Source organism: Aythya fuligula, chromosome 5 (genome assembly GCF_009819795.1).
Source record: "Aythya fuligula isolate bAytFul2 chromosome 5, bAytFul2.pri, whole genome shotgun sequence".
Taxonomy (NCBI): domain Eukaryota; kingdom Metazoa; phylum Chordata; class Aves; order Anseriformes; family Anatidae; genus Aythya; species Aythya fuligula.
The window spans coordinates 51,816,923-51,961,101 of record NC_045563.1 but is presented as its reverse complement, the minus strand read 5'-3'; the positions used below and the strand labels follow the sequence as shown (position 1 = coordinate 51,961,101).

The window sequence follows — 144,179 nt, the reverse complement described above, 5'->3', positions numbered from 1 at the left end:
TTTTTGGGGAAGGATTGAGGAGGGGAGGATTCCCTGCTCCTCCCCGGGCAGCTGTGCTGAGCACGTGACGCTGGGGTTGGTGTTTCTTCTGCACCCAGCTGCTGAGTTTTGCAAGAGCTGAGGAAACGTGATTATTTCTGAGACCTCTGTTACCCTCTGTCGGATCTGGACAAAACCAAACAACAGCTCTTAATTAGCCAGGGAGGGCTGACAGCATGAGCACATAAGCTCTGGTTTCTCTGGAAGTCAAACAAAACCGAAACCTTTCCCATGTGAGCCGAGACTTACAACCACAGGCTGGTGCCACAGGTGGGATCCCAGCACTCCTGAAGTATTTGATCTTCCATTTTCTTCTGTGCCTGCAAACATTGCAGAGCACCCAGGTATTTCACACAGCAGAACACATTTCCTTTTTTCCCCCTCTCCTTTTAAGCCTATTTACAAGTAGTGAAGAAAGAAATCAGCTGGAGTCTGGGGATGAAAACGGAAAGTTTCTCAGCAATGAACCACCAGGCCTCAGGTAACCGTATCCTGCAGAAAGTTGTTTAATCCATCTAACCCTCTTCAGGGACTTCAGGCAAAATCTGCGAAAGTGACACCAGTAAATAGCTGAATGCCACTTGTCCCCGCGGCCAAAGCCCTGCCTTGAGGAGAGGATCCAATGCGATGCTAACGCTGACAAGCAGAAAGAAAAAAAAAAGAGTAATCAAATCCCTGCCAGATGAAAGCCAATTGTCCTCAAAGCTGAGGACTGACCTGGATGCCGGGAAGTTTTTCTATGATAGAACAGAGCCATTGTGCTGCAGGTGAGGGAGGCCAAGGCAGGAGCTAACTGAGGAGGTGACCGAAGAGAAGAGGAAAGCGCCCGGTGCAACACGGAGAGCCTTCAGGGCGAAGCAGCCCACACTCAGCTGTGGATTGTACCCGTGGCAGCACCGAGGCCCGAAGGGTTTCCTCACGCTCCCGCTTGCCCTCCAGCAAGTCACGTCTCTGCTCCTGCTTCATCTTTTGCTCTCTGCATCACAAGCTCCTGAGGGCAAGAAGTCCTCCCGCAGCACACCCAGCCGCGGCGAGGCCCCAACATCCAGCAGCGAGTCACCAGCACGGCTCCATCCCACGCAGCGCCGGGGCTCTCCTGGCCGTGCTGCCTGATTTCTGCCCTGCTCTGCTCCAAGGGACCGCGCTCGGCCGGCTCAGCTCCCTGCATCAGTCCCCGCAGGGCTGCGTGGCAGCCTGCCCTGGCACAAGGGAATTGCTGGAAGCGCGCCCGGGTGGAGGGCTGGCACAGGTAGCTCCCTGCTCAGCTGAGCTGCACCGCCAGCCTGCTCCAGTGGGGGTTTACGCCGTGGGACTGAGCAGGTAACAGCCTCGCGGTGACGGCAGAGCAGTTGTGCAGGCAGCTACAGGCAGAAATAGGTTTTGGTTGAGCACCGCTCTGGATCAAATGAACGCTGTCTCTCCAGGTGATCCCCTGGGATCTGAAGTCTCGCTCAGCCAGAAAAAGCCTCCTGAGCGACTGGAACACAAGGAGGCTTTGTTTCCCTTGGAGAATCTAAATGAAACGTGGGGCCCTGCGAGACAGACCTCCTCACTCTTTATTCTGATTAAAATTTTACACTATGCTACCCGCTCCCTTCCCTTAAAACAGGGTGTCCAGCTACCTGGAGACGTGTCCTCAGGGCAGGAGCAGCCAACCTGTGCTTGACAGGAGCACGGAGTAACTCCCAGAGCCGCGCCAAATGCTATGCGGGAAGAGCAGGAGGTAAATCAAATAGGTCGACAAGCGAGAAAGCACACATCTGTCATCTTGCTGAGTGAGTGGCCCTTCGGGAAGGGCCAGCGTTTTTACCCAGAGCTGCTGTGGAGCCACTTCCAAGCCGCTCTCGGGCATGCCAAGAAAATGAGACGATACCGGCAGGATCTCAGCAGAAGTTCGGTGCGGGGAGGACAGGCCGGCGAGCTCCGATTTAAACAAATGGCACAGGTTGCTATGGGAACCTCGAGCATTTATAAGAAGCACTTCAAAAACAAAACAGAGTGAGGCAGATTTCATATCCAGTCTGAAAATGTTTATGACCAGAAAAGGCAAAGTGGGTATTAAATGCCTTTTAGCTAAGTCAATAGGACCGGCACTCGACGAGGAGGTATTATGGATTTGCAGCACCCACCGTCCGTCTTCTGTCCTGAACCCCAGGAGAACAATCTTCTGTACTCTGCCAGTATTGTGGCACAAAAATTCTGGTTTCTTAACCCCTTCCTGGCACCCTGTCTCTTTCTAAATTACTGCTGTCAGAAGGAAATTTCAGGTAGCTACATTAAACCCGTCAGTCACGACAAGTGGAAAATACACAGCTAGAAATAATCTGACACCGGAGAATTAAATTACGTACTGCTTAACAACTAATCAAAACCAAAAATAAAGATATTTTTTTTATTGAAAAAGAGAAATGATGAACTTTGCTCTTGATTTCAAACAGAACATGCACAGATCAACCTGGTACGGCCCAACACTGCAATATTTAATCAGGTGTCCCCCAGCCTCATCAAGAGTTTGCGCTTGAATATTCAATTATCTGAATATTCAAACTCTGAATTCTTCGTGCATGTAAAAGCATTTGGGTTTGGATAAACCAAACAGTCCTGCAATGTATTTTACTTTGTATTATTGTAATGAATTCTGAGTTTACAACTTTTTCAGTAAGCTGCTGGCTGGGATTCCTGTACTGTCAAAACAGTCCTGGGAAGGAAGAAAACCTTGGAACTGGAAAATAAACCCTTTGGACAGCATTTTTAGAGATACTGTTTTCAAATCCACAGAACTAGAGGAAAAGTTCCTCCGGCTGCTTTTAAGTTAAAGCCTAGAATGTACCTACACGTTTATGCAGTATGTAAACCTCACGCTGTGCACTTGACTCCAACAGCAGGAAGAGCTGAACAGCACCACTCCAAATTCTCAAGCTGGCCAGTCTCCAGTTAAAATTCAAGCCTTTGGGTGTCATGAAAACAACACCAGAGTTAAAAACCTTTAAAAACCCTACCTTTGCACACATCCTCTTTGGGAACCATGGGAGTGCTTTTGCAGTATTAAAGACCAGATTTCTACCTAGGAGAAAAACATCCCCGCAGAAAGATCTCCTGGGGAGATGTGGGCTGGAATCTCCTCTGCTCGCAGCCATTTCCTGCGGTTCCGGCAGGCAGGAGGTTGCAATCTGCTGCCACCTGGCTAGGTGACATTTTTGGGAGGAGGTGGGGGGAGGAAGGAAGGACCCACAACTTCCCAGCTGGCACAAAGAAACCTGACCGCTGTGCCAACTGTTCCCCTCGCAGTCAGGGCTCGCAGGCCAGGGGGAGGAACCACGCTACGTGCCTTCTCCCCACCGTCATCCTGCTTAGGATACGAGCAGCAGCACGGCCGGCACACAGACAGCAGCAATAAAGTGATGTCACCCCCAGAGAGCTCCGTGGGATACAGCATTCCTCTTTTAAATCGTTTTATTTTGAGGGGCAAGCCTCTGTATTCTTCCAGTTTGACCCAAATAAGCAAAATTACAACACAGTTTGCTAACATTATGAATTGAAACTGAGAAAGCAAGCAAGGAACTGTTTGTTTTCCTCTACAGCTTCAGCCTCCAGGATCCTGCCTGTGCATCGTGGCTCCATTGAATTCAAACAAGTTGCGATTTCCATAGGTTCAGGTTGTGGGTTTAAGAAGTTGCCACTAGTCTCCATCCACTACTGCTCCTTGCAGCATGACTGCTTTTAAACAAAAAGTATAAACAAATGTAGCTTGTATGAACTACTAAAGGCTAACATGTTGCCTAGTCAGAATACCTGGAGAAATGAGATGCCCTTCGGTTACGGAAAAACACTCTTTTTAAGGACTGCAACAACTGGGCACACATACAGGGACATAAGCAAAGCACCAGCTACCTGAAGAAAATGAATTTTGAAGTAAACTCCACCTGCTTCAACATGAGTTCTCAAAACATACATCACTGAGTCCATATCTTAGATTCAAGTACAAGAAATTAATATTACATTGGAAACTTATTTCAAATGTATTTCCAAAAACATATTGCTTTAGGAACTGGGATAAAAGTGAAGAAATTATTAGATAACAAAATAAGTTTCCCAATACCATGCATTCATTTTAGAAGAATAAGCTATTTCAAAATCTGTATGGTGTTTTAAATAGAGAATCTCCTAATAAGTTTGTCTGATATACAAAGAAAACGCTTCTGCCAAATTTCAGAATACAGGGAATGAAACGACTCGACAGCCTGTCCTTTAGGTCACCAGTACCTTTAAAAATAGGCATAACTGAGTGTTAACAACTTGACTGCTCTTGTCCAGAACAACTTTAAACTACAGATAATGCTGGCTACGAAGAGACAGGCATTTTCCAACCACCTGCTTATTCTTGCATTAAAGCAGCTTGCCAGTGTGTTACAAGGCACAGAGTATTTCCCCGTGCTTAGATCCTGCTTCAAACAGAAAGCGAAGCGATACCAAACCAGCGTTTTGATCCGGGACAGGGGATGCTATTGCTGCAGTGAGAACCATGCAGATAGCATGGTTCTCACTACGCCAACAGGGATGGAAGACTGTTAGCACTCAGGAAGTCGGTAGTTTTGACCTAGCTGATAAGATTCATGGCTAAGATGTTTGTGTTCCTTGCCCTCTTGTGACTTGTCTACACAAATAAGCAGTAAGGACCGAAATCTGCCCATAGAGAACATAGCCGAAGAAAGCCTCGACCCACTGTTCTACTAGGCACAAGTCTAGTTCAAGCAGTTTTATAACTAACAAAACTGACTGCTTTGTTGCAAAAGACTCTTGCAACCTACAAACAAAAAGCAATGCATTACCCCTCGGTGAAGCGACTAACACTCAGAAATCACAGAGTGCAGCTTTCCCATTTCTACACACACAGCGCACAGATAGCTGGCTTTACATAAAAATCCTGAACATTTCCTGGATCTGTGTCACTTGAACGTAGATCACCATCTGGGGAGAAATGGGAGATGAGAAGGTGCAAAAATAACTGCTCACTGAATCGTTCTGCTCCCGTCAGTACCTCTCAGAGATTCCGTTTCTTTTAGGAATGATCATCATCTTTGCACAAACAAAGCCTGTGATTTAGTATCATCTAAAGGCATACCATTTCTGAAAACAAAACCACGCTGTCCGCATAACAGGTAACTTCTGATTGTCAAAGACCTTCATGACATCAGTTTTTTTCCCCATCAGATATTTCACAGAACTCTGCTCCTGTAAAACACGTAGGCAACTGAGGCTCTTGATCTGCTGTGTGTTCAGCAACGCCCAAAGTGCCTCTTCACTTCCAAACTCCACCAGGTTCTGGATAAATGATCCTAAAGGTCAAGTTGATGCGTGCATCTCTGGAATGATATTCCTTAGGCACTCGATGCTGTAAGTGGCATTATGGGGAAAAAAAAAAAAAAAAAAGCAAAACAAACACACAGACACAAAAAAAAACAACTTATGAGCTGGTGAATTTAAAATACAGGTAATCAAACAACATAAAAAAAACCCTTAATGTTCTGTAATGGCTTTTCATGAACTTTTCTAAAGATTTAGTTAAGGCAAAACATTCATGTTCTGACTGCTCAGGGCTACTGAGGAAATAAAGGTCTTTTGTAGATTACTGTAGCCTTGTTAAATTAAGTTCAACAATTTTATATTCTAAGCTCCTAAATGGATTTTGCTTTTTCAGCTGCAGGCTGCAACATTCACCGCTGAACTTAAATGCTGAAACATCAGCATGTGAGCTGATTCCTTGTATCACTTAGCAGTTGAATAAAACTGCATAATTTTTGTATGGTGCTTTGAAATTCTGAGGTAGAAAGCATTGTGAAATAATTGTTTCACTGGAAGCCGAGTATTGCCTACCTTCATGGAAGTGCTTTGCACACATTTAGAGAACTGTGCTGCAAATAAAGCTCTTAAGCAGTGCCAAGGATTTCTTACCTGCCAATCCTCCTGGGTAGCTCCTTCCATCATCAGCAGAGTCCCATGATCAAGTGGGATTTTTAGTCTCTCTACGTAAGTATAGTCTCCATTCTCTTCCTAAAAAGAAACACAGAACACTGAAGACGCAGGCAAGTGCTTCTGGTAGAAAATCAGTCCTTAGTCCTCTATAGCAGAGCTTAAAAAACAGGGAGGGGAAAGGACAAAAGGAAGCTTTTATGAGCTCAGGAAGTCTAACTAGACTTCTCTGCAACCATATTTCAAAAGGAGCTGAGGAGCTGAACATTTTCAGGATGGAAAGCCATTACATCTCACTGTCTGTATAACATTGGTGAAGGTCAACAACTGCTTCCTAAGTCCCGTGCAAAATTCTGGAGCAAAGCTGCAAATGTTTTGGGAACATCCACTTGAACTGAACAGTTCTGTGTGGAAACATTCTGCAACCATAACCATGATTCCAATGGTTAACTACTTTATCCAAAATGCACATCTTCCTCTTCTCATTTTGTCTTGTTTCAGGTTCTCTTAAACTTCATCACCATTAAGCAAGCCAGGCTGCTCACCTAGAAGACGCAGTTCATTTGCAAAACTTTGGTTAAGCCTTCAGATTACGCACAACTGTTTTAAAACACAACTACCACAACCAAATGTAGCAACACACCAGTAGTAGCCTGACACAAACGGTGTCAGTCAGAGTAGTAACTCTATTTCTTTGCCCTACTCCTTCCAGTTTTACTCTGGACCACCACCCTGCTGAGTCCAGTTGCTTAGGGAAGCCTCACTATCACAACAGCAGCATCCTCACGAGATCACGCTCTGCCTGACATGCACCATCTTCCAGACTGCCACCTGGGCAGATATTATAATGCTCTGTGTACTCTTCACTATTTTCTGGTATTAGCCTTCAACAGTTGCAAAAACTTGCTGCAAAACTTCTATTCAACATGTTGACTACTTCGTACTGGAGCTTGGATTATTTCATTAAAGTGTGAATAAGAAAACCACTATTTCCCCAAATATAAAATGGAAGTACATAGTTAGCCTTTTGTAGATCTCTACTGCCAAATCTGAAAGCTGCCAAAGAAGAATGGAAAGCAACTCTCTGAAATGAGGAATTCAGGGAAGTTTCTAGTAGAAAATCACCTTCCAAACACAGGGGTTATTTGGGGGAAGAGAGGGTTAGAGAAAATATTTTAATTAGTGTTGAAAGGGAGGAGACTCATGGTCTTTTATTATTAAGTTAAAGAATGCATCAGATAGCCTGAAATAGTAAAGCAGATGATAAACTTTTTCCAAGCAAAAAAAAAAAAAAAAAAAAAAGTGACAGGTTCTCATTTTCAAGGACTACACAGTCCAAATACAGAGTTAACCTTGTTCTGAGTTTGCTGCATATAGCAAACAGTCTGAATGAAAATTTGTTATTCAAAATATATTTGTTATTATACCACTGCATCTAGAAGCAGAGATGTTTATTTTCCAAAGAGCTCACCAAATCATTTTTTTTGTTTATGCAAAAGAGCTTGATTGGGGTCAAATCAACTCCCAATAACTAAAAGCATCACTTCATGTAATTAACCAGCATCTTTGCAACTTTCTGTTCAACTCTGGGACTAGAAGTTAGCCACAGTGTGACAGAACAAGGTTATTCGATACTGCTAGCACAACTGGCAGTCATGGCAATTCTGGGTTTGTGCATTTCTTGGGGATACCTCAGGGCCTGAGGCTGTTTCAGCCGTTAGTTAAGCTCACTAAACCTCTGAAATGAGAGTTGCAGAAGGCACCGAGAATCACCTGTAGTATTTTCATTCTCCATGAAGACAACGTCCATTTGCAAAATATATTTTTAAGTTCCTGGAATTAAGAGGCATTTGTCTTGCTCTATTAGAAGTAAAGCACAATGCCAAAAATGTTTTTTTTAAAACAACAGATGAAACAAGGGGAATTTCAAAAATAGATCTCAAACATGACCGCTGATGAAAAGCAGTGCAATAGCAGTGCATGGCTCTTTTTATTTCACTGCATTACACCGTTTCACTTTGTGGAAGGACAACAGTGGGTTTATTTTTGTCTCTTGCTCATCGCAACTGAAATGAATCTTCTAAGATAAATGATTTAGAAGAAAACATCCTTTTGGCTTAGAAAAGAGAGTATGTAAAAGCAGAAGTTTCTTTCCATTTCAGATGTGACATCTGAACTTAGTTTTACCTAGAAAACAGAATTGCACGTCCATTGGTTTTGCACAGCCAGTGAAGTTAGACGCATCATGTGTCTATACTAACACATCCACCAAATCTCACTTCAGAACTTTTCTCTTTAGAGCTGATGTCAGACATGCAGGAGACTCAGCTGGGTTTCACAGCTCAGGAAATTTATGAAGGAAACTTATTCTTGATGCCTATTCTTAATCCAAGGAACTACAGGTAGTAAGTGACAAAAGCTCAGTATGAATGGATGGGAAGCCATCAATATAAAAACTGGAAGCATTCCTGGACTCCGTCAATTACTTTTCTTAAAAAGGTATTAAAAACAAAAAGGTAAGCAAGGGAAAATATCTAGAATATATAGAGAATACAGAATATATAGAAAACATCTAGAAGCCCAAGTACCAGGCCTATTGCCCTTTCCTCATGTAACGCACCCACTCACCTACACAGGACTATCTTTACACTCTGTCTTTCTGCTGATGACCTTGCATTCTGCAAGTGTGGTATGGTACCCTTAAAGTGCTCGCCTCTTTTCCTCTACTTGCCTACAGCTGCTCAAGTCTTGCCAACACCGGTGGGGAAAGCCAAGGAAGCAAGCCTCCTGTATGGCAATCCAAAAGTCCAACTCCGACCCCGTCCTGATCCAAGGCTCAGTTTCTACCGTGCTCCATCTACTCCTGTCAGCCTTCAGTTAGGCCTGTTAGGACACCAAGGGTTATTTTTCTGTTTCCAAAAGTACTAGGGCCTCTTTAATTTCTGCTAGAAGAGCTACTCAAGGACAGAAGGACCTTGTTTTAATGTTTCTTTTGAAGGACAGACCCATCTGAAGGCTGATTCTGAGAACACCACGAACATCCTGCTGTTATCTAACGTACGCACGAAAATCCCTCCCTTGCCCAGCAGCCATCAGTTTCCTTGGCTACAGACAGACGAAGGTGACAGATGAACCTGACAGCTGCCTTCCTAACTCCACGCACAGCTCACACTGCAGTTTGGTGGGCAGCTGCACCGAACCGGTCCGTGTGGCACCCAGACCTCTGCTGCAGAGCAGCCCCCAGCAGGACACGGGAGCTTACTGGGACATCAAACACCACCCTTAACTAAAATCAGTTCCCAAAAGGACCTGATCAGATAAGCTGGCGCTGTCTGAGCTGAGCAGTGATAAGCAGCAGTACAAGTGGTGCTGAGGCTGGATCAGGATGACCCACGTAACGCAGGGAAATCAGTTCCTCTGGAGTAGGGCGGCTGAGTCAGGTCTGAGTGGGACAGGGCCTCGGGGCGGTGTGGAGAGCAGAAAGGAGGTGGTAGGGCTGAGGTGACAGGTATGCTGTGGGACAGCAGGAGAGGGCTCACTGACTTAGCCAGCAGGTTGCGTGTGACTTGAGTATGAATCACAGCTCCAAAACAAAGCATTCGCCTCTTGGTTCCAGCACAGGCAGGAGCTACAGCAACCGGGGAGCAACGAGGGGGCAAGAAAAAAATTAAATAACTTAATGGGACTAGAAGCAAAAACTAGAAGAAATGAGATCACTTCACTATAGGCTTCGGACTACCAAGTAAGCATCCAAAAACCCTAGAAACCCTTGAAAGCATAGGCAAAACATCACATACAACCACACAACTGGTCCAAATAAACAGAAAAGGCAGTGTTTAGAAAAAAGAATGCTGAAAAACACCAGTGGGTGAACAAAAACACTTCCTGGAATCACGTTAACTTCCATGAAAAGTCTCCTTAACAACTCCAGGGAGGGATTTGGCTCCCAAAACATATGCAGCTTTTTATTAGTTCTTTTAACATGCTCTGGGTTGAAATCTGGGTAGAAATTATTTCGACTTATTCAGAAGGGATGTTTGCAATGTGGATTCATGTAGGCCATGCACGACTGTCTGTACTCATTCCCTATTATGTAGTGAACACTTATTCATCCACTGCAGCAGTCATCAAAAACAACAGCAGACTGAACCTTTCTTTAACCTCACTCTGGAACAGTTTAAATAACAACAACAACAATAATGCCACTTGCACCTAAACAACTTTATTTTTCCTCCTCCAAGGACAGGAAGATTTCTTTTAGTGGCAGTTTCAATATTGCCTACAGAAACTTCAAATTTCTGCAACACGAATGTAAAAATCTCACACAAACATGCAGCAGCAGCAACAAAAAAACAAACAAAAAAAATAGACACCAAACCAAAAAAAAAGCCTAGTAACATTAACTGTCTTTTTTTTTTATAGTTGTCTTAGAGAAATAGGGTTTTATTCCCTAAGAGGTTCATCCACAGTTAAATTTGGACACTACTTGTACAGACAGTCACTAATATGAGCTGGAGTCTCCAAAGGCTCCGATTTAGTACTCCTCAATTGCACTACACGACGCTACCTGACTCGTGGTACATGCTGTTTTGTACCCAGTACATGATCAGACACAGGCAATCGCTTCAGTTTTTTCCCAGCATCACTTATCCACGGTGAGCCTCTAGCACAGTATTTCTCATCTTACCTTTTCATGACACCTTTCATCTCGAAAGACTTAAAAGCATTTACAACAGAGAGAAATGAAGGCCTTTCAAACTCTAAAATCAGCATTGCTAGAATCTGGGTCCCCAAAGAGGCTTAATTTGGGGAGGAAAAGGATTTGCTTTCTCTTTTCCTCCCTCAGTGAAGACTACCTCTGGAAAACCTGACGTAGGAATAATGGCAGATTACAAACCAGATAAGAGCCTGAGATGCCTGTGATGATTGTAAATCTAAATCCCCCTTCCCTAGGCTACCCCTGTCCCTGTAACTTGCTTTTAACAAAGTACTGATCAAACTTCTAGTATCCACAATCAACTTTAACTTTTCCTTTAATGGAATGCTACATTACAATGGAGCATGAAAATTACTTCTTTGGTGGTACAGCCTGAAAGGTTGTAATTTCCATCAGGGCGTCTTGTAACTCCCACTTGGCAAAGCACCTAGTGTCATAGGATGCTCTCAGAAAATTGCAGGCTTTTGGAACGCACAAAGAATACGTAACGTGACATATAATTTTAAGTACAAATTCCCTTAGGCACATGATACACAGTTAATAGCAACTTGTTCAAACATCACTCTGCACGTGGGGATCTTATTTTAGAAACAGGTATGTCACAGTTGCAAAAGGAATGCACTTTATATTTAACAAGACCGAGCTAGTCAGAAATATCAGGTCAAAGACACTAAAGAAAAAAAAATGAGGAGCACTTGAGGGATATATACATTTAAAAAAATCACCCACCTCAGGAAGAAAAGGGAAGAAACCATACAGTACAGATCAAATAAAGTGGCTAATTGTGAGTGGCACGGACTGAACTTCCCCCTTTACACATAGCAGGTGTCTTTTGAGAAAAGAGCAAATGGACATCTTGCTCAAGAACTGCGTTCAATTTTTAGGGGGAAATTGCAAAGTTTATACTGCAATCTAGGTGGCTTTAATTCTGATCCATCAGAAAGGAAGACATGCGCTCTGGAAATGAACCTGGGCACCCTTTACAGCTTCCCAGAGGGATGAACTTTCCAGCTGACATTATGTTATCATCACAGAATCAAAGACACTTACTCATGCTATGCCCAATGACACAATGCTCCGGTTATGTCATCTCATGCTCAAGGACCACAGGGTTAAACTCCCTTCAGGCAACAAAACTCACACATTAAAGAGCTGGTGAAAAACACAAATTATTTAGTTTTCTGATTCAAATCCTGACCTTTTTTGTTCACGACTTGGTGACCCCTCTGTCACTCCTCAAGGGCACATTTCAATACCCCAGGGCACAGTTTATAGGTTGGTACTGTCCACCTTTGCTTTCTGCACTAGTTTATTCAGAATAATTAAGAATGTAAGTAGACAGCAAACAGCTTCTCAAAGATCCCAAAGTGCTTTTCAGACTGCATTTTTCAAACTACATTAAAAAAAAAAAAAATTCCTCAGAGTTTTCCTCTGAGTTCACAGCAAGAATATCACCACATAACAGAAAACAAACAGAACAGACATCTGAAGCAGGATACCCTACAATGAGGCTTGTACTTTCAGCAGAAGAATGCGATCCCTTTACTTCAATAATGCAAAATCTAAGTGCTAAGTTACTTGTTGCTTAAATGCCTGTTACACAGCATTTTTTCTAGAAAGAGTATTCTCTACCGAATCAGAAACTAATTCCTGAGAGGATGTTCACACATGCCTCCTATCAAAGTAACGATCCCTGTTTAGTCTGTGCAGTATGATACCACAGTTTGGTATTTTAGGTAAAAGAAATGGGCTGCTCTTTCCTGCTCTTCATTGGCTCTCAGCCTGAACATGCACAAGTCAAAATTCAGACAATGTTAGGGGATTTTTACTTACAGGAATGGTCAGAACTACTCTGCGTAACACATACACTATGAATTACACCATTACTGGGGCTTACAAAACAGCATTGAATCTATGGCTCATTTAGATAGTGAAAGCTCCCTTCTGACATCGCTGATTTCAAGTAATGGGAAAGGACCTTATCAGGGCAAAATACTAGGTTGCAATTTCACTGCAGCACTACATTGCTGCACATTATTAGAGTGGTTACATGCCCACCCTGAAGATGTCATGTTCCATGTAACAGGTTTTTTTGATTCCTACACTTATTCCCCAGAACTTTATGAGTGTTTCCACTAATTGCTAACATAACTAAATGTTTGTAGTTATTAAGTTCTCTAAACAGAGGAAAAGGACTAAACAAATGAGTTTGGACTCTTTCACTGCAATAAGAACACTCACGGGGGAGGGTTTCTTCCTCATCTCAAAGGTCCGGGTAGCACCAAAGCTAAGCGAGACAATGATGGGATTTTTTCCCAGCGATGGTTCGTCGTCACTGTGCCAGTCTACGCTGTCCTTCTCGTTTCGGTACAGGTTGCAGAGCAGGGAGTTGAAGGCATAGCCAGAGAACTCTTCAATGCGCTCCTTTAGCATAGTCAGCAGAGGATGCCACTGCAATCAGCACAGAGGGAGTCAGGTAAATACAATGAAAGCTGGGCAGCAGGCAATAACAGCAGGACACAAGGGGAAAACTACTCTTGGATAAGAAACAAAACATACTGCACTTTCACCACAATGAACCCGAAGCCAAACAAATGCCTCTGAACAATTTTTATCAAATTTTTAGTAAAGCTGAGGAACAGGCTTTCTGCAAAGTATGCTTGTTACCTATGGGTCAACACTAAATCACCTCTTAAAAATAAGAAGCCAGTCTGCCTGCTAGTGGCAGCCGCTAGCCACCTCAATGAACTGAAAAGTGAGGAAGTGGATAGAGTAAAATCTGCTTGAACTGAGCATAGATAAACACCAGCAGTTCTTAACCAGAACAAAAACTCTGCAACCTCTCCCATGCATATCTGTCTGCTCTAATCTCCTGGCCAAGCTAGCAGAGTTTAACATGTGGGGCTGATAACACCTGAGTTACTTAACCACTGCTGGTGGGCACAGCACACCCAAAAAGTTGCAGCTGGTGTCCCTGTAAATCCCTCTCCATTCCCCGCAGGTGACCCAGAACAAGAGCCAACAGTTGGCCTAACGCTTCCACAGCGTGGCCCTCTGCTCCCAGCTCCAGCAGCACAGCGTGCTGAGCCCCGCTCATCTTCTTTTGGGGCTTTGACTTCAGCTGTGTAACTTCTCAGTGAGCCGCAAAATGGATGGCACAGGCCCCGAATTTCCCCCTTCCCTTTGCTACTATCTTGCTGCGCCCATAGCCCGTGGCAGCTCTGCGCATTCCATTACAGCTCAGTCCAGTGAATCACTATTCAATGTTACAAACTTACATCATGACTTTCAGCTGTCAGAGTGCTTTTAAGTACTACATAAGCTAAAAGAAAAGAGAAAAAAAGGCTCAGAGCAATGTCGGCCAGAATATTTTGCCCATTATATAAGCAGAAACACAGAGATCAAGAGAGGACAAAGAACTGATTCCAAACCTCTCAGCAAACACTGGCAGAAGGAACAGAGAGCAGGAGTTATTTCCCAGTATCCACCTCAAATAATCAACTCTGCACCACTGCCCTTCCATGCTTACCCATGTTTAGAGGGTTTTTAAACTATTGGCTACACTACAGAAGCCTTCACCGTGTCATCTTTCTCTGTTTGGTATTCTTCTAGATAAGTCACCCCGTCAATGACTAAGCATCATGTGAATAATTAATTATACATGAACACAGCCTGTAGCTATGGGATATGTAGGGAAATCAGTACCAGCACCCAAAAACGCGATAGCTTGTACTTGGGTTGCCTGAAGGACAAAACACAGGATCTCCAGAGCTGCAGCATGTGCCCAACATGCTATGCAATCACAGACGAGTCCAAAGAGAATGACTGGAAGCACTTCCTAGTGACCCAACGGACTGGATTCCCTCAATTCCTATCACAAAAGTATTATTGGTAAAAATGTTATATACTGAATTTTACAATGCAGTGGAAACTTCACAGTAAACCTGCAGGAGTGGAAGTAAGTTTGTTGTGATACATTACTACATCCCCAACTATGTCACTGCTTACAAAGACACTTTTTTCTAATACAAAAGTTTATTTGCACAGTAGCACTGGATCATACTTGGCAGTGCTGCCATCACACCCAGCCTTATCAAACAAAAAATGAGGGGCACAAAGCTAAATCACTCCTACAGATCAAACGTTCAAGGCAGGCAACTGTTTTTGACGAAGCTGTGCACCGAATTGCATTTGGTGATTCGGCACTGAGGATGTTTTTGTAATATAAAACCTACTCCACAGGTAAGGGCTGTGCTGTTTGTACCATCCACGGCTTTTTTTAGGCTGCAGAACTCCCTCCTACAAAGCTGAACACAATGTCAGAGTGCCCATGTGCAGTCTACCCTTATAGCTGGCTACAGGCAGTTTCCAGACAATGGCAGTGGTCCAACAATGGCTAATTTAACTTCATGCAAACTGGACTGAAATAGTGAACCAGGGGCATAGAGGCTCTGTCTAACCTCTGAGCAGCAACAGCTTCCACACAGTTCTGAACTAGTTATAAATGACTAGCATGTACCAGAATGATTTTGCGGGCGGCACTTCCAAGCCCTGAAGTCATTGTGCTTCTAGAGAAGTCCACGTAAAATAATATTCCACGAATAAGTACAAAAAGTGCGTGTTTTCCCACTACAAAACTACCAACTACGAGATTTTTGAAACTACAAAATCTTTACAACTCATCTTGGTAAATAACACCTTTCCACTCCCCTCAAACTGCGCTTTGCTGGAAGTGTCCCATCCAGCAGCAGTTCAGGACGTGGGACACTTTTCTTTCTTTTCAACCCTAGCCAGCCCTCAGTACTCACACTTCATTTACGCTTCAGGACACTGCAGCCTGCTGCCATGGTAATTTCAGACAAAGCAATGCCAAGAGATGGGACAACAGGCTGGAAGCCAGCAAGAGTAACTGAACACGACCAACACATCAGCAAGTCACTTGGAAGATTTCTAACTGTTCCAAAATAGCACGGGAAATTGTGTGACACAAGCTGGAGTGGCTGAGCAGGCACGTCACATGCTGAATCTCATAACATTTACATAGGAATCAACAATATGCCTAAATTCAAGTTTAAGCTGTATTGAATCTAGGTGTTTCTGAACATAAATATTTCAGTAGTTGATGTTGTTATATCTCTACAAGAAAAACTCAGTACAACTATGTAGGCTTCAATATAAAGATGCATAGAGTAAGTCACAGAACAGCTGTCACAGAACAGTAATTTCCTTTTCCAAACTTTTATCCACTGAATAATGCTCCTCTCAATCAATCCACTCATAATGCTTATTTCACAAAGTTGTCCACCTTCCACTAGAATCTGTTGCTGGTCACAGAAGAAATTCTGACAAATGTTCTAGATAAAAAGAGGATAGAAGGAAGGTTTTGTCTCTCAATCTCTGCAAAGGGTTTCTTTGTAAACAATAATAAAAGGAAACTGTAAAAATATACATACATTTGGGTTTGGCTGCATCGTTATCCTGGAGTACGTGTAAGGAAGTTCCCCATACCAGGAGGTAAGCCTTGGCTCCTCAAAAGACATTTCTGAAAAAAACAGGAAGACTTCTCAGTTGCTTTATCAAAGAACTTGAAAATGGAAAAGCACAATTCTGTCAAAAAACTTAATCAAAAAGTGACTGTTCACTCACCTGAAGTTAAAAAGTGGTTCCTTAAAGATTTACATTACAGAATGAACCCAAGTGAAGGAATATCACTCAAAAGCAGACTCTGTGCTACATTTTTGATTATATGAGAAAGGTATTCCCTTGCCAAAATCTTGGAGCCACATCAATTTTCTCATCCCCATGCCAGACTGGGCAAGGACTGGATAAATTAAAGGTAGCAAAACGAAACTGAAATTTTATTTACAATTCTAGTTTGCTTTACATTCTCCTGGTTCCAATACGCTGGCATTAACCGCAAGATATTCCCTCCGAAAAGGATGAAGCGTCAGGGACTGCAGCATCAGTGGGACATTACAGAAAGAGAAAGCAGTGAAGCTGAACAAGTAATATTTTGTCAAACATGCAAGTGTTCTGTGGCGTAATACAAACATCAAGTTCAAGTACTTTCAGCTTCTGAAAAGACTGCCTTGGTAGTTATTTCTCACGTTTGACAGGTAATACTCTCCATTTTACACTACCTTCAGTACAAGCCAATAAACACAGATGTTGAAGAAATTTTCCAGCCCTGACCGGTAACTACTCCAACGTATTTTGTCATATCCGTTCATGCCTAAAAGGAGAAATATAGCTGGAACAGGTGGCCCCTTAGTGAACAAATCCAGAATAGCAGACTCTTCACTTACTTCGTACTGCAACCAAGAAGCAAAAATAAGGGAAAAGAAGTGTGCTTTGCTGGAATTCGAAGAGAGAGTGGCAAAAATACTACTGGTAACAGAAACCTCAAAGAAAATAGTTTTTACAACATCACTGGGAAATGGTATAAAGGGATGGAGCACAGACTTATTCAAAAAGACTGCAGGAAAAAGAACTGAAGATGCCACAGAAAGGAAATCCTTTAAGACTTATAAGACAGAGAGGCAATTTTCATCTCTCTTGAACTTGGAAAGAGCTGAAATAATTGTGAATTGGAACACGGTGACACAGATTTGAAAGATAAGCAGTAATTTTCAGTTATGCAAGGAAAACCTGGGAGGAAGTATGTGAAGGAGTGGCAATGTGTAAAATGAAAAACAATGACATGGTGTGCGCTGTGTGCATTTTAGCACGGAAATGACCTGAAAAGTTAGTCTACACACCCTTACCCTGTCTGATGTGAGTTCTCTGACCCCAGGGTATGTCTTGGAGGAGTTGTTCAAACATCCAATCTGCTTGTTCCGAATCAATGAAGCCAGGAATCAAATGAATCCTAAGGAAGAAGATACAGAAAAGAAGGAAGGAATAAAGACTTCTATATATGCTTTGATAAAATACTCTAATTTCTGGGATTCCCAAAGAATTTAAGGTAATATAGGCAGAACAGAAGGCAGCAGGAACTCAACTCCTAATGGGTCTCCCCTAACTAAAGATGTCTAATTGCTTTATAAACCTATAAAAACATATGTAACCAACAATAACCCATGAGTTCCATAATCAGCCATATACTGTGCAAAAAATGGTATCCTTACTTGTTTTTTACTTTCCACTTGAAAAATTACATACCCCAATTATGGTACAACAATCAACACAGAAAAGTAATTGCCTGAAAGTAATTCATCATCTCCATGGCACCTAAGAGTTTGATAGCCCTTTTTCACTACTACCACTCTATCTTTTCTTTTGAAAGCACAAGAATCCTATAAGCATTTAATCTCTCCAGTTTTCATATTTTTATATGTACATTTTATATTTAGACTGTACTAACAGCAGCACTGAAAAATTCTGGCCACTGTGCTGGCCTGCAGAGTAGGAAAGCTATTCATGAGAAGTTGCCCTTAGGAAAATGCAATGCTCCAAAGACACCACAGTAAGAATAGGTAGCAAAGATGTTAAAAAGAGATGTCAAATCCAATTGTTGAGTTTTAAAATACATATATAGTACAGCAATATATTATGAAAATATAAACTCCTGAAAGTGGCAAAGTAACACAACTGGTTGTATATTTTTTTCTCTCTTCCCTACTGGTCAAAGCTTTTTTCAAATTTGTATAAAAATTATTTGCAGTTTTAGAAGGAAACAAGATGAAAACTTTCAAACAAATTCACAAGAAGCATTTTTCCAATATTGGAAAAAAGAAGTCTATTAAGTTCAAATAAAAAAAAAAAGAAGACTGAATATTGATATTGCAGCCAAGTCAGCAATGCGAAATAAAATGCTTTTAAGTTGGCAGGAATCACAGAACAAGTAGGCTCTAAAGCGTCCAGAAGCTGTAATAACTAAGACAAAAGACAGAAGTAAACAGGACAACCCCAAAGTTGCCCATCTGCTTAAAATCTTTTATTAGATCAATTAAAAACAAGTCATATTTACATCTAAACATATTTGGTAGCTCTCAGCTACATATGACATAGACCCCACACCCTTGCTAACACAGGAGTACCAATCCAAATGTCAAGCAGCAACTTACTGCGGTGCACGGAACAAATGGATGTAGCCCCTTCGCCTTATTCCAGACAAGAGCACTAGATGTAGTACGTGCTAGATGTTAAAAGGTTCACATGTCATCTCCTCAGTGCTGCTCAGAGCTGTGTAACTCTGCTGTGCCTGATACTCACAGTACTTCCAGAGGTACTCTAAACACATGACACACAGGAAGGGCAACAGGCACTTGCTCAAGTCAGAACACTCTGCAGAGACCAGACTTCAGAAAGCTGAGCATCACCGCAGTGTTCAGCAGCAGCAAATAGCAAGTTTCAAAACACACGTAATCCACTTACCTGGAAACTCCACTTGGTCCCGTGCTAAGCTCATACACACCAGGCTTGCTGAGGATATAGACAAGAAAGAGCTGTCAGACGCACCGACAACAGTAAGTGATCTTACACAGAGCAACTTGGACTAGAATTGCTGTAAGCCTGCACTAGGGTGAGTTTTCCTTAAAGAAAAAAAAGAGAGAAAGGAAAAAAAAAAAAAAAAAGAAAAAAAGCTTTGTGGTACTAAGAGAAGCAAAAATGTTCTGAAGAGACAGAGGTTAGATTAAGGCAGCCAGGAATGTCACAGAAAAAATGAGTTTGTGTGTACTTCCTCTCTCTCGCTCACACTTCAGCCAAGGCTCAATACATGGTTTTAGGGCTCTGGAGACAAGTAAATGAGGGATGTCACAGGGAATCGAAGGGAGACGACCACAGAAAACTGTGCCCTGACCATTATGCTTGATGTTTGCAGTTATAGGTACACAAAGAGCGTGAGTCTAACTGTGGACATGTAATCCAGTTTTCAGTCACACAGAGAAACCAAACTACAGGTATGCAAACAATATTTAAGCCAGTGTAGCTGGTACAGAGGGTAAATATCTCTACCCTCTGTTACAAGCTACACAGCTGTGAAGTATTATCTTCTCTCCCACGAACTGTGTTTCACCTGCAATCTCATTTTTCTCCTAAGCTAGCTCCAATCTGTATACTGATCATCACAAGACCATCACAAACTGTTTTGCACTGTGCTGGATTTAAGTTGAATAAACAAGAACTTCTATACTCTTTTCCATATTGCACATACACTCAGAGCATAAACCATACAGTATTATCTACAGCACTTTGTTTTAATGAGAACAGCAGCTCAGTTTTCTTTTTCCCTGCAGTTTTTATTTAATTTGTAAAGAAGAGTAATAAAGCCATGTGAACCTTTAGAGCATTTTTTAACACACTGAATTTGCTTAGTACCTAGATTTATTACTACTAATAAACAAGAAGCAAAGATCTGTATCCTGTATCATTCACACTGAAAGGGAAGTATCTGCTAGCAGATACATAGTATCTGCTACAATCTCTTAAGTGTTGCTGGGAAATACTGTTACTATTTCCACCAGGATTTTTCCCGCATCTTGGCGGAAACACCTCTCACAAGTAGTTCTAATTAACGAACAGTTCACTACCACACCAGTTGTGAGAGGGTGGCTGAACATGGGGCACCAGAGGGCATCTGAATCGTGCCTGCTGTGCATGAACACCCACCCAGCACCTAATCTGAAGTGCATGCAGAGAACTAACAGCAGACCCCTTGAGGTAAGCACATGCAAATCCGACTCGAGACGGATCCGTAACTTGCCTCACAGGAACCACTTAGTAAGAAAACTATCATGATGACCAAACTGAAACAAAATTATTTTTTAAAATCTGTATCTTCACCATATACCACCACACCTTGCCATACTTCATGCCATGTTTACTCTGAGCAAATCCCTGAGATTTTTGACAGAAAGGGCATTTGATCTACAGCTTACAAGTATCTAGCTTCACTGTGATGCTTATGAGCAGCTACTTCTCTGAACCTTCAAAGGAAGCAGAGGTGCCATACCAGTTACATACATGGATAACAGCAAGTAATTTCCAGTATAGTTTACACAGGGACTTTTCTAAGAAAACGTACATTGTTAACCAACATAGATACATTTGTGGTTCTGTTATCCAAGAACCCCCAACCATTCATTTTTCCTGACTTACAAAGCTACACCAAAGCCACAAAAACTACGAAGACATGCTTGGACTCTCCTGCCTATAAACTCAGTTCAGGATAAAAGGGTTGAAAGTCCACGTTTTGTACTAAAATTTCTTCCAAGGTATAGTCAGTTTAAGCAAAGAAAGAACTCTTTTAAGCATATTCACCCCAACCAGAAAGACAGAAAAGCCACAAGCTAGATGGATAGCCAGCAGTATACTCACTCTATCACACCTGCCTCAGGAACCTTGCGTTCCACCTGAAAGGTAACCAGACAACACATGGTGAATACTAAATGCTTACGTACCTGACGTGCTCTAGTCAAACAGAGCTTTTTGCCATCTCTAGTGATTCTAGATAGTTGAAGACTGAAATGTCATTGAGAAAAACACACCTCTGGACAGTTGGTAAAGCAGCAACACTCCACTGCATCCCCTGGAAACCCTCAGATGCAGCTACCACTCCAGATGTATTTTAACAATCAACTGCCCCCTAAAGGACAACCCTTTCTAAACTATTTGCATTATCACAATACTGAATTGCAACCAAAGAAATCCTAGCCTTACATTCAGAATTAAAAATGTACAAGTACAGAAGAAGGGATGAACAAACCTCAGCGCCAGTCAATTAACAAAACGTAAAACAGATTAGACAACAGGAATCAACAGCTTAAAATGGCAGCTGGAGTTGAATCCAGCCTATATTATCATTGTAGTTGCCCTCGGGATTTATGGTTCTCTTCTCTGAGCTCATTGGAGGGCTGAAATTCAAGGTGCTATGTAAATGAGCATGTAAAACAGTCAAGACAGTACTACACAGGTGCCAGGGCTCTGCTGCAGAGAAGAGAGAAACTTCCCAGAATGTCTCCAAACCTTTCAAGCCATGAAGGGTCTTTCAACTATTTCTGGCTTAGAAAGAAGCATTCAAGATTTTTTTTCACAAGCAAGGAACTACCTTCCCACTGCAAATAACAAAATATCATTCATCTCCTTGTGGGCCATAAAGGAAAGCCTAGAAAACAAATCTCACATGCTTCCCCCAGCAGAAATATTGCAGATACCCTGAGACTAAAACAGAGCTCAAATCATGCTTAGGAACATTGCATTGTTCTGAATATTTAAGAAAATATATTATTTGGTTCTTCAAAAAACAAACAATGAAAAGTAGCTATGAATAGGTATGTAATGAATACCTAGACTGAACCTACACAGATGGACAGATCATAAGTTTCAAATTACGTTTGATAAAAGCCCCTAAAAGTTCAGCTCAGCTGAGTTTTTCATTTGTTTTAAAATACAAGATCATTAATGTCGAAGTCCGTAATTTTTCAGCTCATTGTTTAAAGTTTCAGAGAACTTGAGATTCTGGCAATAAGCGTTTAATTAAATAATTAATTACCTCTGATGGCTTTTCAAAGACAAATTGCTTTTGAGCGTGAAGTTGACCTTTTTTCATCCACGCCTGTCCAGTAGCGCCTGCAGGGGAAACGCTGCTGGCCACAGGTGCCTTTGGTGCTATAGCAAAGGAAAAAAAAAAAAAAAAAAAGGCATGAAATTGCACTTCACCCTATGGAAAACACAACGCTCATGTCTGGAAGGACTTAGGGAGTCGTTCTTTGAAGGATTCTCCTCTGCTTGGCAGAGACTTCTGCTGACAAACCAAACCTACGTCACGTTAACAGTTAAAGCTGCATAGCGCCTTGAGTATTTTTATTTGTTATTCACGGATAAATGGAAAATGTTTTTAAATGAGTTTCTGCCAAATGCAGGTGCTTACAAAGAAAACGTGCTGCCTTTTGCTAACATTAAGTTAAAAACAGAGGGGAAAAGGGGACAGGCGGAACTCAAATTCTTCATAGGACAGCGTGGGAAGGAATACATGGAGGCATTAGGGAATTCTACAGTCCTAAACACGCAGCACTACAGAAACAGAAGTCATTACGGCATGAAAAAAACTGCATTAAAACTATTAACTCCCAGGTGCGGGTCCCCCCCGGAGCCCCCCCGGCCTTCCCCCCGCCGCCACCCGCAGCCCCGGGCCTTGCCTGCGGCTGTCCCCGCCGCGCCGCCGGCCCAGGCGCCCTGCACGCGGGCCCGCCGCCGCCTGTCCGCCATGGCGCCGCCGCCTCGGCCCGGCCCCTCAGGCCCGGCCGGGCCGCATGGCTGAGCGCCCGGCACCCTCTGGTGGCGGCTGCGGAGCTTGCAGCGAGGCCTGGGTGTGGAAGGAGCTGATTAATTAACAGCTTCGTTAATAGAGCCAGCCAAAAGCCTAGCGGGTTGTGGTCCGGGGATTTTAAGGTGTTCGCCGAGACCGCAGCCGGACAGAGATTAATAAAAAGATTCAGTCTGAGATATGGAAGTGCAAACGGTTTAAGAAGGAAGCCAACAAAGCAGAGGTTGAGAGTGAATGCCGTTTTATTGGGTTTACCAAGTGAAAATCCACACAGATTGGTTAGTCCAATGCTTCCACATCACCTCCTGAGCAAAGTCCTGCACAACTGACCTCACCATTCCTGATCCAGGAAACGAGAAAAACATCAAGAAAACTATGGGATAGGAGCTTTAGCTCAGATTTGATCAGCACCATTGCATCGGTATTCGGGTTTTTTCAATGTACAGAAATGTTAGCCCCAAATCATATTTCAATGCAACACATTTAACTTCAAAGCCAGAGCTTGAAATTATTCTTCCAAGGACAAAGCAATCTCCATTTGTTAACCAAAGGCAGTCACCACAGAAAACATTGGTAGCTACTTACAATTTCATTTGGCTTGAAAGGTTTTTGTTTTTTTTTTTTTCCTTCACATTTATATAAAGGAATGTTAGAGACCGTATCTTTAAAGGTCAACACAGACAACAGCAGTACAGACTTCTCATACACTCTGATCCCTGTCTCTGAGCTGAGTAACTTCAGCTTTACTCAGTTTTGGAATAGAACTACAGAAGAAATCAGTTAAACACAAATAAAAATACTAAGAATTTCTACATTTAAAGTTTGCTAGTTCTCATTTTTAAAGCTGTCATAAATATCCAGAATTCACATTTCAAATGGCCTCACCAGAAGACACAGTGACACACATCTCAGAAATCATCTATCCATCATTGCTAACAAGGACAGTAACTCGTTTCAAGCTCTGCATTCAAAGTGCCAATAATCTTTTACATAACAACCAGCAAGTAACACAACTTGTGACATACATCCACATTGTGTTATCACCATCTATTACAAAGAACAGGCACTGAACTTTTAAAAATGTTATTACAAATTGTAAAGATTACGACTGAAAAGTTAAAATCCATATTCAAGAACCAAGAATTTCAATACTTTTTGCAATGTTATTTTATGTATATATTTATAGATGAGCAATTACACTCAATTTTATTTTTTTTGGCCCATTTTCCTCAAGTTCATAAGCAAAAAGAAAAATCACACTAGACCCTTGAAGTTCACATAAATGACAGCTCAGGTTTTGGTGCAAGAACCTACTTCAATACAGTACCAACCCATGAACAGGTTTCCAAAACCATCAGGTTAAGGATCACTTCATGGTCACCCTTCCCAAGCAGTGATGATCCTTCCCCAGGTACATAACCTCGGTTATTGGTATTCTTGTTTTACAGAGCGATGACTTCTTCACAGCCAGCAAGCAGCCCCTAAGCTGATCCCACCCTGCCCATGACATCCCGGTTTTGTTTAATGGACTGTGTAAGCAGAGGAGCATTTGCTAGCTGGCTGAAAATGCTGAATCCTGCAAGTACCCTAAACCTGAACCAGGAAAAAGTTACACTCTGAATTGAGCCAGATTACCCTTCAAACAAATATGCTCCCGTCCCACACCTCCCCACCTTTCCAGGAATATCAGAGAACTACAGCTTTTCTGCCCTTCACCCAAAAACATAATACATAGATGTGATGGACACTACATAACCAAGCCATTCCTCAGCAGTGCAATGTCTGATCACATCCATGTAAGTATTTCTTAAAGCACAGTGCAATTTTAGTCCAAAGCACTCCCCCCCCCCCCCCATATACCTATAATATATATAAACAAGCCTATTTTGATATCAGTATTATAAGTCAAGATTCATTTGTATCCTCAAAACAGTTATCGCTTTGCTTATTAGAAAGTACACCTACAATTGAAGATGTTTAAAACATTAGGTCTACTTGGCGCTGAAGTGTGAGTACGAAACCTGCTGGAGTTTCCACAGATCTTCCTGCAGGAGCTTCCACAGATGGAGCTGTCAGCAACTTACTTCTCCTTCATCTTTTTTTTCAAAAAACGAGCCCGTATTTGTTTGTTTGTTTTCATGAGTAAATTCATGACAGTGGATGTAGGTAGAATTGAGAAGACCCAGCCCTAAAAATCAAAGGAAAAATGTCTCAGCTTTTATTGTCTATTCTAAGCTAAATCAAACCATTACCAGCACACACAAACGTTATAAAATTATGATTAAAATTTAAAGAAAAAATAACTTTTATTTAATATTCAAAATTAATCATTGCTCTTCTTCCCCAGTAATCACATATTAGATCCTTGTGTTGTCCAAGGTGACTTACCATGAAGGCATGGGGCAGGCACCCGTTGGTCTGGGACTGCAGGCCTACCGTGCCTATGGCAGCTCGTACGTACGTTTCAGGAGTGGGCTTATCGAAGCTCGGCTTGGAAATTTTAGACATTTTTGTTGCCACATAATACGGCATAACACTCTGCATGTAGGAAAGAGACACGAAGCAGAGAACACTTTCAGATTAACTCACAGATTCAACAAGCTACAAAGACAACTGTCCCTCAGGTAATTTGAATACTGGATTCTGAAATGTGCTAGCTTCAGAACTAGCATGGGTGGGGGACATAACGTGGAAATGGAAGAACTCAAGTAACCAAAGCCGGCATGTACAGAAAACTAAACAACTTTTGAGTCTGGAGAAAGGCCATGCCTTTAGCCTGATGAAACATGCTTTTGCGTTTACCTGCAGAGAGAGAGAAAGAAGGAAAGGGCTCGGTGGGGAAGAGCTAGGATTGTTTGGTGCTCTGAAGAAGAGATTGTAGGATAGTGACCTAACATCTGCCTCTCATTATCTCAAGGGCAGTTATGAGAGCTAAACTCTTCTTGGCACTGACAGACTAAATAAAAAGAACCAAACCTATCAGTTTTTGTTTGTAGATTTTCAGACTTGACACTAGGGAGAAAGGCATTTTCTAGGAGAGCAATATAACAGTCAAATAGGTTGTTCAGAGAGGTCACGGCATCCCCATCCTTGCAGGTTTTCAAGCTTTGGTTGGATAAAACCATGCCAGCCCATGACCTAGCATTAGCAGCAATCTCACAGAGCAGGAAGTTAGACAAGAAAAGTTCCTAAAGAGTCCTTCAAACAAAGATGTCCATCAGTCTGTGATCTGACACTGTATGTAGTGAACATGGTAGATGAAAGCAGGTAGGAAAAGTTTTCACTGTTCCACTTTTGCTATGCATAGTAAGCAAGTATCAATAGAAAATGCTGACATCCATGTAAGTTAAAAAAGGCAGTAAAAGAAAGAGGTAAATGACCCATGTTTTCAGACACTCATAGAAAACTTCAGAGTCTGCAGAAACCTTTCATGCAGAGATTTTTCCAAAGGAGTCTTGGAAAAAATCCTTGCAGTCTTTCTCATTCCTTTTCTTTTTGCCTGATTTCTGTTATAGATCCCTACCACTTCCTATGCACATAAACACAAAATTGTAATCTATGCTATTACTGTGTTGTTTCTGTAAAATTAAGCTTGCCTGTCAGCTAGAGTGTATTTTGAACCTACATATGTCTATACTGCAGCAAAAGCACAATATACTATCAAAACTAAGTTTCCACAGAAAGGCATTCCACTTGAGCAACACTGATATACCTTAGGCTGAACTTCAGGAAATGATAAAGTACCACCTGAACTCTGTTTTCACTTTTTACACAGCAATACTGTGCGTGTATTGGCATGATAGAGTTAACCCTTTTAACAGTGAGCTCAAACAGAAGCACAAGTCAGGAATTAAAAGCACTAGGTTTCTGAAGGTCAGAGAGATGAACTTCAGATAATCTGAAGCGGGTGCAGTTTTCCTAATGGCTTGACGGAGGTACGTCAGCTAGTATTCACAGGAAGGTATTTGTAATATTCATTAGTGGTTTATTGTGGCTTAGGCTGGAATGACAGGACAAGGACATGGACCGCAATAAAATTAACATAACAAATTGAAGCTGTGATAGCTATTGGTCATCAGGCCCACATAACTCAAAGCAGCAATTCACTGCCTACGTTAATGGACAAAAAAAACAGTGCTATCAGGAATTCAGCACCTCAGCCAACATGCGTGTTACAAAAAAGTTTACCACAGCCTATTAAGTATTCTGCAGGAAAAGACATTTGTTGATGCAGAAAACCAGATTTAAGCTTCATTTGTTTATTTTAACGATGTTAGACACTGAAAACTTCTTCATAGCTTTTCCATATCTGAAGCTAAAAAGTTTTCCCCCATACCGTGTGTGTTCATGCTGTGTTTAACACCTTTAGCCATGTATGCCTTACTGGTTTTGGTGGGGTTTTATGGTTGTTTTTCACCTTTTTTTTCAGTATTCATAGGAATTCTGCAATGAATGGAGTCATATATGAGCAGTGCATACTCAGTCTTTGTTTTCCTCTCAAAGTGACAGAACATTATTTAGAAAAAACTCCAGGAGGATGAGACTGCCTGGCTACAAATGCGCATAGGAACAACACGTCTCAAAGATATAATGCTTCTTTCTCAGTCAAGCATCTGTCTTTAAATACTCTCATACTGACATAACTATCAGCACCTTTACTTGAGAAAACAGAAAGATCCTAGACATCCTACTCTAACAAGAGACTGAAAAACAGCTCCTTCCAATCAAAATATCAGTATCTGAATGAAATTCCTATAGCCTGCTCTGGAAGGGTTTTCAAGGATGAAAAATGCCTTCTGTGGAAGGCTAATATAATGCTGCCTGGGTTTACTTAACATGCCGATTTGCAGCATGCATCCTCACATAGGGAAAAACCCACAGACCACGTGGAAGGGCAGGAGTGCAAAAACAAAATCACACCCAGCTTTATTGCCATTGAAGCTGTGTGTTGGAGGAGCCAGAGCATCATGGTTTGTAGGTAGGCTTGAGCAGGAAAGAAATCGTACCAGAAGACTTAATTGTATTACTGTAGAAGAGAGAAATATTCTATTAAATACCCAAAGCATATGAAAGACGCAGACAAAAGAAGCCCTTTGCTTGCAGCATCCTGGTTTATTTAGATGCAAATATTTTAGTAGAATTTTAATCATAATGCTTTATGAGGAGAAAGGTATTCTCAAGCCTGAGAGCTGCTTCATATTTGTATTTCAAAATATAAACAGACTCGGCTGAATATTGTGAGTTGGGTTGAGGGCAGTCAGTTCTACAAGTAGCTGGTCCAGAATCTGCTACCTTTTGGATGCAAAAATATCAGAGGTGCTGCATCCTGTTTAAGTTTTCAAATGACTGAGCAAGAGAGAATTTGCAAAAGGCATCTTCCTGACTGCAGAATCAAGAATAAAACAAGAACCCCACAAACAATCTGGGCTGACACTCTTCACCAGTATCTGAAGTCTGGGAGACAGCGATTAGTTAACCTCAGGTCTGGAAGACAGCTAAGAATGTCAGCCATCCCACTCGTGCTCCATCTGCCTGAAATGTTCATTTAAGAGCCATGATTCACAGAGATGTACTCTGTGAACCAGTTTCCTAGATAAACTCCCTTCTGTGCAGGCTGCTGTTTAAAGATGTTGCATATTGTTCATTTTTACCTGTATGCAATGGCTCTATGCTTAGAAGCAAGCTGCCAGCTATGTTTTCCATCACACAAACCACACTCAGAGGACATTCTCTTCACAGGAATATAAGGAACCATGTTTACAGACGCTCTCTGTGAGGCTTCTTCTCACAACGAAGGTAGAATGGCAAACCAGCACTACCATTTCCTTCACTCTTGAAGACCGTGACCACAAATTAAAAGAGGTCCATATTGCACAGAGTCTTGGAACAGTTGTGGGATATGAAGCTAAATCTACAAAACTGAATTAAGTGGAGATAGAAGTAACATAGTGGGGCAAAAGTAAAAAGAACACTAAAGAACTTGCACTGTGATAAAAACATTGCAGGAAGGTCCAGAGCTGAAGGCAGGGAAAGACTTGAAAAGCCTTCTGAGTAGAGAAAGTAATAAGGAGACAAAACACTAAAAGTTGCTTGAGATTAATCCATCTCAGGAGTGGACAGCACACACAAACCTCTTTGTAAGCTGAAGGTGTATCTGTTTAGAGTGCTAGGTTTTTACGCATCCTCTATTGCTGACAGCAAGTTGGTTTTGCTGAAGGAAAATGTATGGGAATAGCTCACTCAGTAACTGTCTTTTTTTCCCTAAAAGTCTAACATAATCCTCTCGTGAACTGGAACAGGACATTTCCTAGTGATGACTTCTTTTTGGTAAGCACGACTGGAAGGAAAAAAGTCCAGCAAGCCAAAAGGTAATATAGCCTTAAGTTAGTAACAGCTTCTCTGTATTTCAAAACCAGCAAGGAAAGCTGTGCTCCCACCCTTAGTGATCACACGAACAAGACTGGCATCTCTGTGACTTAGTTCCTGCAGTGCCCTTGGAGTTCAGGTGGCTTTGAGAACCACTGTACAGAACAAGAGGAGGGAAAGCAAGAGGCATGGATGTGGGGTAATTCTGTCTGTAAGAACCCTGACAGAATTTTAAGATGACTCACCATTGTCTTTACAGCACAGGTAGAATCTTTATCAAGACTGACTATTGCACTGGAGGTCAACAGGTGTAACAGGTAACAAAGAACTCAGCAATTGCGACCCAAAACCAAGGTCTGGAATCTTTAGTTAGGTTTTGGAAGCAAACATTAAAGGTATGTAAAAAGTGACATTAAACACAGAATCCCCATAAAGCTGAGAGACTGGCTTGTTTGCTCTTATGTCCCTACAAAACAAAAAACCTAAAGCCATGGAAGGTGAACAAGTGGAGCACAACACAAAACTCATTAGAAATGTGGAAACCCAGTACTGAAGAAAATCTAAGTCAGCCCATTACTTACAAAGGGTCTGTAAGGTGTCTGCTTGTTCATGCTACTTTGCTTACACTAGCAGTTGGTTCACTGACACCACTGGGAAGGGACTGCTACTATTTTAGTCTTTTGAGCAGTTACCTATTTAATATCTGTACAAATGAACTCCAAATGCACATTCCAGGAGATTTAGTTGTATAAAGGTGTATTCTATAGAGTTGCACAGTTTTCTGGAATATTTTATACCTAAAGGTACAATTACCACCAGCAGGTAAATTATACATATTTTTTGTTACTTCAAGATGCATCATTTCAGGGTAACTTAAGAAAACTGCTAATGGGATCAAAGGAAATCCTCATCCTTAATCTGTGTCACATTCATGAATAAAAGAATATGCTGATTTCCTTTTGTTACCAAGACACCAATGTTGCTGTGGTAACCACACTTACATGAAAAACTCTACTCACCTGCACAATGATGCCCTTGCTCTTGTATTCTGCATGGAGGCCTCGAGAGAAGTAATCCACAAAAGCCTAAAATGAAAAGAATGGAAATGCAGCATGCTATGCATTAAAATGGAAACTATAGTTCGGAGCTTTTTGTAAGCATATTTGAATTACTATTTATAGCTCCTGTTTTCAAAGTGAAAAACCTTAGGCTTTCAATGCTACTTCACAGGTTACAGCAATGCCATCTGAACAGAAACCCCGTGCTTACGAAGCATTTTTTTCCCAGAAGTGAGACATTCTAAACAAATAAAATTCTTTTTTTAATTTAGAAGGAAAAGGAACTGGATTAGTTACATAAAGTCCAGTTAAAATAGGAAAATAAAACTTTGTTTTCACATTGTGTCATCTCCTTAGACTTTTTTTTTTTTTTTTTTTTTTTTTTTTTAGAAGAGTGATATAAGTAGGCATCTTGAAGACTACTATCTAAAACTCTTCCAAATTTCTGGAAGTTTTAGAAAGTCCAAGATTAAACATTCAAAGAAGGAAGCAAAAGGGCTTAAAGAGTGGACACTAGAACCTGCCTTCAGGATACACTCACATCCGATATACCACCTCCACCAAGGGAGATCCACATGCTTGCTCTTTCCTTACCACTTACTGAGATGGATACCTTATACAATGCTGAAAAAGTATTGTTTTAATAATCCAAGGCTACTCAGCAATTCAAACCAGCATAAATTCCCCCTCCCCTTCTTCTAAACCACCTTTTTACTTCTCTTCCCCTAAGTCAAATGAGCCAAAACATTAGGTTCCATTGTAATTTCTCATTTTAGAAAAATGATACTGCTAAGCAGGATAAATGGAGCGCCCTCAACTGAGGGAACTAAACTATTCTATCCATAACTGAGGCGAATTCAATTATTTAAGAAGAAACAGCTCCAGAGGAAAAAAAAAAAAAAAAAAAAAAGGCTGTTAAAAGTAGCCACAAATGCTTCAGACCATTGTCAAAACAAGCAGCAAAACTCTAATACTGCACCTGTTTTACAATCATCTTTTTCTGACCATGGCATTAGTGGGTTAACACAAGTCCTACCCAAACGCGGTGCTTATAGTTTGCAGTGCCCAGTGTTTTTCCTAGTAAGGTCATCCTACTGAACTCAACCAATACATGAAGCAAAGAAACACTCCCACACTTCTGGGCTATTTCTATTGATACTTTTCTGAGCATAGACAAGATCTGAAAGAGAACTAGATTTTGCTGCGTAGCCAATGGGTTCTTTTATTCTTCAAGTTGCATGTACAAGCTAGAAGGAGGCTCATTAAACGAAGTAATCGTATCTTCTGTTCAACTGTTCGCAACTTCACCCTTTTCCTGCCAGTATAAGTTCTTAATAACAGCAAGTACTCAACATCAAGTCCCTGAAAATGAGGCCTAACAGCAAGGACTTAAGTGAGCCAGCCACGCTATTGCAACAAAGAACATGAATACAAATGCAAACAGTTTTGTGCAGTCCTTGACCACAGTTGTGAGATGCATGTGTGATAACTGAGAAGTATATAAATCTATTAAAAATTAAAAAACCACTATATTCCACTAATCACAAAGTGCTTTGATTATTCAAAGCTCTCACTACTTCTGCACGACAGTCCTGAAATTAGTTACTGCTTCAAATATAGAGAGACAACATAAAGAGAATGTCATCTCTACTATTTGATATGAGCTTTGCAATAAAAAAAGTGTTCACTTTACTTGAGAAGGAACAAGCATCTTCCAGTACCCAAATAAACTTTGGAGTTTTTCTTCTTGGAGGACTTACTTTAAGACAAGTTGGGTTTTCTACCTCCAGATGCACAAGTGCTCCAACAGCCTTTAACTTACAGTCTTAAGAACAATCTTTAAATAAGCATCTCCTGAAAAAGCAGGTAAGTACACCACACAAAAAACAATTTATTCTCCTTGGACATCCAGTAACAAAGCCCAAATATTTGTGACATGGTAGAAAAAAAGTCATAATCCACTTCTCATTACTATTAATGCAGGCAGACAGGGAAGTGTCAAAAACAGGAATATGATTCCTTTAAAAGCATCTAATTGCCTTGTAAGACAGGGAATTCTCCATGGGGAAGGTTAAAGAGGTAGACTGCGCATGTTCCTGATAATTAGCCAGAGCCATTGACTTAGACCTGAAGGATACTATGCTTTAAAACCCCTCTATACAGATGAGGAAAAACACTAGAAATTGCAGATACAGTCTTTATATAGCTACATTAGGGGAGTCACTTTCATGCTTACTAACCTCGCTATGGTAGAAGATGAGCAGTGCTGAGAATAGGGAAGATAACTTAACCTGTAATTGAGTTTCTTAGGGAGAGGGAAGGAATATTTGTATTTATAATTGAGAAAAATTAAAAAAGATTACGCAAAGAAGTGTAAGTTGTATTATTGCAAAAACCATAAGCTCAAATAATTTGATAAAGCTGAAAGCAATGCAACAACAGAACTGACCTTTCACGCTAAAACAAAGAAGTGAGCTCTCAGGAAATACCTATTTCTGAAGCAAAATTTTATCAACAATATGCAATTTGGGCTTTCATGACTTCTAAACTTAAATATCCCTTATTCACACTAATACTCATTCAGTATAAATAAAATAGCACACATCAATTCCTTTCTGGTTACATGAAGATGTTATTGGAGTGTTTAAAAGAAACATATGCCTGTTCTGACATGAACAACACCAACTGAAGGTGTTTTTATCCCATCAAGGTTCTGCTTAGAGTCCAAAATCCTTTAGGTATTGCAAATAATTACCAGGTGCACCTAAAAAAAAAAAGCTACAGTGTTGCGCTGCTTGAATACCATGTCATAAATGTCTCTTTATTTAGTTTTATTACTTATATTGTCACTCCATACTGTGAGCCTATCTTGGGCCTGCCGTTAGGGTGTCAACTGGAGACCTTTTATGAGACCATTTCAGATGCCATGCAAATACCTTTGGAAAAGAAGTAACCCCAGCTGCAGACAGACAAAACTGTCCCAAGTGACTCAGTGAGAAACCAGAGCAGGTAAGCTTAACATAAGATGTAGATCTATCGTAGTAATATACTGTATGTCTAGAATGTATATGTTTGATACCATCTTCTGCAGCATTCTCGTTTGGAAGTTAAGCAGATATGTGCTGAAAGAACAAAACTGCTGGTTATATAGAAATTTGTTTGGACCAACAGGCTCCAAGGGCCATGATTAATGGCTTGACTTCTGGTTAGTAACAAGCAGAGAACCCCACAGATCAATACCGAGGCCCATATTCTTCAATATCTGCCATAAGCGACCCAGGTGATGGCACACAGTGCACCCTCAGCACATTTGCAGATGACAGGATTAGACGGAGTGGCTGACACAACAGACCTTCAGTCCAGAGGGATTCTGGTAAACTTGATGATTGTTAAACTTTGTGAGATTTCTTGACTGGCACAGAGTGAAGTGCAAAGTTCACTGCATATAGAGCGGGATAACCCCATGCCTTAATGTTGGCTAAGTAGCAGCACTGCTGAAAAGAGCCTGGAATCTATGGTGGCTGCCAGGGAAAAGATAAGCCAATAACCAACTCACTGCAAGAGCATCAAACCACATACTGGGCTACATTAGAAGCATGCATCGCCCACTAATGCAGCGCAATTATTTGGTACTGGCAACACTCTAGAGCTCTATCCTTTCTCTTACCTGAAATGCTAAACCTAAGGCAACTAACCAAAGAGGAAGAAAAACCTTTGCTTCCAGCAAGCACCAGAAAAATCCTACTTAAATATGTGTGCCCATACATACCTAACAGATATCGATTTATCTTTTACAAGATTAGAGAAAAAAGCCTCGAAGTATCAGAACAAGAAATTGTGTTGAACTTAGTCAATGTTCTTAAACCTCACACTAAGCTTGCTCGGTACAGTAGCATCCTTTGTTGTGTGAAAACTCCTATGTGATGAATGTGTGATGCAATATATAAAATAGTAGTTTCCATGACAGTAAACCCTTGAACCCGTTTTTGTCTCGACCTTCCACTACCAGCAAAATTAAAGTTAGAAACTCAGTGCTTTTAGTTCATGAAAGCACCACTAGATGGACACCAAAACATTTATTCCTGTGGTGTTGGCTTATGCGTGACACTATTTCTGTGAGCAAAAGAGTACCTTACCTTGGATGCGGAGTAAAGAGTCAGCAGTGGAGTTGGATACATCCCAGCAGCTGAAGAGATATTCAAGATTACCCCTTTTGATCTGAAAGGCAGCAAAGATACATTCCAATGAAATAATTTATAAAAAAATAAAAATCTTTCATGTTTCAGAAAATTACTGCAAGCCTAAAGAAAATCTTTAGGATGATATTGAGATTAAGATCTGTTTAGAACTCCCCAAAAATTTTTTAACCACCAAAAAATTTTTTTTAACCACCTGCACTACCAAGCACTTCTCAAGCATGTGCAGCTAGGACAGACAGTAAGAACCCTGGATTTCGAACACGTCCACTTCTGTGAATAGTTTTACATACAAAAGTCGACTCATTACTTAGTGCTAGGTAGAAATAAGAATTAGTTGAACAGTCCAGGGCAAGTTATTAGGGGATGCTACCAGACAGCTGAATACAGTGGAAGCTGCATCTCTGCTTCTTCCTACCATAGAGTAGATTGAAGCCAATTTACCCAAACACACAACTAGGTACTCTGTGTTTAGAGAGGACTCAGAACAGGCATGCAGATACTCATCTTGCAGCTTAACTGCTGCAGATTTGTGAGTTTTTCATCATATTTGTTCAACTACACATACACTATGCCACTGCTGCCACAATGATTTAAGTAATCATCTTAAAAACAAACAGCTGAGTTTAAGTGACCATTAGATTTATTTTTTTTATTATTATTTTTTTAATTCTTTGAGAATTGTGACAATAGATTCAAACCAATATGGTTTCTGCTATGATATAAGTACGAATTAAGTCTGAGTGATTCACCTCTGGAAAGGAGACAGTTGATGTAACAGAAAAGAATCATTTTGCAGTCATTCAGGATTTCAAACACCTTTGCCAAAGTTCTCATACTTTTCAGGAGTTAGCTACAAGGCTTTGTTGATGAAATAAAGTAGTGCCATGGATCAAAATATGTGGTATGAAGAAAAGACTACAAATTAATCAAGAATTTTCACAACGGCAAAAGGTTGACGGTGGATGCTAGAGGTTTTTCACATCAAGACAGGTGGCGCTTGTGATATTTATTCATCAACTCAAACGGGGATTGGCAGTGAAATGAGTATTCATGCAGTTTAAGAGATTACCAGATTGGAGGACACTATAAGGAACTTTTAAAATAAGAGCTAAGATGGCTACATGAACAGACTACAGAATGGCAACTGAAAAATCAATTCTAAATCAACTATCCATTCCCTTGAAAATCCCAAACAAAGTCCAGAAGGAATTCTCTGTTGTGCAGCAGTCACCAAGAACAACCAAAGAGGATAGCAGGAAACAGCAGGGACAGGTCCACCACCACCATAGTCCTGCTTTGTGTCTATGGACCACTTATCTATCCCTCCAAATACAGGACAGAGACACTACGAACCTGATGACTGGATGGGGTTTTGAGCAACCTGATCTAGTGGGAGGTGCCCCTGCAGGAGGGTTGGAACTGGGTGATCTTTAAGGCCCCTTCCAACCCAACCATTCTGTGATCCTCTGATTTCAGTATGGAGAATAGGAAGGAAAAGGCTCTGATGTGTTGATGAGGTGAAAGGATTGTTCACTTAGCTATTTACGAGACTAGTAAGACCAACAATACACCCTCTCATAATACAGAAGAAAGATGAGTTATTTAAATGAGACTGAAATTTAGATCCAATAAAACGAAGTGCTCTTCCCATATTCAGACCACAGGAGTCACTGCCACACAACTTAAATGAAGACAGAAGCTTAGCAGGACTCAAGAAGGGTTGAGCATTTATATGGATAAACCCAGCCTCGCTCTCCCAAAGCAAACTGAAGCTTTAGCAGAGAGGCTGGCACTTGGGTGGTAAGGCACAAGTCTCTCAGAGGCTGGCCTGACTGCAACTTTCCAGCTGCAGTGACCATCCCTTAGGTGCATTCAGTTGTGATCCAGCAAAGAAAGCCCTCTTAGAAAAAAGTAAACACCAGCCTCTTGCACACGCACCGGGTACTGGACTCTTTGAAGCTGTTGATGCAACTGTGGGTTTTGGAGTTTGCGTTCTCTTCATACAGAAAACAGTCCCAGTCTTCAAAAGCATGCAACTTAAAATCTTCCGACAAAAGCAACCAGCAGCGTGCGTGCAGGGGGAACACTTCCAATTACTCTAATTACGATTCTGTCTCTTGCAAGAGCCGCAGAAGAAACATCCTAGGGAGGGACCTGAAGGACCACGAGGGCACCGGCGCAGCAAGACGCCGCCGCCTGCCTCCAGCGTGGCCGCGCGCTGCACCAGCACCCCGGGCGAGGGTGCGGCGAGGCAGGCGTCCTGCCCAACAGAGCACACCCCGGCACCTCCCCGTCATTCTTCCTTCAGCTCACGGCATGGTCCGGGGATGCTAAATTTAGCTGTCTCCCCGTTGCTGCGGCAACCAGCGCCTGCTCCAGCTGCACGCCAAGTGGAAAGAGCAAGCTTCCTCTGTAATGTAATTATGCACTTGCTACTTCCCCGGCAATAAATACCATAGTTTGGTATTTGTCTAGAAACAGTCAACTGATTTTGTTGTTGTTGTTGTTGTTGTTCCCAAAGACATCGAGGCTCAGTTTTGAGTTCCGCGAGTCTCCCACCTTAGACAGCTGCCTGAAAACGTACAGGGAGAACTGCTCATTTAAGTGTAATCGGGAGCCGCAGATTATAAATTGTCACTTTAAGTGCTCGGAGCACAGGAGAGGAGCCACAGCAGTGTCTAAATGCCATTACCAGAAATGGCATCCATCTCACGCCGCTGTGTTTATCATAAATAAGAAGTAACCAACACACCAAGACGTACCTGTGCTTTCTGCTTACAGACCTGGATGTAAAGCATGTCAGCTCCGCTCTACTCCTGGATTTGTCTTGGGACATACGGCCATCAAACTGATACTCAGATACGTAAAAATGCGCACTGTGGGTGCAGGATGCCGTAGTGTGCTATGGTAACTGCTGTGTACTCACACACCACCTGCCTTGAACCAGTGAGGAAGAGCAATGGGATTCCCAATCTGGAGCATGGATCCCTTTTCTAACCTGCAGTCCCACGTGAGAAATGTATGGGTGGCCCACGGAGCAGCTGAGTACAGCCACCAGCCCTTCCTGCTCCTGGCTTCGCTGGACATCCGTGTCCTCCTGCAGCAGCAGACCCTTAGTGTCGTGGCTGTGCAGGGGTGGGCAGCTGCACACCTGGGTTGTGGGCACTGCAGTCACCTGCCTTTGCAAAACCAAAGGGAATATGGAAACTTGTTCCATATTTGCTCGAGGGTAGCCAGAAGCAGAAGTCAGGCAGCAAACCAGGATCCTGTTTTCATTCAAACCATCTCACCTGGTTTAATACTTAGTGGGAAAACAGGATATTCTCTAAGTGGAATATACATCTGTCTGTTCTGTGAAGCTGAAGGTATCCATCGGCCAAATGGATAACTACGACAGTTCTTTAGACAAAGAAGAAACTGAATCAATAAACTGTGGTTAGAGCTTCAAAGTTGCACAAACTCTTATCAACAGTACATTAATCCTCAGAAAGCAGGATGGCTTTAGTCATGTTGGCATCTTCAGGAGGATGGTGGTTTCACAAAAGCCAGGTCCCTTGATCTGTCAACTACAGGACGCGGGCAAAGAATAACTTTTGACTTAAGAACCTTGAGTGACTACTACTATTGCAGTGCAATCCTCAACCCAGCTTTATTGAGGAATATCAACTCCCAGATCCCCCAGACTCCAGAGTCTTTGTTTTTCTAATTGCATTTCCTTTGCATGAAATAAAATCTTTTCTGCTTCCACTCTTACCTAAGCCAAAAAGTCCAGGCTTGTCATCACCCTGACATGCTAGGTACCAGCTCCCCAGACTGGCCACTAGCTCTTACGGTTTGTACTCACAAAGTAACTGTTTTAGATGTGAAATACTTGCTCTCCATCTGCACAACACTTGTGTAATTGAACCATGATCTGCAACGAAAACTCCCAGATAGCAGAATGATGCAAGAAATTTTTTTCTCCCCTTGATCTGTACTATGTTGAGGTTTGCCCCGTATACACACTCCTCCTATGGTATTCACTCGGAGGTAACAACAAGGTGACTAACGTGCACTGTTTGTTCTACATGGCTTTCCTCAGCGCTGTGAGTGCAGCTCAGCCCTGACCTGAAGCAGCCCCCAGCCAGCCAGGGTTAGCGCTGCAACAGCCAGCAAACATCCTGCAGCAGCCAGCATCACCTAGAGAACAGCCTGGAGGTTGCACACCGCATCCGTATCTTTCGTTTCACCTGGGAGCTGGCTGGGAAGTCAGTGCACGTCTTCCGCAGTGACACTAGTGTGCATTAACTCTTATTTTAAAGAGCTGTTCTCCAATTCTACTTTACCAAATGATCACAGACTTTCCTCAATATACCTCCTACTGTATAATGAGAACATATTCTTTGCATCCATTTTACTTACAATGACTTAGAGAAATAGCCTTAAGAAGGTTATTCCCAGGAACTGTAACCACCCCCTCAGAATAGCAGGTTGTTGAGTTAGTGCTGATGAGTCAGACGGGCTTTTTAATTCTGTTCTAAAAGGAATCACCACAACAGCGGAGAAGGGAGAGGAAAAATAAAAAGGGAATCGAGTGGAAAAGGCTTCCACCGTCTGATGATTCATGCACCATCAGTGTGACTCACCCAGCATTACTCTGCCATTAAAACATGGAGACTAGGCTGATTAGTCACAGTAATGAATTTTTCAAGAAAGGATTCTCCCCTATAAATAATGATGACTTTGTCTGGATAGTGTTAGTGTGACTCACCTTTCCAGCATGCCGGGCAGCACCAATCGTGTCATCTGCAAAAAGAAAACATTCGTGATGGCTGAGAATGCAGACACCAGACAGCCAGAGATGAGGGAAGCCTCCCTTCCTCCCAGAAGCAGCTGCCACCCCCTCCACCCCAGCCAAGGCTCGGGGAAGCAGAGACCATACTTTGCGTGGGCAGTTTATTTTTATTCTACCTGGGTAACTTGGCTCTGACAAGTAGTGTGTGCACTGAAACCAGTGAACCGATCCAGCTAGTAGCAGAAGTACAATAAGAGTAAATAAAAAAGCCTTCACCACCCTGCAGCATCCATGGCTTCCGAAGAACACCGAAACATCAGCACACTATGCCATGCATATGAACTTTCTCTCCCCATAAAATGAATCCATGTTCCCTAAGACTGACCAAATTCACCCCCCATGACAAACCCACGTGCATTTTAGCAAGTCTTACTGAACTGCTGATGTTAAGTTAAAAAAAAAAAAGCAAATTGCAGCAACAAGAGCCCTGGACAGAAGTACTGAAGATGAGCATTCTGGTAACAGTGCCAATACACTTCACTGCTCAAACAGATCTCTTTTATTTTTCAATAAATATTATTAAAGCTTTCTAGCATTAACACAGCAAGAATAGTTACTGACAGAAGGTAGGCAAAAGAAATTTAGTTTGCTTCTGACCACGGGCAGCCTTTGTGTAAAAGTGCAAGGATTACTGCAATAGACGTACAGAAAATGAGCTCGTAGGCTACTGCTTCAGTGGGACGTTCTGAGCAGCCCTAGTTTTACAGCAGCTTGCCATAAACATTACTTTACACACAGAAAGCATTTAGGACCCCAACATGTTACCCTACTGATTACACAGATGACGTCCACAATAAGAGAAACTACCCTCCCATGAGAGAAGTAGCCAGGGAGTAGCAGTTCCCCACTGCTCTGCAAAGTGCTGCCTTCATCAGGCGTGTGAGCAATCCATCTGCAACCTAGCTGAAAGATCCTCCAGAGCAGCAATCCTAAAACAAGCTTCCCAAACGCAGGGGCAGGCAGCTCTGATGAGAGAAACAAACCAAGCATTGATCCAAACCTTGATGAATTTTTGGTTAGCATGAAATAACTAATTTTCTAGCACTAATTAACAACCTAAAATATGAACTGATTCCAAAGTTTCTGCCTGTAAGAAATAATGTAGTAAAAGAAAAAATTCAGCTTGTGCCAAATACCACCCGGCCCCCAACCAAACCTGCTGACACCAAAGACAAATCAGACAATTAACATACAACTTTGAATGAAAATGCTGTCCAACAAAGTTCTTGAGACAGTGGTGGATAAGTGTGCTATAAAATACTTAACGGCACCAAAATGCAACAGTATCCTTGCTGATACCAAAATAACTTGATACCTTAAAACATGAGATTTGAGTTGGATCGGAGGGGAAAAAAATCAGCATATACGGGAGCACAAAGCACCTGTAAGCACTCTTAGTAGAAGCAGCAAACGTGACTTACTGTAGCAAGCTATTCGTATTAGTATCACTACTGCATTAACCCTTACACATGGTGGAATCTGGTTTGGGGTTTTGTTTGCTTTTGCAATTGTAAAACCTACCATTTTGGGAATAAAGGAGAAATCACGAAAGGCAACTAGAATTTGGTTGATCACAGTCGATACACAGGAAGAGGTAGAGAAGGGCTGTGTTTTGTATTTTATTGGCATTTCTCATTTGGAATAGATTCTGCCATCAGACATGCTGCGTGACAGCTTCGACAGGTCACTGTACGTGCAGGAATCGAACAGACCTTACTTCTGTGGAGTGGGCTGGTGACACACACACCTCTCAGCACTGCCCCACAAGTCAAGCCAAGCTTTTCCAGAGGGGGTAAACATCAAAGCTGAACAGGTCTGATGCAACTTTGAAACAAACTCTGACATTAACTATACTTGAGCTTTTTCACATAGTAATGCTTCAAAAGAGATGTGCAAGTGCCTATTTTAATTCTGTAAGGATAAAGAATGATTTCAGCTGAGTCTAATACTAGCTCAAGAACAGCAGATCTTTTATCTGGTACAAGCTTTATGATCTCTACCACAGATCCCTTGGCAAAAAGCAGCATACTGCTACTTGCCTGTCAGGGCAGTATAATGCTGCATATCATCTTCATAGATTGACATGCGGACATGAACTGCAATTGCCTCCCCTTAGGCAACCCATAAATGGTTTGAAAAACTAGTATCGCATCTCCCATTGTAATGCAGAGGGGAGCACATGCCTGAAACTTCATCATAAATCCTTACAAATGCATTCACGGTCTGAATCCCAACTGCAAGCTGACACACAGCTCTAAGCTTAGCATATTACAAAGCTGCTGGTTACTATTGCTACCCAAATGGGATTCCATTCACAGAAAAACACGCTACAGTAATTAGTATTTGACTTACACAGGTTAAGAAACTATGAGGCCACTAACAACTGAGATTTAACAGTAGGTACACAACGCCAGTGGAAATCAAGAGCACTCTCCCCAACAGCTTGCTGTTATGTAGCCTGTTTCCAAAGTCCAGCTGGATAGGCAGTCAAATGTCCCCTACAAACACCCCCACAGAAAAACACTGATGACAAAACCGGATTTCATTCTTAGCATCACCTCCACTTGTTTCCATTAGAACGAGCATTTTTAGAGAACTTTAAAAAACTGTGAAATAAGGCAAAGCTGGTTTTCCTATCTATGTTTTTACTTGTAACATGTAAAAAGAAACATGAATATTCAATACCTTTGTGCAGTAAAAATACTGACTTTTTGTTGTTTGTTTTGTTTTTTAAAGAATTAAGAAACAGAAGGCAGCTCTTTGAGTCAGTCTCACCTCACCCAGCCAAGTCCATGGTAAGACTTCCAGTAATGCAAGAGCACTAGTGTAAAAATGCCGACAAAGCCTTCTGCAGGCATGTTCAAATTATCTGGCAAATCTCTGCTTTATACACATGTATAAAATGCTCCCAGCATCAATTCAAAGAAAACAAGCTATAGCAAAAATGTAGTTTTTCCACTAATACCCGTGTCCAATTGCTTGCATGATCTTTATTCAAAATCGCCGAACTGGCCAACATCTTTGTCATCATCAGCCATAACCTCACACATGCCATTACCAAACAGGCAGTTCAACAAGAAACAGACCAAGAACTAAATAAATGTGTTCCAGATAAAGAATCAAAGAACCTAGGTGTGATTTAGAGACAGCCAGTTCTGCAGCTGTGTGTAGTTAATAAATGCCAAAGCGCTGCAAGTCCCAGTCCCTGGGAATTCACAGGTAGGACACGGGAGAACTCTACAGTAGGGTTTCTTTCTCTGAAGACAATCTAATAAAGAAAGAAGAAAGTGACAGAAAAAAGTGACAGAAAACCTAAAAGAAAGGCTGAGAACTATCCTAAGTAGCATGCCTTCAGTTGGTGGGTACTGAACTCACTTCAGCTTTCCTCAGACAACCATTCTTCTGAATGAAGTACTACTTGCCACAGAAATACCTGTGCTGCAGGTGAAACCATAGGTACTCCCCCAGGAGACAGAAGGCTCAGGTAATTTCAGGCAGAGTAGCCAACCACCAAATTACTTAAAAACTGCCAGCTCAGCCAAAGAAATCTCTTATTTCTTTCTGAAAATTTGAATTAGAGCAGAGTGAGAATGCATGCGTGTGTCAGAAAAATTTGTTCAAGACAGCCTTTCTGATGTCAGAAGTTGTCAGTACCTTGTTTTATATAGTCTGATAAAATCTTTAGCACACAAGCATGAAGTAGTAGTAGGGCTTCTTTTCCAATAATTTCACATATACATGCGTAAAACTCTGAGCAACACTACCACAGAGTTTGGAGTCTCCTTCGTTTGTTTTGGTAGATAAAAGGACAAGGGCTATATTATTTTTAAGTCAACTTATTTCACACAAACTCCTAGCTCGTAAATCCCAGGATGCTCATAACAAGTGGGAGAGATTTATTAAAGCCACTTCATCATTCTTTTAAAGGCGGCTGTCATTTCTTGATGTTCACGCATCTGCAAATTAATTTATTACATGCCTGGCAAGTACTGGTCACATTGTCCACTCTTCCTCTCCAGACCTATCTTCTACCTTTTTTTCTACCCCTAATTCTGGGAAGAAAAAAAAAAAACAACAACAACAAAAAAAGGAAGACTACTTTAGTCTAGAGATACAGAAGTTGCTATTTTCAGCTGCAAAGACACAGCCATATGGTTAGATTTATGTTCCGAAACAGGTGCTACACTTAAAGTTCTTATTAGAAGACCAACAAATAGTTAGAATTTATAACAATGCATTTCCAGTGTTTCTTCAGAAGAAATAAATTCTCCCATTCTTATTTATCACCAAATTGCAGCCTTTTCTCACTCTGATCTGAGCAGTAGCACAGGAGCAGAGCTTAGGGAAGAAGGACGACTTGTGAAGTTCAGAACACCTTGAAGGTGATATTCACTCAGACTGCTATAAGCAGTAGGAAAAACCGATGTAAAATACTCAAAGTCATCTTTCACATCTTATGTGCCACAACTGCCATACAAAGCCAGACACTTAATACCACTGTTCTATATTCAGAGACAAGTCATTCTACAGTAAGATGTTATGACTGCAAGTCTCTCTTTCCACTTCCAAAAGGTGTAGCGAACGGTAATGAAGCCTGTGCAAGTACAACAACGGATGAAGCTTGAGAACTTAGGCAAGATTTTTATTTTGTTACGCAGCTAAGAAGTCTCCTTCAGATTTCATTCACAGATCTGGGGTGAAGTTACAACCACTCAAAGCAACATAACCTTAATAAAGGTAAGCAATTCCCCGTGATGCACCCACTTGTGTACAAAACCATAACTGCTACCATAAGATAACTCACAGTGCCCAGGCAGAGAATTCACAGAGGTTCACCAAAGCACTGAGCTATTTAACGTTTAGTTAACTGACACTGTGCCTATGGAGCTCTCCTGTGCAGACTTACTCTGAAAGAACTAGGGAATTATATTCATGCACTATTAGTTAAATTGATCATGAAGCTATTCTCAGCATCTACTATTAAGTTTTCATAATGCATCTCTTTCAAAACAACAATTTCTTAATGCAGCTCATACCTGCCAGTTTCTACAAATAAAAACTACTCTTGCTCAGCTCAGGGTAAAACTGATGTCAGCTCAACAGAAAATAATGCAATAATCCACGTGGCAAGGTCAGTAAGCAGAAAGGGAAACACAGGATATACAAGTGGAACTATGAACTTCAACACTCTGCAAGCCCTGTTAGTTGTCAGTGACCTTCCATTGAGCAGCACTTCTAGGAAAGCTTTCTCTATTTAGAAGCTCAAATTTTCAGAGCCCAGTTTGCAAGGAAAACTCCCCAACTAAGCAATTTTCCCACTTGTGTACGAAAAAAGACAACTCAAGTAAGTTTCAACGCAATGCGTATTTCTCACAACCCCAAACCTACAAAAAAACAAAACAACAACAACAAAAAAAAAAAGCACAGAAGTGTAGGGTTTTCCTACAAAAAAAAAAAAAAAAAAAAAAAAAAAAGCTGACGCATTGCTTGTACTTTTAAGAAAAAACCCTAGCTGCTTCCCCTTACCATTGCTGGAAAGCCTTTGTTGCAGCTCCATTTCCCTCTCCCACCTTGCTGACTTTGAACCTAAGAGCATGACACACATCAAGCTGGGACAACTGCAGCACCTAATTTCTCCCTCTGGATCATTTCAGGGATATTCATGACTACCTTCACAGAACACTTACTCCTCTTCAAAGTACTGGCAACTGTACTTCTGTCGCCAACCTGCGTTATCGACTTGGCTAAATCATCATCTTCCCTGTTTGATTACGACTTTGAATACAAATGTAAAAGTTCCCTTGCCTAGAATGGCATAAGCACACACATGCAGATCTCTTCTCACACGTCAGTGTCGCCACATCCCTCAGAATTATGTTCTTGCTGTTATCCTTTCCAATATGCAATGAATGCAATAATTCACGTATGGTTCTAGCAGGGGACAAGCAACAGTCATCTGACCTCTGGAAAGGTACCAGGATAGGTGGGGTAGCAGGCTGAGCTAGCCCATCAGACCACCCATGCCAGAGAAATATGATTGCTGGCTTTCAGAGTTACTGCTGCCCAGGCTTTTCTGCTCTTTTTCAAACAGACTAGCTTCTAGCTTCTTCCACTCCTTTCAGTTTTGTATAGTTTGCTGTTTGTTTTTCCCCTAAACTCCACTTCAGACTTTTCAGGCATTGTCTAGAGTCGTTCCCTTGTCCTGCCCAGCATTTGCTACTTGGTGCAATTCACCTTTCCCTCCTCTTCCATTAAGAGTGCAACTGACACCAGACCTCAGTTCAACACAGACTATTTATGTATTTTGAAGTCTTAAGCAAATTATAAGCTTCTCAAATCCAATAATGATAAAAATCCTTGATCTTGTAGGCCTATTATCCTTTTGTAGTTGACACTTGGTAAAAAGCACAAGTAAGGTGATCAAGGCAAAGATTAGCACAGACTCCAAGGCATGTATGCGGCTGTAATTTACTCTCTCCCTTCCTCTGTTAATGCCAATTTCCAACTGAAGCCTGGCCTGCAAGCCTGAAAACCACATTCCCCCTACAACATAATAGCTTTCAAACCAATTCATCTCCTTGCTTAATCAAGCGCTAAGACAGCACTCCCTCAACTATTTAGTCCCACTCGTTTTGCAGGAGAACACAAGTTTATGCCTCACTCCCAGTGCAATTAGCATATTGTGATGCTGCAAACAGAAACAAGGCACTTGCTGTTTCTCACAGACTTTGTAGCTCTTGTGACTCCTGAAGGAGAAAAAGCTCCCTAAATCATGAGAAACTCTTCTCTGTGCTTATTACCTGCCCACTTTTTTCACTGGACAGCAAGCCTGGCATCCCTGGCTCCCAGTACTTTAATCCAAGAGCCAAATCAAGTCAAATTGTTTTTCCAAGTGAAATCAAAATCCACTGCAGCATACAAAGGTGAAGCAAACAGAAACAGACACTGTTGATAGAAAGGAACTATAGAGGGCAACTATAATCTTGGCTCTTCAGCACTTGCTTGTTAGTGAAGAACCCCCAGACTTTTGACTTGGTATTTTGGTTAACAACAAGCAATGAGTTGTCTGCACCCCTGTTTTCCAAGATGTGGGTTTTACGTAGCTTGTCTTCAGTGGTTTAAAGGGTATTTTGAAGGCAGGTCATGGCAATCACAACATGATGTCAGACTCATTGAGCCCCAAAATTGCAACAGCACGGGGTTCATAGGTCACCTAATCCATCAATGCTCTAAGGACATGACAGGGCTAGGCAATACAGGATAGGAGTTGGGAAATGTCCTGGTTTCAGTTAGCACAGAATTAATTTTCTTCCTAGTAGCTGGTGGAATGCTGTGTTTTGGCTTAGAATGAGAAGAGTGCTGATAACACCCCGATGCTTTAATTGTTGCAGAGCAGTGCTTATACTAAGCCAAGGACATCTCAGCCTTTGCTCTGTCCTGCCAACGGGCAGGCTGGGGGGTGCAGTAAGAGCTGGGAGGGGACAGACCCAGGACAGGTGACCCAAACTAGCCAAAGGGGTATTCCATACCATCTGACGTCATGCTAAACAATATATAGGGGTGGCTAGCCGGGGGGAGGGGGCCGGACTGCTCGGGGTTAGGCTGGGCATCGGTCAGCGGGTGGTGAGCAATTGCATTGTGCATCACTTGTTTGTACATACTATTATTACTTTCGTATTATCACCATTGTATCATCATTATTATTATTGTTATTATTATTTTGTTATTTTTTTTTCCTGTCTTATTAAACTGTCTTTATCTCAACTCACGGGCTTCACTTTCCATTTCTCTCCCCCGTCCCAGAGAGGGAGGGGGGAGGGTGAGCGAACGGCTGCGTGGTGTTTAGCTGCCGGTCGGGTTAAACCACGACAGGAAAGAAGCACGTTTAAAAGCTGTGGCAGGAAACATGTTCTTAAACACTGGGGAAACTTATATTGCGTTAGAGACTAACGCTGGCAAAAGGGTTAAGCAGCAGAACCAACTAGGCTGGTAATTTATCCTGTGAGGATAAGATTGGTCTTCTCTCTGTGTAACCCCTCCTACATGAAGATTATCCCCTAGGAAATCCAGTGAGACGCTCAACAAAGAGATAGAGGGTCAGAAGGGAAGGGGTAAGCGAGTGTTACATTTCAAAAATGCTTACACCTGTGGCAACAGAACAGACCTTAACATTTCTGCTGGATCAAACTATGCTGAATATCTTAAATTTCCCACTTCAAGCCTAGGAAGTGATTTAGCTAGAACTGAAGTTGAGCTATTCGACACGTACCAGAAAAGTTGTGGTGTCCTACAGAGGTGTTGCTGCTAGCATGTTGTGCAGGTTACTAAGAAGATACTACTTCATTTTAAGCACTGAGGAAGCTTCATCCCAAAGGAAATGAAGTAGGTAGCTGTGTTCCAGAACCTACGCGGACAATTTATGCGACACCTCTGATGAGGATGTGGAGACACTGTGAGTGGAGCCTGAATGTGTACCAGCAAAACCACCTACTTTGCCTCTTTTGTACCTTCATCTTTTCATCACACCTTCACCTCCTTGCTTCAGTCCTCTGTCTTCCCTCCTAAATTCCATGTTTTTAATCAGGCAAGAAGAGAGACTTTTTTTTTTTATAAGCAACACACAAACTTATACCCCTGGATAAGAGGTGTTATCACCATAAAACACTGAAGTAAGTGTTCACGGGGTTTTGTCCCCAAAACCTAAGCAAAAGGACGCACAGATTTTTCCTAAAATTGTCTCCTACCATGATTCTTAATTTCTATGGGTTCTCCTGAAAAAATGACTTACAGATGGTACATATCTCTAATGTGCTCCTCTCCCCAAAACAGTAAGCATCTGGCATGCCTACTGTTTAATTACACAACAGGCTCATGCAGGAGGAACATTTTCAAGCCTGGAAGCTTATGCTCAAACTCTGATTATACCCAGTAGCACGAGCTGTTCACGGTCAAGAAAAAGTTTTCAAACAAATGGAAAAATACTATTAACACGCTAGCCTCATAGCAAATAGACAGTACATTTTTACATATGTGGCAACAACCACATTATAATGTGAAGATGTTCACACACTGAAAATTTTACCAGAAAATAAATTGTATGACTTTTTGTTGTTGTTAGCTTTAGTTGGATATCACTGATTATAAGCACAGAGACTCAAAGCAGTGCTAATTTGTTCTGGAAACCAATGTAATCTGGCTGTGTCTCTAGAATTTTAGTTACGTATCCAACAAAGCAGGCCTCAAATTATTCCAGTCTACCATCTTCAGAAGAACATATTAAAATAGCTCAGCTGAAACATTCCTAGTCAACGGAAACGTTTCCAGGAGGGCTGACACCCCAAATTCTTTAATCACTGAATAGTGCACTCCCTCTGCTGGCACAGCACAGATGTCACACCTTAGCACTTTTCTGATTACACCTGGTTTAACTGTGTTAACATTAAAGTCTGCTAAATGGCTTCTGTAAGGGAAACTTCCAAAGGTGCCCACCAGTAACTGACTTCTCTGATGAAAGTCTTGCCGGAGTGCCACAAGACCCCAAGGCCTACAAACCCTCTGGGACAACTAAAATCGGTGCTTGTCACATTAGCTGTGTTTATAAAGTAGAAAAGTTGCTGAAGACCTACTGTTGTAGCATTTCTAACTTCGCAAGAAGTAGTTAGTTCTAACATGTCAAATAAACACACACTGAAGTGAAAGCAGCAGAAAGCTGCAATTCCAATTCAGTCATGCAAGGGATGCATTTTTCACTGCTGTTTTTTAAGCAAGGTGTGAAAATCCTACAGAGGCATTATTTTCTGAGGTCCTGTGCTTCCTCACACAGAAACAAGATGCCTACAGTTTAGATTCCCCTATTAGAGCACCATACTAGATGAATTCAGTACTTGACCTAATCAGAACAGCTGCAAGAAAGCCAAATCCTTTAAGCCACCTTTGAAGCACCTAACATTTCAGCTTTGAGGCAAAAGGTTAACCCTCAGCTGCTGGAGATGTAAGCTTTTTGTTATGCAGAAGAGAAAGTTAAGGTTTAGCAGTGAATAATTACAAGGGAGTTTCTTCAGCATTGTTTCCCAACACACTAAGTGACTTCCTATGTTATGGTAAGCAGCTGCTATTAGCCCTGCCCATTGCTTAGCTTTGAAATACAAGGATGAAAAACTGATGTTTGAATGGACCTCCTTTTAATAAACATTAAGTGTTTTGGCTTGAACTGCTGTTGATTTCTTCACAATAAAACCATCAGCTTAAATATCAAAAAGAGAAAGTTATAATTCAAACTTTAATGCGGACTTGTGTAAATTTGTGTTTCCTTCTTCCTCTTGTATTTTACAGTAAACATCTATGTATCTTCTCACACCAGCGTACAAAAACCTGACACATGCAATGATCACGGTGCCTACCCCACAAAACATGCATACAGAGGGAGAAAAATTAAGGATTTACAGGATGAATCATACCAACAAGCGTGAAGAAGCATTAAGTTGCTGTTTTGTTTACACACCTTGCTCTTCTAAATAGCTAAGAATTACCTTTGTAACAAGTTATATTTTGCACAACAATCAGAATATTCCGCTACAAGAATCATAAATTCGAGGTTACTCTAAGATGAAAAATGAACTTGTGGCCCAACAGGTGAAAGTAACTGCTTCAGACAACTGAATTAGAGTTGTATGCTGGTTTTGAATTAAGACTTCCAGAACAAGTGTCGGTAACAGGTAGCTTACCTTACAAACAGACATGATGTTAATGTTGATCATTTTGTCAATTGTCTGCAAGAAAGCAAAAGATTTGTGTTTTGTTGTAAGCTTGTTGAATAACATTTACACACCCTCTGGGTTGCAAGTGCTTGAATAAATTAAACCTTACTCTTCTACATCCACCTTTACTTTGTGCCTTCTTGCTTTAGTATCAGGAGCAGTGAAGACTTTCAGAGCTGTCTCTGAATTGTTTTTCACCAAGTTTTATCCCCGAATAGGGATTCCTGCTAATAAAAACCCAACATAGATGTATCTCATTGACACTGAATTTCCTAACACCATTTGCAATATTTATGAACTTTAATAAATTATGATATTTCAGACATGTTCATATATTCATGTTTATATTGTGCTCCTCACCACTTCATAACATTGTTTCAGTGCTTAATTTTCTAAGCAGAAAGCCCCAAACCACTATGTATACAGTCAGCTACAGAGGGTTTGGAAACAAAGTCATATACCAGTGAAAGTGTTGAAAACCTGCAATTACAAAGTACTCAATGCAAGCACAGTTGTCTCTATGTTACCAAACATCTAAAGAGGTCACATTTAAGTTTCAGAATGGTGTTTTGGAATATACAGCGACCATTCGTGACGTTGCTTAATTTCCTTTGATCACTTAAAAATCACCCCACAAGCTAAAGCAGCTCAAGAACAACAGACAGATGAGACCACGGACAAGAGCGGTGTTCAGTTACTAACCAGTGCACCTGAAATAGAAATACACTCTGCCACTGTTCTTCGTTGACATATAAAAAACACTGCTCAAAAAACTGGGACTGCCCTCATCTCAACTGTACTGTGTTGCCTGTGTAAGGCTCTTAGGACCCTTTTGGCTTAATGCTAATCAGAAAACCTTTTTTTTTTTTTGGTGTGTGTGTGTGTGTGTGTGTACCTTCACCAAATCCCGGTACTTCTGCCTTAACTATTAAGCACTGAGTGCTAACGATGAGAACACTGCAAAGCAAGAGAAAAACCACTCACCTTATCCAGGTCTGGAACATCAATGAAATATTCAGGATACGAATATGAAATTCCCACGTTGTTTACTGAAATGAAAGCAAGAAGTTTTATTCTAATTGCTTCAAATCTGATTTCTGATGCTCTAAGTGTGACTTTCAAATAATTCTCTTAAAATGTTGCAGTCGAACCACTGCACCCCTCCAGTCAAGTTTCCTTAACTGCAAATCCACTTGTACATGAGCGGGGTGCAAGAGCAAGTACACAAGGTGTTTTTAGCACAAATGTTACTGCAATGGTTTCTGTGGTGTCCCATCTAGCCCACCACAGTGGAGGAGAGAGAGAGGAGAGAGGACAGTAGGTGGCAGCAAGAGCCCAGGCACTGCAGCTCTCCCCGAGAGGCTGGGGGAAGGAGGAGGCACAGCTCCGAGTGAGGAGAAATCACATTAATGACAGTCTCCGTACATTAAGCAGCCTGTGTTTTTGACAGAGCCTCTGCCTTTAGAAATGGTTCCTGGTTTGCTCTCCCTGGGCGTTTGCAGACCTGCTACAGGGAGATCCATTGCAGGAAGCTGCTCTCCTGTCCCCCTCCCCACGCTCCTCAGATCTGCAAAATCCCTCCCCATTGGCAGCATTAAAATTAACAGAGCGAATGTATTAATTACTTAAACCTGATTTTTTTTTTCTCCCTTCAACGTAACACTTCAGCCTGGCAAGGTTTTATTCTGAGCCCTGAAACCAGCATTCATTCTCCAGTCTCAACCCAAGTAGTGGAAAACTTCTGGTATCATTAGAAAACAATGCAGCTCTGCAGCCTCAGTTTATTCAAACTTAATAAAGCAGATTGGTATGGAGACAAAAAACAAGCAAATGGGATCTCCGTTTCCTAAGTATCTGTTGTTCATCTTACGCAAGTGAATCTTGTGACATTTGGTTGCTGTGGTAACATTTTACATTTATATAGCGTCTTACACCCCAGAGGATCCTAAAGTGCTATATATGCTCAGCAGCACTGCTCACCTCTAGGGTAGAGTCTACAGGGGGGTAAGAAACACATTTAAAAGGTACTGATGCTTTTTTTTTTTTTGGTGTGTGTGTGTGTGTGTGTGTGGTCGGTTCAGGTTGTGTTTTTGAATAGCCCCTACACCTGTGCCAAAAGCTGTAATTTTTACACCCAACGTGAAAGCTATTTAAGCATCAGCAGACGTTCAGGACACGCAGGCAACATGCAGTAGAGATTCTGGCACAAGTTCTCATGCTTCATTCACAGATTTTCTCAAACAACGGCACTTTTACCCCAGACCTCTCAGTATATCTATGGAAACCTTTAGCTGATTTGTCATAATGTTTTTTAAAATTTTAACTTTTGGATAATCTTTAAAAAGAAAGGAATCAAGGAGAACAGGGTTTGACAAATTCCTAACAGATGTTTGTTACATTTACAGACATAAGTTTTAAAAAGGAGCAAGGTCCAATCTTGTTATTTCCAGAGTAAGAGAGATTTTTCCCCTGGTTTTCATCCTATATTAAACCATTTTTCAGTCCATCTCTCTGGAAAGGATTTTTGCCATGAACTGCAGCAGAGTTTTGGGACTATCTCTGGTTGCTCGTTCTAAATCCAGCATATCGCCTATGACTTGTGTTACAGGGATGGTTGCACAAAATTCACACCCCTTACTAGAAACTGCGACCCAGTTATGTACCCTTCCAGTTTTAGCCATCATTTTCTACCGGATGATATTTTGCTGTAGTTTCAAACAGATTTTTTTTTTAATGGTTTTCAGTTTGTAAAGGCAGATTTTACCCCAAAAGAACTGGATAACAACAGGATAAGATGCTGTCCAGCTCTAACTCGTTTCGAGAATCACGGGGATTTAAGAACAGCAAAAGAAAGATTTCCCACCTCTGCTTGTTTAACATATTGCTGTAGCTAGCACATGTTCGAAGTCACTGACAGACGCTGTTTTGAACACACAGCAAAAACATTATGCAAACTCTTTTAGCCTTCGTACGTGGGTGAGAAGAAGCTTCCAAATAAGAAGTTTACAAGGATTTCAATCTGTAAGTTCTTTAGTTAGACTCGGTGCAACTATACAATCAGAAGCTCAATCTTCGGCAGTATATGTGGAGATTCCTGTGTCTAAGTGCAAGGTTAAAAAATAATTACCATAGATCATCAGCAACCGTGCTATAGTGCCAAGGGTTCTCATCGATATTCTTCTAGATGAGACGCAAAAGAAGAAAATATGCTGTAACCTGAGAACTCATCCCTTGTGGTTCTTCTCATTTAAACCCATGTTTTTCCTCACAAAGACAAGCAAAACAGAGATTTGCAAAAGCTATGTTCTTGATTGCAACAAATGCTACAGAATTTAAAATATAAGGCACTAAAGCATGAAATTGCCACAAAAAAAAAAGGTCTTTCTAGAGTAGCCATAGCCTGTGCTGAAAAATTACACTGATAAGTGGTTTGTGTTAATACAGCTATATCTGGGGAAATAAAAAATCCTACGTATCATGTAATCTGATGACCTCAAGCATGAGACCTACTAAAATTGCAAGTGAACATCCTGCTCAGCCAGAAAAAAAAGGCATCTGTAAACCTGCATTGGCAAGGGCTGCAAGAAAATGGTGAAAGAACTCAGCTAGAGAAGACACGACTCTCGAGCATTTAGTTGCTATTTTTACCATGTTTTTAGTCAAGGTGCTTGTGCAAATAACCAAGCTCTGTTTGAAGAATGCCATTTTCCTGTAGTAAGCTGACAAAAAAAAAACTGAAACAAATTCACTGCTTTCGTGCCCGAAGTCTATAAAAAGTCAGATTTTCATGATTCTGTGCATCACCGTAACTTTAGCACAGTCTAACAAATAAAAAAGCCTTTTCAGTTTGGATACATACCTCACATAGTAAAAGATTTGCTGCATTTTGAGATATGTACATGATAAACTATTCTGTTGCAATTGCTATGTAACAGACAGCTTGCAACAGATCAGAATAAACATTAATTTTAATCCTCAAAGTTTCTTTGGAAATTATATCCTTCAGAAAGAAAAAACAAGGTATCCACAGCTCTATCCTAACTATTCTACACGCAACATGTTGGGTAGATGGTGGCAGCTGCCCTTACTCCAATTTTAGGTGGATTTGAATTTTTATAGTAATTAAATACTGGATGTCATGAGTTGCACGTACTCAAATCTGTCAGAAGTATTAGGGAACATTCTGTGCTTCATCATTTAATTACAGGATTTTTAAATTGAGTTTTTATGTATACTATTTTCTTGGGCATTATTTGCAGGCATCGTAAAGCAAGATCCATCTATTAGAAACAGAGCTCATATACAATATTACCACATGTGACAAATTTATTTTGAAATATGCTTTTAAAAGAATAGTTCTAGCTCCAATTACTGCACTTCAGCTTAGTAAAACGAGTTTTGTAGTAACAAAATAACTTAAACAGATGACATACTGGCAGGCATCTGAGCCACAGGACTTCGTAAAAATGTCATGCCTTATGTTTAGCATGACAGGTTCCCATCCCCATACTGAGAAACTGTAGAAATCTAGGCTATGCACAGGTAGGTGTGCTTCCACAGAAAGAACCAGAAAAAAAAAAAAAAAAAACAACAATAAAACTGCCTCTGCCCCACAGCTCAGGTAAGATTCAGGTTATGGCTAATTTCCTCTTAACTCACAACAGACACCTTCCTGAAATGACTTTGGTTCTACATTCTGTGACGTAACAGGAGGGATCACCTTGTCTTTTCAAGGACTTCCACAACACCTACACTTCTGCACATCACAGGCCACGCTCGGGCTTATTGCGCTGCTGCTAGCAGGACACCGGCTTCCCAACACGACCAGAACGCACTTAAAACTTTTGAGACAGGAGACAGTTACTTGATGCTATACTCTAATGATTAAATTTCAACAGCTCTTTAATTAAAAGTTACCAGCTCTCCCACAGGGCCCTACTGCTAAGCTGAATCTAAGTATCTAGAGCTTGCTCAGATTCTGAGACAGCATTGGGTCAAGTAACTGTGCATGCAGTCACAAGCTAAAGGAGCCTTTAACAATTGCAGAATAACACATCAAAAACACTCAATAAGCCTCAGTTCCTAGAACCTGAGCACACATGCAAGCACCAGCTCGTGTAGTGCATCATCGGGGAGCTAAAAAAGCACATTGAGCATATGGTGACGTAGTTTTAGTCAGGCAAATGATTAGTTTTTGTGAATTGTTTTCAAAAAAATTTTAAATGTGAAAAAGTCAGTAAGCGTGTCGAAACAAAACACAGCATGAAAGATTTAGAAAGACAAGATACAAACCTAAAACACCGATCTCCAGGCCTTCCAGTCCCGCTTTGATTCTATCATAAATATCTTCTCTCTCTCCGAAGTCTGCCACGATAACTTTTGTTTCCACACCGTACTGCTCCGCTAGGAAAAAAAAAGTTAAAAACTTTGAAGTAGTTGAATTATTATTCAAACACTAATACTATATCAGTTACTGTGTTTTTTACACACTTTTTTAAGCAATTAATATTATACTAACATTTTCATGTCTTCAACAGGAATCCTTGAATTTTAACGTAACCTGCTTAAGAAGTTTGCAACATTAGGCTGCTTCTGTTGAGAACATGCATTGTCAAATGATTCAGCACGTTTTGTTTGTAAGGGACCGTGAAAATGGCAAGAAAACAAATTATACAGGTTTGCACAGAAGCCAAAAAATGCTGAAATCAGAAAATACACGTACACAGCAGTGCCCAAGTACAACTTGACAAGGACACTTTCTTCCAGCTTATGGCAAATGGTAAACGAGTGGCTTCAGATTGAGCAAAACTATTCTTTATTGCCCTCCATTTGCATTCTCACTTCCAATGCCTTAAAACGTTTCAAATATTTAGTGTTTTGAACACAGCGAGAGCAGGGAACTTGTGGGTGAACGAGAGCAGAGCTGTGAGTTCAGTCACTCTAAAACCATTCCTATATGCTTTTATCTCCTCCTTTAACACAACAGGGGAAATACATACAACCAACTGCATTTTGAAATAGAAAAGGGAAGCAAGTATTAAAATTTCCTCACGTAAAGAGCAATTCTGCCTCCATCAAGCTAGATTAATTACATGTAATTAACATCAGCACGATGTCCTCTCGGACTTCAAAAGAACAACCCAGCAGCTTAACGCTGAAGCATTTCTGAGTTTTGCTGCACCTAACTTCCCACCCTGGCGCTCCCCAAGGCGGCTGTATACATCTCAGGGAGGATTTTGCAGCATTTTGCCCCCACGGCCATTCATAAAAGTGGTGTCAATTTGAAGGAAAAGAATCATTCACAAAAAGATTAGAAGCAGCCAGCTTCCCGTGATGCTCTTTCCCATTCAGGGGAAGTCGCAGCTCCCAGGATTCTGCCGTCCATTCATGCAGAATCATGAATCCACCGAACTCGCTGGGCTCTGGCTGCCTCCCTTCCCCCACCAACATCCCTCCTGGCAGATGAAATTATTTCTCCTCCTTTCCCTCTCCCCACCCCTCAACCCCTTCATCTCTCGTGAACAGCTGCATTGTTTAAAAATCCCCCGAGAGATGTTGCTATGTGGAATGACGACGTAAATAGCATTAAGCCCCTACTGCAGCAGCAGTCTTGTGATCGCGTCAGAAGAAAATCAAGTTCAACATTTGGGGAGGGGGGGCTGTTCTATTTTTGGGCACAGCTGTTCTAATATTTAACATACACATTCAAATTCTTACAGGACACCGAATTAAAGGCAACGTTGTAGGCACATCAAATATGTGCAAGGGGACTGGGCGGGAGAAACCGAAGGAGAACACTTCCACACACATGCCATTTTAAACTGTTTTACTGTATCTGCAGCTGTCCTCACAGCCGTTCAGATGCTTCATGAAATGCAAGTTGTTTAAAGGACCCGAACACCATCCTCACAGATTTGCTCAGTTGTTCCTGGCCCTTCTAAGCTAAACACTCTTCATTAGGATTGTTACCGATTTGTCCTCTACGCTTTTCGAAATCACTACAGAGATGCTGAGAGGAAGAGTTAAGAAAAAAATCGTAAGACCTAATGCTATAAATAGAAAAAAAGAAAAAAACATCACACCACAGCACGTATACGATCACTTCTCCAAGCCTTGAGAAAATTAGCCACTGCGTCCAAGGTAGCTGCGCAATACCCCTACAAAAACAGGCAGCACCCTTTGTGGGCTGATTGCAGGTAACAGATCGAATAAAGCGTCCAAAAAGCAAAAGATTGCCTACTGGTATGGCCAAAGGACACAATTTTTGTGCAGCTGCTCGCTACAGACAGTCCAGATTTTCCTGTCCCAGCAGCAGGCTCCATGCACTGACCCAGCTCTACCTCCCCATCTCATGTAGCAGCCTGGCACTGTCACTTTCAAGTCCCACACTCAGCCCCAGAACCTGCAATAGGTGGTAAAACCCGCTTGATTGGAGAAAAGGGTAGCAGACATCTGGCAAAATGGTTCTGTCTCAAGTAACGATGCAGACAGCATGAAGTCACTGCTGTGCAAGCTTGTGCTAGTGGTCAGAGCACAAGGTGCAGGGCAGAACAAGTGTGCTTTGCTCTGTAGGAGCACCAGAAAAGGGGGTTTTCTTATCTTAACAATTAAGATGCCTTCAAAGAGATGGGCTAGAAAAGACAGTGGCACATATCCTTGTTTTATCTGCCAGAAAGACTGAGATGAAGTGCAACAGAGGAAGAAGCAAGAAGGCTACCTCCTAATCCAGGATAACTAGCTGTGACTGGACTCTTCTCCACTCAGGAGGAGAAAACCTCAGCTCCCTCATAGAACTCAAAGACCTTGAAGTACTCAGGGGCCACAGGGAATGAAAGCACAAACCATTTTTTGCAGTCAGCAACCAGAACATCTGAAGCAGGTGATACTATGTGCCTGCGTGTCCAGCGTTCTTGCTGATGTATTGACAAGCGGATCTGGTGTTTCGTCTTTGGGACTGGTGCTTCAAGTGCTTCTTAGCACAGGACTGAGTACACTCGCACTTGGAAAAGGAATGCTGTGCTACTCTATTAGTTCAGATTGCATAGTCTTCATAAGCTCCTGGTTTTAGACAATGTTGTGTAGAAAAATTAAAGATCATGGAAGTTCTGGAGAGCAAACTTGATTGGAGACTCAGCCCGACATATTAAAATCAGAAAGTAATTTGGTAAGTTCAGGATATTAATTAAAAAAATATTCATTTATTCATACGTGATTTAAGTCATCAGCAGTTCACAGGAAAATAACATCTACTCCTACACAGATGTGACATTACTGTTTACTTACAAAAGCAAGGGAACTGCACAAAGACTGCTAACGAGCAGATGAAGCCTAGGAGGCCCAGAGGAGATCTCCAGGTGCCATCTGAAGTTAGTTCATGGCCAGCAGGACCAGAAGTGAAGAAAGCAGCGTTGAAAGGGGAGTACTACTCAGGAGAGTGAGCGTGGTGCACTTCAGCAAGCAGGTGAAACAGAAGCAGGAGGAATTGGGGCAGCAGAGAGATGAATATAAAAGTAGAGAAAGGACAACTCCGTGGCAGAAACCACACCAGCACCATCCTGAGCAGCTGCAAAGACAAAACCTGGTCTCTCATCTATAAAATGAGAAGCTATAACCTCACTAGGTGAAGCAAAAGCTCTTACCTATTTTTCAGGTAACTCCAAAGGCCAGATGTGGGTCTGACTTACAGAAAACATATCCTTGCTATGCAAGGAAAACGTACATCTAAATGATTAAGCTAACTGCAGCACACCTTTGTTACAGGAACAAGTCAGGTGCAAAATGGTACCATGTTACCTGCAGTACTGGAAAAAAAGGATCATGTTGGAATTACAGAAGTGGAAAGTTACAGTGATCTATATCCTAAATAAAGACCAATGAAGTACTGTAAAGTGGCTAGGAGGTAACACTTTAAAGTTTGGGTTTTTTTTGGAAACTTAAGTAGTTGAAAGCAGCAGCCCTCCCTAAGCTGATATCTTGGTTGACAAGCTAAAAAAGCACTAAGGAAATGAAGTTTTCACACCCAAATAAACCGTGGTTGAAAGAATGTTCACCCAGAGGAGTAGCCTGGTGTACCTCTCTGCAAACGCAGGCACACCTCAGCCTGTGGTCAGGAGCAGCAGTGCTGTTTACATGACAGAGGCAGCGTCAGTGTTAATGGGATCTGTGGTCAAAAACCCTGCAGGAACAGGAAAACTAGAAGACTGCCCATAAAGAAAAATAATAGTAATAATGTTAAAAGCATTTGGCTACAGCAGCATGATTTATGCTGCGTATTTTGAAACAAATCCAGGCAGCTTTGCAACACGGAGGTTCAGGATCAAGCATCTGAGGTCCACACTAAGGAGGTATTGGGAACAGTGACTGCAAGCTCAGGGTTGCATTCAAAAACTCCTGCTAGAATAGGAGCATCTCATCTCTTTACATTGTCTGATAGAAACATCACCGCCACAGTGAGGTGGTAAAGAAACTGCTTGAAACTCCTGTTACCTTTTTTGCACTTGGTCCTTAGCTTCAGGATGGCCAGAGACGCAAACAAAGCAGTGGCAGGAAGAGACAGAAAACAGCTCTCCACTCTTCAGCACATGGCAAAGAAATTTGGTCAAGTAAAAGTAAGGTGATTCATCTACCATTCACAAATGAAAACTTCATCTTTCCAGTATCGTGGCAGTGGCAAGACTCACACTAACCCAGTATCCAAGCCTCTAGAAGCAGAGTTTGTAATCTTGCAATACCTTCTAAAGAAGCACAGAGATGAAGTCAAAAGATGAAAACCTCCTGCATGTTTAGTACTGCATCTATGCACAGCAGCTATGAAGAAGAATTTAGGACTATAGAGTGGCTGCAGATAGCTCTACAATTTATTTATTTATTAAGGCAGAGGCGTTTCTTAAAGGAATGTATCCACTCTGGGCCTCTGTTTTCCAGGACCATCAAATAATTTTGAAATTTGCGACCTTATCGCTCTCTATAGGTACCTCAAGGGAGGCTGTAGCGAGGTGGGGGTTGGCCTGTTCTCCCACGTGCCTGGTGACAGGACGAGGGGGAATGGGCTTAAGTTGCGCCAGGGGAGTTTTAGGTTAGATGTTAGGAAGAACTTCTTCACTGAAAGGGTTGTGAGGCACTGGAACAGGCTGCCCAGGGAAGTGGTGGAGTCACCATCCCTGGAAGTCTTCAAAAGACGTTTAGATGTAGAGCTTAGGGATATGGTTTAGTGGAGACTGTTTGTGTTAGGTCAGAGGTTGGACTCGATGATCTTGAGGTCTCTTCCAACCTAGAAATTCTGTGATTCTGTGAAATAACTTCCAGACTGGTGAGAGCAGGTTGTCGCTACACACTGATGTTATTCCCCATACAGAAGCACTTTACAATCAGCCAGGTATAACAAGACCTAGTTTTGTCTGGTCATTTTGTAGGAACTTAGGACTGCAAGGTATGAGCTTTCCCTTACAGAAGAATGGTGACCTGCTGTTAATGAAGGTTTTAAGTTTCTCACTATCTTGGACTTCATTCAGTAAGATATTTGAAATGGGATAAAAAATATAGACACAGTGAAATACAGAATAACCAGAGGCACCTGGGGACACCTGTTTGGAGAAAGAAAAAAAAAAAAAAAAGCAGAAACCCTGGAGAACCTGCAATGCCCTTCAGAACAAGATCACAGTAGTGCAGATGGAAAAAGTGTGATTAGAGCAAAGTCCCTGGAACCACCAATTGCCAAGTCCACTGACATACTGAATACCTAAACCACCGGCCGTTCAGAAGAGACGGGATGTCCTATTTGTGCAGCTGTACTGTACCAGCCCTTGTCCCAACGGACAGATCACACTCGTCTCTTCTGTGAAAAGTGGAAGAGGAAAAAGGAAGAGGAAGAGGTCACTGCTGACCCTAATTCAGAGGGATGCTGCACAAAGGAGACACAACGTAAGAGAACATGGGTGTTCAGAAGGGCAGCAGATATACAGCAGAAAATAGGTATCCAAATGGAAACCCCTCTGTAAGTTATATTTCTATAAAACTCTGAAATGGTGTACTGGTGACCAAAAGAATAATGAACAGTTGAAATGTACCTAAAAGAAAGCTCTGTTTGCACCTGTTTTGCACAGAAGTCTCCGTGTAGGAATACCATACTGCATTAGTTTCTGTATAGCATCATGAGATGCCTACCTACGATTTAACAGAACTTGTTGTGTTAAAACACACTCTCCAAAGCATGTGCATATACACATCTGGTCAAGCACTGAAGAATAGGGCCAGATTCCTTTCATTCTACTACACAAGCAACACTGCCAGGGAATTCCTTCTATACTGTACTAATTGCACAATGTCCTTTAAAAAGTGAATACTTAATCTAATCACATCCAAGAGTAGAACCAAAAAAAAGTCAGACTTTATTTATAATGTTAAAATGGTTATACAGCTTTAAGTTTCAGTACACACACACAAATCAATTCCTCACTTCTCAGCTTTGAAAGAGACAGAAAATGGATTTTAAAGCCAAAGTCCATGAACCCTTGAGCCATATGGAACATTTAAGTTTTTATAATGTGCCGTCACTACAAAATATAGGAAGAAAACGTGCTTTATTAACACTTGCCTCTATTTGCTCCCCTGAATCCCATCACATCAAAATACATCATTTCTAAGATACACTTATCAAGTCAGAAGAACGTTCTTAGCAACACACAGGATCAATCAATAAGCCCATTCACCCAAATATTATGCTCAATATTGTAAGCGTTCCTAAATCAAGCTTGCCCCAATTACACAGCTAACTAAAAATACAGCATCAAGCAGCCTGTGAAAACAGCTGCACACGCGAACAGCCAGGGGGGCTGCACAGCCAAGTGAGGCCAGCGCTTCCAAACGCCAACGTTATTTCCGCAGGAAACACAAGCACAGCTTTGCTGCTCGCTGTGCACCCCTCCAGTTTGCTGAAGTGGGTCTGCAGGTAAGGCGTGGAAGAAGGCACCCACGGACAGAGAGTGTGACTGCCCTTGCACAGGTCAGGAGTGCTGCCACCCACACGTCTTGTCTCACCTTGACGGCGTGTAGTTGTCCTCACTGCTGCCTTACAATATCCACTAGGGCTGAAGTTTCACAAAGAATTTGCTAGGGTGCAACCGCAGGCTGGTCCAGAAGTAAGCGCAAGGAGAGGTAGGGGAAGATCAACATTACGCGACAGACAGCACAAATTCAGCTCCTTCCCTCCTGCTACTTTCACCTGCCCCCACAAGACTTTTTTTTTTATTATTATTATTTTCATTGGTGGTATTGGGTTTTACACGGCATGGCAAAAACTATTTTTAGTTCACTAAAGGAATGACATGCCATTTTAGGAATGGCACATGGCCTATTTTGAATACTTCCTATAATAATTGTTACGGTGTGATTGTGACAATGTATACGCATGATGGAAATAAAGCTGTTTTGTTTAAAAAAAAAAAAACACTTCTGCAAATAAAAATCTACATTCTTCAGCCCCTGCCATTAAAAGCAATGGTAATGATGGCCTCCGTCCCCTTTTTTAACTCCTCAGATTCAAATTGAACAGACTGAACTCCAGAATGACCAGAAGAATTATTTAGTATGTTATTTAGAAGATTATTTAGAAGAATTTAAGAGTCACTTACAGAGACAGAAAGGTATCATACTAGGGATTAATAAGAAAATAAATAAATATGCCTTTACTCTCAAGACAATTTCAGGACATTTAAGTCAGTCGCTCCGCATGAATTAAAGCCAACAGCTTCTCACTTATTCAGTATTATTTGTTAAGTCCCTGATAGTTTCATCTGGGTTTGGCAGCCACAGAAGAAAGTGCAGTCAAAAGCCTGGCACTTAAAAGCACAGACTTCAGGGTTTTCCGAAGCATTAGTTGCAAGAGCAAATACATTGTTAATTAGTCCAATAATTGCATAAAGTACATAAAATTGCATAGCACACAGTTCAGCACTGGAAGCACTGCACATGTTGGCTGCAATACTTGTTTAGCATACTTGTATCCATTAGTCAAACTATTTTAAACATTATCTATTTTTTATATTTTTTTTTTTCCCTGAAGAATCTGTAGTGAAAAAACAGATCAACTGAGTCTCCTTTCTCTGTGTACAACCAGTAACTGTCATTATTTTCCTTGCCACAACACGTTCCTGAAAAACACAGAGGTGGCTATCAGCATTTCTCTAGCTGTTAAGTCTGTTGTGGATTTTTACAGCCTTGACAGACAGAAAGGACTTGCTGTAAGGGAATTCAACTTGCTAAAGAAGTCACCTGTGTAGTGAAGTTGTAGAAGGAAGACAGAACTGTGTGTATCATCCAGTCCTCTCCTTGTGCCAGAGAACTGGTCCCTCTTGAGCCTCTTAGAAGCCCTGATTTCAAATCTCTCAGACAATAGGATTTCCACCCCTTGCCTTAAAACAGATTTGCAATGCAGGCTTTCACTTAGTGAAAACAATCCAGTATTCATTTTCCATGTAATACTAAGTTTACTTTGTTGCTGAAAGTGATAAGCAATATATCGCAGCTTGTGTGTTACCAAAAAGAGCTCTCATTTTTGGCAGCCACAAAAGCATGCTACAAATAGTTGGGTTTCTTTGTGTGTTTTTTTTTTTTTTTTTTTTTTTTTTTTTTTTTTTTTTGTGGTTGTTTTTAAGCAGAGAGAGTCATTAAGTTTCTGTGCATTAAAGAAAATGCAAGCTCTTCCCCACTCTGCTATTGCCAAGCCGAGGCAGCAGTGACCCTGAAGGCTTGTGGGAATAACCAATTCCTCCCGCTCCTTTAGTCGGGATTACGAAACTCCTGAGCAAGTCAGCTGCCCTATCAATCTAATTAGCTATCAGCTAAAATGTTATGGCTCAAGACACCAACAGGACAGAGTTATTCCTGAATCTGTAGACACAACATACACAGCATTTAAGGTGTGGAAGAGGCAACTTAGGTTGGAACTAACAGTCAAAGGAAATGCAAAGCACCTAATTCACATCTAAATAAACTTTACACATTTTCTTCTCCTGGAATACGTGTGTTCACAAGCACGCAACACAACAAACACTGCAGAGCAGCAGTCTCACTGCTCTCACAGCCAGCACGCTTCCAGTTCTTCTGTCTGGAAGAGAAGCCCTTGGTCCTGCCACGTGTGAAGAAAAAGCAATGATTTGCAAGAATTTTACTGGTCACCTGCAGAACGTTTTACTCTTGGCTTTTCCTACCTTGTTGCTGCCTCAAAATTCCCCCAAAGGGTGGACTTGTTCCAGGACTGCATTCTGCAGTTTGCTGGACACCTGTCAAATATTTCTCTTCAAAGATTCTGGTCTTTTATTTATTTATTTTACAGAAATCTGGGCAAAGTTTCACTGAGAAAATATAAGAGAAACAGACAAAAAAAAAAAAAAAAAAAAAAAAAAAAGATGGACTGAGGGGAAAAACACAGAAGCAGGACTCTGTTTTAAAAAAAAATTAAAAATAAGCTACCTACACAATCATTCTTTTACATGTCACGTTGATAGTATGCAGGGTTCCTCATTCAATTTGCTGAAAAATTAATAAAAATTTGAGTGTGAATCCTCCATCAGCTCTCTACAGTGTCTGACAGCTGCTCCTCGAGTAAGTGGCTGGCACGATTCACGACAAACCTATGGGAAATGATCTTCACTTCATCCAAGGGAAACTTTTTTCCAAGTGAAGACCAAGAGCTCATTTTGAATCAAAGATCCTTACGGTATAGCATGTGAAATGTGACTTCAGTGTACCAAGACAACTTAAAAATATTTGAAGCCATTTTGTCAAGTCCAAGAAATACAGGAGGATACAGAGAACGTCAAGCCGAAGCTAGCTCAGATGATGGAAGGCTGCAAACATTAATTTACCTTGAAGTAGATCACAGAAGGTCAGAATAACTGCCAGACACAGTTAGTCTTCAAGTTAAGCTCAGGAAAGCGAACCTTGTCAATCCTATGCAAGAAAAGTAAGAAGATGATGTCCCCTTCCTCATCGAGCATGTCTGCTCCACAGCCTCCTCTATTAAATTCAAATACTTCTCCTTGCCTCTCAGAGCTGGTGGGAAGGATTTACCAGGGCAGGAGGGTGGAAATGCCAGCGATGGGCCAGAGATCATGTGGCAAAGCACTCCAAGGTAGATGCAGCTGAGCAACGGCCTGGGAAAATTTGTGCAGAGGACAGATTTGCCAGAGCAGGTCACTGGCCATTTGTATCAGTAGATCACAGCAACACTTCAGGCATGAGCAAACTGATCAGCATCAGACCCCCTTCAGAATGCCATCCACAAATTTGTTATCAAGAAAGCTGGGAAAAAAAAGCAGTAAGACCCATCTGCCTAGGAAACAGAAGGAATGTTTCTGGTTTTGGCACCACACCCCACTCCTTCCTTGTGCTTACTAGCAATCACACCAGAGCAGTGTGAGCATGCTAGGTCCCAATTCCAAACAGGAAAGCTATCAGCTTGTGATGCAGCTGAAGTTTCTGGATTACAGAGCAGTTCAAGATGAATCTACCATGACCAAGCAACTTCCAGAACGCTACACACTGAGGTAAGGAAACAGAAGTGAATAGTCAGCTAGCACAGCTTTTACAAAACGTAACAAGCAAGACCTAAAAATCAGTGACTTAAGGTACAAAACCATCAAAGTTTTGGACAGCAATTCTTAAGTAGCATTGAAGATCGGAAAACAATGATTTGCCTTTTCTTGTCTCCTCACAGCTCATGCAAAACTCTCCTACCTTTTCTGTGAAGCCACCAGCTAAGAATGTGCACCAGTACCAAATTCCTCTTTTGGCTATTTCCCTACAGGCAAACTCTCTTTACAGCGCATTCCCTGCTTGAGTGTTTAACGTCATAATATAACAGACACCTTAAAAAAGGTTGTGGAACATTGATGTATTATTATGAACTAAACTAGACCTAGGATTTTGCAGAGTGAACCTAGTAAGTCAGTGTTCCTATAATGATACTTTAAAGAAAAATCTATGCAACTTTATGCAGATGCAGACCGCAATCACTTAAAATGAAATTCAAAATCTTTTCTTCTTTCTGTGGCCTATCACTGACAGGACACAAAAGAGAATATCCTTTTTGTATCAAATCCTACAGTGCCTAAGCATTCTACAAACAAACAAACTCAGCTTTCCAACATGCTTGTAGGAGACTTTCCAGCGTGCCTGAAATCTTAAAGCACTTCATCCACTAACTTTCATTGATCAAACTGAGCTACAAGTTCAGAACAGCTGGCTGTCTTGTTACACCAGTACAGCCAGTTTGATGTGCACATGCAGACACACACACAAAAATCTACTCAGATCAGCTGGCATTTACCATTCATGAAGTCCCATCAGCACTTCTCTTACAACAGTGCTTATGCAACTTGTGCTTTGTACGCAGATGTAACTCCTGATGTAAGTACATTCAAAGAGCACAAGAAAGGATTCTTCTGAAAAGAACGAGTGTACCTGATCCTCAGAAAGCTTCTCATTATTTGTGGCAGAGGGCATCTAACCTGTTGCTAGTATCAGTAGGACTCTGGTCAGTGAAAATGACAAAGGAACAGGAACATGCATGGCTCACACAACTCAAAGAACTGGGACTATTCAGAGTTAAACAGCCATTCTGCTTTCAAGTGATTAAGGGTCATTACTTGAGACGATCAAGCTCAGCTCTGTTTGAAGAACAACCGCAGGACAATCATGAAAAAGTTTAAAGCTACCTTAGGAGTCTGCAAGGGAAGCAGCCAGACAGATAAAGAATTACCTCTTAAAAAAAAAATACAAAAAATGCACTTTCCCACCTTATATATGACAACATCTGAACAGACTGCAGAGATCACATGAGCCTGAAGACAAGAAAACCTTGTCCAGCTAAAGCCTATCAGGATCTGAAAGCACACTTCAGACATGTTTGATTATGCAGACTATCCTAATCCTTTAGCATATGCTACAGTGAACAAGGTATACATTTCACTAGCTCCGTGTTGTCAAAAGAATGTTCTGAAAACCCAATATGAGTCATCTCATTTCAGAATGGTTTAAGAAAGAAAGCAGAAAAATGTTTGGGTGAGGCCTAACGGTAATTATGTATTACAGGCTGCTCTACAAAGGTAGATGTACTTATTTTTTAAAATCTGAGAAACTCTCCTAGCAGCCATCATTTCGGTGCTGCAAGCTCAAAGCAGTAGATTTATCTGTCTTGTCAGCATCATGCTTAAGTCCCAAGGAGGAACAGATTTCCAGACTGGTACAGAAAGGGTTATGACCGCTTTCAGGAGGCTTGTCATTTCACACTAAAAACCATTTGATTCCAGAACAAGATATTTGTAGATACTTTTATCCATTACATTTGCTTAGCAAGACACCTCTTCACAGCGTAGCAAAAAATGTGACTGCGTATGCCCACATATGCAAACTACTACCCAGCTACTGCAGTCAGCCACCAAAAAGACTGTGTGGTTGCACTTCTTTAGGTATTTGCAGTAAGTTTCAGTACTCACACAGGTTACCTGAGCAGTGATAGCTCTACTCTGGCATTTCCCCTGTGACTGTATTGACCAGAGTACCACAGGTATGGTCAGTCACTGCAGCGACACCCTGAAATGCAGGATGCTATCGAACAGGGATAATTACTCCCAAACTAGCAGAAGGTAGGACCTGATGCCATCTGCGCTCTAAGCACGCTCTCTACCACAGATACACACACAAAGACTTTTCTGTCAAGGAAATTGTTTCATCCTACGATGGACACTACAGGTACATACATTTAAACCCATCCAGAGAACTGCATGCCCTGTGTTTTTCAGCAAACTAGTAAAGTAGTCATTAAACAAGCTGAAGCCCTTGAGTGACTTAGTCATCATCACATTCACTATGCAACCCATTACAACTTCGTAGAGGAGAGTTTGTTGAGGTTACTTCTAGACTATACGTTATAGTGAAGCAGTGCCACTAGCAAATTTAATAAACATTTTAACTGCATTATTTTGGCTTGAGTCTGTTATGTCCTTGGACAGACAGCTCTTACTCTTACCCATATTATGTACACAAACCATTTAGGAAAATATGAAAAAAATAAGGGAGGGTAACAGAAGCAGGATCTTAAAGGTTTTGGTACCCAACATTATTATACTGAGAGACGTGCTTTATACTATATGACTCCCACTCCTGCTTATCAAAACCCTCTACACGCAAGACTACATTTCTCACTTTATCTTGACACACTCTGCATAAACTAATAGCTTCACATTAAATCTGCCTTAATAAAAGATGTAGATTACAATATGAATTCTTGTGCATTATGGCTATACTTCGGTCTGGTTGGAAAAACATTTGTCAGGAAGAGACACGACAAACCTAACTGACCCTGTACAAATAGCAATTTTACATTTGTGACTGGAATACTTAAGTTACTGAGTGGGTTTTTTGTTTGCCTTTTTTTTTTTTTTTTTTTTACATAATCATTTACTATATACTTACTGAAGAAATAATCCCTAGAACAGGTTCTTCAGCACATTCGCTCATTCCCCATATTCTAATGACTACACACACTTGAGCCCATTTGAGCTCACAGCTCTTAAAAATGATCTTTGAGTAGTTTACCCAAAACAAAATGAAAATGGAAGGGAAGTGAGGGGAAGATGACCACACCCACCCACCCACCATAAATGTGCCTACTTGGTAATACAATGAGAATCATAAGGAACACGTATTCAACGACTGAGTTACAAAGAAAACACCTTTGTGGTTGAAGCTCATTAAAACGAATTTGCCTCAAACTGCGTACTTAGGTGAGGTAACAGCTATACGTTTCTCTTCTCATTATGATTTTAGACACCTACTATGGCAACAGGTGGTATTTTAGTCTGATCTGGCAGGCTGTTCTTTCGCAAGACTAACAGTCTTGGAAGTATGTATTCCAGAATTAAACTCTACTGTTCTCAGAAGTTAAATAACAACACCTGTAAAATTAAAACAGCAAATTCTTTACTATTTACATCTGTAACATCTGCACTGTGCACAAGAACTTTTTTTTTGTTTAGAGCTGTATATATTAGCCTGTAATAAATTCACATGTAGTCGCATTTATTTTATTTATAAACATGCATGTGACATTTAGAAAAGAAGTTTTCAACTCACTTATTTCACTAGCAACCTGGTCCAGTTTTTCTTTTGACCTGCTGATTAGAGCCACCTTCATTCCACGCTTTGCTAACTGAAACAAAACAAAAACAGGAGACATAAGGATGGTCATAAATTGCTTCCAAATTAATACCTTAATTACAGGAACTGCATGATTTGTCAAACATGGTAACAGTATTTGAGCAGCGGATTTGAAAAATTACAGTTTCAAATAGAGATATGAAGGAGGAAACAGGACAAATACAGGCATGCTACTTCTTGAAATTTCTTTCACACCAAATTTAGCATCTTGTCAGTCATCCCATACAGGGGTATAAGGCACATTTATACAACAGAAAACCAACAAGAGATGTTTTACAGACCCTTCCCCATACTGCTGCAAGTCCAAGCAAAGTCATTTCCTACAATTAAGCTTAAAATGCCCACCCATGGTCACCTGAACATCTGTGTTGCAAAATTACCCCAGCACTTAATACTTCTTTCCTTTATCAACTGATTTAAGAAGGATTCAGGCTCCACTCTTAGTTTGTGCTAATCATAGGTATAAAGGTCAATTTACTCACACAGTTCTTTTAGGGAACCCACCTGTGTAAATTAAGCTGTGGCCAGAATATATCCCAGTCATCAGATCAGACCTACCTCTGCATGTTTGTAATAGGATCTAACAACTCAATTTAACAGACTCTGCAGAAAGACAGCTATGTATCTGAACCAGCATGGAAAATAATAAATGATCTTTCTATTATAACTGCCCATTTCAGTGAAAAGTAAAACCAATATATCCTGTTGTTATAGGCACATAGTTTACTGGAACAATTTTTTTTTTTTTCCAAGTCAGCTCTAGACTGCTGACATGATGTTTGCTTTCTTTCAGCAGTCATAAACTCTGGGTTCACAGGTTACTTAACCAGATACCTTAACTGTGCAAGTCTCAAAAACAGATCAAGATCAAGTAAAGCCATGCACTTGCATCTCATTAGCAGACTCTCAGCTAGTTTGAGAACTTCCACTACAGGAGCAAGCTTGAGAGAAATCGCTGCCATGATGACACTGAAGGGATGCACTGAGGAGCACACCCTAAGTCTGGAAATGGAAACCAAACTGCGAGACGAATTATCTAAGTACAGAGCAGATAAAATGACCATGGAAAGAATCTGTAACTAGGAATGAATACCACCTAAGAAAACTAATCAATCTTGGAAAAAGATAGAGTGCTGGCTGACAAGTTCTCTTGCAGCCTGATGCAACTTGATTGGTTCCTGCTGAGCCTCTCCAAATATTCACTGGTAGAGGCTGAGTGAATTGAAACAAAACACACCAGTCCAAAGAGCAAGAGATCCTCTGAGATTCCAGTAACTAATTACGTTTTTTACATAAGGAATGAGGAAGACCCAGTTGCTTTGAAGATAACCTGCCATTATACCTGGATCTTCAGCTGATGGCCCTGGGATCACGAGAAGCCTGAACAGGAGGACCTTAAACTAATCACAAAAATTAATCCAGAGTAGCATACAATGAGAAGATGCTCTGTAGCTTAAGGATTAATTGATGCAAGCAAAAGTCACCATTCTAAATTGAGTTGGTGGATGTAGGTGTCTAATTTCCATAAACCCAATATTAGTAACTACCACATTTTCTACTTCGATAGCAAAACATAGCTGCTGTTAAAACCCTTTCTCTCCAAAATATACAGGAACGTGATTGACAGCCCTCCAAAGCAGAGTTAAAGCTCTTGTTAGAGCATGTATAGCAAGAGGATCTACAAAAAGCAGTACTAAGGAGATGTAGATGTGCAACACAGTGTACTCAACTTGATCACAACCACTAGCTTATCATGAGCATACAAACATGTCTAAGATTAGCAAAAGCAAACAGCAGAAATTTAATCAGGAGTACAGCAATAAAGGGGTAATAAACAGCAACTCCTGAGTATATCCTTAAAAAAAAAAAAAAAAAAGAACATGCACTGCTTTGGAACCTTGACTGAGCACGAATTACCTGGGCAGAGAAGAACACTTACATTTACCAGGCCACTACCTTTCATGAAGAAATGGTCAAGCAATGAGAAGGATATTAGTGCTGAGCAAGGACTAAAGGTTTAAATACTATAACAATGAAAACTATAAAAATAGGTTATTGCTTGGAAAAGAAATAACCAGAGCAGAGTATAACCAATGAATCCACACAAACTTGTAACGTTCTTCCACCGATAATCGGTGACATTGTCAAACTTTTGAAGAGAAGATTCTCACCACAGTTATATTTCTCACTTAAACTTCTCCAACGAGAAGTAATCTGCATGATTATATTCACAGCTGTGAATGCCCGAGCAGCTGTATGCCAGTGGCATTTATAGTAACCTGAAGGGAATTCCTAGAATAAAGTCAAGCCTTTGCTGGCAGTCTTATGAAGACATCCCTGGAGTTAATTTGAAGACTGAGAAGTCTTTTCAGGTATTCCATATTTCACCTGCATCCACTCTTGACTTCATCAAGGATTCTTGATCCACCTAAACTACCAATGGGTAAAATGTGTTTTATTGTACAGCCCAAGAATGACTACTCGTAACCTTTGGGGTGCTCTGTGCCTACAGCAACTACAGCAAAGAAGCTGAAGCATCAGTGCTTCCCAACAAGACCTCATACTTGTGAACAGCGAACAGCTTTCCTGCTGTTTCAGAGACACCAGCAGAACTTAAATCAAAGCTGCAGTTTCAGTTGCCTGATAACCTAACACATAAGGCCCCAATGGATCTCCCGTGATGTTCAGGGGGCCATCTCCCACATCAGAGGACTTCCTTCCCCTGGTACTAAGCCCTGGGCACAGTGACCTGCTTCCACTCACTCAAGGCAGTTATTTAAGTGTTGCATAATTTGTTACAGTGCCATGTAACTGCGATAATTTGGCATGTATGAGCTGTCAGCTCTGCACAAGAATCAGGTGCTCTTGACATCAGACTTAATTCCCTTTGCAGCCAACTATCCCCATCTTGACCTTGCAGGGCAAGGTGCTACAATCTGCAAAGCAAAAAGGAACCTAGGAGAAGGGTGCGCATGTAGCAAGGCACACAGGATGGAAGGGAAATCTGAAGGGTGAGGACTACCCTTAAAGAGGAATGGTACTTCCCTGTGAGCACTGCAGAAAAAAAAAAAAAAATATCCAGAAACGAGAACCTCTCACGGCTCATCTCCTCACCCAAAGTCATGCTGGTGTTTCAGAGAACTCAAAAAAAAAAATAAAAAAAATGAGTACAGACAGGCTCACTTTGATACCAGTGCTGGAGCTGGAAGTTATTTTTGCTATAAATTGTTGTAGTCAGCACTATTTGTCATGATGTTCTTCTGGGCTTATAGGCTAAATTGCCCCATACTAACGGGCACTTTCTGTCTTAAGCAATATGTTCCGGTACCATATTTGGAGCACACATATCCATCAAGAGCAAAACTACAGTAAAAGGGAGAGAAGTAAAACCCAGGCTTCAGAGACTTCATGAGCTATAGGGAATAATTGGAACATACTGCAGGCAGATAGAGATGCCGTTTAGTCAATGCCTAGAAATACTAGAAGGAAATCCCAAGGGCTAGGGAAGTTAAAATTATAGTAACTTAAAACTTAACAGTAAAAACTGAAGGACAAGGTCAGGGCTGAAGACAGAAGAAGTCAAAAATAATGGAAAGGAACGAAAAGGGATCTGACTTTTGGCTGGTCACCCGAGGGAGACAATTCAAGAGACCTCAATGTCACCATGTATGTACGTTAACATAAGGGAATAAGGCTGCTGCCTGATATCTTGCCATCAAGAACACCGTTCCAAATGGTAGGAATTCTTACCTCTTTTGCATAGGCTTTTCCAATCCCATCAGTAGCTCCTGTGACCACTAGGAAAGAAAGATGGATATCCATTAGTTGCTTCACAGACATAACTAAAATGGGTGTTCATTAGGCTATGCAAGTACTCATCCCAGCCAAGAGACACGTGGGTCTCTGGAACAGGTGTGCAATTTAAAATTTTACTAAAGCTCTGAGGGAGCTCACACTAGCCTGTCCATATATATGAAAGCAGAGGAAGGGAGAGTTAGGAACCTAATAGTTGTTTCCAGAATTATGTTCAGCACCTCATCCCATGCCAGGTTTCTGTCCCCCTGTGCTTCTTCAGAAGCTTTGTGGCTTGACAGATTTCTAAAAAGTCATTTAACTGAAAAAGCTCAGTTATGACTACTAAACCTGCTCTCAACTTAGTTTTTAGTATATAGCAAAATAAAAAGCTTCTTAAAGCCTGTGAGAATTCAATAAAACAAACATTTTACGACACGTCTCAAAGCAGAAGGCATCTGCTGAATGACTCCCCAGCAGTTTTCAGACCCCTGTGACCATCGTGCCTACTGCCAGTAAGTGTGCCTGACTGATGCAGCCAGTCGCAAGCTGGGCATCCAGAGTTCAAACTTTTCCACTTGTGGGTGGACTGGGATCTGTGTCAAGCCTCAAGTCTTTCTAGGATTCCTTACCACATGCTGAGAATCACTGAGTGACTCAACATGCCATTAGTTTGACAGATTATTCCAGGGCTCTCACCACACCAGTAGCTGATCATCTCAGTGTACTCACTAAACAGCAATTCCTCCACCCAGAAGCTGCTCCTCCAGCCACTGTTTAAACAAGCTAAAAACTAGACGTGCCTGCAGGTGACTCGATGCAGGTGCCCCTCACTGCTCTGAGTACTACCCAGACATGAACGCACACATTCCTACATTTATCCCTCCCCTGGTTTCCAAGTTTAGTCGCAAGATGCCGTAGCTGCAATACGGCAGAGATGCCCACACAAGCACATCCTGCAGGCACAGGCTGCCGCAGCTACCCGAGTTGTAGCTGTTGCCTTGTCAGCCCCCACTAATTTCACCGAGAAAGCCCTACGTGCGTCTCACGCTGCTTTGCCGCTTCCTATCCCACTATAATTAGGCAAGTGCAAGTAAAATCTCTTTGTAGAAACAAACCCACATTTAGAAAGGTCCCAGCACTGGTCCAAATGATGGGAAGAGGCAGACCTTGGAGAAAACACCAAGACTACATTCAAGGCACCCGCTAGCTGGCAGCCAGGCTTGTGTCAGTATTGTTACCCACTTATCCAGGAGGCAGCACAGCCCTGCAAGACGGTGCCTTCCCTTTAGTTCAAGGACTGCCAGGCTTCAATTTCAGCATTGCTGACCTCAGGCTTCACATGAAGCAATAATCAATTGTGATAATCCATAAACAAAATAATGAAATAGGGAAGAACATAGAGAAAACCTGCACCAGCACCACTCCCTGCTGGTCTTACAGCAATAATTGGCCATAATTCAAGTTGGCCCAATCTGAAAAGCATTCAGCTTCAATGACTTTTGGAAATAGGTTGCCTCCTTGTTCCAATTAGTGATGCATCTACAGAGCAGCCCCTCCACCTAGCACTTGTTGACAGTTTCTCATCCTTCCAATTCAAAACTCATGGACTTAAAAGTTTTGCTCCCGGATAGCAAGCTCAGCATTTTTAAGCAGTGTTTTGTTTTCTGACATCCCTCGTTGGTCAGCCTCTAGCAACTGAAGCTGAGGAAGTGAGGAAGTGCGCCCTGTAAGACAGGGACTTAGAAAAGCATCTATAACACTTCAAAGGCTTACTAGAGTGCAAATACAATCTCAATCCCAGACTTTTTCCCCAGTTTTTCGATCCATTGCTTAAGTAAATTGTAGTAGAATTGGTTGGAGCATAAGGCTTGAGCTGGAGATCAGGGTGTTCAAACTGACCTACAAGTAACAGGACATTTGCTCCATTTTTAGGAAATTAGTATGATCCAGGTAAATGATGAAAAACACTGTAAAATCCCACCAAAAAGAAGAAACTCTTGGGCCATGACTTACATTAAGGTGCGCCTATACTGGCATGGAGGTCAGCACTGGAGGACTGTGATGGCAAGCGCAGACAAAAAAAGGGCCCAGTCCAGCCAGCAAGCTGCAGGAACTCCCCACTTACAGGGCCCTACCGAGCAGCTTGCTGGGTCAGGAAGGCTGCCCCAAGAGGTATTTTGGGAGCAGAGAGCAACGCTTACACCTGATGTTCTGAAAGCAAGGAGACGGGAGGGGTAAAGGCAACCAAATTGGACAAACGTCACAGAAGTCAAGGTTCAGTTATCTCACATTCCTCCACATTTTGGACTGCCTAAAGTGTGAATGCTACGGGGACGGAGAGGGCAGTAGGAAGAGCTTTTGTGCATTAGTAAGGCACTTCGTTTTCACATTGATGACATAAATCTCTAGCTGCCATTCTGAAACCAAGTGTTGCAGTTTCAGCCACGCTGGCTACATCCAGAACCGCACCGGTTTAACTAAATTTCAATTACCACCGGGATGTGTTGAAGCTAGTTTCAGTCCAAGTGCAGAGTAAGCTTTTAAATTTTGTTTCTTCTCCAGACTGCCTTCCAACAAAGAACTTACAAGCTGACTGCAGTTGGCAGAGCTGAAAGAAGGCAAAGCAAGCAGGGTAGGAATAAGTTATTGTCTGTGCAAGAAAGCTGCACCAGCTCCTAAGTGTGACTATACACATTTCCTCGGTAGTCAGACTAGCTGCAGGAGCTTCCCACTTCAGCCATCTGTTGTCTCCCGAAGGGAAGCGAGAAGAATGCCCAGGAAGCTCGTGTAGGAGACGACTGAATTAAAGTTTGTCTGAATGGAAGCTGGGACCAAAGCACTGGCTGATTTTAGGCAAAGGTGTCGACACCCATCTTCCCCCGACTTTTGGGGCTGTCAAGGAAGTAAGGGAAAATGAGGAAAGGCATCAAGTAACATAAAACACCCTGAAAACAGAGAATGTCATCATTCAATAAACCAGCATACTGGCTTGTGTTGGGCTGGACATTGTGCCACTGGAAGGTATCACTAGCCAGTGTCCAGCAACTCTGGACACAAGCTGTTTTACAAAATAATTAGACTGCATGTCAAACAGATTCTCAGGCCACACCACACTTCTCTGACTACCACTGTGGTGACTTATGAGTGACTTAAAAATCCATCAAGGCTTTGGATACAGCCTTTCTATGGTGTAAGCAGATAAAGAGGAACTCCCAATGTAGTACCTAGGTCCCCAGAAAAAGCAATAGGGAGTGCTATCTGCGCCCCCCACCAGAGGAGGTTATGCCATACGTATGGTGTAGCAAGTTGGATTTTCTAATAAGGCAAAAAAAAAAAAAATTAATAATAATCTGTTTGTATGTCAGGTTCTAGCTGAGTGAAGTTTTTCATATGCTTAGTTCAAAAAGCCTGTACCAATCATCACTACAAGCTAAGAATTTCTCTAGAATACCAAAGTATCTTCTCCCAGGCCCTGAAATTCAGTATTATTAAGAAATATGTAGTGTCCGGCAACAATTAATTTTAAACACACAATTAAGTAATAACAGTGCAGATTCTAGAGTCAGGAAGGTTGAAGACAGAGGCACCAGACAATCCAGATGTTTCCTGTCTATAGGATTCACTGAGCTCCAGCCCCTACTCTCATCCTCCTGATGCCACAGCCTCTGGCACTCACAGAGCCGTGGATCTGCAGAACCATCACTCAAGCAGCATTTACTGTCACCTTCTGCAAAACTGGGGGGCAGGGGGAAAACAACACATGCAAGCATCGCACAGAAAAGCAATGAACAGATTTTGTCTAGTATTCGACAGCTTTGTATTTTATGCTGTCAGCTTCGGTGGCAGCCAGAGCATCAGTGGGAAACACATGCAAAGATACGGCTGGTCTCGCTGGAATGTGTACTTAAAATGAATGTGTACAATGAACGTGGCAGGTGCATTTCCACTTGTGTCCTATTGACATCAAGCCTCTTATTCCATCAGAACGAATAACTAAAAGATGACTTAAGTTATCGACTCCAGCTCCTTGCCCTTGCAATCAAAAACTATTCATTTAATAGTTGTTATCCACAGAAGAGTGAATGAACAGTTATTCACTGCCCTGTATCCACACCACCCAAGAAAGAACACCCAACAAATGTAGGACCTTTGGTATCTGACCACAGGCAATGCCACAGGAAGAGCATAGAAAAGCTCAGGATCACAGATCTCAGGTCTGTGCAACAGCAGAAAGTTTCCCAATGCATGCTCCAGTAGGGAGTGCAATGGTCCAGTCAAACTGCCAGGCTTGGGAGGAGGAGAAAACCTTTCCAACCTGAACTCCCGTGATTTAATCAGCTTCAGCCACGTGAGCAAGATGTGCACCTGGGTTCCTCAAGAGGTATCGATGTCACTTGGAGCACTGCTTGCCTCGTTCAGCACACCATCAGAAGGCAGAGGAAAAAGGCCAGAATTTATTCCCTAAAACCTCGGGGTATTTACTGCAGAATTTTACAAGCAGCTAATCAAAGCCCTAAAATACAGGATTAAGTACATCACAGCAAATATGGAACAGAAAGTCTCCAGACCTTTCAATTCCCGTTACATGTATACTAACGAATCACCTGCACAAGAACTCGTATCACCAGTTTATGTTTTTAGTTACGTTTAGATCCCCACCACATCATGAAATTGATTGTATAAATCCATCTGCACTTTAGGACAGTATAGCATCTTTGCCCTGAAGACTGTGTCAGAATTTTGCTTCCTATATGGCAAAAAGATCACTTCACAACTTCCACCTTGAGTTTACTCAAACATTTTTGACCTCTTCCAATGATCTCTTAAATTTAAGATAAAAATACACAGGAACCCATCATAACCTCCACTACTGGGCTAGTTATCAACAGACACAACTCTCTAAACCTCAGTGCCATCTAGCCACTTTGCCTCCACGTGTTTCACAGCTTCTGGCACATACCACAGCCATAATGCACTTGCATCACCTCCGATCTGGTACCAAACTCAAGGTAACCCCTGACAAACAAGGAGCAAAGATCATTGGGCTCAGTGGCCAGTGACATGCCTGCTCTGCGCTAAAAGGGAAGAGCTCTCCTGCTGTTGAGGGCCTCAGACCAGGCCTACAAAACACACTGCGTACACAGGCGGTGACTTTAGTTCAGAAGAAGACCAATATGCCCAGTGGTACATGGCTTCAGAGACTATAATGAAGTAGATATTTTTTTCCCAGATGGGTTACAAAGGGGTGAATAAGTGAATGCTTCCAGTAGCACCTGCATCCTTCATTAACCCCATGGCTAGATGCGTGCAGGACCTTCCCAAACACGAGGTGACCTAGAGAACATCCATCCACCACCTCGTGAGAGGTTTACTGGATGGCCATTGTCTGCTGTTAAAAGGGTGACTGCATCGTGCAGACCAGCAAAAGCAGCACCTGGCAGACCATGGCAGCCTGGTTACCAACTGGAGTGAATATTCGAGGCCTTGAACGAGCATTTTTATCTGCTTCTTATCCAGCCAGGGCATCTTAAAACAAAAGCACAGAATGGTGCAGTAAAGCATGAGGCAGGCATGCAGAAATCATCTTGTCTCACGACAGGAGCAAGGAGCAGTGTTTATACGGGGAGAGCGAGCGACGGCAAGCGCAGAGAATCCGACTGCAGCTCTGCAGAGCACTCACGCTGAAACAAGATTAGAGATTCGTGACTCCCCAATTCAAGGTTAGACTACAGTGAAGACAAAGCTTAAAGCGATCAAGCCTGCCTTCAGATACAAACATGTTTTCTACAGCAAAATAAGCTTTTTGAGTTGCCTAATGGAGAAAAAACATGGAATGCTTGTATCCAGGCACACTCCTTGCACAATGAAGCTAACAACTATTATGTGTGCTCTCTACTGGCTTCCTAGAACTACAAATTCATTTAAGTTTGGCCATTTTCCTGTTCTCATTAAGAGAAGTAAGTTTTTAGGTGATCCTTCAAAGTACTGCAGATGCACTCATGCACAGCATTGCCTAGAAGGAGGACTCAAGCTACTAACAACATCATTCCCCCTAGAAAGATGTGGGTCCTGCAATTTGGGAACAGCTGTTTTCTTCCTGCCAAAATAAATAAATAAATAAAAATCAAGCTAACAACCCTATCTGAAGGAGGGCAGCTCAGCTACAGCTCCAACCCACCGAGAGGGATTCAAATTTGTTGTCAAAATGGCCACTGCAGAGCAATTCTCCCAGCTACATCTTCTGTAGAAGAGCAGCCCCTGTCCTGCAAGACAGGCTGGAGACAGCAGCGAGGTTGTCACATCGCTGCACAATCCCCAGCTGCAGCAGACAGCAGCAAAAGGAATAAACTAGGAAGCTAGCGTGGCTTTTTAAAGCAATGCAGTTCAGAGAAACTTCCCAGCACAGCTAACCTTAGCAGAGGTTTAAAGTACAATGCATAAATAACTAAAGAGTCGAGATTCTTCTGCTACGAAACACGGAGGCTATATTAAGAATATGACAGCTCCTGGGGAAAACAAAAGCTGGCAAGGGGAGAAGAGACTATCCCTGCTTGGCATCAAGCAGCGCTTCATCTATTACAGATTTATATAAATCACTGGCAATTGACCAATACCGAGCTTCTAGATTATCTCCAGCCAACAAAAGTACTTTAGTCTGCGCTGGTTAAAAATATTCTACTTTTTGTCCTCAGCTTGCTAGGAACAGCTATTTTTAGTAAGAGCCCAATCAACCTTATCAAAATCAAGCATCAAAAATAGACTGGAGAAACACTGGAAGCAAACACTATTTTTAGCTGCTCTGTCTATTCCCTGCCGTTACCCACCGAGTCCTGACTGCACAGCCCATGCACGAGTGCTTAGTTATTCTAGGCAGATCCTCGTCGTGACCCTTTTTTCCCTGAACACCTGAATGCAGAAAACACTCGATTGATTAAAGATTAATACAGCCGCAAACCGTGACAGCTGCCTTTCGTCTGAGTGCTTTTGGGGAAGGGGAGAATATGGAATGACAGAGAGCTTGCATCAGTATTCCTCCTGGGGATCTATTACATGGAAAGAAAATTGCTATTTCAATTCCCTTTTGTTGCTAAAAATAGCAGCCCCAATTGATTCAAGCAAACAGGGCACCGGCTTAGCAATGCCAAATTTAGAAACCACTGAAGTCCCAAAGAGTGAACACTAACGCAGTCTAACACATGCCAGCTCATATTTAACAAAGAACAAAGAAGATAAGCATGCCGGCTGCAAGTTAATAAGACGGCAGTAACTCCCTGCATTTTTATGAAATAAAAACAGAAAACTTGGGGCAAAAATAACACTAACTTCGCTTCTGCTCCTGGCTTCATTTGCTGAACTAGGAAGCCTCATCAGAAAGATCATCTGCATCTCATCTGAAATCGCAGAATTTCTGTGTATTTTTTTCGTGTAAAGGGTTTTTTTTCCCCCGCACAAAGGAGCTAACGCCTAATGGTCAGGCTCTGAAAAGACAGGCTACAGAAAGAGGTTCAATTCCCAGAACCAAACACTTACTTGGTAACAGCTTGTGTCTAGGAGCTAGGATTGTGGGTAGAAAAATATTCTATAAATATCACAGCACTGACAAGTTCCCATTTCATCCAGAACTACAGCAAGAAAGGTTTTGGGGCAGCACACTCCTAAGATTTCTTTAGACTTGAGAGCTAGAAGCAATCTAGAAAGCCCAGCAAGAAAGCCGTGCACACACAGCAGCTCACGAAAGCCACGGGGAACATTTACGTGCTCTCAGTTCCCATTCCTCCTGCGCTGCATCTCCTGGGGATTCCCTGTACCCACACTGAACTCCAACCTTTGCCGTGAGGTCTCTTCCCCTGGCTGGCCCCGGGGGCTGTGCGATGGGCACAGGGTCTGGGGGATGGGGAACTTTCTCCTCCTCTCTCCCATGCACAGCAGCTCCCACAGCACCCCACACCCAGCTCAGAGCTATGCTGCCGGCCACGTTACCTGCTCAGGTCTAAGTCGAGTTTAGCACATGCAAAGCCTCCAGCTGCCTTCTGCTCAATAAGACTACCCCAAGAGTTGCTGCATGTAACCAATATTGGGCAAAAACAAGCTCTCACTTGGTTTTCATTGTGAAATACGTGACAGACGTTCACTGTCACAACGAGCATGACCGCTCTAAGAAAGCACATGCCACGGAGGTTGTTCTCAGCACCCTTGGTGATTCCTCCTGCCTCTAGGAGAGCACAAACAGTAAATTTTAAAGACCAGATAGCTCAGGACTGGCACCATCTGAAGGCTTTTAGCGTGCTTGCTCGGAACTATGCATAGATAAATTGCTTTTCTGAGAAGGAGCAAAGAAGCCAGTGGAAGAGCCTCCAGGTTTGAAGCCTGCAAGACTAGAAGGAGGCTCCATACGAGAAGTCACTAGAAGTTTGACTTTTTTTTTTTCACTAAATATTTGTAACAGGCAGAAAAATAAATCTGAGTTGGTGACATGGCAACAAACAAGACCCAACACCTGAGAATACAAAAGGCTAACACGATGTTGGCAAGCTATGGCTGCATTCGTTTGAACTCAAAGCTACACAAGTTTTCTGAATAATCGGGAGCACAGAAAAAAGCAGAGACTGGGATCAAATGCAACACGAGATCCATTTTTAATCAAAAGGCAATCTGTGCCAAACTTTTTTTTTTCAAAGTGTGATTAGCCTAGACAAGAATAATGCTCCAAACCCATGAGGCAAGAGAAAATCATTTTATATCACGACCATAGGAAACTACTAGTGTGAAGGTGACTGGGACCAAATGCAGAATCTCAAAATACCGTCAGGAACTAGCTGGGGAGGAGTCTACAACTGCTCATACAAAAAAAAAAAAAAAAAAAAAAAAAAAAGGTGTGGGGGGTAATTTACCAGGGTAGGAACAAATTACTAGTTACACTCCTTTCAGACTGACCTCAGCACAGACCCCGTTCAGTGCTGGTATCGGTGACCACTGCACAAAGAAGGGGATGCTTTATGCAATTCCCAGACAACCTAACTACTAAAAAGGATCACAGCATCCCACCACACGGAGTGAGAGGAGTTTATAGACCATGGTAATAAAGCCACGATATTACCAGATACTACCCAGTGACATGGCAGTACCAGATGTCAAGTCGTGCTCTTGAGACTAACTTTGCTTGGAGTTGAGGTGACGATTGTAGGCAATGGAAGAAAGGTACCTGGGGTGCAGTGGTTGCATATAAAAGGGACTATAAACTGCCACTCTGATGCAGCTATAAAGACAACTTATATAACCTTATTGCAGCCACCGAGGTGTTTCCCGTCGTAATAGAAAGCAATAATACATTTTAAGTAATTTAAATGGGAACAGTCGCGAAAAAGGGCTGCTAAGATGATTAAGAGCTGCCTATTTTGGGAGATGAGTTTAAAAGGGTTTTGTTTGCTCTTCGTGAGCTCACCAGAAAAGGAAAAGCTCAGATTAACATTGGGAAGAAAATAGAAGGTGGTCACAAGCACTCCTGGAAACGAGGATGTCTCAAAGGAGAAAAAATTCCCTATATGACTTTGAAGACCACAAGGCAAGGAAGCTGAACTGCTGAAGGAGCTTCGAGATACCAGACAGCAGCGCAGAGCACGACAGATGTTACTCTGCAAACAGAACTAAAAACTTGCAGCAGGAGTTGGTGTGTTCATTAGTATCCAATTCAATGGACTGGAGGGAAAATGGAAAACAAAACAAATCTGACTGCAGTTTGATTGTTTTTGAAACCCTGTATTAATCCCATGCTTCTAAGACTCTCCCAGGTCGTCAGGAGATAGTAGAAAAATGCTTTTTTCCCCTCACCATCCCAATGCACAATTTGACTTCCAGCATCTCTGTTCATCTTTTAACAAGACCGAGGCTGGCTGCAGCTAGATACAGGAGATGAACACACAGTGGTCCTGACAAACCTGAGGCTGATCTCAGGAGCTTGACTGCATGAACAAGATTTGAATCAGGAAGGGGCTGGACCAACAGGGACATTCCCTTCTCCCCTTAAAGACAGCAGAATCTGAACTTCCTGACTTTTGCAGATTTTCCCAAATCAAAACCTTGAAAGTAGCAAAGTTCTTACATTTGTAACAGGATGCTGGTGAGCGCTTTTGTAGGCACAAGACAGAGGTTCCCTTTATCCTCCTGGGCTTCCACATCCATCAAACAGCCCATGACCCCACGATACAGGCGACCGATCAGTTCTGCATTTGAGCCAAAGCAAGGTACCACGAGTATTTCCCCGTCTCCCCCTCAAAAACATGAAAAACCACCAAACTTGTCCATCCCCAAGAGACCCTAAAGAAAGGGGAGAGCAGCCCTTATGCCACAGGTGCAGCAAATACACTCTCCTCATTTAGCCAGAGTACATCAGCACAGGGCACAAGGTGGAGAACAGCTTTTCAGTGCTGAGCTCGGTCTGCAGCAGGCAATGTAAAGCGACTTGGGTAGCCACTGACAGAGGTGTTGTCAGCCCACCATCATTCATGCTGGCAGTAACTTCAGTCACCTTCCACAAGCATCTCCATATTTGCAGCAAATTCATCAGCCTCCAAACAAATCTGGGGCACGAATGAAGCAATGAAGCCATCTGACAGGTTTTTAAGATCACATTGGGGGTGTTAAAAGCCGTAATTCTTTGCTGTACCTCATAAGAGACCTCATAATGCATTGGCTAAAGAAAACCTTCTCTCTATTGCTTTCAAACATTGGTTGACATTTCATAGCCTCATAATTAGGTCCTGAACTATTCAGAATTATACAAAACATGGTCTCGAAGAACCCTTTAAATGAAGGTTTGAGTACATTTTCAAGCCTAATGCATCATTCAGTACAGTCACGGCACATCCTGAAGCATCAGGTCACTAGAAAAAAAACACAGCTAACTTCATAAAAACACCCAGTTATTATTCACCTGTTCCCTCCGTTCACACATATCCAACTGGGTACACTGACAGGGAGGGGAAACCAGCAGATGAGCCCCTCAGAGGAAGAGCTGCATCCCCAGAACAGACCTTCCACCTCAGAAGAGAGATGCAATGCACCCAAGACTTGGTCTCTGGTAGTGCTGGGGAGAGAGTTTAAGAAGAGGCCAAGCACAGCAATACCCCTCTCCAGGATACTCTTTCTGTTTCCAGCTAGTGACTTCAGGATTTGGTGCACTACAGCTGGAGATTTTGGACAGATTCACAGGAGAGAAAGCTATCAAGATGCATTACACTAGTATTTTTTCTTTAAATCAGTATCATCGTTTAGCATCTAATACAGACTACAACTGGAAGCTACAGAGCTGAACTACACCCTGCATGGGAAACAGCACCCCTCCTTCTCTCCTTTTGGAAGTGAAGTGCAAGCTTTGGATTTGGTGCTTTCTCTACCAGCTCCTAATCACAGTAAGTGACACTGATCACTTAGCTCTCCTTCCACCCTTTCAATTGACACTGTGGACTTCCAAGTCAATGTATTTATTGAACTAGCAAATCTAGCATATAAAAATGTTTTAAGGTTAGACATTCAGGCAACCCTGTGATAGAAGTCTATCAGAATGTCTTTTGACTAGAGGCTTGCAGATAGAAAACAGAATGTAAGAAGTGATTAAATACATTTAAAATATCAAAGTGATCTAAAGGTATTCCATCTACTAGAAAAATCATGCTCCTTCTCCATCTCCATGATTAAAATCCTCACTTCAAGTGCAAGCTGGAAAAAATTTCAGTCCATCAACAATACACCAAAATTAGGAAAACCAAGGAGCACAGCATACACTAAAACAGTGACACTATAGATGGTGATTGGCAAGACCTCAAAAAAAATCCAGCTCCAACGAACCCCCAAGCTGCAGAACTGCTCAGACACTTCGTCACCCTCATCTGCACTCTGCCTTGTGCCAAAGATAAGAAACGCTTGCAGCACCTAAGTCTACGTGGGTCACTGTGCCCAAGACAAAACATTCTCTGGGAAAGATGAGTGGATGCTTTCTGGGAAGACAGAGAGCTACAGACACTCTCAGGGGCCGGCAATCACGTAACACAGCTGTGCCAGCTTTGAGCTGATAAGGCCATCCAGACCCAAGTCATCTCCCTGGATAATCTCCTGGAGATCTCAGGAACCATAAACCCAGCCCCGGCTGCACTGTCCTGTTCCTCAGCCCTCCTGCACAGGAGCAGCCTCATACGTGGTGGAGCTATGCTGGACCAGCCACGGCTGTGCTCACTTCATGCAGTCACTGAAGTGTTTCTTCCTTACACTGCTTTCTCCAATAACATTTATCCAGCCTGGGTATCATGACCCTTCCTGACAGTAAGCCACTTTAGGTCCAGCCCCAAATTCTTAACCTCTTATTTACAACTTGATTTCAAAACAAATCAAAAAATCTGAAATATATGAGCTACTTCATTTCTGCTGGAATACCACCTACCACTCTATCTTTTTCCAAAGGGCCACTTTCCTAGGGCTTACAACCCCTAGCATATAAAATGAGAAGCGGAAGAAGTTCCATTTTCAGGAATGAACATCACAAATCAGGACAGCTACTTATCTGTGTAGAAGCAAAGACATGTTTTAACCCCAAGAAATGTGTATCGTTATCTTGCACAGCAGAAATAAAATTGATAAAGCATACCTCTGATAAGCTACTTTTTAATTACGCACACGTAGGGAGGTTACCACATCAACCACTCCACATGCTCCATATAATGTAAGTGCATAGACAAAAGGTGCATGATCGGACATGAGAATCCTTCATAGGAAGGTCTCAAGTCTACAGTGCCTCTACAAATAAATAGGATTAAAATCCAACCCTTCCTCCCCTGCTAAAGAAAGCTAACCACCATGTGCTCACGTGGAGTCTAAGCACACCTAATCTCCATTTTTAAGGTAAAAAGAATATGACTATCCATCCCAATCAATTTGTTGCTCTTACATTTGTGACCACCTACCATTACCCTGAACAGCACTCAAGTGCCCCAGTGAACCAGCTTGGGTACCAGCAGTGCTGCCAAGACTTCAGAAGTTTTTAAAGTTATCGATAAACCAAAACTGCTCAGGCCAGAGTTGACCAGACCTTCAGCTACAGGTGGAATACTTGCACCGTTTTGCCTTGTCTCACCCAGTGAGATGCTCTTCCAGTGTTTGAAGCGTGAGGCCCCACCATTTGCTCAAGGTCTTTGTGCCCAGCTAGTGCACTGATGGATGGACAGATGGGGCAGCCACAATGAGGAGGGTCTTCAATGCAAGCAAGCACCCGTAGCACGTGGCACTCCTGCCACGAGAGGAAATTTGTGCTACAGATTCGTGCTTGCTGAGAGTCACTGCCTGATCTTCCTAAAAGCTCATCCCTTAAAGCTCCTACCAGCATGCACTAGCCCCTTCTCCTCATCCCAGGCCACGAGAGGTATCCCCACTGCTATTTTCAGAAGCCATCTGACCTATACAAATTTACAGCAGGGAGATCTTGAATAGCTTCTCCAGAGTAATTTTATTCCTGATAGATAGCTTCGCATAGAGGCTCAGGGTATTTCTCGGCAGCACTGCCATGGCCTCATCCGTGCGTTTTGGGGGTGCGTGGCGATGGAACCAGTGGAGCCCTGGAGCCATCTCCCCCTCCCACCCCTCCAGCTCTATCCACCCCAGCAGTTCACCCATTACAGACAATAAGCGAAGCTGCGTAAGCAGCCGAGCACAGAAGATGAATGAACCGGGTGACGCTAAAGATCTGTGAATTGAAAAATCCAGTGCATGAATTAAAATCCGCACCCCTCTCCCTTTCCCCCCAAAAGGGATTGTATACAGCAGGGCATAAAAGGAGAAGGAGGGAGAGGGAGGTGGAAAAAACGTGGTCTGACACATTTATAAAAACTGATGGCCTGTCACCCAGACGCTGATGAATATTTTTTACAGGATAAAAATGGCAACCTAGAGTCTAAAAATAAAATGCTGTGCTGCAGACCTGTCTGGTTCAGCAACACCACTGGAATACAAACACACTCCCTTGCTGGTACGGCTTGACTAAGATTTCAGAATAAGAGAGGAAAAAAAATAACTGTAGAACATACCTTCTATTTTCAAGGGAAAGGATTTAGATTTTTTATTTTAAGTGAGAATTCAGATTAGCTTTATACTTTGTTGGCATTGTATAATTGCAATTTAAAAAATACTCCTAAATTTTAGGTGATTGATGAGGATGGCAGACTACCTTGTGCTGCACAAAGCAATTCTTTTCTCTCCTCCCCCAGAAAATTACAATATAACAACATATTTATCAGTGTCTTTAAGTTGTAGCTTTAGTGAGATTAAAAATATATTTTTAGCCTCATGCTGCAGACAGAACTGTGGACACTGCTACTTCCAAACCCAACCCACCCCCAGGGACAAAAAACAAGAAAACCTTTTACTTCATTTTGCCTCAAAATTAAGACTAAAAAACCTGCTTAGCCGAGAAGCAAAAATGACTGAACATCATTCACAAGAAACCCTAATGTCTCGAGTCTATCCACACTGCAGACAAGCTGCCTTATGCAGTACAGATGCTATTTTTAGCAAGTGATGCAATAGCTGCAAGGGCTCTCCCAGAGCCTTTCATTTAAGAGCCCAAGCCATATTAAAACACGTTACAAGAAACATAATAACCCTCTGCTGTCACCTTCCCATTCTCTGCACCAGCATATTACACACAGAAATAACCCCTTCTGAAGTTATATATTCTAGGAAAGGCTCAAATTTCACACATCAAGTGAAAAAAATATAAGTATACACACATCTATCAGCAAATACACCTGCCCTGCACTGTGTATGACAAAAAGTTACACAACACCGTACAGGGATTTTCTGACCTCTTGATTTTCCAACAGAATATGAAACAGATTGTTGTTGTTGTTTTTTTTTTTGCTGAATTTCAGTGAAGACTTTGAAAAGTCCACAAAGACTGATCCTTCTGAAAGCTATTTCCATTCTTAGAGACCTTTTAAAAAGTGTATAATTGACAACTGTTAAGACACATTTCTGCTGTGTGACTGTTTTAACATCTAAAAGTCCTCTAAACAAGAAGTGTTCCAGAAATACCACAAATACCACAGCTTATTTTTTTTGCCTTTTTTTTTTTTTTTTTAATCTTATCTTTATTTTTAAAGTAGAATAGGGATTTTTCAGCCCTTTGGGTCTGTGGACCCTTTGGGTTTTCCAGCAGCCATGGGGAACCTCTGTACAACAGATTCACACATACCGCTAAGTTTTGCACCAATCCCTTATAAATTGAAATTCCAGCTGCCCCCTCCCCAAAAACAGAGGCACTCCTGAAGTCAAAACTACACAAGCAGCTACTTTTATTTGACTTCTGATCCCCAGGGGGCTATGAGGGAGGAAGACGTAAAGGGTACATAAAAAAAGCACTTACTATTTTGAGTGTGTGGTCACATACTCAATATATTAATAAATCCACAAGCCCAAACCTGCTGCCATGCCGAGTTCAACTCCTTGGCTTACCATACGCAGGGTATATATAGCAGCTCCTACCTGCTATTTCGGACCACCCATTTATCATGGTCTGAGGTAGTCATGGCCAGCACTCCGTGCTCACGAGGAATTCCCCTATATGTATCACATGTGCGTAACAACTCACGTCTAGCTTGGGTTTTGCTGCTTTTGTAGAGCCAAACCTTTGCTCGTGATCCACTTAAACCCTGCAGACCGGCCTGCTGATGTTCCGGGGCCAGGTGATTCTCTAAGCAGCCACACAACAGAAAACAACTCGAGCCTCGGGGCAGTCTGCACCTCCCTCCCCAGGCCAGTTTACACAGTCTGCATTTGGCACCAGCAGCAAACAGATTCAGACCGCAGACCTCATGGATTCTACCTATCTGTGGAAAAAGGAGCATGGCCACAAAGTGAGACTTGGAGAGATCTCACTCAGAAGCCATGTACGGAACAGGGAGTTCAGCTCTTAGAGGTCCTAACTGCTCAGAAATAGAACAGAAATCGAGGCAGGAAGACACCTAGCGATATTTTATTCATTTTGGCTAGAAGCAGCATTAAAACAAGCTGTACGCCGAGAAGTTTGAGCTTGCTCTAGGGACACGGAGGTATGAAAATAAGGGTTCTGCAGAACAGCTCGAGTGGTGACAAGACCAAAGCTTCGGTGCTGCATGTGAAACCCCAACACAGCTGCATGGGGAGCATCACCCAGGGAATTTTATACAGCCCTGCACACAGGGACAAGAAACATTTGCCACGTTGCCATGAAAGCCTGCGGGGCTGCTCCCCTTTCCCCCAGCCCACAGCTCCCCACGCAAGGCCCACGGGACTGTGCTTCGCCTGCAGCTTCAAGGTGAGGTGGTTGACCCCCTGCATCCCTGCTAAATCCACGTGCTTAAAGTGTGGGCTGGAATTGATTCGACAACTCCAGGTGAAAGCCTCCAGCACTTGAATTAGGAAACTGAACTGCAGGATTTAGAACACTAATTAGCCCAGACGGCTCCTGCAAGTAGCACACATTACGTGAGAAGTGATACCTTCTTGTTCTGAGATCTTACTCTATCTTCAGGTAAAAGGTACTGCCTCTCTTCCCACTGAACGGGAAGACCCAAAGTTTCAGGTCAGACTGATCTCCAGCTCCCAAGCACAGACCAGGGCAGACTAGTTCACTTACAGGGCACCTCACACCCTAAACAGGCCCTATTCTTGTTAAAAGTGGAGCCCTCACAGTCACCCTGGAAATAGCTTCTCCTGTTGTCATAGGCAAAGATGGCTTAAGAGCATATTTAGTAGATAATGTGCTGTTAAAGAGATGCAATGGCAACCACAGATAAGAGCTGATGTAGCTGGCAAGCCTTTATTCAGCTGCCAAGATGTTACGAAGACAACTCCTAAAAATATAGAGAAGTAACACAAGTATAATTTCAATTTCTGGAGTCTTTGGAACAGAAGTTACCTAATTATGATGAGAAGCGATCTACTCAAATAGACTGCTCATACAAAAAAAAAAGACAAAGTCTGAAGTTGTTGAAAAGCCATTAAACTTATCTTCAAAAGATACCCTGCCTTTGACAAAAAGCAAGAGGTACCCTGCAATATCTTGCTTAAAGCCTGCATTTTACATCCTAGCTCATGCCCTGATACACAACTGCAGTTTTGCTCAAATTAGAAGTCATCTGATTATCTTGCTTTTGTGCACTGCAGTTCTCCAACAGAGGCTTAAACAAGCTCAAAACCACACCTTTCGGAAAAGTCTTCCTTCTCCGCATTGTCAGAAAGATTACTCAAGTGCTCGCCAGCACCCTCTAGCCCGCAGATTTTGAAGCAGGAACACAGAACCTATGTCTCCTCAATCGAGCAAAAGCTACCATTCATAAAAAGGGGGTCGTGTAGAGCCGAGAGACAAACACACAGCGCTAGAGACCGATCAAATGTGAAGGCTAGTCTCTATTTTTTGGCCTGGGGATATTTATATTGTTCTATCTAAAATGTGATTATTTGGGAATTACGTTCCACAGACATCCCTTTCACCCCACACTCTTGATTACATTTGTTTTAATCATTTCTGTCCACCATTTGGGGGAGGGGGGGGGATGATAACACACCCAGATGAATCAATTTGGAAGGTAACAGCTGCCTCACGAGAAATGCACTCGGTATCTCACCATCAAGCATTAGGGGGAGACGTATGTTAAAGCGATTTAGGAATCGTTGAGTGTTTTATTTGCATCGGCTCTGTCTCGCAATAGGTGCTCGCGTTAAAGACTCAAGGAAGAGCTCGGAAGGCACTCCCTTTCCCCTCCTGTTTCTAAATAAAGCAACAGCCACTGACGCCTTCTATATTTCACTCCGAGCCCTTGAAAACTTGCAGTGTTTTCCCTGGTGGAAAACTCCCAGATTTTCCTATAGAAACGAGGCCGGCAGGAAGCCTCCTGCAATGTCCCAGCCCCAGACGAGGCATCACACCATCTCCCCATGGAGGATTGGAGTCTCCCCACAGAGGATGGGATCGGGGAGGCAGGGGAAGCACCAGTGGGCACTGCATGGGCGGGATGCAGCACGGCGCACGAGGGCCAGCCGCTGTCCTTGTCACACGCCTGGGCCACAGCAGGCATTGCTCCTGCTGAGCAGCCAAGGTTTGGGTGCTCCGAGGTCCTCACCACAACCCTCCCACCTCCGGCCCACTGCCCCCTGCCAAACAACGGGGTCACGGGGCTCTTCAGCTCTTCCCAGCCCCAGCACAGAAAAAAAGGAAGCTCAGAGGAGTTTCCATCCCTCGTCCAAAGAAGCAACACTACAAAAGCACCCACTGACTGCTCTGGAAAGCAGCAGCCATAACAAGTCGGACCCCTCCAGACCCCTCATTGACCCTATGAGCCCCCTGCCCCATCCCTCGTTTTCTGTTCGCTGCCCTTCCACCCGCACACCTCTGGACGCCCTACCCTTGCAGCTCTGTCTCAATTTACGGCAGCTTCGTGATCAGAGCACCTCACAGCTTCCCCAGGGAACGGACACTAGAAGCAGCTTCCAGCAGTACCCCCCACTCCTCTGAATGTGGATGGGGGGCCTGCCCTTGCTCTTCTCTTTTCTGGCCCAAAAGAACCCCCTGGCACCTTTTAGAAGCCAGGCATGAGGAAGAGCACAGGAGGTTGTTCCTACCACCACCTCTGCACAGGCTGACCATGGTATTTCAAGCCCGCTGCCCAGAACCCGTGTGCCTTCCCCAGGACGAGGCCAGGCAGGAAACTAACACGGTACTGAATTAGGGAACACCTTCACCCCAAAAATGACCACCATGGCTAGAGGAAGTAGCTTGTATCAAAGTTATCAAGACACACCATAAAGCAAAGAAATACATCAAATTGTGTCAAGAACATATTGTAATCATTGCCCTTTGGTTACTTTTAATTAAAGAAATAAAATTATTGAAGAATAAGAGCAAGGCTTCAGAGTGCAGAAGACCCACAGCTAGCAAGCCTATGCGTGGGACAGACTGAACATTGAGTTGTGATCAACATCCCTTGCTTACATAAAGTCCTAGCGCTAAAATATATACCAGTTTCCTCATAGTATCTTAAAAAAATATATGTATTTATAAAAACACAATATATTTTTTACTCAAACCTACTTTCCCTATTTTTACAGAATTTGTGCTGAAAGAAAGCAAGTTAAATAAGTTTTAGAACCAAAAAAAACTGTGAGGAGATAAATTCTGTGTTAGTTTATAAGAGACACGGTTTCGATCCAAAGCTTACTAACTGATGGAAACAAGTAAGCCTACACTGGTATGTCACACTAACATTACTCCGAACAAATACACTACTTTCACATGTTGGCAAGGCAATGTTTCCTATCAGAACCTCCACATTTTGCTTTTAACCACCACCAGCGACAGCGTGGAAGTGGCAGATCCAGCTGGGGCGAGATCCCTCCGTAGCGCTGCAGAGCTGGCAGCTTGAAAATCCACCTCTTTCTTTGTAAACCACAAGAGTTTTGTTGAGATGACTTCTGGATGAAAATGGGGGTGAGGGAATTTGTGCAACACCAGAGAACATCAGGATTTCAGTCAACAAAATGAAGGTTTAGATACAGCCTAGCGCAACTGGCACGTCCCCAAGGATGAGGTAAGGGAAGAAGAATCCTGAAACCATGGTGTATGGACTGGCTGCAAGCTTGGCTTCCTGCAAGGCACTCTGCACCTAGCAGATCAATATGAGACCTGGAGTTATCCCAGACGCTGAAAAGGGAAAGAGCTGGTTGGAGCTCACCAGCAAGGCCTCCACAACCACTCGCTACACCCACCAGAGGACACCCTGATGCTCAGGACAGGGCCGAGCAGCAGCACGAGCATGGAGGCCCCCAAATGCACAAACCAGGCGAGAATTGGTGAAAATTGGGAAAGGTGAAGAAACAATCCAGCACATGGAGGATCTTGAGTCAGAGTTTAGGAACTGACACAAAGGTGCGGAGTGTGTGCAGAGCACACGCTGCTGCCCGCCACAGCAACTAGGCAGCCACCACTGAGCGTGAAGAGTGTGCCTCAGCCTGGGCCACAAAGCTGCCTCCCACCTAATTTTGGGACAGACAACTGAGTCACAAGAGACATATGAAGGAACCTGGGGAGAGACAGAAGCAGGGAGGGCACCATAAAAATGAAAAAACAAGGTCAAGAAGCAAAGTGACAGGCACCCTTTTCCTGAGGCTCTGCTTTCCAGGACATCCCATCTCCAGCTTTAAGAGCTGCTACACAAGAGGTCCATTTCAAAACCTGCAGCCAAGCCCCAGGATTTCAGGTTTCACCACCTGCTGCTGAGGGCACAGGAGTAAGTCAGAAGCTCAGCAGAGAAGTCTGCATACAGCTCTTTCCCAGTATTAGCTAGAGAGGGGCTTCTGCTGTGGATCAGATTTCCAGCTCTGCCAATGATTCATCCTGTGGGTGACGGTGTACTGCTCTACTCCCCTAGGAATCAGGGAAGTTGCACAGATTTCATAAAATATTGCGTTAAGGCTAAATAATCAGGAGACAAAAAAACAACAGACTCAAGGTGGAACCCTTTTGCACAATTATACATACAACATGGCCGAACTAAAGAAGCCAAGAAACCCTACTTCTAGCATTTTCATGTATTAATGTACTTAAAATGTTCTGCTTTACTCTAGGAACCCAGGTTTCCTCAAGCCTATCAATAAATGACCAACAGAAGTCATCTGAAGCTATGAGCAGCAACCCTAAACCTGTTCAAGCGAGTGTTTAACACACTCAACATGAGATGCTTTGCCCACGAGCTTCTCTGCTTATGTTCATACCTCGGCCTGCAGAATCACATTTGGCCTTTGGAAGCATTAGGAAAGATTTTCTCACTGTCAGCCCTCCCGCAGCAGGGTGTCCCCAGCCCCACGGACTGGGAGTGACCCTCAGGACTCCCGCTAGCTCAGCACTCCTCACACAGGCACACATTTATCCAGTCACCTCCAACAACCAGCACAGGTCAGGATGCCTGACTGCTGCAGCTACCTGAGGCTCAGCTCCGTGCTACTCTGCACAAAGCAATTTCCTTCCTTCCCACTGTTCAGCTGGGTGCTTCGCATGTCAACTTTCCCAAGGGGAGGGAAGCACACCAGTCAACAAAGTGACATAAAGAAAGTGAAGCAAGTCACTACCCTAGGCCCTTCCTTGCCTAAGCTCTCTAGTTTCAAGGAACAGGTTTGCATTACAGGCATTCCTACCTTAAACCATACAGAAGGTTGAAGGGAATAAGCTAGCTTCAAATTACACAGCTATTCATCCCCTGGGTGAATAACCCCACCAGCATTTCTCCCAGGCTACCAGAGATGGGTGGTCCTTCCTCATTAATGCAAACAGCAGCTGGCCTCTACTCACCACCCCCTTTTTGGGGTGGAGAGACCAAACTAGTGCATTTAAGTCCCTTTCACATGCACCTGTTCCTGCAGCTAACTACAGCCAAGCCCACTCATAGTCTGAGCTAAGCCCCAGTGACATTATTTCGGCGTTGCTGAAGCATTCTGTCCAGGCTTCTCTGGTAAAAAGAAAAGCATATCTCAAAGCAGGGAAATGCGCTGAGTTGAGCTGTGGCGATGCAGCTGAGCGGGGCTGATGCCGTGGGTGGCAGTGGCTGCACATAAGCGTGGGGCTTGAGCAGCAGCCGGCGCAGGCCCAGCAGCGAGCTGCCGGAGCCTGTCCGCAGGGAGGCAGCAGAAGCGGAGCCGGGACGCGGCCGGCTGGGTGCTGAGCTCTGCCCCGTACCCACGCGCACAAAGGAGCGCTTAGCAGGTGTTGAGCAACCCCACCGAGCAGACATTTTAAGCAGGCAGAAACGGCCAAGTGCAAAGTGCACCTAAATGGTGCAATCAAAAAATAAATAAATAAATAACAGAGGCAGCCAAATCCCAGAAACCAGGCTCCAGTACACTTTGCTCCTGTCCACTGTCCAGCAAGCGAGCCAGACCATGTACACCAGCAGGGAGCCCCTCCAAGAGCCGGCCGGGTCCCAGCAGGATCGGTGCACGGCACCAGCTGCAGGGCCTGGAGCACGAGGGTCAGAGCCCTGCTTAGCCGCACACAGGAAAGGCCAGGGAGACGCCGGCAGAAATCACCTAAATTACACACTAGGAGCCAGTCTGATCGCTGGGAGAGAGCTGGGGGATCGGCAACATAGAACAACACATGGCTTTTTCTTCTTTTCCCATTTGCCATATGTGCTAGAGCACAGCCCTTGTGGGAAGCTCAGACAGGATTAGGAGGCTTGCAGCAGATTGTTTCTAGAGGCACATTTTAGTGCAGGAACCCTCCGTAAGCACCTTGCAAACAACCCCACGAGAGCACAGTAACATGCTCCCATCTGCGTGTTGGACTTGGGCTGTCGCGACCAGGAGTTACAAGCAAGCTGCTGTGTTTTCACATGTTTGTAGCATTGCTTTTGGGGCTGACATTGCTTTCTTTCAGACCAGCACAGAAGTGTTTGCAGAGTACCTGTTACTGTGAGCATTACAAAAACAACTCTCGTCACAAATCCAGAGCGCTGAAGATGATAAAGCCCTGACCAAGTGATTTTGCTGAAGCATGAGAGAGAGCCAACCTTCCAGGTGCAGGGAAAAGGGGGAGTGTCACCGAGCCTCTCCTCTCACAGCCTGCAGAGAGCAGTGCAAGCAGTGCTGACACCCACTTTGTTTCCCCAGCCTCATCACACGCTGTGCTGGGCTGGCTGCTTTCATCCACAGCAGCGACTTACGAGGGGGTCTGCCAACTGTCCTTGCACAGCGTGACTGCACTTGTTTGTGCAAGTGATTGAAACTTATCTTTAGAAAACAAAAAAATGTAAACACAAACAAACCACTCAGGTAACAGAGCTTCCTTTCACATAACACTAAGGAGCTTGAAAATGATATTGCTTGCAAAAGCTGTTCAAAGTTATCAACAAGTTACTACCTGTCTAGCACTCTAGTCAGGGCTTAAGTGAACATGCTTTGTATGGACTTCTTAAATCGTCACTAAAGTGATTTATCCCCAGAGTTATTTTCCTATGGTTATCCCAAGAATTTAATGATCGGGGTCTGTTCTGCAATCCACTGTTTCCAGGGCCTACAGGAAGCATATTCGTATAGATGAAATCTCATTCAAACTCTTTACAAGCACAAAATTCAACTTGTCACTTCTTCGCCTTCATATAAGCATCATTCATATTACGTATGATAATAAGATTATTGTTAAGGTCTTTTTAGAGCTTGCTCCTACCCCAGCTTCCTAGTCAACCGGAGCCTGGGAATCACCCAGCACATTCTTGGTTTTTAAAGGACCTGGCTGTTAAGACATCGCTGTCTACCCCACTGCTCATATACCCAGTTACATCTTATTTTTCACATCTTCTTTAGCAGCCCCCTAGAAATCACTGCTTTCAGATGCTGGACCACGCATAGCAAAGCCCAACCCCAGCTCTGTTAGGTAGAAGCCAGCAAGGACAGGTAGAGAGCGATCACCCACCCTCACTGCTGCTGAAGGAAGTGGTTGCTCAGCACTTCCGTAGGAAAAGAACAGCTTAAGACTGAACATGGGGTTTTTGTCTAAAAATAAGTTACAGAAAGACAGAGGCAGTTGCGAGCACCATCCTGATTAATGGTCTCTTCCAAGTTCTTTTTTAAGACATCTAGAGCGAGTTGCCCACATTTGGTTATTTTTGCACATTAATGAATGAACTCCAAGAAGCTAATTAAGGCAGGCTCATCTTTGCGAGCGTTTGTTGGCCCCAATACAACTGTACAGCTGTATTCACCACACGAGCAGGCATCAGCACTAACAGGCACGCTGCAATCACCCTGCGCCTGAGTAGCGTTCAGCTTGGCTTGTGTGGAAGGCGCTGGGGGAAGAAGAGCACGCCTTGTGCTAAGCAGGCCTGAAAAGACAACCAGACTTCTCCTTGGGTGTAATCTGGCCAAGTAAATGGCCAAAATAAACTTTGCCCCCAGTTAACACACCGTTTCTGTTGCAACAAAGGGAAAGCAGAAGTCATTTCTCATTACAAGCTTTGCAATTTTGAACCAGGGAAAAGAAAAGGTAAAGTTTGCTCCCTGGTTGTGAGCAGGAGGCTGGACGGGAGGCCTCCCGAGCTCCCTCTAGGCTGAAGTACCACGGGATCTTGACTTCATTTCACCATTTACTGAAGGGAGAAAGCTTTTTGCTTTTCCTTTCTCCCCCATCTTGCCCAGGAAGAAGAGGAGGCACCATCCCGTGGCACCAGAGGCAGCCAGGAGGGGACGGGGCTCGGGTCCAAGCCCACAGGGCTGCCCGGGAGGGGAAGGTGAGGCACGGCCCTGGCCCTGCTGGGCCACCACAGCGGCTCCTCGGCATCACGCTCACGCCAGGCCTGTTTGGCCGAAGTGCTTCCTAAACAAGGGCGGCGTTGTTCCTGGCTGCTGTCAGCGATTTATAGGGGGAATTACAGCACAGAGCAGCCGGCCACCAACTTTCCCCATACTCCTCACGCCGCGCCCACAGACCTCACGTGGACACAACGCGGGGAGCCCCAAACCCAGCCAGGGGTGAACTCTGCAGAGAGGGGACAAAGAAAAGCTCCCTGCGGGGAGTGGGGGAAGCTTTTGTGGGGCCCTCCTGAGCTGGGCAGGGACCACATCCCACAGCCCCTGGGGAGAACCAGGAGCAGGCGCAATGACCCCAAAGGGGGAGCGCTGGGGGGCAGGGGGGAAGGGGAGTTTCTCCAGGGGGCACTTTCGGCTCCCTGCAGGCGCCCTCCAGCAGGGGCAGCCCCCTGTGGGCAGGAGGGGATCCCCAACCCCACAAATTGACCGTTACCTGCCCCCCAGTGCCTGATAACTCCCCAAAACTGCCCGTTAACCCCCCAAAACTGCCCGATAACCCCCCAAAACCGACCGTTACCTGCCCCCAGTGACCGTAAACCCCCCAAAACCGACTGTTACCCGCCCCCCACCGCCCGTTAGCCCACCCAAACCGCCCGTTAACCCCCCCCCAGTGCCCGATAACCCCCAAAACTGACTGTTAACCCCCAAAAACCGCCCGTTACCCAACCCCACGTGCACGATAACCCCCCCAAACCGACAGTTCCCCGCCCCCCAGTGCCTGATAACCCCCCAAACCGACCGTTACCCCCCCCAAAACCGACGGTTACCCGCCCCCCAGTGCCCGTTAACCCCCCCAAACCGACCGTTAACCCCCCAAACCGCCCGTCACCCACCCCCCAGCGACCGTTAACCCCCCCAAACCGACCGATAACGCCCCAAACCGCCCGTTACCGCCCCCCCCTCACTCACTCACCAGCCCACGCTCCCAGGCCCGGCCCCAGCGCGGCTCTACCGGCGCCGATGCCCCAGACGCGGAGGGCGCCCAGCAGCCCGAGGGCGCCCCGCGCCGCGGCGTAGAGCGCCCCGAGCGCGCCCACCCACCAGAGCAGCCCCGCGGCGGGCAGCATGCCGCCGGCCGCCGCCAGCCCCAATGGGCCCTCCCGGCCACCGCCGCCCCGCAGCCGCCGCCGGGCCCGCCCCCGCTCGGCCGCCATTGGCGGAGCGGCCGCTCGGCCCCCGCCGTCGCCGGGCAACGCCGGCGGCCCCGCCCGCCGCGCCGGCCGGGCGGGGGGAGGCAGCGAGCGGCCGCGCGCCCCCGTACTACTCGCCGCCCCGGCCCCGCGTGGTCGGCAGGGCTCGCGCGCCGCCATTGGTCGGGAGAGGTGGCCGTCAAGGCGGAGCCGCGCCGCGGTTGGCTCGCCGGCGCGGGGGCCTCGCGGGATTGGAGCGTAGGGGAGCCTCTCCTCCCGCCCCCTTTGACGTCATATGAGCCCATTCATAAAATGCTCAGGGCCCCGCCTCGCCCCCGGACGCGGCCCCAGCGCCCCCCCCGCCGCCCCCTGCCCCTGCCTCGGCCCGGTGCCCCCCCCCCCGGCACCCCCAGCCCACCCCCGGCCCTGCTGAGCAGTCCCCGGGGCCTCTCCGCGGTGCCCTTGGGCTGCTGCAGCTGGGGGGGCACCCCCGAGGTGTTTGGGGTGGTCAGCAAGCGCCGCGGGAACAAAAACACGCAGAAAATAAATGGAAACAGGCTCCGTGAGGCTTACCTCTTCTGGTGGTTTTAATGAAAAAAAAAAAGTGCTTTTTACATCTGTTACATAAACATGCGCACACGGTGGGTTTTCACCCAAAAAATACCTATACAAAATAATTACACCATTTTTCCCCAAAAAGCTCACCCCTTGCTACCCCTTTTAGGCCAGCGCCCTTTGTCAGGGCTAAATCCCGCGCCCTACACACGGAAAATTCCCAGAGGCCTCACCAAGTGTGTGCCCCATGTGGCAGCAGCCACGGACAGGACTCGATTACAAGTGCAAATTCGTAGACCTTGCTTAATCTGCGTGGGGAATATCTGCATTTTTCCGTGAACATGTGGGAGCTGGAGAGCAACAAATTTGTTCCAGTAAGAGAGAAGAACACAGATAACCAGAGGGAGAAGCTGGCGTCAGTTCCCGTGGGGGGAACACAGCGCAACTGCAGGTTGTTGGCAAGCACGAGTTCGCTGCGCTCACGCTGCATGGTTGCTCTTTTTCACACAGGAGTTCTCCAACTGCTCGCAGGTTACTGGCACACCACTGATTCTCATTCTCCTGTCTTCCAGAGGACGACACAACGAGGGGACAGGATACTGCAAAAGCATCTGCAAAGAGAAAAGGGACCGGTTCAGTAAGGCTCAGGAAGAGGTCGGCTCCAAGCCAAGACAAACATCAGCTTCAGTGAGGGAGGGAAAGGAACAGTACCACCAGGGTCACCAGAGCATGGAGAACAGCAGTGAACTGGGCAGCTGGCAGCGTATGCAGAGTCTGGAAGAAAGGAGACAGGCACTGGGCAGCCCACAGAAGTGCTGGCTGTCCATGTAGGCTGCATTTAGCACGAGGGTGCTGACACTCACAAAGGGGTCAGAACTTGGGGTGCTATGAAAAGACCTGCTGGCCTCTGTCAGAGCCCACTGTCTTCTCTTACACTGTCTGCTGCCCACGGTCATGTTGGCGTGCTGCTCCCCAGACCTCGTCTGAAAAACCTTCCTGTTGTGGGTCCAGAAAGAACCTGCCCCACTGTTCTCCCAGGGAACCAATAAATCCCTTAACAGAGAAGCACAAATACAGCAAGGCACTCCTCAAAAAAAAAAAAAAAAAAAAAAAAAAAAAAAGTGTTAAAAAATAATAATGGTTATTCAACAGCATTGCCATTTTTTATGCTGTTCTGTTCAGCAAGAAAGGCAGTCCTCTGAGAGGCTTACAGCCTACATTTAGACAAAGATGAGTCACAGCCAGCAGGGAAGGGGACTCACTGGAAGGGAAAGAATTATACAAAGGTCAAGTGAGGGGTTTTAGATCTCTTGCTTACGGTCATCGTACATTCCTGGGGAACGGGCATATCCCCCTTTCCAGGGTTCATCCCGGTCTTCCCACAGACCTGTTCTCACTCCCCACCAGCTGCTGCAGAGCCTAAAGGCGCACCCAGACAGCTGTGCTGATCAAACCCACAGACATTTTGAGTGTACTCACACATCAACATGCACGCACATGTGTATGAGTACCTTGCCAAGGCCCCCGAGATCCATGCTTCCACAGCACCATTTATCAGTCCGGGCATGAAGTCAGATGACTGCAGATGCAATCTGGTTTGGGGTTGCAGTGATGCAAGCGCAAGTCAACCCACAGCCCAGCTACATTGCTCCATCACACGGACGGTGGCCAAGCTCTACAGCAGATCACAAGAGAGATAAAAGAGAATTTAGGAGAACTAAAGGAGCAAGTGCGTGCCTGAGTAAAAAAGCAACAGTAAACAAAAATGAAAATAAGGACGCAGAGCTACAGACAGGAAGAAATCAAAAGATGTGGAGACAGAAAGGAGAAATAGAACAAAGATAAAAGAGCAGCCAATAATTAGAGATATTCAATCATTACTGTCACTATTTCCTAAAACTTTGTGCCATGTGAGTACCTCACAAGCAGTCCCACATCTGGGTGTGATCTCATCCCTGTACCTCACATGTGCCTGCTCTCTCAGCACCAAGGAGAGGCCTTGCTGCAAGCTCCATGGCTGAAAAGCGCTGCCACAGCCACTGCCACCGTCACCACCACTGCCACCACCGCTGCCACCGGCCTCATACACAGGAGGCCGGAGCTGGTGCTCATTCCTCACCCGGCTCTGGTGCCATCCACCCCGCAGGGACACTGAGAAAGGAGCGGGGACCGCCGGTTACCCGGGATGTGTCACTTTTCCTGCCACTGAGAAGAAGTAGAGTCATTTGTTTCACTAAGTGGCGTTCTTGTACCCAGCACTAATTTAATCCCTTTACAAATACGTTTTTCACTCCAGCAAGTCAAGTGCAGCTCTCTCTCCTGTACAGTCATCCTGCTCTTGTGCCTCTGCTACCATTACTCACACACGTCGCAATGAGGCCACATCCAGCATCGGGCCTAGCACTGCAGCGTTTCTCTGCCCAAACCCAGAGCTCTGAATTAAGACACCCTGCCTGAGGGTACGATGCAGCAGAGGAGAGTATCCAACAAGGGGATCCAACCAACCTGGGAATCTGAACAACTCTCTATGTGAACCAGATCTCTCAAGACACTCCAAATATCAGTGAATCCTAACTTGAGGTTGAAGCAAGACACCTTGGCTTGGGATTCCCAGTCCTGAGGCCCCTACTCCACCCCTTACCACTACACCACTTAGGGGTGCAGGGGAGGCTGACAGGGGCCATCTGAGAGGAACAGACAGAAATAGTGACCCAAAGTGCCACAATAAGTAGGCAAACGAGCACCGCTGGTGATGCGAATGTTTCTTTAACCCTACGCTTTTGGCTTCAGTTTCTCTTGGAGGGACAGGAGCCTGCCAACACAAGTCAGAAACACAAGGTCCTTGAAACCAAGTCATCCAGGCTGTGGGGGGTTACCACACCGTGTAACAACTACACATTCATTTTATTTAAGAAAGAATTCTTCTTCCTTAAATAAAACCGAGGCACCAGGAATCCCTAACGCAGAATCCCTTCTGCATTAGGGATTAACATCCCTGATTTCTCAACAACTGATCGCTCCATATAAATGTGCCAATGACAACTGAATAGAAATTAAAGCAAGATAGTTATCTGTGTGTTAACCAGTCAAATCTGGATTGTAAATTTAACATGTCACACAGGTTCACGTGGGTCTTTATGAGAAGATCTGTTCAATTCCTCTTACAACGAACAGAAAACAATAAAAATGACGCTATAAACTTCTAGTACCTTATACAGGGATTTTTTACTTTTACCTACTCTCGATTAACCGGCGAGCTCAGCAGCCTCTCATAAAGCCTCAGTATTCCCCTTTTTGTTGCCATTTTCTGCTCAGAGTTCCCAAAAATTATCGCAACAGAGAGCTCCAGATCCCCTTCTCATGCAACACTGGAAAAGGTTTGAGCAGCACATGGACGTGAAGGTTTTTGGCCCTGTTTTTAGTTTTGGTTTGGGTTGGTTTGTTTTTTAAGTCACCAGCAATGCTGGAAATCAAATAAGTACTTCTGCAAAAGAACTGTACTAGTTGTGCATGCTGCAAGCCCCAGTGCAGAACGCGTTTATTGGAGAGACAGGGTATGGGCCACGGCAACAGAAGATTAACCTTCCTCAATCCTGCAGCCCACTGAAGTGTATTGATTTTGAGCTGAAAATATCATCTGTGGAAACAAAATACTGTGCTCTCATTGTCTAATCCTTGATGTCTCTGCTACCCAGTTTCGCAACTGTAGATAAGTGATACAGATCTTTGTCCACATGAAGTGAACAAAGTTCAGGAATGCGTGTCCCTCACGCCACTGCCAACACGCAATGTCACCTCGCATGATGCGGTCACTTTCAGCCCCAGATGATGGACTACATTTGATAATAAACCTTTGTCTCCTCAACTATAACCTATTATTCACCCACTGCACTGTATTATACACACTCGTCCCTCTTTCACTGGCTCCGTTTGTGGGGTGTAGTGAATGCAGAGCTGTGCCGACAGCCCTCCTCCCACCCCCATGCAATGCCACCAATGTCACCGAGGGGCTCTGTCTAGCACAAGCTGGCTCCGATCTGCGGGACAGGAAACCACACGGCATTTCCTCCCTTCCACAAACCTCCTTTCCCCCTCTCATGCTCCAGCAGCCTAGCTTTGTCACTGTATCCTTCAGAAAAAATCCTTCTTCCTTGAGTGCCTCCTCCGAGATCCATCTGCCAGACAGTATCAAAGGGCAATAAGATGTTGGGGAATTGATAGTATTGCCCCACTTGGACGGGTGAGGTCTGTCTTCTCTAGCTGAAATATTCTTTGTGCACCATGGTGGGACAGCAAAACTCATTTCACGTTCGTATTTTAAATCGAGCTGTCATTTCCCTGAATACCAGAATAAGAATAGTAGCGAGCATTTGGCCTCCTTCCACAGAAACACTTGAGACAGAAATGACCACCTGGAACAAGTGCAAACAATATTTTTATCTCGCTTATTAGTTATTTCGCTTTGATTACATTTCAAGGTAAGTTTCTGCATAAGAAGGCACTGCATAAGAAGTAGCTCCAAGAGATGTCATTTCACTCCTAATATTTTCACAAGTTGGAGAGAGACCGAGGGAATGCCAAACTGCATTTTTCTCTTCTTGCTATTTCTGTTCCTGTAGATGCTGCTATAACAACATCCGACAGCTTTTGTAGCAACTCTACCATCATTTTAGGGGGATCTGAGCTATTTTTTTTTCCCACGGAAGGAGCTTATAGGGAGGCTGATCATTACCTCTCCTTTGTTTTTTCATTCTGAGAATAAGAGGAAGTGCACTACATAATAAGGCAGGAGACACCGTAAAAATGCCCCCATGCAGGAGACCACCTATTCAGGTGGCGTGAATCACCCATACTTGTCTCGATAAACCAGCAAAAGAATGGATTAGTTCTACTCTTAATAACAGTATCAACGCCTTATCTTTAATATTAAAACATTACCTTCTGTTCCTGTTTTGATTTCATTATTGAATAATGTGGATGTAATTACCAGCCTTATTACACGCACGCTTCTCACTAATAAATTCGCTCCTCCGACCAGTTGTATTCCAAAAGGTGCACCACAGCATGAGAGAAGGAAAATAACTGCTGACACGACTGAAAGTGCCTCTTTTTGCAGTGGAAAGACAGCCTTGTAGGATGACATGGGCACATCGGGTCAGAAAATTTCCCTTTGCTGTATTCCTAATGCTGTGTTCCCGGAATTACAGCGGGAAAGACCACGAATTCCTTCTAATGCAAAAAGATCAAGAGAAGAAAAGGAGAAAGCGTTTGCTATGCTGGGTATATATTTCTTTAGAAAATCAAACTGAGGATGGAAGAAAAAAATCTTTCAGGAATCCAAGTTAAATAATGACCAAGAACATTTCATTCCATACTCACAGAATCACTTTACAGTCACATTTCTGCCCTGTAAGCTTCAAGTTTCTCTCTGCAGCTCACACGCTACCATCTATTACAGGGAAAGTGTGCAAGAAACCATTTAGAGATAATATTTCTTTTCATTGTCTTCCCAGTCTTTCATTCCATCTCCTACCAGAAGAGCCTTCCATTTTCACATGACTTGTTCACCTCTAGGGGGATGAAGGAAGTTTAATCTCTATAATCCATTCACTACTCTGTTTCAGCAACTAGAAGAAGTGCCACTGGTAGCACTTAATGCATGTGTTGATGATTAGATTGATTCCATCGGTTAGTTTCCTATTGACCACTGAATGGAAAGTTACCTCCTTAAAACAAATTCTCTCTCTCTCTCAATAACCTGAGACAGTTGTGGGCTGAAAGATAAAATAAGAAAGGATGGCTGAGCAGCGACTGTTTATTTCCCTGCTTTTGGGGAATTTTCCGTATTTCCCAAATAGTGACGTCAGGTAAAAATCTAAAATGTCCACCTGGGCTATGGCAGCCTTGCTCAGAAAGCAATGATCTTAAATTTTAAGGTTCTTCTGTTAATTCTTCACTGCTGCGCTAAGTGCTATGTGTAAAAACTACTGAGTCTAAGAACAAAAGCAGAAAAAAGACACAAGGCCCCAGGTAACATCCCAAGGGAGCTGATTATACATACATTCATGAATGCAATGCTGTCTTGCCCTAGATGACTTCAAGCTTTTCTTTTAAATACTTTCCTAAAAGTTATTCCAAGAAAACGTCTACAAATAGCACATCCAGGGACAAAGAAGTCCTGCAGTGCTGTGCGAGTCCACCTTCAGCCATTATTTGATATCCAAGATGTCCAAAGTGTAGAGAAACTCCAAACGTTGATGTCAGCAGGGTAGAAAGCATGGCTTCTTTTCTGCCAGCACAATTCAAAACATTCAGATGAGAAGTACTTGATAGCGAATGGTTTAGTGGGTGATCCTGGTGGCGGAGGGATGGTTGGACCAGATGACCATGGAGATCTTCTCCCATCGTTATGATTCCATGAATATAACTGAACTATTCTGCTGATGGTAAGGGTCCCAAAGAAAGTAAGAAAAGGAAACCAGGATGACAAAGAACAATGTTTTCAAAATGGGCCCAGTGCAAAAGCACACATCCATCTCACAATCCATTATAAAACAGCACAGGAGACGGGATATCCAGGATTGCTGAGTCAAACTCCCCACTGCTCTGCAGAACCACATGCTGGCATTCTTTTGTGAATTTATCAAACTTCATTTTAAAAGAAATTTAGATTCCTACGTCATTTGAAACCTCTCCAGAATATCTGTGGTCTGATAGTTAGAAATTTATTGTAATTTCCAGCAAACAGTATTCATTATCCCCTTCACATGCATTTTGTCTGAGCTTGCTTACACTAACCTTGAGCTCACATAGCTCTTTTCCTCCCATATATATATCTATGAAACAAAACAAACAAAAAAAAGCACTGTGTAATTGTCAACTTTGGGTCTTTCAGGAAATGGTCTCTCTATTCCTCTTAACATCCATGTAATCCTTTCCTGCATCTGTTCAATCCATCTGTTCGAAACAGTTTATCTGCATGCGGGTGATCAGCTGGGCTCCGGATAAGGTCTCACGAAAACCACACGCTTCAACAATAATATCTTCTGTAGACAGTGGAAGTCCCTCCCGTAATACATTCTAGGATACCACCTTTTTTATTTATTTATTCTCTCAGCCACATCACATTAGCAGTATGCTATCATTCTGCTGCTGACTACTACACCAACTACTAATTCACTGCCAAACTGATGAGCTCTTCCAGGAGAGATTGTGATTAGCTTCTATTTGCATCAGCAAATCCCATCAAATTCTATTAATCTTAGTTTTACTTCGTCTTGTTGGTACATGGATATTCCAATCCCACTCTCTATTGATGCCGTCTCCCAGCTGTGTGTCATGAAATTTCCTCCCTGCACTTCGACATCTGCACAAGGGTCACTAAGGAAAACACTACATAATTTCTGACACAGTCAGACAAACTCAGATTGCAGCCTCCTTTCCATCAGTACATCCTCTTTCCATCTATCATCTCTCAATGCATTCCTAAGTTGCATTACAGTTTCATTAGTCCCAATTTTTTCCATTTTACAAATTTCCCCCCATGGTCCAAAATCACTGTACCTGACAACGAAACGTATTACATCTATTGTATTTTCTCTGTCCTAACATAACATGAAATAACAAGTTATTCTGACACAATCTGTTTTTCCTAAAAATACATTGCATTTCATCACATTTAATTTATCTTTGTCTATTTCATCCTTCAAAACCTGTGGATTATGGCAATGAGATTAGTAAAGGTATTACAAACTGTCCTTCCATTTGGCATCCTCAAGTATTTCCCACCCTTTACATGTAGCTTCCACTATTTATATGGTATTTAAAGTTACACACTTTTAGAAAAAGAATAGATTCTATTTACTGCACTCATGTAATTCCACTGTTACTGAAACAAGTAAACAGAACCCAGTAAAATTATTTTTGGAAGAACTAGAAAAGCAATGGCTCTTTTCTGATGCGAATAGAGTAGGCTATACACTACGAAGCTTAAAATATGTTACAACAGATTATAGACACTGGCGTTTTCTTTCATGGTATTTTATTTTGCTCTGGAATTGCTGATTTTGAATCTCAAATCATCTTCAACAGTTTAACTCTGCAAATCCAAACAACCAGGGTATAAAAAGCAGGCACACAGACTTTTACCACATTTTGTGTAAAACCAAGAGTTTCTTTTGGTAAGTTAAAGGACGTTTGCTCTCCACTAGATCCATACCTTCCCTCAAAAAAAAGCACATTTATTTGCTGAGACTTACGTCCGTCCACATATACTTTAACAGCAATATTACAGATGGTGATTATTGGCAAAATATGATGTACTTTCTGACACAAATACAAACTTCTGCAGTTCCTTGCATGCCTCCTCTCAGTGCTAAACTATAACACATGCGACAGAAAACAAAGCTATAAGGTACTCCCATTTTTCAGGTCATCTCAACACCTCTTTTTTTTTGCACACGATCATTTATTAATTCACTAATAATTTCGTCTTTCTCCCGTGCTTCCAGAGGATTGCTACTACAATAAAACGAAATTGCCTAACACAAACCTTCCCTGTACCATTCCCACGAAGCGTTTCAACATGCCCAGCTTAAGTTCATTAAGCAATACTACGCTGAGATAGCTGCTGGTGCATGCAACAGGATCTTTCAGGATCTCCCTTCTAAGAGCAAAGGGGAAGAGTTAAAGTTCGAGTCCATTTACGATTAGTTCCATATACTTTTATTTCTCTTCCCTTCCCACACAGAAGAAGCTATCTCCAGCTAACGAACGGATTCCCTGAGAACACCAGACTGCTTAACAACCACCTGACCTTGCCCTCTGGGCCTGCTGTTAGTAAAAAAAACAATCCTGTAACATTTTTCCTCCTCGTCCTTCCTCGCCCTACAGCCGAGCCCGGGGCGCTCCGTGCTCTGTCCCCACACAGCTCCAGCTCCCAGGCGCTTCCCTTCCCGCTCGCATCTCGCTCCTTCCCCCTCACACGGCTGCTTTGGCTCAGCCTGTGCCCCCCAAGCAGCCAGGAGCAGCCAGGAGCCGCCCGGTCCCCTCAGGAGACAGCGCGGAGCCCCCCTGCCCCTCGGGCCCGTGCAGCCGGGCCCTGGCGGCCGCCATGTCGGGCGGGCGCGGCCCCGTTCCGCCCGCTCCCGGCATGCCGCGGCGCCTACAACTCCCAGCCGCCCGCCGCCCGCCCGCCGTTAACCCTCTGAGGCGCCGAGGGGGCTCCGCAGCCGCCGCCGGCCCCTCGCTGCCCACCCCGGGCCCCTCTCCCCTCCCGGCGGCCGCCGCTGCCTCATGGCGGGGCCGCTGTCGAGCCCCACACCGGGTCCCGGCTCCTCACGGCCGCCCCCGGCCCGGCCCGGCCCGGCCCGTGGTGGTGGTGGCGGCGGCAGCGCCTCACGGCCCGGCCCGGCCCAGGCGGCCGCCGGGTTCCCGTGCTCCCGGTCCCCGCTGCAGCTCCTGATAACGCTGCCAACCAGTCCTCTCACACTCTTGTTTTGTCCTTTTTTTTCTTTTTTTTTTTTTTCATTTTTTATTTTTTCTACCACTTTTACTTCAAAACACAAATTCTAAGAAGTGAATTAACTCCCAAACAGCCGCAGAGCCCCCCCCCCCCCCCCAACCCCAGAAACTTTGGGACGACATTATGAGTAAAGACTGTGCTGCCCTGCAGAGAAAGTAGTGTGGAAACTCTGTCACACTTTGCCCTCTCCTGCTTCCCATACGCTCCCCATATAGGTGCCCGGTGTACGTATGATTAACACATGCAGCACTTTTCCAACTCCGGTCTGCAAATAAGCATCAAATGATGTGCATGCAAATAACCTCCCGTGAGCTCAAAAAATAACCCACACAGTCAGAATCCATCTCTAAAGTCACAAACTGAAGGGGGGGAGATAATATAAGTTCATTCACAGCACAACCTCCTAGTAAAACTCCCTGGGTTTCACCGGCCCCCCGCCGGAGCTGCCTATCTGCGCCCCGAGACCCCCCAGAACACACAGAGTTCGTGTCCTGGACGTCTCTTTCATCTGTAATATTTTTTTTTTTAAGAAAGCACGATACAGCAAATACAAGTCAAATGGGTCTAATTTGTAGTGCTACAAACTGTAACATGCTCAGACGTGTAACTGCCTGACAGACTACACAGAAACCTGGCTTGTGCTCCAGCCTCTCAAACAAATGCAAATATCCAGAAACATGCTGCTATTTCTCCAAAATTAAAACACCAAGTTAAACAAGCTTACTGCCAGGTTTTTTCATACAAATACTTCTTTTTTTTTTTTTTTTTTTTTTTTTTTTTTAAATAAATCAATACACATTTATTATTTATTTTAGACCACAATCAACAGAGAGGAAAGAAACACATACACATTTTCCTTCCTTCAAAAAAAAAAAAAAAAAAGTATCGATAATAAAAGCACGTATATAGCTGTTTTTTTTTTCAGTTTATTTTTTAGTATCCTGTCCCCTATATCAGCCTTCAAGCCAATAGATTTATCTAGAGAAAACACAATTGGAAAGCCTTTTTATGTTGTACTGTTTTTCAGACACTTACAGGAGGTTTTTAAAGACAATTCACAGTCACGCTATTCCAAATGGCACAAACATAATTATTTAAAAATTATTCCTTACTGTGACAATTTTTACTTTGGTATATTTTTCAAAATTTCCTTGGAAAACACAATCAATGCCCATCCAGGTTAGCGCACCTACACTTTTCCCTCTTTCTCTACATTTTCTCTTCACTAATCAATCACAAACATTTTACAAGTATTCCACGAATATATGACAATGTCTTAAACAGGACAATACCACAAGAGAAATGCTCAAAAACAAACTGAAGGTGTAAATGACCTCCTGCCATATTCCAGACGTACCTACAAAGTCCCTGCTCACTGGTACAGGATTATATGTTCCATTATGAGTTCGGCCTTTTTATATTTTGTACTATTTTAACACCACAAATTTATAGATTTTTAAAATTGGCATGTTAAAAGGGCTTTATTTAAGGATTTCAATGAAAATAGTGTTATGTTTTGTCATATTACCATAATCCTTCTTTTTAAATCACTTAGAATTTCAGTATAACCTAATTAAGTAATTTTAAGTAAGTCTTAACCCAAATACATAGATCTAATAAAAATGTATTTTGCAAACAGGGAAAATGGACTTCTAAAATGGATTCCTCAGGTATGAACAAAAATGCTAAAACATTTTCTACCCACAAACTTTGAGATGGACTATTTCACAGCACTTGCATTTAAAAAACTAAATACTTTTAACAGAAGAAATTTCACCAAATATCAAGCATAATGTTTCATTCCAATTGTATTTGTTTATTCATTTTATATTTAAAAGGAATCCTTCAATTTTCCTTTCCAAAAAGGAGGGAGAATATGGGAAGAAAAATACTGCAAAATCCTAACTCTCTATCTAAACGTATCGTTTATTTCAAAGCCCTTCTAACAACAATTTCTATTGTTCTTAAATATTGTATATTATTTTGGTAGTGGAAATATTATTATTTGGATTTTTGCCTTTTAAAAAGCTGCAGAACAACATCATAGATTTTAGAGATTTCAAGCCATTTTTAATCTCTCTCTTTTTTAAATGCAACAAACACCAATTTGGTAAATGGGATTTACATTTCTCTCTTGTCTAAATTATCAGAGTTAAATAAACAATCCAGACCAGAAAGAATAAGTTATGAACCGTAATACAACAGCACGTCCAACACTTTAACACAGCTCCTCTCTCTATTGGTGTATAATAAGCTCACACAAAGTATACAACCTCTTAGAAATATAGCCTCTTCCCTGATCAGAAAATTTTACTTAATGACTAATTTGACCTCAAGGAATTGCATATTATCAGAAAGCATCCTATCTATAGCTTTATGCCATTTACTGACTCTTGCTTAATTAACCAGCATGCTTTAAAAACAAGTATCTTTCCTTCAAGTTAATCAAAACAGACTATTTTTAATTGCTACGACATCAAATATATTTGTGAATATAATAAAGCCACAAACAATTAGAAAGAACTATTTTTTTAGCCCTGTCTTTGACCAACCACAAATTACAGCAACCACTCCAAATTTATTTGGTATTCTAATACAAGGTGAACTGAAACACACACCACAGCTAACAAATACATCTATCTTCCTATAACATCCTATTGTTTACATGTTTTAATGGGAAAATCCAGTACAACACAAGCAGCACTGCTATTCTCATACAACTGACCAGACTTCAGAGGGACTTCATATTTAGTGCCCTCCCTCACAACACTTTGCCTCCTCACCTCTCCCAAAATAAAACAAAAATCTTTGGGCTTGTGCAAAATGTCACCGACAAACTACAAAACCAAAAAGGCCAAAGGGTCAGGTATTATTTAATCCTAACGGAAAAGTTATTTTCTTTCTATGTCAAAAGCAATGAGTAATAGCACGTTACCTGAGAACTGATCATCATTTTCTTTGGACGGCTGTCTTTCTGTCCGAAGCAGGGGCTGTGTCACATTCCCTACAATGTAAGAGAAAATACATTAAAATTATTATACATTTAGGCCTGTTTCTGATAGTTCAAATTATCTGGCCATCACCAGGCTTTGTATTTCTCATGCTGAAAAGCATTTAAAAAATTCCTATTATATTCTAACTAGGGCCATCAAAACTGTTTTTGATAAGTCAGGTAGTCATGTCAAAAATTATCCCCCTACATGTTCAACACAAGTTCGAGAATCTCCAAACCTGTTTTTGAGTTCTTAAAGGCCTGTGAACTGCTGAAAACTGCATCTCATTTGCATCATTTAATCTGTAAATTGCATGACCTTATACTAAAAAAGAAAAAAATCCCTTATTTTACATAAATCCATTTTTTTTTTTAACGTAATTTATATGAGGGACAGAGTCCTGAGATACTCCTTCCCGCAACAACTTTTCCCTCCCCTGTTTTAAAAGTTGAACACCTTCCCAGATAAATACGGCGTTTGCTTTACCCATTTTTCTGGGATTTGTGTTATTGCGTACTTATTTGTAATAACACAGAATTTACACAGGCCTGCAGGTTTGAGACTTTTACCTCCTCCTTCACCTGTGAGGCAGCTGCCAGCTAAAATCACTGTCTATACACCGTTTTTACGCCCTTTTTTTTTTCCTCCGTGCCTTTTCAAACAAACTTCAGACAAAAAACAGTTAAGGTAATGAGTACAAATTCACAGCATAGTAAATTTCCCAAAAAAGCCCTTGCTTCAATTTTGTCATTTAATAAACATTATCAATGAAAGCCATGGTCAGAAAACCCCAGTAGTGTAGTGTGTGGCATTTATGAGTAAACTGCTTTGTCTTTTTTTTTTTTTTAAGGAAAAAAAACACAGATCTGCCTATGTTGACATCTTTTTTTCCATCTTTTACTCTTCTCTTTCCATATATTTTCCCCTCCTCATAGTGCTTAGATCCTTACAGACTGTTGCCACACGTATTTTTCCACCCTATTTCCTAGACTTTGACAAAAGTTAACCAAGAAAGCATTTTGCACAAGGTTAACGTATCTAAACCTTTCCTTTCCTCCATTCTCTCTTTTTCCCCATGGCACCCCATGCTTTTTTTTTTTTTTTTTACTCTCTGCTGTTATTTGCTTGGCTTTTGCCCACTTTTCTGTGTATTTGTCTCCTGCTGACCAGGCAGGAAGAAGGGAATGTCTCTCTCTCCCATTTGCTACACTGTCTCCCTTTTTTAGTATTTCACAGGTTAAACACATTCTACCCTCATTTTCATATGTTTTTAGAGCTACATTTTTTTTTCCTTCTCTAGGAACTTGCTGAACAGGCACCCATATTTTTGCAAAGCAAGGTGAGCCCTGTGCTGCTCTAGCACATGCTCCTGTCAGCATACTTGTGTAAATGGCTCGGAAAACTGTGATGCAAGGCAAGAAGAGGGAAAAGGGGGTTAACATGTGGGACACATGGATATGGCCCTTAACATCATAAAGAAAAAGATTAAAAAAAAAAAAAAAAAAAAAAAGACATTTCTTGTCAACCCTGACTTTTTAAAGAGATACCATCAAGGAAAGCACCTGCACTAAGACAGGGAAAATCTTTACCTGGGTCACTAGCAACACTTTTCTACACTAATAAAAGTAAAGAAATTTTTAAAATTCAAATTTACTGTTCAACATCCTGTCCAGGATTTACTTTTCTGCATTTTCCTCAGCCTGGGGAGTGAAAGGCGCCTGTTGGTTTCACTTTTGTTCTCAGCCAGTTTCACTTTCATTCACTGGCACAATCTTTTATATTTTTGGTTCAGCAATGTTAAAGACAGCATTTACATTTACAAACAATCCCCATTACACTTACAATATGTACAATTCACGTCTAGCTTTTGTTCGGGACACTAAGAAAGCATAAATTGGGGGCCTGGAAGTAATGGGCAGCATCCTTCTAAAGGAGCAGCTTTCACCTGTCACGTGTTAAGCTGAGGTCTGCTCCTTCTTTCTGAAATCAATAGGAAATGTGCCACTAATGTCCCTTACACCAAGATCAGGCCCTGGGTCTGTAATTTGCAACAAAGAAATTCCACATGCAGACTAATATGTTGCTTATAAAATGCGATGCTTGCCTTTAATTATTTTCCTATTGAAACTCAAAGGGGAAAAAAAAAAAAAACAAAAACCAACAACAACAACAGTTGCTGCATTTACCTTTCTGTCTGCTTTTAAATTAGTTAAATACCCTTCTTAACATGTTCCATATGAAATGAGAGGGCATCTCTCGACTTTGGCTTGCATGGGTAGGGGGAACACCGTACCTCCCTGCTGCCAACTGCGGGTAACTAATTCTGCCTCTTGTGCCAAGGGCAAGCTGCACGAAACACCCAAGCACTACAGAAACACTACCGTCTTTCACCAGGACACTGGTTAGTCAAAGTTTCCAAAACATACGCTTGTTTAATCCTCATTTTGTCAGGACAAACCACAATGCTTTCAGAAACTACAGTTAGCCTCAGCTGAGAAAAAAAAAAAATGGCTTCCCTTTATATTTTCAGAACAGGTATCTTCCCTTCTAAATTCCATTCCTGCTTTAGGACAGACCCTAAAATGCACCCATAAACTCACATGGATGTACAGGTATGCACATACACGTACAATGAAACCTTGCTCCAGCAGCCCAGGCACTGCAATTTCTCTCTCTGTAGACACTGGGGTTCCTGAGACATTGGGACTTACTGGAAAAGCCTTAAGGGTTTATATGGGTTGTGCAACATTCACTTTTCCAACTTCTTTTCCAGGAATTCTGTCCCACGAGCACATGCAAGAACTGCCATTAGCTGCTTATGGTAATTATTCTCCTGTTTACATGCCCAATGTTAAATCTTAAAAGCCCATGTATGCAATTCCCCTGAGAATGGTCATATCTTGGTTTTATTTACCTCACTTTTTTATTGCACCATATCCCACAGAAATGAAACAAGGGAATCGCACAGAGCTCACGCACCCCTCCGCACACACATGCACGTTTTCCTGCGTCCACTGGTGCCATGTACCTGATGTGTTATCACACTATGTACCCAGACACATGCAGCTCCCATAGCAGCACGTAGCAAAGGCTGCCCTGCTCTCCTGCCCTGGTGCCACTCTACAGAAGCCGAGTAAGCAAGGGATAACCCCCTTGAAGGATTTCTCTCTGCCTTCCTCCACCACTCCTCTCCTTTCCCCAGCAGACATCTTTCATGCTTCCAAGGCCAATTCAACACGAGACTTGCACAAACGCTTAACTTTAAGCATAGAAATGCCCTTCCCGTGCTCAGCGGGGCTGTTCACTCACTTGGGTCACCCCTGCTGTAAGGTGATTCTGTGCCACGCAGTGCAAGGCGACGGCGATGCCCTGGATCACGCAAAACTCAGTTTACCACAAGGCATGATGGCAACACTGAATGTCACTGAAGCATGCACAACACGCTACCTGGATGTCTGAGAGTAGCCACCTTCCTTCCAAAGGGTGAAATTCGCTCTTTCCTAAATGCGGTGCCTCAGACATGTCTGTCCCTAATTTCCTAACATGCGAGTGAGCTGCTGATGCCGTGCTCTGGTGGGAGGTAGCTCTCACGTGGAGTTTGCACCAGGCTTTCACTCAGGGCTACATCTCCCCCAGTCCTACAGTGGTCCTAGAAAAAATAAAAAAAGACTTTGCTACCACTAGCTTTCACTCCATTTGATTTTAGGAGGAAAGACCCCAAATTGTATCAATTTCTTTAAGAAACAATTAAGCTTAACTTAGAGGCACTTGTGAAATCAGTAATCATCCATCAATTAATACTGGTGGGCCATTACCAACAACGGAAAGAAGCCCAGGGAAATCAAATGGCATGTTTCAAAATGGTTCCTTTAAAGGAAGTGTTTCATAACTTAGGCTTGCTCTTAAAATGCAGCTCTTGGTGTGCTCGAAGAAATTATTTCCTTCTGGAGAATTCTGTCCTGTGTTTTACCTGCTTTTCATATAAATATTTACTCTACATTTTATATGACTTTAACTAGATAATTTTAGCTGCGTGATTGCTCTTTATCTTCTGTCTCCTGATACTGAGGAGAAAAGCCTCACAGCAAGCACTAGCAATGAACCCTTCCCAACATTGGGAGTGGGGCAGAGGGGTTGAAGTAGGACAGGAGGGTGGTCATTCCTCCCCTGATCCTTCGTGTTATACTAACTCCTGAGTACAGGTGAGAGACCCCCAGGTGAGGTGTCCTGCCCTGCCACGCCAGCAGCTCCCTGGGCTCCTAATGCCCCGCTGCCCTCTCCTGAGCATCAGGCATAACCCCTGGTGCTATGTAACAGGCACACTCATAATAATAATTGTAGCTGAGGGTGACCGTCACGATAGGTGGGTTAAACCGAGGCACAGAGATGTGAACAGGTCAAACAGTGCTGACTTTCCACCCCGTCCTTGCTCCAGCTGTCTCAAACACCCCAGACCTTGGCTGTCTTTACCTCTTCCCAATCTCCTGCTCAGCGGGGTGCTCTCATCAGAGACACCACAACAGCAGCGAGGCCAGCTGCTGGGGACGGGTCAGAGGAGAGCATCCCCGTCCCTCTGAGGGCCTCGCTTGTCACTGCGAGCCAGCAGCATCCACAAGGGGACCGACAGAGACAGGATGAGTGTTACAGCACAGGTGCTATCCATGTCTTCTGACCCCTGCTTTAACCAACCAACGTAACACACCCCCAGGGATTTCCAGTACAATCTTTTTCAACTTTCAGCTGAAGACCAGCCAACCCTGAACAACCCATCATGAGATCTGAAACAACAGACACACAATATAGGGGATTTTTTTTCCCCTTAAATTGAAATTAAATATACCAACGTCAAAATCTCTTATCACCTATGTCCTTTAACAAGAATAATTTCATTTGAAGAGGAACACAAGAGAAGACAGCTGTAACTTAGATGATCATATGGACTTTGAACTGTCATGAAATGCACAGATCCCCTACCACCATGGGCAGAGCTTCACTCACCCAGGCTCAACAAACCTGGTTCTGCCACCTGCTGCATCTGTGCTGCTCGGAAATTCATTGGTACACACAAAGGCAGGAACTTTCCCTCTGTGTTCACAAGTATTTCATGAAATGGAGGCTCCAAAAGAACTTAAAGACACTCATGGTGTCAGAAAAAAACCCGCAAGGTTCATCAGCAGTGGCTCTGTTTTTTTGACATCAGGTGACTGGGAAGCAGCTGCAAGTATCTGTGGTAGCCACGAGGCTGGCTACCTACCTTTGCTTGCTGTCAGCAAGTCAGTTCTTCGGGGGAAAGGGAGCGGGTTTCCAGGTAGTGATTACAGACAGTCACTATCTTGGTAAAAATGAAGATTTCAAGAACATAACAGCAAGAAAGAGGAATCAAAAAGGAGGTCGCAGATTAAGAAAGTTTGACGAATGGAGCAGTAATGGACGTAATGAAACTGCATGCAGTAGGTCACCAAAAAGGAAGAACCTGTGCTTCCACCAGCAAGAAAGGGAGCCACACCACACGCACTTAGTACCTGAGCCATGCAACCACCTGAGGTAAAAGAAAGACAGAACTTATTTTTCCTACTGGTGGGCTGACTGACAGAAGACCTGACCAATTAACCCGATCAACGCTTTGTTTAGCGATTACCTCTTCTATTTTTCTCCCCTCATATTCAGTATCATTCTACAATTAAAAAGCAGGCCGCGAGCCTCGTAGTCCAAAACCACGAGTCCTCCTGAATAAGTTATCAGTGGAAGAAGAGAAAAGAACCACACGCCACTCATCTCAGCTGGGAGAAGTGCTCAGCATGTCGAAAAATCCTCAAGATTCTGATTGTCTCAAAATGTATCATGACCTTGGTGCATGTCATTTATTTTGGCTTGTAAGGAGACAGCTGATGAGTTTGCTCTATTTCCCTCCACCTTTTTGAAAGGCTTCAGCTAGGAAAACAACTTATTGCCAAACAGCCCTTTGGTTTTCCTGTGTTTAGACCAATTCTGTACACTCCCAATGTCCTTCCCCAGCTGTAGTTTGGGCGAGATGGTATTCCATCTCTCCTCCAGAAAATCTGACAATAATATATTTTACTTATTTCTACTTGATTTTATTTTATTTATTTATTTTTTTTACATTGCAGGGCACCTAGGCAAATGGCCTCAACTCAGCATATTAAATTAAATTGCTTGCAAAAGATAAAATACCTCTTTTTTCTCCTGCCCTCTTAAGAAGCTAGCATAACAAAATAACACCCTCTGATCAGAAATGGTTGGCTAGAATTTTTTTTTTTTGTTTCATATCATAATGAAGGTCAGAAACCATCCACTACCAGGATGACCAGAACATCCATTTTTACACTCACTCGGGAAGACCATCCAAAAATACACTGCATCTAGTCCTCAAGAATAAATATTCATGATTTGTAAATGGAGGTCTGTCCGCCTAAACTTGGACAAACTGGTACAGCCTCCTCTTCCTGGACACCAGGTCTAGCCATTCCCAAACAGAAAAGCACATTTGTTATCACCAAGCAAGTGAAGAGCTTTCAAATAGTGCAGTACCAAGCATGACACAATTTAAGTGGAATTAAACAAAATCCAGTGGACTTCACAGAATCATAAATGGTTTGGGTTGGAAGGGACCTTAATGATCATTTAATTCCAACCTCTCAAAGTACAGAACTTCCATACAAAGAAAATGAAACATTCTGTTTACAGAACTATTCCAGGTGTGATTTGGATCTCTTGCAGGAAAAAAAAAAAAAAAAAAAAAAAAAGTAAAAAAAAATAAAAGAAAAGAAAAAAAAAAGAGAGAGAAAAAAAGAGACAAAAAAGACAGAGAGAAAATAATAAATAAATAAATACTGTTCCATAAAAATTACACCAGATCCTACAGATTTTTATGAAGAATGAGGTCTTGTCAGTCTTTTCCATGGCAATATCTTACCATCCTATATGATTTTATAGCTCCCCAATTTTAAATGAAGATTTCATAAAAAGGTTTCCATTATTTGTCTGAATACTGCAGGATTTTCAGCCATTGCTAATAGCAACCTAGTCTTCCCCAGCTACCCAGACATAGTTGGAACAATCAAGAATCAGGCGCGTGCACTGAAGAAAAAGTGTTGGGCCTGGTATTTGTGCACACATTGTCACTCCATTATAGACCTATCTGTAAACAGGGGTTGTGGGTCCAACTTCTTACTCCTGATCAAAGCAGTATGAAGTGGCCACTTCCTGCATTAGGGTAAGATATTTCTGCTCTCTCAGTAAGGGTACTGGAGGTTGTCCTACTGTGCTTCCTAAAGGGAGCCAGCCAGCTGCCAAAGTCTAACAAAAGACAGGGTTCAAGCATGTTAATTCAAACTTTGTTCTGTCACTCTTCCTTCGTAACCTGAGCAGAGGGCGCAGACTGTGAATCAACACAGCATAGCTAAGATTTCTTTCCCTTTTGACCTGCCAGAGCTTATCTACCACGTATAGGCCACGCAGCTGAAGAACAGTCTGACCCATGCTGCATTGTCATGGCACTTCTGTGTGCAACTGGTGAGCTCTGAAAATTGCAGAGAGTGACGGTGGTATATGGGAAAAATTCTTAATTTCAATTACATTTGGAAAGTGAGGCACACATGGAGCCGTCGTGGATGGCGAGTGAACCCATCAGCATCAACCTGCTTTTTACCTGTTGTCAGTTTACAGCAGCCATCAGTACCTTCTAGCTCCATGTCACTTTCCAACTCGTGTGGTAAGGAATGAACACCCCAGCAGCATGGTGACATACCACCTATTTTATATGGAATCTGTTCAACATAAAAATAGTTTTTCTTTGGAAAAAGAGTAGTAGATATCTATTCCTAAAGTTTCAGTTCCACTTAAGCACAGCAGAAGGAATAAAGTACAACCCTTAAGCACAGAACACAGCATACAGGAATATTGTGAAAAATACCCCCTGATTAAAACCAACTGTACTGTGCACTAGCACGGAGCCAAGTAATTTTTGCAGAAGGAGGCCTGACCCCGAATGTCCAGAGGACTGGGGTAGTGCAGACGACTACCGTAGACCTGAAGCTTCCGCATCCCAGAACTGGGCAGCTCGAAGGGTCCAGGCCCACCTCCAGCCCACAAAGCTCAGACGCTGCCTCCACCCCATCCCAACCTCACCAACAAACTCCATTCAGCATGGAGTCAAACTGCAGCACCACCGGTCACTGCAACCATGTGAGCCAGGGATCACTGACACTTTCAGCTGGGTTTCAGTAGACCAGGCCATCTGTAAATTTCACATCTTCACACCCATCACTTGATAAGAATTTCACTTTGAAATTGCCAGCAGTTATTTACAAAGACTTCTGGTGTTAATTGACTTAAATGCAGATACCCTCGCATTCTGAATGCTCTCCTTTCAGCTCCCATTAGATGCCCTTGTGCACCCACAGCCAGCTCATTTCATATCCTTACATCATGAAATATGGATTTGCTACATTATTGTAATAGAACTGTAGTGAACATTATTTGAATGGTTGCTTTAAATCTTAAAAGCATGAGGCCTGGTTGTTTAAATAGCATTCTGATGCATACAGCTACTATAAGAATAACAACCATTAAAACTTAGAGTTAATAACTAAAACCACAATTTGCAACCTCCGACCAATTAAATGGATTTTTTTTTCAGTGAAATAAATTTAATTAATGGTATATTTTAGGTTAAAAAATGCATACTAGTAGCAGCATGTCATTATTACCCCATGAATCTGTCTTACAGAAACAGAGGATTTGATACAACTTGGGAAATTATACTAATCTGAGTCCTATTTTTCCCCTCTCCCAAATTAACCAGGGAGAAAAGGGGAGGGGGAAAGCTTAAAGTTAATCAAAGCTATAATAATTAATTCTCATCCTGACAGGTTGGACTTTTAGAGAACACAGACCAAGCAATTGGGTCTTCTTGTTTGAAATAATGTTAACAATGAAAACGACAGCAAGGCTTGTATTAGTAAATAGAATAAAAATCTAGATAGCTGTAGTATTAAAAAAAAATACTAAATTTCAAACCTCTAATGTAGATATTTCTCTGGTTTTAAGATTACAGACACAAATTCAGGCATTACTCTGGATACTACATTGCAAATCCTGCAGTACCTGCTTTGCCTAACCTGATACTATCATCAATGGGAATTTTGACTGCAGGACTTAGTCTTATATTTATGGTGTCCTACAGAAGAAATTCACATCAAATTATATAATAATGTCTGAAAGTAATAATAATTTATAGCTGAATCTTCATCATTGGGAAATTTAAAATTAATGGATTACATTGAATCATCTTCAACATCTACCTTATTTTAACGTGAAATATAAAAAGCTTGAAAAACTTTTTTTCAGAACTTAAACCAAACTGGTAATATGTTTGACCCTTTCAGCAACTTTGGCATTATTTATAGAGAGAAAAAGGGTACAAAATTTGTTCAACGGGAGAATAAAACGTTTTCATAAAAGGTAATAGAGGTATGCGTTTGTGAATTTATTCAAGAGAATTTACTATTCACCTCTAAAGCCATTCATTAATAAATAAAGAATGAAGCATATTACTAATACATCAGTTCTGTTTTCCATATTGGTCTTACACAATGGCTTACAGAACTCACTTTTCTAATTAATGAAATATTTAATATCACAATCATATTTAAGCTTATTAATAAACCTTTTAGAAGCATGTGATTTCATTGAAGCACATAAAATTAGCAAACTCAAATTTAAGGTAGTATTTCACTGGGAACTGTAATCAAAGAAGTTGGACTTCTGAACAAGTTCCTGACATTTTTATTTATGTCCAACTACTACACACACACAGCTCTCTCCTGTTTCAGAGAGCTCTACCTCTACCCATCCTTCATTTATTTTGCAAAACCTAGTTTATTTTACTGATTATAGCACAAATATGGCCAATAAACATATGCCCATTGATTTAAAAGTTAAATAGAAATAAATATTTTCCTTGAAAAAAATTACTTTTGGGGTGTTCATATCTCCATTGCTCATATATATGCAGCTATTTTTTTCAGGGTAAACCTTTAGGTTTACTTGGTACACGAAAACACACCATTTTTTACATAGTTTCAATTAAATTTAAGGAGATGACCAGTCTTTTGAAAAGCTAAGTTTTGTGGTAGAACTAGCATCATGAGTTTTAATAGTATTCTTTGAATTTGAATACAGCAACAAAGTGACAAAGCTCTTTTCCCCTCTTGAAAAATGTGCAGCATTTTAAAATATTTTGATTCAAGTTTGTTTTATTTTTTTTTTAGTTTGCCCTTTTCTTTTAAACTATTTCCCTTACTTTAGAACTTTAATTTAAAACTTCAATTGCACAAAGTTACCTGTTCACAATAGCTGTATATCTCCTTCTGTCACTAATTTCTTTCTATACCAAAACAAAATCAGTATTTATTATTTATTAAATTTTCAAAAACAACAGGGATATGGTGTTCATTATTCTGGAAGCTATAAAAGGAGAAAAAAAAATCAAAAACAAACAGTACTAAGTAGAAATAGAAAAGACAGCTTCCAGGCACACGATCAATATGGGACAGTTGACATACATTAGTTATTACAAGTGGTAATATTTGGATAAAACTTCATGCAGAATATTTATGTGGTTCATTGTTCTGTTAAGTATGTCTCAGTTAAACTTACAAACAAGTAGGATCTAACCCCGATTGTTCAGTCAGTTTAGTGATATGAACTATCTATAAATAGAAATCTTTTATCGTAAGAAGGTTTATAAATAACCTATATGTAACAGGCAAAAATATATCAAATCACATCTAAAGGTTTATAAACATTTTAAAAGTTCTTAAGGAAGATTTGGAATAGATTTTTTAAAATCTCAATTTATTTTCATCACTAACTGCTTAAAAGACTTAAGAAAAAACAAACCCCCCACTAAGATTCAACAATGCAAATTAATGTTCCTAATAATTGTAACTGTATCTACATCCACATGTTTTGTTAATTATTTTGTGTAGTATTCGATTTGACAAAAGGGCTGTATCCCAGCTGCAGTCAGTTATAAGTAAGACAATATTAAAAACTTCAAAAAGCTTCTTACATAAATTAACTTGAAAAAAAAATGTTAAAATAATTTCCTAATAGTAATTTCAAAGTAAAATCTGCTTCAAGATAAGGAGCATTTGTGAATTAAGATCAAATTTACTGACTTTTTTTGTTTGTTTCTCTGTAGAAAAGTCAATAGCAATTTTTTCAAAAGAGGGAAAAAAACATAAATTTTCTATAGAAATATATTCAGTAAGGATGGGTAATGGTTCTAATATTTTAGTCTTTGAACCATATGAATTAGTATGAACTATAGGAATTCATCGGATAGTAATAAACCCCAAACTGACTTCTGTTGATTCTGTTTGCTCTTATCAAAATATTTTCTCTTTATACAAATTGTAAGTTTTAATCTTACCAAAATCCCTCTTTGAAGATTATCTCTCCCTATTTGAAACAATGTATTTACTAAACTACAAATTCAAACTGATAAATACAAATATTTTTTAATGTCTGAAAGATCAAATTTATATATTTTATTAAAATAAGTTCTTTCTTGATGTAAAAATTTCTCTCATTTATTTTCTACTGCTAATATCAAAATGTTAATACTTAAATAACTAAGTTTTAGATTCAGTAGCTTTACCATCTCTGTTTTAATTGCTAAAATATATTTCTTTATTTGTTCTGCAAGGGCAGGGCTTTTTTTGTTTCAGCTCCTGTATAAGTTAAATGGAAAATATAAAACATCTAAATTCTACAAACCACTGAAAAACAGTAGACAAATATGACTGAATTCTTTTTATCAAATTATCAGCTGATAGCCTAATAATAGCATCCACCTAAAAGCTTTTTTTTTTTTTTTTTACAGTATTTGCTACTCCTGTTTACTTATATTTTAAACTAACATTTTTGTTACTTTGATTTTAAAGAAACAGTGAAGTGTTATTTTCAAGCAAAATTCTAAATAGTTAATAAATTATATTTAAAAAGCTGACATGAAATTCAGCTCCCTTTGAAGCCAAAGGGAATTTTACAGCTGATTTTAGGAGAGCAGGATCAGTCCACAGGAATCAAAAATCCAATTGTTTCCCAACTTTTACCTTATGAATTTGTTAACCATTGGGTATGCTTATTCTTTGAAATTATGTGATTATTTATATCTTTTTTATTCCTGTTAGGAAATAAATCCAGCAAAAGGGAAAAAATAGCCAGTTGAGATTTTGGCTAAAGTATACAATATTCCCTCTTCAGCTTTTTCTTCTGTTTATTAAGGTATGAAATACCACACCCTTGCTCTAAATAGATTTCACAAATACTTATATTTATATCTATATTAGATAACTGAGCTTACTTTGTTTTATATTTAGCTGCATACTGCGTAGTACTTTGGCTATTATGAGCCTAACTTCCCAGAATATAATACAAGAAAATATCTTCCCTGAAACTGATTTTTTAACTGGTTGCCACTTAGTATAAATATTCACTTTAAATAAGCTGCCCACCGAAATTATCTGTCTGATGGCTGTAGTCCTATAGTGTTTTTCCTAAATTTTACTATACTTAAATTTTTAATTTCCCTCAAGTCTGAATTCTATATAAATAAGAGGACCTCTCTCTTTCATAATATTTCACAATATATAATATATACAAACAAAGGCTATATAGAGCTACCTCTGCACTTTTTTCCCCAGACAAATGTAGTTTTAGACAGTAGATTTAAAGGTTGTAGGTATTTTGCCTAAGTTAACTCTAGGGGTCAAATGACATGCATGGAACTTCTCCTGATATCGAAAACATGGCTTTTATGATTATGTGAAGATAATGGTGGTAGGCAGTAGGTTATCAAAGCAGCTTTGAAAGCTTATATAGTAGCCTTTTCTGAATGTTCTGGCTACTTCTGGTTCTCCCTCACCTAAAAGAAAAAGCTGTTTTCCCAGGTAAATTTGTAAATTTTTGTTACAAATTCAATTATTTTATGTTCTTTAAAAAATCAAGTATTTTGTAACATTCTGTTTATTTAGTTAAAAATTGAAGCTGCCTGTCCTGGAGATTTTAATTTCTGTAAAACTGATCATAGCAGATTCCAAATGTCCGAGAGAAGAAACCCAAGCATAACTACAGCTAAAGACCTTTTCTGGTTACTTGTTTTTTAATTCATTTGAAATACCTAATGTTGTTTGACTACAACTGCATTATGAAACCTGCAGTTAAAAGTTTTAACTTTTACTTTTGATTTACTGCTTTCAAAACTTGGCTGCAAGAGGCAGGTATTACAAGAGAAGAGGCTGCAGCATTATCAGTTGGAAGTTCTGCTGGGGCCATATTATGCTAACCTGTGCTCCGAGGAATAATCCTGACTCACATAAATGTTCCTATTGCACTCCTTGAGATTATTTTCATGACTAGGCATGAATATTCACTAGAGGTTGTAGGGTTTAGCCTCTAAAGAGCCAGTGCAGCTTCCTTGCTTTTTTCAGTGAGGAGCGGAATGCATTTTTACTTCTGATGTTTACAGAAGCAATTTTACCACGACAAAGTAATTTTGGAAATCATTGTTTAGATTTAGCCCACAGGACTTCTAAACTCCTGCAGTACGCAGTGCAGTTTAGCCTCGTGTAAAATGACTCCTAGCCCAACAAGGAAGATCTGGTGCAGAGGAAGACCAGAGCATTTACTCCGGTCCCGTGAGGTCTGGTGCACACTGTCCCCCTCAGGACCAGGAGCAGCGGCCCTAAGCAAAAGCAGGGCTAAAAGCTCTGGTTCCAATTTACAAACCTGTAGGTGTTAAACTGAGAGGGAAACAGAGATATGCAGAAGGTTACTCAGGATCGGGTCTTCTTTGTGCCCGCTTGTGCTAGCACATAGCTGTGAAAAATTTCTGGTTCCAGCTGTTTTGCTTGTGACCTTGACGCCTCTGCTCTATGCAATGTCATGTAGCACCCACCCCCCCTCCAAAAAAAAAAAAAAAAAAAAAAGAAAAAGAAGAAAACTGGCAAGAAATACTCCCAACAAATACAAAAAGTATTGAACAAGGGGGGAGAGGTAGAATTGGTGAAAACTCCTTTACTTTCTCAAAAAAAAAGGAGTTAAATCAGGATAAAGACTAACCAAACCAAATGGAAAAGTTTTCCACCGCTGGTTCTTCAAAGAGCTGCCACCAATGTCAGTCGTTTAGAATGTGCTGGGCAGGGAAGGGTTAACGGAGCTTGTTTCGGAGAGCCCCCGATGGCTCCATCTGAGGTGACAAAGGCATTTATGGGCCCCATCCAAGGCGAGGGTGAGCGCTTTCAGCGGAGCAGGAGCTCGAAACTACACAAGACGCAGGAGAACACACCTTGTGTCGTTCTGCAAAGCTGCTGCCAAAAATAAAGCTTTGATAACGTTTCTGCTCACAATTACCCTTCTTTAAGCCATAAACCGTCTCACCAAATTAAAGCAGGGCACCTACAAGTTCAATGCAGACAGGTGACAAACTTTTGTTTAAACGAGCTGTGAACTTTATTTAAAGTGTAATTAATAATTGTCCCATTTTTAATTTCTAAAAGATAAAAAGATGCATTAGTAATCAATAAAAATTAGTGGTATTCAGGTGATTTTTAATATTTCTGTCATTGCAAACAAAGTGATTTTTGAAGTTCTGAGCTCATTAATCATTAATAAATAGAATTATTTAAACTAGAAGAGGTGTTCTTATAGGTGGAAGATAACTATTACAGCGTATGAAACCAGACAGTCACACTTCACAAAGCACCTGCTTTACCAGGTATTATGCCCTGTGGAGTTGCTGATTTTACCCTTTACTGCCCCTTTCATCAGACTGTTTCCCCACAAAAACTACCCTCCCTTTTAAAAGTCCCCAATTTCAAAGGGTTAACCAAATGCCTTAATCCCAGATGCCAGTTTCTAAACAGCCCATAATTTAACTGGAACCTAATGGTTACGGTTCAGTCTGCTGCCACTGGTAGGGCTCTGTTTTGTGGCTCTCCCACTGACTGCAGGGTCTCAGGTGCCTCACCTTTTCTGGGCTCTTGTGTCCTCACCTGCAGAAGAACCTGTTGTGAAAGCTGCCAGCACAGAGGGCTGGATGGGGAAGAGAGGAGGTAGGAACTACCTTCTAAAAAGCTAAAACTTCCTGAATGGAGCAGCAACTACCATTTTTACTACAATTTTTTTCTCCACTAAAGTCAACATCCTTTAATGAGCTGGGGAAAAAAACAAAAACAACAACAAAAAAAAACAACACCTGAAAACCCAGGTTGCATGTTGCATGACTTGTGCAACATCCTCTTGGGGGCTGGTCACATAAGCTAAGATCCACCAAAATCCCCTGAGGTCAGCAACTGTTTAGTGATCAATACCTAGTGCTGTTAACTGTTTGCTGCAGTTTTATGGCTTTGTGGCATGCATCTTCCAGAAAGGTGACTGCAAAAACTACCCATGCCCAGCACGTGCATTCAACTCCCTCCACAGAAACACAGCCTGATAAACTGAAGTTATGTGGTACAAGCTACTGACCCACGGTGGAAAACTTCCAGACATTTTAAGAGCCAAGATCTCCATGTTTTCCTTACAAACTAAAGCCAACTACACTGATGTGAACATCTGCAGCTGCAATGATTTTAGTAGTTTCTCTCATGTATGCCAGCAAGGATTCAGGTACATTGTGGGTACTTTTATCGAACGCTGCCAAAATACCTCTGTGAGATAGAGAGCTGGACTTCAATCTGGCTGGTAAAACATCATGGCCACTTAATACCGGAGCACAGAGATCCGCAATAAACATTACAAGAGGCAGCAAAATGTACCTTGATTTTCAGATCTTGGGGGCTGAAATGTGGGTAATGACCTGTTTGGGAAGTTACCTCCTAACTGTGTGAACTAAGCTAGGCAGAAATAGGCATTGCTCTGTGCAGAGCCAGCATGGCACCTACACAGAGTCCCAGCCCAAACCTGCAGAGTGCCGGCTGTCTGGCAGCACTGTGCAGAAGAATCAGTTTTTCCTGGTTAAAATGAACTAGAGATGTGTGCACGATCTTGTACAGAGTTTGTTTTTTTTTTGTGTTTTTTTGTTTTTTGACCATTACTAGTCAGACATCTTTTTCTTGCACTTCAGCTCAAGGGATTTTCTTTATACATACTCTTTCCTTCAAAAAAGCAAAAAACCTTTTGCATATATGTTACATAATGTATTTTCTCCAGCTTTATGATACTAGGAAGGAGAAGGGTTTTTTTTTACTAACACATTTATTCATATTATTTACTGTTTAGCCTGCATCTTGATATTAGTGTTTAAGGAAACGCTCAGCTGCTAAATTACACATAATCTAGGTGTTTACTTGCAACCGCCAGGTCGCATGACCTGCACTTTTTCCCCTTCTCACAGTAATTCTGCCACTGCTAACCCCCCTGAGCCCACCCAGGACGCCACTGATTCCACTGGCTGTAGCTCTACCTCCCTCTGCATCTGCTGCTCAAGCGTGTGTGTAGGGGCACCCTGTCATTAAAGTCATACGGAGAAGACCTGCTTACCTTTACGCCAGTTCCTACTGATGAAACTGTCTCCCCATCCAGTACATGGTTTCCCCTCTCATGGCAAAACAGAACCTATCTTTTAAAACGGATTTAACAGGTATTTCAGTATTGCTTTTTTTTCAAGAGCAATGTTAAGGTAAATATATGTTTTAAATAACCTCCTTACCTTTGTTACCGATAGCACACTGAACTGCTAAAGAGAGCAATTTCTACAAGTCCCCCCGCATTTCACAGCTTGCAATACCTGCTTGTTAGCACGCTTTGCTCATTCTGAACTCTGCAGCTGGACCGGCCAGCTCAGTCCTCCGCCTCCTCAGCTCCACGCAGCCCAGGGTGGCGAGCTCTGAGTGGCCAGAGCAGCCCTGTGGTACTGTTTTCTAAAAATCAGGCAAGCATTCCAAACTAATTACAAACATAAGAAATGAATCAGTTTTAAGTTGGACAGCCTGATCTATTTTTAAACGTTTTGTTGTTATTTATCGTGAATTATTTCCCCCTGTTTGTTCTTAAGCAAATGTCCCTCTCAATGACAACTGCATGTTAGGACTACAACGTGATGTGGCCCTATGGATTTTAATGTGCATACCAGAAACATTACAAACAAAGCACCATGTCAAGTGGGCTAAACATGAAAATGCTGTTCATTTGGAAAGAAAACCTTATTTCTTACTACAGGGAGGAGATGCATGTTGAGGCTGTGTTATTCTAACTGGGAAAAAGGGGTGCAGTGAGGAAGATATTCCCTCCTCTCTTCTGTCAGCTTTAAGTCTTGAATGACTCCAGTGAAGTGATTGAGGTTACTTGGACTCTCCTCTCTCTGTAAATGAAGGTCACTTATCAGTGTATCTCCTCTATAGTTTAATTGACAGACATGCCTTGTGCTATTTGTTTCAAAGTTTCTGTACCTCTGCTGGAGACAAAAATGTATTAATTGGGAACAAAACCCCTCCAAACTGGCTGAAGTTCTTCTGTCCCAGAAAGCAATGAATGGGTATATTAATGGTTCACCATGTCCTACCACAATGACTCGATAACTATCCCCTTCGCAGCTCTCCAGATAGATACAGGGGAACTTATGGCAGATGAGATCTCCTATGTCAATAAGAAAAGCCCTCCTGTTCTGGACAACCTAGTTCTATAATCCCTTACATTAAGTAATCAAAATCCACAGCTAATTTGCTTGTTTGTTTCTACTGCTCCTCTAAGAAAACTGTTCAAGTTCAACACTACACCCGTGTTGTCCAAAATCTCTCCCTAATTTCCAGCTTAAATTTTAGGGTCACAAATTAGAAGTACAAATTAGGACAAATCAATAAAATCCCCCAAATAAAGCAGGGCCCGTCTGTCTCGGGACATTATTAATGGGGACCCACGTAAAATTATGTCATGAGGAATGACTGCAGAAATGCCCCTTGCTCCAGCCTGCATTTCCCAGTTTGATGTTTTCCAAGCCATGTTGATGTCATCTATCTGGAGTCCTGCCTAGATCGACGCAAGCCATTTCTACTGTCGTCAGTGAGAATTCCCATCGTGTACCAGGGCCTCTACACAGCCCTTTAGTTTTAATACTGCTAGTATGGTGCTGTCAGCATACCAGTGGAAGGATGAGTACACTCCTTGCCTGATACAAGTTGCAGCTCTCACCTTATTCTGGAGTTTGATGTTTGGGGATGGGATACAAGAAGACAAAAAAAAAAAAACAACAAAAACATCTGTATTTTGGATAGCATGCTGATTCCACTGCAGAGCTAATCTCACATGAGTGAGGAGAAACTCGGATATTGATCAAACGTGACATGAAATGAAGTACAGTGATGCCCCAAAACTATGGGTATCATGGAAACTTCCTCCAAATAATACTATCTATCACATAGTCAGTAACATTCTCTTCTCGTGATATTCTTTAGATAAACCCAGCCCTCACAATGGAAATTCCAAGGTATTGGTAAGAACATCAGGATGAAAAAAAAAAAAAAGGAGAAAAAAATCCTGGAATGGCCTTACACTATATTGCACATGGAAAAGTAGTTTGGCTCTTTGCAGTTCTGGTAGGAAACGTATATGCCTCTATCCATTTCAATCATTAGAGAAGTTCACATATCTCTTGCCATATGCACCAGAATATACAAACCTTTCTGAAATATATCAATGACATCAGCGATTAGGAACAAGTGATACCATTCAGAAATCAGATATGTAATAGCCACTAATCCCATCATAATAATTACAAAATAATGTAATGATGAGCCAGACTAAACAAAATATAAGAACAAAAATGGCAAGGAAAAATGCAATTAGAGTCTTGGGCTTGATCCAACTCCCTTTTGCTTCAGTGGGAATTCTGACAGACTATTACCCCTATGTAATTAGAGATTTAGGCTTAATCCAGCTCCCATTTGCTTCAAGGGAATTGGGATAGGACCCTATGCCCTAGTTTTCTGCTGTCTTGACCCCTGTATACTCAGTTCTGCACAAGCAAAGCAGACCCATTTCACCACACTGGTACTCTGCTTTGTATTAGGGAACCCTGTTTCAAGACTGAGAAACAAAAGTAAGTACAAAATGGAGTATTTGCACTTGTTTTTACACCTGAGTGTTTACACTTGCTTTTCATAAATCTGAATGATTTGATGAAGCAATGGAAAATCAGGTCTTTATTTTTATTTAAGGTACTGGAGATTAAAATATTTTTTTCTGTTACCATAAAAAAATATATATATATAGTTCTTTAGCAAACTATTTGAAATTCTCCCAGAGAGATCTTCAGGAAGGATGCTTCACTTTACAAATAACTAGACAGAACAACTGATGGATACAGTCGTTCTCTTTGGCTCACCAGACAGCTACAAATAGCCCGTAAAACATTTACTAGGGATGCATTTACTTGGGATCAGGAATCTAAAAATTTATATTTCTAAACATGAGGAAATTTTTCAAAAAACTATGAAAACCAGTCTTTTCCATAATCTCCTAAAAAAAAACAAAGGTCACTTCCCTCATAATTTTATAATTTTGATTAATTTATTTTTTTTGGTGGATGTGAGGAAATAGACTCACTTCTGTGCAAGAATATGGACATTATTGACTTGATAAATTAAAATTTCTTTAACATTAGCAACTATTACTGAACCTGATACTGTCATAAGCTCTTGGTGGTTAACGTTCTGTAGATAGAAAATGTTATATGTCTGCAAACCTGCACAAACACACCTCCCTTGCACACGCATTACTGCACAGAGACACACGAGCTCTCCAGCTCAGGCAAAAACAGATTAACTGTGTCTACATGACCGCATGCACACATATATTATGGATGAACATAGATCTTGACTAGTACATGTAGTATGAACTCAAATATGTGAATCCTTTAATTACAGCACTGATAGCTACAGCTAAATGGGTATACTTATGCCTTATGCAGACTTGGAAGAACCTTTAAAACAGACTGTATATATGTCCACATAGACACACACAAAAATACATCCAAAAATACATGATCAACCATTTGACAGAAACACATGCAAATATTAAAAAAGCTAAACACACATGCACAGGCACACACACAAAGAACACATGCATGGTATCACTCAGGCAGCACAAACACTATGTAGACATTGGCATCCTGTGTACACATTCTCACATTACTGTCTGTCTGTCCCCCAAAGCCCAGAATCTTATTTGAGCTTGAATCTTTTTTTTTTTTTCTTGCATCAAGAGACTGCGTACACATAATGTTTCACAGACACCAATTAAATGCAGGCACACTTTAGTGTGTACATACCACCACTTACATACATTCCAGAAAGAAGACCCTATTTTTCAGGAAAAAAACAGCTATTTTTCCCCATCAAGTATGCCTCTATCTCTTTATGAGCTGCTTGTGTCCTTCAGCAGTAAGTGGGACAAGAGAAGCAAAAATATCAGCTACCAAAGAATAACTGTTTAGATTACATTTATAAAGATTTTCTCCCACTTTACTTTACTTCTTCAAGCTTTATTCCAAAGAAGTATGGCTTTCCACCTGCACCCTTGTCATGAATGATTTGACTTGAAAATCAAAGCACGGAGGAGCAAAAATAATGAATTCATTGGTTAGTAAACACAAGTTAAAGCTAAAGGAACTATTTGGATCCTTTTCCCGTTCTTACTGACGTGGTGCCACAGACACATTTATCCCAATCCAGGGAAAAATTAAAAATCTGTTCTAATGTTCTACATTAGACTAATCCAAAAACATACCTTAGGGGAAATGAGGAAAAGCGAGAAATAGAGTGGGGATGCTTGGACAGTGCAAGGGTTTTCTGTGGAAGACAGCGGTTGCTGTTTGGTTCCACATATTCCTTGTCATTTTATTTCATCATCCTTTTTAACTTGTTATCATTGACATTTCTCTGGTAGAGCTCCTCTGAAAGGACTTGCAGAAGAAATCTGTCTTGTGGAGGGATCTGCAGAAAAAGACAGTACCTGAATAACAAAATTAACTGAGAGTTGGTTTAATTGTTTTGAGAACAGAGGCATCCTGGGAGCCAGGGTGGCTATGGCAAGAATGTAAGAAGAAGAAAAAGCAAAGGAAACACCTTAGTGAAGCTAAAGTAAATTATCTAGAAAGCAAAAAACTATGGTGAAGATGAAGGTTAACGGTGCCTCTTTTTCTCAAACTAGTAGGAAGGTCAAAGTAGGCATCAACATATTTTTCTCCCTGTGTCACTGGAACATTTAGTGAAGGACTTCTATGAAAAGACTTCTGCAATAGAAGACTCTGGTTCCACCTGAGCAACTATGAGCATTGCTGTCCTTATAACTATTAGCCAGCACTACAACTGCTCAGGGATGACCTCATTCAGCCCCACCGTGGTAACATCGTACAGTTGCACAACAACATAGCTGCTGCTACCCCAAAAGCAGTCTGAAGAGAGAGCCCTTGCCAGAAAAACAGCTTGGAAGGTGTAATTACAGCACTCAGTTTTCAGCTAAGTAATAACTCATGGCTCACCATGCATTATTGGTAAAGCCATATCATGCAACTCTTTGATGGTTTCTCATTTGTTAATGGGGCAAGACAAGCATTAATTTTTTTTTTCTTCATTTACATGGGATGACTCCTCAATTAACGTCAGTAAAATGTCTGAGGATCTCCAAGCTGGCATCACTAAACAAGTGATGAGGAACCAGGCAGTAGGTACTGTAGCATTTTGAAAATAAATTTATACTAAACAATCTGTGTATGGCCTGGTAACTTAACCTTTAAGTCAATATCATGAGTCAATATAGACATATAGTTTCCTCTCAGATGTGTAAGGCAAGTTTCTTCCAGCTCCCATCAGTTACTAAAACCTGGTGTTTAAAGGAAAATTGTGAAAACAGAAAAGTTTTAGGGATGCCAATGATATATCATCACTTTAATTCTACTTAGGTGTATACAAATATATATACACACATGTAAATAAAAAGAAAAACTTGATGGTTCATATTGACTGTTAACAAATAATGGTTTTGTTTTTGTTTTCTTTTTATTATGGCTTTTAAATATTAGTCTTTTCCAGCAAGATGCACTTGTGAGATGTACTGTCTGATATGCCCTTGGCCAGAATTATCCTTACACACATTGTGCAGTTCACACAACATTATGCAGTGTGCTATAAGCTGATTATTTTCTTGGCTGCAGCCCACCCTCTAAGCCTGGGCATTTCAGTGTGGAAGGAATTCCTGTACACGTGTCATTTGTAAAGTGCCGTGAGATCCTTTGGGTTGAATATGCACTGTTGGCTGTACACAAAAGGAGTAATAACTAATAGATGTACTATATTTTTGTAGCATTAGATTGGTGAAAAAATGCTAGTCTCAGGGATGGCTTCCTGATATGTAAAGTATTTGCCTGCGTGTGTGTGTGAGTATGGTGGTACCTGTTACAACTCTTCCATAGCACAAATTTTGTTTGAACTCCCCCACAAAATTTCCAGATAAAATGATAAATAAGATGTATGGTGGAATGGTCTGTAAAGCCTAATTCTCTCAGTGCGTGGTTTGAGGAGTCTTTGAGATCACCTAGAGAAAATGGAGAGAAATTTGTTGTAGGATGTTGTTTTCGGTAAGGGTTCAACACAATCCTGCTGAATCACTGAGGAAGCACAGAGTTTTTCAGTCTTGGCCATGGCACTTAAAAAGCAGACTTGAACTAAGCAAGTCAAGGAATCACATTTCTGTTAAAACTGAAATCCTTCTAAGGTCCCTAAATTGTAGTTATGTATTTTTGATGCTTCTTGAAGATATGTACATGCTCTAATTTCAATCTTATTATCTTAGCAGTTAGGAAATTTGCATCAACATCTTCCTGTCTGGGTAATTTAATTCCCCTTTTTAAAATAAATTCAAATTAGCAACAATAAAAGAAAATACAAAAACACCGTTGAACTCAAGTAGTTACCATAAACAACCCTCCAAACCAATCAGACATTGTGCAAAGTTATTGTTTTCTTGAGGAAAGAAATCCTGAGAAAGAGGACCAGGCCCTGTTCTCACAAAAATCTATACTGTAATTCCCATTTACTGAAAAAAAAAGAATGGGGGCCAGAACACGAGAGACACTTGATAACAAGGCTAGGTGTACTAATGCACGCAATGCAGAGAGAATGGCTGGGACAAAAGGTTGGATATTTCAGGCCGGCTACATCAACGTTACCAGAGTTGCTGGGAATGCTTAATTCAGTCTCATCACTGAGTGCTTAAAAAAAGAAGTTGAATCATTATATGCTTAAAGGCACATGGCTGCCTCAAAATACAGATTCCTTTGCAACTTCAGTAATCAAGTAATAATTTTTGTTACTCTTTTCAGTCTCATTGACTTCAGGGTCATCATCTGCTTTCTGCATTGCAGTACAGGTCACCAATCTACAACGAACAAGATTCATTTTCTAGTACTTGTTAGTTTTCATTTTTTAATTACTGTGTACTAGAAAAGCCCTGTGTTGTTTTTGGATAGTAAATCATTCAGGGGAAAGCTGAAATCCAAAAAGATAAAAAAAAGCATTCCAAATTTTAGGAAAAAGTTTAAGAAAATATCTCTATTCAGCTTCAGTTCTTTTATTTTAAACAAAATCTAACTCTAGAAATAACTTCACACATTTCTCCCTGTTAGCTATTATTTCTGTGGTAAGACAGAAGCAACTGACAGACAAATAAATTAATTATTTGTGAGGTACCTATTGCAGAATGTGTTTTGTGCGGTATTTTCATTTAAATGGCCTTGAATGCGAAGGGTTTCAAAATTCTCCATACTTTTTAACTGTATAAAACATAAAAACAAAATTTGTTAACATCATAAATAGCTTTTGGAATATTTTGATAGATTGGCAGATGATACAAACTTATTTTAATGCTGATGTACCTGAAAATTATAATGGAAGCGTATTGCTTTGACTATGGTACAGTAGTCATTGCATTCTTGAGAACAAGAAGAAATTATAGTAAAGTATGAAATGATGTAAGTGATAAAGTGCTTTAGAAACTGGATTTTAATTGGAAAACTGTTAAAAATAAATCATGTCAACAAATTATTAAAAAAAAAAGAAAGAAATGAAGGGCTACATGTCTGTATGTGATGGGATCTGTTGTCTAGTCACCATTGAGCTAGGGCTGAAGTCATACAAGTAACCTCGAAAAAAAAGGAAATTGGAAGTAGCTCTGCCAGCTAAGCCACCAATCTGAAATCAGTGCGGGCACATATGGACCACAAGATGCGAGCACTATTGAAATATCCTGCATGAAATGAATCTGTCAGTCTCAATTCATTTTCCACACCCATGTCCCAAAAATATACCCTTAAAAATGACCTTCCTTGTTGGGAGTTTCAGCCAAGAGATAAAGGAAAGAACGAGCCACAGAAAATCAACTTCTATTCAACCTGTAAAGCATGTCTGAGAGCAGCAGCATAGGAGAAGCAATATTCCTGACGGCCCATGAGAAGGGAACGATGCGGTATGGGCCTTTATCAAGGTGACACAGATTATGGGGCCTGGCTATAAACTGTGCTGACCTTACATGGTCAGCAGAGGTGTTTAAATCATGACTGCTTACGACTCCTTTTTCAGATACTGACTATGACCCCTAATGGACATTCATAATGACCTTTAGAAGCAAACCTTGGTTTCAAGTGAATTTTGTTTCAGCCCTTTTTGAATCCATCCAAGTATAAGAATTTGAAATTTCGTTTAAGAAAACAGGTTGGCTGCAAATTTCAGAATGAGACAAAACCACCCCATAGGTATTTTTTCAAACTGTGTCACAATTCTGAGGTTACATTTCTGCTGCCTGGGGAGCTGGAGGGGTCTGTACATCTAGACAGACCTCTTCTGATAAGGAATATCAGAAGTTCAGGAAGTTAAGTATTTGTAAGTGGAGACGTGTCTCGTGTTGTTAACTGACAAGATATTTCCTGTAGTGCATTTAGGAGATTTACCTTTTTTTTTTAGAATGTCAATGAGCAGACATATTTTTCACAAATTATTGAATGAGTAATTGCCAACATATTTCTGCCTATGAGATTGCTCACAAGCTATTCACTGAAATGACTGCTTTGTGTATTTTAGGAATTCACCATTCATAGATTAGTATTTATAACAGAGTTGTTGGTCACCCAAGTCACCTGACACCATATTTTTACCCTTGGTTGGGAAATTTACAGCCCATCAAAGGCTTCCATAAGAGCCGCACACAGCTTTCAAGTTCAGGCATTCATATGGATGCATAAATGCATCATTACATGTGACACTTTTTCTACAGAATATCACTCTAATGAATGTTTGTGGAAAGTGAAGGAATTGCCTCTCAATTACCATCCAAACAAATAGTTATACTCAAACAAAAGTTCACAGTTTTTTCAACAGTCATCAATCTTTATGTACTAACCCCCATTGACAGAATACATTTCCAGATTTTACAGATGAATAGAACATTTGTTAAAACCACTCTAAAATTCTTAGTTTAGAAAGTAATAATTCCAGTGCCTTGTATGTATGTCTCCTTCTATCTGCAGAAGCCCCATATACACATCACAGGACGAGAAACAGCCTCGGAATATTCCTTAATGCCATCTGAATTTGGTTCCCCACACACTCTCTCCTGAAGGGCTGATTTGGTTGCAAGTCCTAAAGCACCGCAAACTACTATGCCCTGTCTTCTGACCTTCCTGCAGGTTTCCCACTGATGTAAGGACAGAGTAGCATTCCCACTACTGGAAGGTCCTAAGTAAAAGTAGGGTGCAGCTTTCTAGTTTCTGAACAACAAAGCCAGTTTGCCTCCCTAGCTCACTGAAATAAGCAGGCTGGCTCCAATGAGCGGAGGAAGCAGCATTTGGCCCAGAGAATCTCCCTCCCAAATATCAGCCTAACAGTATGCCCCAGAACAGCAAAAAATATCAAAGCCATTTTATTTACTTATCCAACACCGCTCTGGGCAGAGATACACCAGTTTGAGAACGGAAGCACAACCCCAGCAGACTGCCATGAATCTACATGGTGCTTTATCATCGATAACATGCCCCAAGACATGCGATAATCTGATTAAAACTTTTTCTTTCAACTTATATTTTTGCCTTGTAGATTTGTAAAATGTTATTAACAAGAACTTCACATTCTTCTCAGTTAACCAAATAACCAGCAAAAAAAAGAAAACACTTTTCCCTGGCTAACACTTCCTAGACCACCACAGACAGTCTGATTCAGTGCACAGAAGCCATATCAACGCGCCTGGCCAAATTCAAACAGGACTTACATCAGGCTACAGGGGACATGTTAGAAAGAAGATGCACCTTGGAAGATTATACCGACACAAAATAATCATGATTTTCTTCTGCTAATGAGCAGAATCTGAATGAAAGAATCTGAATGCGCAACTCAATTAAAACCTGTTCACCAACCACATCCTTTCTGTACTTTGGGGTTTCCGCAATACATGGTAGCAAGTTATGAACTACAAAAAATACCTGAGAAGATATTAAGTGATTTATTAACTACCTTCAATACCTTGGGGCTTGAGCAAAGGTTTATATAATAGATGATGTCCTTTGCAGTGGCATTAAGAGTTGCTGGCAACAGTGGCACAGGGTCTATGGTGAACGTGGCACAGGAATAAAACCAGAAATGCCTTTCTGTCCTGAACGGTCATTCTCCCAGTACACATCCTCACTCTCCTACTACATTACGAAAGAAGCTGACATTTATTAATTAAATCAAATAATATTTATAGAATCCCTTTCCCGATCCTTGGGGAGACAGACATTCAAACACAATCAAATACAATCATAACAGCAAACTATTAAACAGCTGAAAATAGTAAGCCATTCCAGCATTAATCAGAAAAAAATCTCACGTTTTAAAGAGAAGACAAAGGGGTTGGAAAAGAGTGGGAATCACAGCCGTTGCAAAAAGGATCAACCTTTCCATCTTGCTGCTGTGACCAAGGCTCAGTCACCTGCAAGCCCACTGGTTACACCTGCTCTGAAAAATTAACTGATGCCAGGGACACTACTGCTGGCACCTGGTTTTCAGTTTCTGGAAGCTCCCTGGCACCGAGGAGGCAGGGGCCAAAGAGCACTCTCCCAAATGACTCCCGAGTGTGGGCTGGGAGCTACCGGGAGCCAGGGACTGCTCTCCAAAGCCATGGCTGTCCTGTCTTGGAGTACAAGAGAGCGTAATAGCATGGACGCTGGCTACTTTGTGCCAGTTGACCTCAATACCAGAGGATGGTCCAGGATGTCTTTAATTTACTAGTGTGGACACAGCCAGTGATGTGAGCCTTCAAGATACACGGTGCCAGCTCTGAGATATCTCTCAGTGAGCTGCCAGATCCCTTTTCTTTAAGGATTTTAAAGCTATGCACCCAGGATTTGAAAGACAAGCAGGGAGATAGGCATACACTCTGTGGCAACTTTAATCTCCTAGATGGCTCTTGAAAATAACTGCATTCTAGTGGTTCCTTTCTCTGCCCGTGCGATAACATCAACCAGAACACCAGCACAGCTTCCAGACTACAAACATTTCACAGCTCAGCACCAAGAACAGCCCAAGACACACGTATGCAACCAGTAAAGACAGCAGTATGGCTCAAAGGAAGCTGGGAGACGGGTGCTGAAAGAGAAAATAGGTTTTCCTTGCTCTTGGTGGTGGCCAGAAATACTCCAAGTGTTGGAGTTTCCCACCATTATTCGAGCAGACTTCCCACTCCCCAACCCCTCGCTGCTGAGAAGAGCCTGTGTTTGTGGAAGGCCCAACAAAATGGAGGCGGGTTGGGCTGCTGCTGAGGGACTTCAGGTGCACTCTCTGCAGCAGCGACAAACCCAGGAAGAGAAGCAGAAATGCAAGTAGGATCTGGGTGACCTACATGCCACTGGGGTTTACAGGTCATCACCAGGCCAAAAGGCTGGCCAGTCCAAGGATGGAGTTAGAAGGTAAAGGGACCGTTAATAAATGACATGTACAACTAAGGATACAATTTACATCCACCAAAATGAAAGACCATCCACACAGGACAAGAGGAAATATGTTCCAAGGCTGAAATTTCTCTGATTTTATGGCAACACCTCAAGTAGAACCCAAGCACAGACCTTCTCTAAGGGCACGTCTGGGTAAAGGTGTGGAAAACAACCAGCATGGAACAAGCCAACCCTTGGCCATGGGGTCAGGAAGTCCTGGCCAAATAGGTGCACAATTCCTGAGTTTACAAAACAGTCATAAGAAAAGGGAGATGTTGGGTGTAATCGTACATGATAACCGTATGTCTAAATAGCTGCGCCCATTTCAAGACACCTTAATTGAACATTTACGTTAGATAGATAGAGGGATGTGTATTATGTTTTATCACTAATTAAATAGTTTTACATATTCATACCCAGATGAACTCCTGCCCCTTATGGTCTGTATTTTGTTATTGTATTTACCAGAAGAAGAAGGTGGAAAAGAGTGCAATAATTCATACTGAAAGGGCAAACAAAGCTCTGCAAGTAACCATGTTGGTCAAAAGAGCATAAATTTCTGCTCCTGTACTTGGGCCCAAAGAAACAAGGGTTATCCATGATCAGCTACAGAAAGTATGGTTTTCGTGTCCACTATGGGGAGAAATTATTGTTTTTTGCAGCTCCCTGCCACTGCTTTCACTAACCTCACCTTCCTCTGTCAGTCACCACCCCTGCAAGAAGTTCCAGCACCCAGCAGGATATAAAAGTCAGGTTCGCCTTGTCTGGAGACACGGGGCCTCTGTTTTCCGCCTGGTCTCCTGCCCAGGGACAGTTCTGCAGCCCACACCACCCTCTCGAGGGGGTCTGCAGAGGACGTGGTCTGCGGGGAGTAGGGGAGGGTTTGCCAGGCGGTGGCACTTGGAGCAGCTGCTCAAACTGACAGCAGAGACTTGGTGTCAGATGGATCTGCCACCAAAGCACCAGCCTGGATGGGTGGTGGGCCATCATCTTGCCCATAGGGGATTGTGGCTCACATCCACAAAGGCAGGATGGTGTAAGCACCTCCGTATTATAAAGGTTTGGCCATCACGCGCTGCATAAATTTGTGATAAAGCAAAGATGCTAGTGTTTGAGTTAGTCCTGCCCAGACCAGAGGTTTCCTTAGCATTTAACTGCTGATGATCCTGCTCTGGGCTGTTTTATGACCAGTGCCAGCCCACTGAAATCCACCTGAGGACATCCCTCGTTCCTGAGGTGCTCGGGCTTCTTCCAGAGTGGGCAAGACCCTGCAGTGCGTCAGAGAGATCACAGGATTATGGGGGAAGTTCTCAGCCATAAGCAGGGGACTGGGAGGGAAATCTGCAAGCCAAAGCACCAAGTATGACCACTGAATTGAGAAGAGAAGGACTAGGGAATGAGCTAAGGCCTGACAAAGATGGCAACCAGGCAAACTCCACAACGACCACCACTTCCATGCAGAGCAGAGCCTAGTACACAGCAAGTATGATTTCCATTACCTAGAATCCCAGAACACATCTGATCTAATGAACAAGAAGCCCATGCTAGCAGATTTTTTTTTTTTAAAAAAAAGGAGCTGCAAAGGAAAAACAATGAGCTCATGCCTTCTGACCTTGCTTGTTTTTAGCCTGGTTTCCTATGGCAACAAGGCTTGTGATCATGCTGTGTGTGTGCATGTGTATGTGTGTGTATGTGTGCGTGCAAGAGAACGACAGAAAGTGACTGCCAGGGTGTCCAGTGACCTGAATGCATTGCCAGTTCGTAGTCAGACCTGATACTACGATACAGGTCGCAATGATAATTCAGTTCCCATAAGTTTTGTGGAAGCAGGGGGCCACCAAGACTACAAAGACCTCCAAGTTTCTCAGGGTGGAGGGAAGGAGAACCCAGAGACAAAGTTATGAACATCCAACTGCAGGAGAAGCATCCCTCAAAACTTGTAGCAGAACACAAAACAATGCTAGGAAAGCACCTTAGTGAGTTCTGGCACCAAGGGATGTGAGACAGACAGGGTATGTTCCTTTCCCTCTTCTGCCTGGTGAGAGTTAACAGGGGCATCCCCATTGCTGGTCTTCTGGAAGCTGACCCCGATTGATGGTATGGAGACAAGAACTTCTAAATCAGATTTTTTTTTTTCCTTAAAAAAAAAGACATTTCTATCGGTCAATAGCCACATAAATAAAATATTTCACAAAACCAATGAGAATCAGGGATTTCACAAGCACGTTCTTCAGCAAAGGGCCAAGAAACATCATAGGCAACTTAGCCGGGTCCTCTAAAAAAAAATGAAAAAACTAAGTGTTGACACCGCGGAGATCTGCCAGGACACAGTTAAATTCTGGTCGGTGTGGTTTGGGAAGACCCACCAAAACCTTTCTAACTTTCTCTGTACATAGCCTTCCAACACAGCAGGCTGCTTTCTTTCCTCTTCTGAGTCATTTTAAAGAACAGAGAGGGAGCAAATGACTCTTCCAGACAGGAACCTTCAGAACCTACTGGCAACTGGCCATTCAGATGTGATCACCAAGCTATACTTGTAAAAGAACGGAACAAATCAGAACAAGTGAACGTACACCTGTCTGCCTGGGATTTGTCTACCCCAAACTGTGTTTGCCTGTGGGTGCCTCCATTTTGCTGAAACGTGTCTCATGTAAATACTACATACCATTTGGCAATCAGGTATTTCTCCAGGGCTATTCTGAAAAGCTGGTGGAGCCTGGAGGAGGACCTGGAAGTCCAGTCTCTTACAACGCTCTACTTTAATCACAGGAGATAGCAATTCATCTGGGCTATTCCTATTTATGGGAGAGAGGAGCAAAGCCATTACGAAGTAGTTTGAAGAAGGAATGATGGTGAGTATTTGCTGCCACCCCTTTTAGCTGAGATAGGTGCCTGTAGTATGAAGTTCTACATACGAGCAAATTCCTTCTTCCTTGTAAGAGCCAAAATTTCCACGTGTCATTGCTATGAACAGTTAAAGAACTATCACGTCAGGCTCCACAAAAACAGCTCTCACTGACTAATGAAATCATATTTCTATACATTGGCAGATCAATTTGGGATCCTCTGATCTTAAAGTCACTCCTGATTCACCTGAAAATAGTCTTTTTATTTTGGTTCCGAGTCAGATGTGACATGTTAAAACCTTTCCTCTCAATGTCAGCAGACAATACATGAATATATATGAGAGCAGAATTTGACCCTCACAGTTTTCCCTAATTTCCGCTACTGTACAAACAATATTTCTAAAAACTTAATTGCCATTTTCCAGGTAGATGTATTTGTCACACTTGTAAATATGGCCTCTGATACACTGATTTTTATGGCCTTCTTATTTACCATTGGCTATGTCCTCAGGCCCCTTTTCTCTCCTTGCACAAGCTTCTGACTACTTTAGAAATATTCTCCTAGTTGTCAAATAGTCTTTTTGTGCATCTATCTCCTTCTGCTTTTATACCACACCCCCTCTTCTCTAAGACTCATGCTAGTCCCATTAAATTCAGTAGGAACAGGCATTGAGAACCAGGCATGTAACTTTTCTTAGCCAGTTTCTAATGTGAGGCGGCAGTTTGGAAGGGATGGGGTGAAGGGAAAATAAAAACTAACCCCCATAAAACCCTTAATAAAAAATAGTGACTAGAACAACTTGTATATATATATATATATAAAATAAAAAGCTGATAATCTAATAACATCTTGAACAAACCTTTTGACCTCCACCAATTTTAGACAGATTCCTGCTTTTACAGGTTTCTCAAGCTAGTATCATTGAATCAGATGATTTCTAGATGTTAGAATGTTAGCTGTAAATTTATCTAAATAAGGACTAAGGGTTTTTACAATCAATGCTTAGGTTTGATTAAGATATCAGATATTTGAGTTAATTTGGTATCATAAGATAAAGTTAAGCAAACAGCTTAATTTATATATTATGTGTCCTGAGCAATCTGGTCAATTTAATGAAATATAGTGTTATATTTCTTGATGATTCTGGCAAGCATATGTATTTAAAAATAAAACTTAGTATCTGTTGCTCTTCCCTTTCTCCTCCTTTATCCAAATATCTGCAGGTCCCAAGCCTGCAGACACGTACTTGTTTGAGGAGCCCTGCTGGCTTAGACTACTCACAAAATAAGACTTACTCATACATATAGAAGTGTTTATAGCCTCAAACCTGAATCCCCATGCTCACAAGAAAGACTATCCCAAACAGGTGACTCCTCAAAATAAAAAAAAAAGTTCAGTATAAAGTATTAAGTATTTTGAAATATAAAGTTACAGAGGGGAAATTCTTATCTGAAAGACAAGATATTTCTAAAGAAAATATTAGCCATATCCAT

The 144,179-nt window shown here is 42.1% G+C and overlaps 2 protein-coding genes and 1 long non-coding RNA gene across 3 annotated transcripts; all 3 read right to left on the bottom strand.

Moving 5' to 3' along the window:
• Positions 1–2,174: 2,174 nt before the first annotated feature.
• On the bottom strand, positions 2,175–22,936 carry ALKBH3 (alkB homolog 3, alpha-ketoglutaratedependent dioxygenase). The gene is made up of 9 exons (XM_032188046.1): positions 22,867–22,936; positions 22,221–22,336; positions 21,047–21,081; positions 19,103–19,150; positions 17,491–17,594; positions 16,180–16,268; positions 12,968–13,177; positions 5,992–6,090; positions 2,175–5,431 (listed from the first exon to the last, which is right to left on the bottom strand). Exons 1-9 carry the CDS (start codon positions 22,934–22,936, stop codon positions 5,339–5,341), a joined length of 864 nt encoding a protein of 287 aa, XP_032043937.1. The 3' UTR covers positions 2,175–5,338.
• Positions 22,937–24,203: 1,267 nt separating this feature from the next.
• HSD17B12 (hydroxysteroid 17-beta dehydrogenase 12) lies at positions 24,204–98,906 on the bottom strand. The gene is given in 13 exon segments (XM_032188304.1): positions 24,204–25,182; positions 25,383–25,532; positions 30,380–30,445; positions 34,555–34,636; positions 39,368–39,402; positions 50,176–50,220; positions 51,193–51,257; positions 55,501–55,611; positions 69,343–69,418; positions 73,177–73,223; positions 98,510–98,691; positions 98,693–98,799; positions 98,802–98,906. Coding segments are annotated over 13 exon segments (1,179 nt in total). The 3' UTR covers positions 24,204–25,074.
• A 389-nt stretch (positions 98,907–99,295) lies between these two features.
• LOC116490295 lies at positions 99,296–132,737 on the bottom strand. The gene is made up of 4 exons (XR_004253355.1): positions 132,612–132,737; positions 111,740–111,808; positions 100,793–100,956; positions 99,296–99,892 (listed from the first exon to the last, which is right to left on the bottom strand). It is a non-coding gene; the product is annotated as an uncharacterized LOC116490295 (long non-coding RNA).
• Positions 132,738–144,179: the final 11,442 nt, after the last annotated feature.

Bases quoted from the DNA above. Each gene is read 5' to 3' on its own strand.
- ALKBH3 (XM_032188046.1), bottom strand. From the start codon at position 22,936: ATGGCGGACAGGCGGCGGCGGGCCCGCGTGCAGGGCGCCTGGGCCGGC. The intron at 22,337-22,866 runs GCAAGGCCCGGG...CCTTTGCTATAG, and splicing joins CGCGGCGGGGACAGCCGCAG to CACCAAAGGCACCTGTGGCC. The intron at 21,082-22,220 runs GTAATTAATTAT...GTTACCTTTCAG, and splicing joins TCTTTGAAAAGCCATCAGAG to GTGGAACGCAAGGTTCCTGA.